The sequence below is a fragment of the Hyperolius riggenbachi genome, chromosome 3, assembly GCF_040937935.1.
Source record: "Hyperolius riggenbachi isolate aHypRig1 chromosome 3, aHypRig1.pri, whole genome shotgun sequence".
NCBI classification, from domain to species: domain Eukaryota; kingdom Metazoa; phylum Chordata; class Amphibia; order Anura; family Hyperoliidae; genus Hyperolius; species Hyperolius riggenbachi.
In genome coordinates this window covers 29854081-29993593 of record NC_090648.1, presented here as the reverse complement: position 1 = coordinate 29993593, position 139513 = coordinate 29854081, and the positions used below count along the sequence as shown (strand labels likewise).

Genomic DNA, 139513 nt, shown 5'->3' with positions numbered 1-139513 from the left:
CCGTTAATGGGCACCTTAGGGAGTCTTGTCCAAGGTCTCCTTACTGAATAGGTGCTGGCTTACTGAACAGGAAGAGCTAAGATTCAACATCAGATTTCCTGTATCAGAGGCAGAGCTCTTATCCTGGGTACGCACGTTACGATTTTCCGCTCGATTTTCCTACCCAATCGTTTTTTCCACTCGATTTTGCACTCGATTCTGTCCCCTTGTACACTGCGCCCTGAGGCTGGAGCCTCTCTCACCTCTGCCTCGGCCCTGCCCTGCAGTACACTATTCAGCCACAAAAGAGAGAGTCCCTGAGGGGCATGGTGATCGACCAGGTCCGGCCACCCAGGAGAGGAGGCAGCAGAGGTCCTCTCCTGCTCGAGAAAGAAGCTTTCTGGCTCTTCACCCTTAAAGGGAACCTAAACTGAGAAGGATGTGGATTTTTCCTTTTATAACAATACCAGTTGACTGACTCTCCTGCCGATCCTGTGTCTCTAATACTTTTAGCCACACCCCCTCAACAAGCATGCAGATCAGGTGCTCTGACTGGAGTCAGACTGGATTAGCTGCATGCTTTTTTCAGGTGTGTGATTCAGCCACTGCTGCAGTCAAAGAGATCAGCAGGACAGCCAGGCAACTGGTATTGTTTAAAAGGAAACATCCATATCCCTCTCAGTTAAGGTTCCCTTTAAAGTAAATCTTAAAGGATACCTTAGTGCAAAAAGAATTTAAAAAACGGGGAGAGCAGGCATGTGTAGTGGGCTCTCTTTATGCCCACCTCCCCCCCCTTTCTCCTCTGTCCCCCTTCGTTACTGCGTACTGATCCCCAAACTTACTTCCTGGTTGGGGTGGTTATTGCTGACTGCTCGGCCCGGGGCCGAGAGCAATCTGCACATGCGCAGTATGTCACAACTACGTAGTGCGCATGCGCAGAGCGCTTCAGGTTAGAGGAGTGCGTTGGATGAGGTGTTCGGTACGGGGCCAAGCATCCAGCATTGGAGGGGGGACACCGGAGGAATGGCGGAGTGCAGGATGATGGCGAGAAACGAGGAAGACTTTCAGGGGGCTGGAAGAAACCCCTGACAAGTAAATGGGCAATTCTTTTTTCAATGTAAAGTGTACCAGAGACGATAAGAGATAAAAATTTTATATATACCGGGGGCTTCCTCCAGCCCCCTTCGCACCGATCACTCCCACGCCGCCGTCCTCAATCTTCTAATGCACCGGTATCAGGTCCAGTAACTTCGGCCAGTCGCAGCCAGTCTGACGCAACAAAAGTGCGCCCTCTACGTATCTCTCCGGCAGCTGCTAGAGAGATACACACAGATACTTGAAAAAAAATGTCATATTTAAAATAAATTAAAACATACAAATAAGAGGTGTGTTTTTCCTAGAGTGATGAACTATAAAATACTTACAGTAGTTACAGGTATGTAGTAGAAATCTGGCGGGAACTGACAGGTTTTTGACTAGCCCATCTCTTCATGGGGATTCTCAGTATTTCATCTATATAAAGATGCAACCCCCCCCCCCCCCACACACACACACACGCACACACACACACATCAGTTGGACTGAGCAATTGTCATTCACTAAGTGCTTTTTGAAAATAAAATAAAAAAAAAAACAGAGAAATCCCCATGAGGCGATGGGGTAAGTCCAAAACCTGTCACATCTGTCAAATTTCCACTACCTACTGTAAGTAACAGCAACATAGGAGAAAAGTAATTTATAGCACATTCTACTCTGGGATAAATCTACTTTTTATTTATGTGTTTTCATGTTTTTGTACTTTTACAAATTTTCAAGATAGTGGTCCTTTAAAGTGCAGTAAGCCCTTTATGTTTTATAAATGTCTACGCTTCTGCAGTTTATTCTACTTTTTTTAAACTGATTTTTCACTGCTACAGCATCTCAGGCAAACATTGTGCTATATAATTTTGCCTCCTTAGTAATACTATATTGTTTTAAAAGACACTGCTGCAGTATGCATAGTATCCTCTGATCACCATAGTCAATATGTAACAACAATAATGCACACCTTGATGTTTTTTTTTTCACTGCGGCAGCATCGGGGGGGGGGGGGGGGGGGGGGCAATGTTGCGCTACAGACTTTGTGCCTACGAATGTGATAACTTAATCTATCGGAAAATGTGCTGCTGCAGGTTATTTTGTGCTCTTATATTCTCCTATTATGCAGTCTTGTCTCAATGAGCCATGCTACTGCACCCACCCTTTTTAGGAAGTATTTCAGTGTACCTTCTACCCCATACTAACGCCTGAGGCCTCGATTCACATTAGCGATTGCCAACGGAACCAGCGGTACGGGTCCGTCAGGGCCGGTTCAAGTAACAGTTGGGCCCTAGGGCAAAATTAGCCTGGGGGGCCCCCCAACAGACACCCCCCGACCAAAAAGCGTCATTAGAGGCCCTTTGTTGCAGCCAAACTTCCCTCCTGAGCCTCTGACCTGGCTGCTGACCCTCCCCCAATCACCTCCCAACTTAACAGACTCTGCAGAAGAAACCCTGGGGAGCAACAGTTAACATAGGGAGGGGCAACTTGGGGCCCCTACAGGCTCTGGGGCCTGGGGCAGTTGCCTATTTTTTTCTATGGTAGCTCCGGCCCTGGGGTCCGTGGTCCATTCCGCTGAGCGCAGACCATTTCACTCAACGGAACAAAAACGGAAGGTTTTGCAGCATATAGGAACCAATGAAAACTGACGTTTTACAACACACTGGCTGTAAAACGAACTGTTTTCACCGGATCCAGATGGGGCCGGATCCGTATGTCCGGTTCCGTAAAAAAATGCTAATGGGAACCGGGGCCTAACCTTCAACCCAACTAAGTTGGTGCCTAACCCCAACACCCCCAACTAAAGGTGGCCACTGATGATCCAATATTTTTTATCCAAATTTACCATATCTGTTTTATTTCATCATTGCAAAATTTGGGGAAATAAATGCGTAGGTTACAGCATTATTTTTTTTTTTTTTTTTAATTCTTTTGTTTCACTTGTTTTTATTGAAGTTTCTCAAATTTAACAATAACATGCATCCGAGTAACAGCATCAGGAGAATAACAGTGGTATAACAACTGGTAAAAACCATTCCTCATATCAATTTTGTTTATAAACATGTTTGTAGACATTTTAACACTCCGGGCGGATCGCTCAGAAACAGCCGTATCAGTCTGACGACAGAGCGTACACACGCCGGACTGTCGCTGGCACGCCCACCCAGCGGGAGGCAACGACGGACCCGTCGTAAGTCCGGCGTGTGTACGCTGCTTTAAAAACAACAGTATTCTATATGATTGCATAGGTTGCTTGTGTCTCGATGTTCCAATTAACATGGCCACTCTGGGCTTGGAATAAGAAGACAGAAGTGGGTCTTCCTTGTTGATGGACAATCATTGGTCAAAAGGGTAGAAAAAGGGGGGTGGGGGATGGAGAGAAGAAACTAGTTCAGCTTACGCAGTTTGTATTAATAGGAGTTATGGTAGGCTGTGTTTTTGTGATTTGTTTCAATATAGGAATATGTTTTCATCCAGGGATGGGATAAACGAGAAAAGTTTAAAATTAGTATGATCATATGGGGCTATGGAAGAGTCTAAGTGTGAGTGAGTAGCAGGTGGAGGGGGATAATGAGTAAGTGAATGTGCGGAGTTTAAGTGTCCGTGAAGTTTGCAAGCCACTCTTCAGATAGGTTGTATTCTTTAGTGCTGAGGAGTGACCTGCTTCTTGGTTACAGCATTTAATCACATGACCTGATCAGCATTTAATCACACCACTCTGATCACATGACCAGGTGTGGGGTCATGTGACAAGGGCTGTAGTCATAGAGATGCATGGAGTAAATCGTTGGAGCCTACAGAGGTGACTTGTCTATAATTCTTGGCTTGCACTACTCTGCACCTCAGGGGGCTTGCCGTGGGTTTCCATGATGCCCGCAGCTGACCCCAGTATCACCGCCGGCCACACACAAGGGGCCAGGGCGGGCTCTAGACTTTTTGCTGCCTGAGCATACTCGTGAGGATGCCTCCGCCCCCCGCCCATAGGTAGTATAATTTCTCCCAGGTAGCCTGGAGGGAGTAGCAGCCAGGATGGGGAGCAGCGGGCACAGCGGTGGGACCCCCCCCTCCCTCACCTGGGTCCCCCCGTCCTCTCTCCCCCTCCAGCTAATTGCGCAGCGGGTGGTCAGACAGTAGGCTGGAGAGCAATTACTCACTTCTTCCTTCCGCGTTCCAGCGCTGCGTACCATCGCTCGTCACTTCCTGCAATGTTGCTCATTGCAGGAAGTGACGAGAGGTGGTACACAAGCTGGAACGCTGAAGGAAGAAGTAAGTAATTGCTCCCCCGCCCGCTGTCTGACCACCTGCTGCGCAATTAGCTGGTGGGGGGAGAGAGGACGGGGGAGCCACAGGTGGGGGGGGGGGTCCGACCCCCCCCTCCCTTCCACTATGCCCACTGCTCCCCTTCCTGGCTGCTACCCCCTCCAGCTTGGCTCCCCCCCCCCATGGCCAGGCAAGCGCCACCCCCCTACCTTTGCCGCCTGAGGGACCTGCCTCACCCCGCCTAATAGGCAGCCCGGGGCTGACAAGGCCCCCCCCCCTCCCCCCCACCCCCGCAATGGGCCCCATAGCAGTGGCTATGACTGCTATGGTAATTAAGCCAGTGGCATATATTGGCATAGCTCCCAACTGTCCCTCTTTGGCGCGACGGATAGCGGCGGATCGGCGGGTAGCGGCGGCGATCGGAGGTTACACGCAGCTAGCAAAGTGCTAGCTGCGTGTAACAAAAAAAAAATTATGCAAATCGGCCCAGCGGGGCCTGAGCGGTGCCTCCCGGCGGCTGGGAGGTTAAAGACGAATTGTAGTGAAAATAACATAATGAATACAATTGCTTATTGTTTACAATATTCATTTATAGATTATTTAGTCAGTGTTTGCTCATTGTAAAATCTTTCCTCCTCCCGATTTACAATCTGAAATTAATCACTGGTGGTGACATCTTAAAGAGACTCTGTAACAAACTTTTCAGCCTTAGTTCTTCTATCCTATAAGTTCCTATGCCTGTTCTAATGTGCTCTGGCTTACTGCAGCCTTTCCTAGTTGCACAGTGGCTGTGTTATCTCTGTTATATGATCTAATCTGTTTCCTTCTGTCGGCACAGTCCATTCGGGCTAAAGCTGGAATGTGTGGAATGTGCAGGGCTGCTTGTGATTGGTAGAAGCTATACACACCCCCTCCAGGCCCCCTGCAGGCTCTGTATGACTCACACACTCTGCTTATGTGAGCCTATCAGAAGCTGGTTAGTTTGTTTGTAAACACTGCCTAAAACTGTTAATTACAAGCCAGGTTTGCAGCAGAGAGTGGCAGAAACAGCACAGAGGGGCCCAGGAGAACATAATGAATAGAATGGTATGCTTTTTGCTGTAAAAATGTTAGAGTACAGATTCTCTTTAAGTCCTGCCAGGTGATCTGTATGGAATGGTCAATACTGAGAGTTCTGTGCACAGAGGGAGATGCTGCTTGCTTGGCAGTTGGAAAAAGCCGCTATTTCCCACAATGCAACGAGGTTCACAGACAGCATACTGTCAGGGCCATGGTCATGACATCACACTGTGGGAGGGGTCTCACCACAATATCAGCCATACAGAGCCCCCTGATGATCTATTTGAGAAAAGGTAAAGAGTTCTCATGGGAAAGGAGATACTGTATCAGCTACTGATTGGGATGAAGTGCAATCCTTGGTTACAGTTCCTCTTTAAACACTGGCAGCGGATCAGCAAGAGGAGACACATTAGCCACACACGTGAAGGAAAACGCAGTTTTCATAGAAATAGCAATTTCTCGGCACTCTCTGCCATCCTGACATTGCGACACGCTGCGCTCTGATTGGCTCGCGCTTCCAGAGGGAAAAACACTCGCTGGTCTTTGTTGAAATCCCGTTTTATTGACATAAGCTGTAAAACGCGATCGTGTATAAATACAATATAGGCTTTATTCTCGGCCCTTGGCTGAAAAACCGGTTATTCGACCCGCGCGAGCGCTACCTGCTGTTACAATGACCCTTCTTTATACATCACTAACCAGAAGTATCTCTGCAGAGGTAGTCTGCGGAGCCATAAAGATTCATTGATCATTTCAACTGTGTCATTGTCACCCAACGCATCTCCGTGACTGCCAGAGGGACACTGTGGGATTTCTCCTGCCATTTCCGCTTTAGTGGCAATGCCCTGAGGGGTGAGGCGACAAAGAGTTCACTCGTAATTCACCCTCAGTGACCGCAAGCCGTGTCATTCCAGGTTACAAAGAGAGGCCAAAGCCTGGCCGGGGCCTAAACATGCCCTGCATAACTACCTTGTGCTGGGCTTTCCTGCAGAGATCTGTTTGCTGGGCACCCCCCCCCTTTCTGCGATTTAGGACCCCCTTTACTTCCTGTTTAGTTGGCAACCCCTGCTCTCAACTCCCCCCAGCACCTCCTGTCACTTGGGATGTCTGTTGAACAAATTTGCCAGATTTAAAGGGACACTATCGATTGACATGTTTTTTTCAATTAAGATATGAAATGTTTGGGAAGTGCTGCTAAGTGTTGGTGTGTACATCTGAATCCTTATCTCTCCGTTTACTATTATCTAATCCCTTTCACACTTTTCTGATGACAGTCTGCTGAAATTCTGATGGCAGAATCAGCCATGAGGGGAGGGGATTCCCTTCACAGTGCATCATTAACTCTATGGGCCTGATTCACAAAGCGGTGCTAACAGTTAGCACCCTGGTGAAAAGCCCTTTATCATGCCTAAACTCAGTTTAGGCATGATAAGTTTAGGTGTGATAAGTTTAGGTGTGATAAGTTTAGGCATGATAAGTTTAGGTGTGATAAGTTTAGGTGTGATAAGTTTAAGCGGCAACTGCGTTAGCACCGCAGTGCACAGCTGATCAAAAGTTTTATGCTAGCAAAGACTGGTGCACTTCGTATAAAGTTTAATGGCGCTGCTTTGCGTGCGGGACTTTGCAAGCGATCTAAACTTATCTAAACTTAGCATGCCTAAACTTATCACACCTAAACTTATCATGCCTAAACTTATCACACCTAAACTGGCTTTTCACCAGAGTGGTGCAATGGTTATCATGCCTAAAGTCTTTTAGGCGTGCTAACTGGGTTAGCACCGCTTTGTGAATCGAGCCCTATGGGCTCGATTTACAAAGCGGTGCTAACCCAGTTAGAGACTTTAGGCGTGATAACCATTGCACCACGCTGGTGAAAAGCCAGTTTAGGCATGATAAGTTTAGGCGTGATAAGTTTAGGCATGATAAGTTTAGGCATGCTAAATTTAGATAAGTTTAGATTGCGCGCAAAGTCCCGCACGCAAAGCAGCGCCATTAAACTCTATGCGAAGTGCACCAGACTTTGCTAGCGCAAAACTTTTGATCAGCTGTGCACTGCGGTGCTAACCCAGTTGGTGCTTAAACTTATCACGCCTAAACTTATCACACCTAAACTTATCATGCCTAAACTGAGTTTAGGCATGATAAAGGGCTTTTCACCAGCGTGCTAACTGTTAGCACCGCTTTGTGAATCAGGCCCAATGTATCTTATATATAACATAAACATCTGTAATTGTGTGTGTGAAATCTGATTTATGAACAAAAGCCTGTCAGGTAATCTGCTTCAATATTACACTGTTCTCAGCATGTCTGACTGCAGAGATTCTTACAGATTTATACCTCTGCAAATGAGACATTCCAAACGTAGCTAAGATCTACACACAATGAATTACAGCTTTTGCTGCTGATATTTAACATGAAAAGTAGGAAAATATTTACACAGCTACTTAGACATTATTTGTACATTGTCATTTTAGAACACATAGGGCTCGATTCACAAAGCGGTGCTAACAGTTAGCACCCTGGTGAAAAGCCCTTTATCACGCCTAAACTCAGTTTAGGCGTGATAAGTTTAGGGCCTCGATTCACAAAGCGGTGATAACCCAGTTATCACGCCTAAAAGACTTTAGGCGTGATGACCTTTTCACCACTGAGTTATCACCGATTTTTCCTGCTCTTCGCGCGAAGTTACCGCGCGTAAGCGCGTTCGCGCGTACGCGCGTGAGAGCGCGCGCAAAGTCCCATAGGGCTTAATGGGAGCTTCGCGCGAAGCGTCGGGTGTTGCGCGCGCACTTACGCGCGTACGCGCGAACGCGCGGCAACTTCGCGCGAGTTTCTTCTTATCATGCCTAAAGTGACTTTAGGCGTGATAAGGGCCTTTTCACCACTGTGCTAACACTTTGCACCGCTTGGTGAATCGAGCCCTAGGTGTGATAAGTTTAGGCATGATAAGTTTAGGTGTGATAAGTTTAGGCATGATAAGTTTAGGTGTGATAAGTTTAGGTGTGATAAGTTTAGGCATGATAAGTTTAGGTGTGATAAGTTTAGGCGTGATAAGTTTAAGCACCAACTGCGTTAGCACCGCAGTGCACAGCTGATCAAAGGTTTTGTGCTAGCAAAGTCTGGTGCACTTCGCATAGAGTTTAATGGTGCTGCTTTGTGTGCGGGACTTTGCACGCTATCTACACTTATCTAAACTTAGCATGCCTAAACTTATCACACCTAAACTTATCACGCCTAAACTGGCTTTTCACCAGCGTGATGCAATGGTTATCACGCCTAAAGTCTCTAACTGGGTTAGCACCGCTTTGTGAATCGAGCCCATAGTTTGAAGGAGATCCTTTAAAGGGAGTTCTACTCACCTGGGGCTTCTACCAGCCCCCTGCAGCTGTCCGGTGCCCTCGCAGTCTCGCTCGGATCCTCCTGTCCCTGCCGGCAGCTACTTCCGTTATCGGCGACAGACCAGACAGGCCTGGGAACGCGAGTGATTCTTCGTGTTCCTGGACGCAATAGCAGTATACAGGGGGCTATTGCTGCCAGGAACGCAAAGAATCACTCGCGTTCCCAGGCCTGTCACCGAAACCGGAAGTAGCTGCCGGCGGGGCCAGGAGGATCCGAGTGAGACTGCGTGGGTACGGGACAGCTGCAGGTGAGTAAAACTTTTTTTTTTTTTTTTGCCTTAAAGGATACCCGAAGTGACATGTGACATGATGAGATAGATATGTGTATGTACACTGCCTAGCACACAAATAACTATGCTGTGTTCCTTTTTTTCTTTCTCTGCCGGAAAGAGTTAAATATCAGGTATGTAAGTGGCTGACTCAGTCCTGACTCAGACAGGAAGTGACTACAGTGTGACCCTCACTGATAAGAAATTCCCCTTTTTACCTTTTTCTTGCTCTCAGAAGCCATTTTCTGCTAGGAAAGTGTTTTATAGTTGGAATTTCTTATCAGTGAGGGTCACACTGTAGTCACTTTCTGTCTGAGTCAGGACTGTCAGTCACTTACATACCTGATATTTAACTCTTTCAGGCAGAGAAAGAAAAAAACAAACACAGCATAGTTATCTGTGTGCTAGGCACTGTACATACACATGTCTATCTCATCATGTCACATGTCACTTCGGGTATCCTTTAAGGCAAAAAAAAAAAAAGAGTTTTACTCACCTGCAGCTGTCCCGTACCCACGCAGTCTCACCTCGGATCCTTGACTCACCTGGCTATTTCATTTGTTTATTGTGAGGCACTTAGCTACTTGATTATTTTATCAGTAGGCATGTGGCTACTTCATGAATTGTCTAGAGTCACGGGTTTAACTAAAGGGGAGCAGCGGCCCAGAGCTGTTTTGGACCCCAAACTACTACTTTACCCCCTGTAATACAGGGGACTATACTTCAGATCAGGTGTTTTTGTGGCTACACTTGTTATGGGTGTGAAGAAATTTCCCAAAACATTATTTCAGCAATATACTGAGCCAAAAACCACAGACAACTATAACACATGTACAGCAGAAAGAGCACCAAACACCGCTCACTCAGACTAGGACAGTGCTGGAACCAGGAAGGCCAAATCCAGAGATCAGTAGCAAAAAGAGAGGGTCCGCTCGTGTCCTTAAATGAATCCTTTATTGTAACATATCCAAGATCAACACCAAATCACGCATCAGCAGCTGACATGTTTCAGACCTACTGGTCCTTAATCATAGCTATGATTAAGGACCAGTAGGTCTGAAACATGTCAGCTGCTGATGCGTGATTTGGTATAACACATGTACACCAGAAAGGATGCTGGGGGAGGGGGGGGGGAGATTTACATTTTCAGTTTTTGTCATAGGCGCTATATTACACAGATACTCCCCTGGGCTGAAGAGTGGGTGAAAGCAAACCATTCAACCTCAAGTTGGTTTGTCATACAGCATTTGGGTCCATTTTAGGGAGGACGTGTCAAGTGCTCCCTATGGATTGTTTTTCTAGGTATAATGTTTACATCGATGAGACGGGATTAATTGAAGGAGGCAGATATCCTGCACGGTTTATTGAGGAAGCGCCAAAGCCCATTTTCTCCAGCTCTTCCCAGTCGTACCTCCGATCCACGCTATCAAATGCTTTAACAACGTCAAGCAAAAGTAGAGCTCTGTTTCCTGTATGATCCGGATTTAATTGGAGATTAAGAAAAAGTCTTCTAATGTTCAAAGCTGTAGATTTAGTCGGGTTAAATCCTGACTGATCAGGGTGGATAAGCCTGACCCAATCTTGTAGCCAGTGTCTTAGCCATTATCTTCATGTCAGATGTCAAGAGTAAAATTGGTCGGAAAGACTTAGGAAGTAGCGGTTCTATCCTGCTTTAAGAATAAGTACTATTGATGCTAAAAGTATAGAGGACTTGAAGTGTCCACTATTAAAAGCGATAATATACATCTCGGAAGATTAAGGGGGATTTATGGTTAGGAAAGAAAGCTATAGCTGATGATATTTCATCCAGTGAGATAGATGGGGGCGTCTAATAACTCTCTTTTGTCCTCAATCAATTGTGGTAGATTCACCTGAGATAGAAAGGAGGATAAATCTTGAGTAGAGTCTAGAGCAGTGGTTCCCAACCCTTTCCGGCCCGGGGAACACTTTCTGACCAAATTTTTCTCCGGGGAACGTCGCGCGCGGGGGGGGGGGGGGACGCCGGGTGTTTGCGCGACCTAGTGGACAGTGCCGTGCGCAGCAGGCTATGGGGGGGGGGGGGGGCTGGGGTGCGGCTGCATAGTTAGCATAGTTGCCCCAGTATAGGGAGTTTAGTTGCCCCAGTATAGGGAGTTTAGTTGCCTCAGTATAGCTAGTATAGTGCCCCAGTATAGCCAGTATAGTGCCCCAGTACAGCCAGAATAGTGCCCCAGTATAGCTAGTATAGTGCCCCAGTATAGCTAGTATAGTGCTCCAGTATAGCCAGTATAGTGCCCCAGTATAGCCAGTATAGTGCTCCAGTATAGCCAGTATAGTGCCCCAGTATAGCCAGAATAGTGCCCCAGTATAGCCAGAATAGTGCCCCAGTATAGCCAGAATAGTGCCCCAGTATAGCTAGTATAGTGCCCCAGTATAGCTAGTATAGTGCTCCAGTATAGCCAGTATAGTGCCCCAGTATAGCCAGTATAGTGCTCCAGTATAGCCAGTATAGTGCTCCAGTATAGCCAGAATAGTGCCCCAGTATAGCTAGTATAGTGCCCCAGTATAGCTAGTATAGTGCTCCAGTATAGCCAGTATAGTGCCCCAGTATAGCCAGTATAGTGCTCCAGTATAGTGCCCCAGTATAGCCAGAATAGTGCCCCAGTATAGTGCCCCAGGATAGCTAGTATAGTGCCCCAGTATAGCCAGAATAGTGCCCCAGTATAGCCAGTATAGTGCCCCAGGATAGTGCCCCAGTATAGCTAGAATAGTGCCCCAGTATAGCCAGTATAGTGCCCCAGTATAGCTAGTATAGTGCCCCAGTATAGCCAGTATAGTGCCCCAGGATAGCACCCCAGTATAGTGCCCCAGGATAGCTAGTATAGTGCCCCAGGATAGCTAGTGAAGTGCCCCAGGATAGCCAGTATAGTGCTCCGGTATAGCCAGTATGGGTAGGTGGTGCCCCCGCCGCTGTTATTACCTTAACAGCTGCCGCTCCTCCCCTCTCCGGCGCGTGTATTTATTCAAGCAGCGTATCTCCCGGCTGCTCTGTGTGATGCAGAAGGAAGTAGAGCAGCGGCTTCCTGTAACGGCGATATGTATCGCCGTTACTATGGTAACCGAGCCCTGCTTCCTGCGCATCACACACAGAGCAGCCGGGAGATACGCTGCTTGAATAAATACATGCGCTGGAGAGGGGAGAGCGGCCGCTGCTAAGGTAATAAAAGCGGCGGCCGCGGGGACGGGCGGGAGGGGGGAGGAAGAGGACAGTCCTGCATCCCGCGGACCACAGGTTGGGGATCCCCGCACGGCACACCAGGCAACATCCTGCGGCACACTAGTGTGCCGCGGAACAGCGGTTGGGAAACACTGGTCTAGAGGAACATACATTTTTATAAAATCTGGTCATTTCATCTAGAACACCCCATTGATCTGTAATAATCTCAGATCGCTTAAAGTGAACCCGAACCGAAGCTGGGGTGCAAAATGAGATACTTACCTAAAGAGAGGGAAGCTTCAAGATTCTATTGAGGCTTCTCTCGCTGGTCTGATGTCCCCCATCACTGAGCACGACCCCCCTGGAAGATTAGCATCAAAGCATTTCCGCTAATCATATCGGGGCCGTGCAGCTCCTCTTCTTGGATCCTTCCCTTTCTTCAGGTGAATATCTGATTTTGAGCCCAAGCTTTAGCTCGGGATTGATTTAACCCCATGTTTAAAGTGTCCCAGAGCTCTAGAAAATAAAAAGATTTATACATACCTGGGGCTTCCTCCAGCCCATACGCTCCGACCGCTCCCACGCCGCCGTCCTCAGTCTTCTGCATCGCCGGTACCGGGTCCCCGAACTTTTGTCAGTCAGCTCCAGTCTGGCATAAGAGAAGTGCATCCTCTACGTATGTCTCCAGCAGCTGCTGGAGAGATGCGCAAAGTGCGCACTTCTCCTGCGTAGACTGGAGCTGACTGACGGAAGTGCGATGGCGGCGTGGGAGCGATCGGAGCGTAAGGGCTGGAGGAAGCCCCAGGTATGTATAAATCTTTTTATTTTCTAGAGCTCTGAGTCCCTTTAGGAGTAAAGAGGACTTTTTCTACATAGTAAAATAGACACTCCCCTTAAATAAGAGGAATGAGGCTGGATTCACAGTGGTCCACTGCATAGCGGATGTGTTATAATGAATGTGAACTACAATGGAGACTGGCTATAGACTCTGATATAAAGCCTGCAGGTGAGTAAGGCCCGGTTCACATTAGCGTTTTTTTGCGGATCGGAACCGGAACGTATACTGTACAAATGGAACGGATGTGAATGGATCCAATGTTAACCTATGGAACCGTTCACATGCGTCTGTTGGTACCAGTGCTGGTCGTAATGGAAAAATCTACGCTTACGGATCATTACGCGTAATTTTACGGTATTACGCAATTACGGTTACGGCGTAGGAAATTATCTACGGTACATCACTGTAATTACGCGTAAACTTACGCAATTACGCGTAAGGATACCGTAATGAAGGCGCTTACTCTACAATGTTACGCGTAGTGCCGTAATACCCATTAATGCGTATTTTTTGCGGATGATATGTACGCAATAGCCGTCAATGTGACAGTTATTGCGTACATATCATTCGTATGCGTCAAAACGTACGCTTATACTGAAGGGCGGGAGAAGATACTATTGGTTGCTTAGGATGTTGACTGATTGGCTACTCTTAGAAAATGGGAGATTTTACGTTAGTAATTACGCGTAAAATTACGGGTAAGTGTTCGTAAAATTACGCATGCCTAGCAATTACGGTAGACAGTGTAATTACGATACCACTTACGGTCTTACGCGTAAATAATTACGCGTAAGACCGTAAGTTACGCGTAACGCTTACGCGTAAATTTACATTGAATTACGATGCGTAATTACGCTCATGCGTAATTTCGGCCCAGCACTGGTTGGTACGGATACGTTCTGTACGTCCCGATTCCCAGATGCAAACATTTCTGCAGGCCCTAATTTTCCAGACCGGAAACGGATACAGACAAAAATGCTGCAGCATTGGGGACAATGGAGAACGGAACGTTTCTTCACACTAGTGAAGAAACGAACCATTCCACGGGGAATGGGGGCATGTGCCGACGCGAACCTGAGCAACAGGAGGGTGCAGCAGCTGGGCGGGTGGGTGAGGGAGGGTTTATACATACCAAATCTTCAGTAGCAGCCGGCGGTAGAGGCTTCCGTCTTCTTCCGCGTCATGTGACTAGTCACATGACATGCTGTGTAGTCACAGCGGAAGAAGAGGAAGCCTCTACCGCCGGCTGCTACTGAAAATGAGGTATGTATTTGCTGAGTGAAAACGGATCCGATCAATCATTGATCAGATCCATTTTCACTATGTGAACGGGCCATGGACTGAGCCGGTGAAGCGGAGACCGGATACGCTCACCGAATCCTTTTCGCTCGAAACGCAGATGTAAACCGGGCCTTAGAATTATGGGATCAGTTAAAATGCAGTACTGTGAACAGCCCCATAGAGTTGTATGAGCAGTGAGGTGACATGCAGAATTAATCTGTAATGCAATTAAGCACTGTGAACAAGCTCTGAAAGGAGTGGCAAGTCGATTTCCTTTTTAATAATCCAGTTGTGGTAGATGGGAGGAGATGTAGGATGTTAGGAAGAAGCCCTAATATGGCCAGCCACTTATCTGCAGCAGCCAAACCGGAAACATTTCAGCTTACAACTTGTAGATTGCTCACTAGTCATATTACTAACAGCAAATAGTTACAGGATACCCGAGGTGACATGTGACATGGAGATAGACATGGGTATGTACAGTGCCTAGCACACAAATAACTAGGCGGTGTTCCTTTTTTTCTTTCTCTGCCTGAAAGAGTTAAATATCAGGTATGTAAGTGGCTGACTCAGTCCTGACTCAGACAGGAAGTGACTACAGTGTGAACCTCACTGATAAGAAATTCCAACTATAAAACATTTTCCTAGCAGAAATTAGCTTCTGAGAGCAGGAAAGAGCTAAAAAGGCCAATAGTTCATATATTTTAGCTCTGGCATACTTCAATGAATGTGTCATTGAGCAGAAACAATAAAACAGTTAACACTTAAAAAGTCGATTTAACTATAAAATAAAACAAAACAAAAATGCTGGTTGTATATAATATGCTGTAAATAATCTATTAGAGCAAAGAAGAAATGCAGGGTTTCATTCCGCTTTAAGTTCCATACTTGTCCACCCTTGGAGGGGTTCAGCCCCGCCTCTTTTTCCTACTACAGAGAGCAACAATTTTACCTGAGTGAGGACACATTTATGATCCCCAGCTGCCCTGACAGTGGTTACCTTGGAGGTAACTCATGCTTGTGAGTATATCTATAGATTGCTTTACACTGCCCTCTCCTCTGGGGCTCTCAGTTTCTCTCCTACTTTTGTTTTATCAGTTTCAGAGGTCAGTATCAGAGGCCATTGCCCTTGTATGACCCGATACTGTAGAATGCATGAACCTGAGGGTAGCATGCATAGGATCCCTGGTCCCCTGGACATGAGGCCATTGTATCAGTCAAGGTTTGCACCGAAAAAGGACACATCTATAGACGAGTGAAGAATGACTCAACAGATGCAGCCGCAAAAGTTGTAACGATGCATTCTGGTCAGAATTGCTTATGCCATGTGGCAGGAGAAGCAAGGTTCCCTCTTGACTGTGATTTCATGTGCTTTCCATTCTGATCTAAATACAACGCAGCCTCTCATGGTGACTGGAGAATATATTTTCTCCTTGAGCAGAGCTTTGCCGGATACAGCAAGGCATAGAGGAGTTTTAAAGAGGAACTGTAAGCAAGGATTGAACTTCATCCCAATCAGCAGCTGATACCCCCTTTCCCATGAGAAAGCTTTACCTTCTCTCAAGCGGATCATCAGGGGGCTCTGTATGGCTGATATTGTGGTGAAACCCCTCCCACAGTGTGATGTCAGGACCTAGGTACCTTGTTGCATTGTAGGAACTAACAGCTGTTTCCAATTGCCAAAAAAGCAGCAGCTCCACCCCTTTTTTTGAATTTGAACCCCAGTCACCCAATGGCCAACTGTAGCAGGTTTGAGGCCTCTGCTATTAACAGTGTAAGAAAGGCAAACATTTAAACATTCCCCTTTAAGATCATAAGTTAATTATGATTGGCTGCTATAGGCTACACCCACTTTCCTGAATATTAATTCCAATCACCCAGTGACCAAGTATGTGAAGTTTAAGAAACTCTGCAATTAACAGTCTAAGGCTCCCTGCACACTGCAAATCTGTTTTCCTATTCCGTTTCCGATTTTCAATTCTGATTTTCCCTGAATACATTCAACAGAAAAACGGATCAAAAACCGCAGCATGCAGTAAAGATTAAAAATCGGAATCAGAATCGCATGCAGTGTGCAGGGAGCCTAAAGGTGACCACACACACGATACCATAAAATGATCCGATTTTACGGCAATTCGATAAAAACGACTGAAAAATCTGATCGGATTTCCCGTTTTTATCGATCCGGAATGCCAGATATTTTTCTTCAATCTTTCTAAAGATTGTATGGTGTGTGTTAGATTGTCAATTTATTAATATACACACCCTAGCAATTTTGTCAGCGTTTCCAATCATTTTTATCATAACTGGGGACACAAGTGAACATAGTTGTGTGGTACATTGGTCATATTGTTGAAATGTTACAATCAGTCAGAAAAATTGATTGCAATTCTTAAATTGAACAGATATTTAAAAAATTGCATGGTGTGTGGCCACCTTTAGAATGGCTGCAGTTTACATTTTCCTTTTGAAAATTAATATCTGAAATGTAATTGCCTCTTTTATGCTCCGCTCACTTTCCCCAAATTTTTCACCTCGGTCACCAAGTGAGCAACTGTGCCAAGTTTGGGGACTTCGGCTTTATTGCTGTGAGAATGCCAGTTTTTTCCATTGACATGAATGGTGAAATCTGATTCGCTGTTTGTAGCTCCGCCCAGGTGTGCAGGGGGCTGCGAGACCCGCAGAACATATCATCCCAGGTAGTAGGGGATCTGTGTACCAAGTTTCGTTCAAATCAGTGATTTTCGAGTAATCGCGACACACACACACACTTGTGAGATGTAAAAGTTTGGGCAACCTTGTTAATCGTCAGGATTTTCCTGTATAAATTGTTGGTTGTTACAATAAAAAAAGTCAATTGAATATATCATATAGGAGACACACACAGTGATATTTGAGAAGTGAAATGACGTTTATTGGATTTACAGAAAGTGCGCAATAATTGTTTAAAATTAGGCAGGTGCATACATTTGGGCACTGTTGTCATTTTATTGATTCCAAAACCTTTAGAACTAATTATTGGAACTCAAATTGGCTTGGTAAACTCAGTGACCCCTGACCTACATACACAGGTGAATCCAATTATCAGAAAGAGTATTTAAGGGGGTCAATTGTAAGTTTCCCTCCTCTTTTAATTTTCAATGAAGAATAGCAACATGGGGGTCTCAAAACAACTCTCAAATGACCTGAAGACGATTGTTCAACATCATGGTTTAGAGGAAGGATACAGAAAGCTGTCTCAGAGATTTCAGCTGTCTGTTTCCACAGTTAGGAACATATTGAGGAAATGGAAGACCAGAGGCTCAGTTCAAGTTATGGCTCGAAGTGGCAGACCAAGAAAAATCTCAGCTATACAGAAGCGAAAAAATTGTGAGAACAGTCAACAGTCAACCCACAGACCAGCACCAAAGACTTACAACATCATCTTGCTGCAGATGGAGTCACTGTGCATCGTTCAACCATTCGGCACACTTTACACAAGGAGATGCTATATGTGAGAGTGATGCAGAGGAAGCCATTTATCCACCCTCAGCACAAACCGAGCCGCTTGAGTTATGCTAAAGCACATTTGGACAGGCCAGCTTCATTTTGGAATAAGGTGCTGTGGGCTGATGAAACTAAAATTGAGTTATTTTGGCATAACAAGGGGCATTATGCATGGAGGGAAAAAAACACAGCATTCCAAGAAAACACCTGCTACCTACAGTAAAATATGGTGGTGGTTCCATCATGCTGTGGGGCTGTGTGGCCAGTGCAGGGACTGAGAATCTTGTCAAGGTTGAGGGACGCATGGATTCCACTCAGTATCAGCAGATTATGGAGACCAATCTCCAGGAATCAGTGACAAAGCTGAAGCTGCGCCAGGGCTGGATCTACCAACAAGACAACAACCCTAAATTCTGCTCAAAATCCACTAAGACATTCATGCAGAGGAACACGTACAATGTTCTGGAATGGCCATCTCAGTCCCCAGACCGGAATATAAATGAAAATCTGTGGTGTGAGTTAAAGAGAGCCGTCCATGCTCGGAAGCCATCAAACCTGAATGAACTGGAGATGTTTTGTAAAGAGGAATGGTCCAAAATACCTTCAACCAGAATTCAGACTCTCATTGGAACCTACAGGAAGTGTTTAAGCTGTAATTTCTGCAAAAGGAAGATCCACTAAATATTGATTTTTGCTGTGCTCAAATTTATGCACCTGTCTAATTTTGTTTAAACAATTATTTCACACTTTCTGTAAATGCAATAAACTTCATTTCACTTCTCAAATATCACTGTGTGTGTCTCCTATATATTTGTCTGACATTTTTTATTGTAACAACCAACGATTTAAACAGGAAAATCATGACAATTAACACGGTTGCCAAAACTTTCGCATACCACTGTATGTAGATTGTCTAGTCAGCCTCTGTCTGATTTAAAATATAGTGTATGTGTAGAAGAGCTGGGAATGTGGACAGTGCTGACTTACTGCTTGACCTTGCTACGACCGTTTCACTTTCATGGGAAGTAAAGAGCAGAAATCAAAACTGTTTAATGTATAACACATGTGTTAATTATTACTTAGAAAGTCTAGACAGTAAAATTGAAACAAAAGTTTTTATCTTTTTTTCCAATACTAGATGATGGGCCGGTGTTGCCCGGATACGTATTTGGCTGGTGTTGGCTCTGCCCACTTTTTCTAACCCTAACACACAATTACTCAATGACCAAGTTTGTGAGCTTTGCAGTCTTTGGCATCAGTAATTTGCTTTGAAATGAAACAAATCTGATTGGCTGTGGCTCCACCCCATTTTCTGAATTTGAACCCCAGTCACCCAATGACCAACTGTACCAGGTTTGAGGCTCGTGCCATTAACAGTGCAAGAATGGCAGTAATTAAATATTCCCCTTAAATACAATAGGTAAATTTTGAATGGCTTTTGTAGGCTCCACTCACTTTTCTGATGTTGGCTCTGCCCACTTCTCCTAACCCTAACACACAATTTCTCAATGACCAAGTTTGAGAGCGTTGCGGCTTTGGCATCAATAATTTGCATTGAAATTAAACAAATCTGATTGGCCGTTTGTAGCTTCACCCCCTTTTTTTATGAATTTGAACCCCAGTCACCCAATGATCAACTGTACAGGTTTGAGGCTTGTGCCATTAACAGTGCAAGAATGGCAGCAATTAAATATTCCCTTTGAAAATCAATAGGTGAATTTTCATCGGCTTTTGTAGGCTCCACCCACTTTTATGAATATTATCCCTGTCACCCAGTAACCAACTGTGCAAAGTTTGAGAACCCTACCATTAACAGTGTAAGAATGGCTGCTGTTTACATTTTCCCAGTGAAATTTGTATTTGTCTCCACCCACTTTTTGGTTATGGGGATAAAAACTATCCTATATGTTATTCCAGGTAATGTACTATGTGTGCGCCAAATTTCATTCAAATCCGTTCAGCCATTGTTGTGTGATCGAGTCACAAACATCCAAACTTTCGCATTTATAATATTAGTAATAAGATTAAAATTATTCTTTCAATGGACAAAGCTCTTTCTCACATCCTTAACTACTTTAAGATCGCCTCAGGCCAATTGGCGTCAAGTCCTGGGGCTGCACTTTGCAGGAGATCGCGTGCAGGCTGCACGCACATCTCCTGCTCGGGGGGGGCGGAGCTCCGCCCCGCCTTCAGTCTCCGAGCGGCGATTGCTGTTCGGAAGACTGATAGATGGCGAAACCGCCATCTTTTCTGTTAGTATAGCGCTGCGATCAGCAGCAGCGCTGTACCGGGGACAGCCATGTGACATGTTCTCCTGGGGGACAAGAGAGCGATAGGCTCTCATAGGCTGAAGCCTATGACAGCCGATCGCCTGATTGGCCGGCTGGGGGAAGACAGGGTTTAAAAAAAATAAAATAAATAAATAGTGAAAAATATTTTAAAAAACCTAACATAAATAATGATTAAAAAACAAAAACAACTGGAGGGCGATCAGACCCCACCAACAGAGAGCTCTGTTGGTGGGGGGAAAAGGGGGGGGGGGATTACTCGTGTGCTGTGTTGTGCAGCCCTGCAGCTTGCCCTTAAAGCTGCAGTGGCCATTTTAGTAATAATTAGCCTGGTCTTTAGGGGGTTTACCACTGTGGTCATCAAGTGGTTAAAGAGGACATCCATCCAAAAATCCGTCAACGCTGCTGTAATGAAAAGTTATATTTACCTCTGGAGACTTGTCTCACAAAGTGGTCCTAAAGTCCCTGCATTACTCCATTTCCGCAGTTTGGCCCCGGCTCCCCTCTCTCTTCAGAGAAATAAAGCCCGGCAATTTACAGCAGTAACCCCATTTACTATGGACATGTACTGTACTATGTACGTGGACAGTACAATACACGTTATATAAGTAGAACAAGTATTTATATACTTTCATACGTGCGTTTCCCCCCCTTCCCGGGATAGTATGGCTGACCCTCCTGCTTTAACCACTTCACCACTGAGGGGTTTTACCCCTTGAGCACCAGAGCAATTTTCACCTTTCAGCGCTCCTTCCATTAATTAGTCTATAACTTTATCATTACTTATCGCAATGAAATGAACTATATCTTGTTTTTTTCGCCACCAATTAGGCTTTCTTTAGGTGGGACATTATGCCAAGAATTATTTTATTCTAAATGTGTTTTAATGGGAAAATAGGAAAAAATGTGGGAAAAAATTTATTATTTTTCAGTTTTAGGCCTTTAGTTTTTAAATAATGCATGCTACTGTAATTAAAACCCATGAAATGTATTTGCCCATTTGTCCCAGTTATAAAACCGTTTAAATTATGTCCCTATCACAATGTCTGGTGTCAATATTTTATTTGGAAATAAAGGTACATTTTTTTCAGTCCATCCCTAATTACAAGCCCATAGTTGATAAAGTAACAGTGTTATACCCTCTTGACATAAATATTTAAAAAGTTCAGTCCCCAAGGTAACTATTTATGTTTTTTTTTTTATTGTAATTTTTTTTTTTTTATTACAAAAAATAAATAAAAATAAATTGGGGAGTGTGGGCGGTAATGATTTAATTTGTAGTGTATAACTAATGTATTTGTATATGAAAAATGCTTTAGGGTGTAGTTTTACTATTTGGCCACAAGATGGCCACAGTAACTTTTTGTTTATGCGTCCTGCAAGCGTCCGGAAGGACACTTGCAGGAAGTGGTATGAGGCTGGGAAACTTTTTTTTTTTCACAATGATCGCGCTGCTTCTCGTAGAAGCAGCTGATCATTGCGGGGGCTTGGATCAACGGTTTTTCCCGCTCATTGATCTCCGGGCGAGCGGGCGGCGGCGTGCACGTGCAGACGAGCGAGCGGAAGCGCGGACAGCGGCGGGAGCGGCGTCAGGTGTGGATTTCTCCGTCCCTGGTGTTAACAGGGTGGAAAAAGGGACGGAGAAATCCGCAGCGCTGGGGGTAAAGTGGTTAACACAGCTAAGGCCTGGAACCCACTACAAAACGCTATCGTTAATCTCAATCGCTAGTGTTTTGTATGAGCGGTTTGCAAGCGATTTCATGAGCGTTGTCAGTAGCGATTTTAAAGTGTGTATTCAATTTACTAGCGGTTGTGTACCGATTAGCATTTTTAATTCTGATTGGTCCTTTCAATTAATTTTAATTTTGTTACAGTGTGCAGTAACTTCAAAACGCTAGCAAAATTGCTCTGTGTAGGATTTGATGAGCGATTATGCCAGCGTGCATATACTTTACATTGCAGAACCGCTAACGCTAAATGCGATAAATGCTGCATGTCCCGCGTTCTGCGATTTGGTAATCGCAATCGCTCCAGTGGAATTTAGCCCATTAACATCAGCTGAGCATTTAGGGAAATCGCTGGTGGTCTGAATCGCTCCCTAAACATTCAGAAAATTGCTCTAGTGGGTTTGAGCCCTCACTTAGGATATGATGGACGGCATTTGGCACTGGAAGAGTTTGCAGCCTTCAGCGACTTCTGTGTATGAACTCTGCAGCCAGCATGATCTCACTGAGCAAACAGAAAGTGACTGCCAACCTCCCTCATTGTCTTCTAACACAATGCCACCAACCCTTAACAACCACACAGACAACACATCTCCAAATATTTACCTTTGTCCTCTGCTCCTCCATCTCTGGTACGTGGCCGGCGTACCTATGAATCAGCCGCCGGGAGTTTTAGGCACAGGGTAAAACCGATAAATGGCCACCACAGATAATGGGGGAAAGACGTGATTCAGCTTCCAGCTATTGTTGGCGGACGAATTACAGTGGTTTCAAAGTAATTTGTGTTGAGCTCCGCTATAATCGGAATTCCTGTTACGGCCACTGGTGGCGCAGCTGCTCTCAAATCTCCTGCGCTGTTTTTACAGCGGTCGCATGGCCGAGGCAGTGAGCAGATGATGGCTTCGCTAAGTGCTATAAAGACAGCGTAGATTTGAGCGCAGCAGGCGCCACCATTGGCCATAATAGGAATTACAGGTATAGTGGTGCTCAGTGAGTAATATGGGCGCCATCAAGACGGAGCAAAAATTACTATAAAACTACCGTAATTCGCTCACCAGCAATTGCTGCAAGCCGAATTACATCTTTTCCCCACTATTCATGGCGGCCTGGAGGGGGAATAGTAATTATCGCCACTAGGACTTGTGCAGGAATAAGGTCAGAATCAGAATCATTTATTTTCGCCAGGCATAACTGGGTCATGCTTGGAATTGGGTTTGGCACAATACAAAGCTCGGAATCAGGGACGGATCTAGACCAAGCTGCCCCAAGTTGCGCCTGGGGCAAGGTCAGGTTTTGGCGCCTAAACTGCCATTCCCCATCCACATTTTGCCGCCTTTTTAAGAATTCAACTAACTGCGGCTGGGGCAAGAGACCCGCTTGCCCCCCCCCCTAGATCCGTCCCTGCTCGGAATAGGGAATACATAGACAGCAAGAGACATAGAGTGCAGTTAACCATAGGGGGCCACAGTGGCTTGTTCATTACGCGCAGAGCAATTGCAGAGACTATAATATGAAATTAAATTACGTTACTGGCGACTAGTGGTTCAGATTAGTTTGATTAGTCCAGAGTGATCCGTGCTTTCCAGGCCAGCTGACTGGCCGAGGCGTGGCCTTGGCTATTTGTGGGAGTTTTCTGATGGAAGTATATGGAGGGAGTTTAGGAGGCTGACCGCTGATGGTAAGAAAGAGTTGCGGTGTCTGGCAGTCCTGGTAGAGATGGTTCGAAGCCTGCGGGCTGAAGTAGCGGTAGCCTGGGTGGGAGGGATCATTGGCAATCCTCAACGCCCTAGAGCGCAGTCTTGTGTTATATAGGTGGTCAAGTGGGGGGAGGGAGCTCCCAATGATCCTCTCCGCTGACCTGATCACTCTCTGTAGTTTATGCCTGTTGGTGGCGGTGGAGCCGGCGTAGCAGACTAGAAGGGAGGAGCAGGGGATTAACTCAATGGTGGAGAAGTAGAAACTTTTCAGAATCTCTTGGGCCATGCCGAACTTCCTCAGTTGGCGGAGGAAGAAGAGTCTCTGCTGGGCTTTCCGCTGGATGGCAGTGATGTTGGGCTTCCTGCTGAGATCCCTGGAGATGGTTATGCCTAGGAGACGGGCGCAGGGTACCCTAGCCACCTCGGTACCATCAATGTAGATTGGAGGAGGGGGAGGAGCAGACTTCCTGAAGTCAATGATCAGCTCAACAGTTTTTGCAGTATTAAGCACCAGCATGTTCTCCTTACACCACTGGCAGATTCTCTCCACCTGCTGGCTGTACTCCTGTACATTGTCCTTAGTGATGAGGCCAACAATGGTGGGGTCGTCTGCGAACTTGATGACCTTGACAGAGTCGGCTGTGGATCTGCAGTTGTTCGCGTACAGAGAGAACAGCAGAGGGGACAAGATACAGCCTTGAGGTGCACCCGTATTGGTGGTCATTGTCCGAGAGTGGATGTGCCCTAGTTTGACGACTTGGGACCTGTTGGAAAGAAAGTCTGTGATTCAAAGACGTAGGGTGGGATGGACACCAAGTTCGGCTAGATCTTTCTGTAGAGTGCATGGGCAGATAGTATTGAAGGCTGAGCTGAAATCCAGAAGTAGAATTCTGGCATATGCATCTGGTCTATCAAGGTGGTCGTAGACAAGCTCCAGGCAGGTTATTCTCGTGTTGGGTTGGAGAGTTCTATAAGCTATCATGTCCGGAAGAGGCAAACAAGGCGGCAAGGCTCGTGCCAAGGCTCCCAGGCCGGGCTGCAGTTCCCAGTCGGCCATGTTCACCGTCTGCTGAGGAAGGGCAGCTATGCGGAGCGGGTGGGGGCCGGAGCCCCAGTCTATCTGGCCGCAGTGCTGGAGTATCTGACCGCTGAGATCTTGGAGCTGGCTGGCAACGCCGCTTGGGACAACAAGAAGACTCGCATCATCCCCCGCCACCTGCAGCTGGCCGTGCGCAACGACGAGGAGCTCAACAAGCTGCTGGGTGGCGTGACCATCGCCCAGGGGGGCGTCCTGCCCAACATCCAGGACGTGCTGCTGCCCAAGAAGACAGAGAGCCACAAGGCCGCCAAGTGCAAGTAATTCTCTGCAGCGAAAGTTATTCTACAGAACCCAGGTAAGCTGTATATCGGCTGTATCCTGTACCCAAATCTCTCAATAGGCCGATTCATATGTATGCCGCTTAGGGGGACCCTCGTCTCCATCATTGTCACCAGAACTCCTTCACCAAGTCCAGCTTCCATCTCTTCATCCATACTGGTTAGAGTTCCATACAAGTAATGTAAACCCTGCAGTGAAACATGGATAGGACTGCCATACTCACAGGCAGAAAGCATTGCTGATTCTACAGGTCCTGGTCTTCTACAACCAATGAGCGAGCTCCCACCATTCCACTGGCTTCCTGCTGAGGCTTCTGTTATAGGCTCTGTGATTGGTAGACTACTTGATCGGCAAGAGGCTGCAAAGACTAAATGCCATGGTGGAAGCAAGCCTAACAGCTGCTAAGGAACAAAAACTGCAGCATCCTAAAAGAATGGATCCACTGATGGAATTCTTCTCCAGGAGTTTGTCAATTGTACTTTTTTGTTTAAAGGACATCTGAAGTGAGAGCGATATGGAGGCTGCCATATTTATTTCCTTTTAAACAATACCAGTTGCCTGGCAGCCCTGCTGATCTTCTGCTTCTGTTTCGGATTGTTTGATCCTCATCAGTGCATGGCATGGATTAAGTTGGCTCTATGCCGTAGGGCTTGTAACACCGAGAGGTACAGACTAACCAGCAAGCTCATGGTGACCCAGAACTCATTGGAGTGTGTAAGTGGCTACAATGGTCCTAAAAGCCCCTAAAATGTCCTATAAAGAGACACTGAAGTGAAAAAAAAAAATATAATTTGTATGTGTAGTTCAGCTAAGAAATAAAGCATTAGGAACAGAGGCATAAGTCTAATGTTGTTTTCAGTGCAGGAAGAGATAAGAAACTCCAGTTAATTTATGCAAATTGCCATTGAGCTCCACCACTTTCAAAGTCGCAGAGAGCTCTGTGTTCTGAAGGCTGTTATCTTAACTGTATTGTTTTTTTCTTTTGCAGAGAACAGTTCAGGACAGGTCAAAAGTTTACTGCCTGTTCTGTAAAAAACATTCAGAATGATGAGTAGTGTGTAAACTGCAAATATTAGAGAATGATGCAATGTTATAAAAACACTATACAGTATAACTGAAAATAAAAATTGAGAAAGTTTTTTTTTTTTTGCTACTAATGTTCTAGTAATTATCACAACCAATTCATTATATCATTTTATTTTTTTGCTTCAGGTTAGGTTCACATTGGGACGTTACAGGCGAACGTTAGAGCAGCCTGTAACGCAGCCCACCGCACAGTAATGAAAAATCAATGGGCTGTTCACAGTGCCTACATTGCAACGCTGCACGCCAGGAGAAAGTACTGCATGCTGTGTGTTATAGGCGGCTAAGCCGCGTTAGACTGTTTGCACACGCTCAGTGATGTTGGGGAGGAGGGGAGAGCGGCCGGGCACATGGCTAATTAATATTCACTGCACGGTGTGACATGCAGTGTTTACTTCCTGGAGCGGCCGCTCTGTGCGGCGATTGGCCGGGCGGGACCACGCGATGCCGCATGCGTCCAAGAGTACGTATCACGGATGCCAGAGTGAGCTGCACAACGCGGCTCACTCTGACGTCCACATCAGAGAGCACCAGGCGTTGCGTTAGGGGCACGTTATGTGCCCTATAACGTCCCCTAAACGCAACGTCCCACTGTGAACCTAGCCTGAGTGTCTCATAGCCCTGGCTCTGGTTATGTCACCAAGGTATTTAACACTGTGTTTTCCACTCAAAGAGAACCTGCATAGAGAGGGATATGGAGGCCAATGCTAGGAATACACGGTTCGTTTCTGCCATGTGTTTTTGCTCTCGATCGTTTTTGCCGCTCGATTTCAGCTCTCGATTCAGCTCTCGACTTATCGTCATCTCGTTTTTCTTATCTTTTTCCATTCACTTCTATCAGAAATTGAGCGGCAAAACAATCGAAAGTGAGATCTATCGATCCATCTAATCAGCTACAAAACGAATCGTGTATTCTTCTCAGCATAACAGTTTAATTTATAACAATACCAGTTGCCGGATTGTCCTTGCTAAACCACTAATAAACATGACAGCTTTCCTTTAAAGAGCCTATTCAGTCTAAATAAAACTCTTTCTAAATGAAACTGCCATGCGCTGGAAGTCGGCTGATATTACTCTCTGGGAGGATTTTGGGAGGAACCGTCCAGGCAGGAGGTTATAACTTTGTATGACAAGACGATATAATAAAAGTTAATTTCACACTGAACGGGCTCTTTAAAGTGAATGTTTACCAAGTTAAAAATAAAAAAGAAGTCAGATACTCACCTAAGGAGAGGGAAGGCTCGGCCCTAATGAGCCTTCCCTCTCCTCTCCCGGTCCCGCGCAGGATCCCCCCGTAGCAGTATTCGACCAGTTCGGTCAAATACTGCCACTTCCGCATGCTAAAGGGAGCTTTCGGAAGCCTTCAGGAGCACTCAGGCTCCCGAAGACGGGCCGCTGCATACTACGCATGCGCGAGCGCCCTCTATGACGCTCTCACGCGTGCATAGTACGGAGCGGCCCATCTTCGGAAGCCCGAGTGCTCCCGAAGGCTTCCAAAGTCCCTGCGGCAGCGGACGCGTACGGGGGAGCCAGTGCAGCACCGAGGGCACCGGGAGAGGGAAGGTTTATTAGGACCGAGCCTTCCCTCTCCTTAGGTGAGTATCTGACTTTTTTATTTTTAACTTGGTAAACACTGGCTTTAAAGAATAACTGTAGTGAAAAGGTAATAAAATAGTTTTTTTTATTTATTTTTTAACAATGTTAATTTATATAATTTTTCTTTAGTCAGTATTTGCCCATCGTATAATCTTTCATCACCCCAATTTACATTCTGAAATTTATCACACGCCATGAAATCTATATACCTGTCAGATGATCTCTGTGGAATGTTCGTCTCTGAGGATTCTCAAGCCAGTGAAAAATAATGTCTTGTCTCCCAGAATGCTCTGGGTGGAGAATTCTGCAAAGGTAAACAGCCTAGGCTAAGCATCACTGGAAGGGCGGGGCTTTAGGCAAGCAAGGCAGAAACACGATCGGTTTTCAGAGAGATCTGCATGAGATAGGTATATGGTGATCAGTAATGGTAGCCATGCATCTAGTGATGATGGGGCAGATTCGACCAAGAGACAAATCTCTCTCATCGAATTTGATGAGAGATCTGTCAGCTGTCCATACACCACCGGCCGATTCCCGGTCAATTTCAGCATGAAATCTCTCGGGAATCGGCCACCTCGCCGCCGCTGTACCCCAAAGTCTATGTCCCCCCGTGCAAAGTGTTTACATTACCTCTCCACGGCCTCCATTGGCTTTCAGGATTCCATCTCTGCATGCACGTGTGCCACGAGGTTTCCTAGTAAGGGCGCGTGTGTGACGTCACATGCACGTCCTTACTAGGAAACCACACGGGGCACGCAAGTATGGAGAGGGGAATACGCCCGAAGGACAAGCACAGGCCGAGACCAGGTCATTTACACGGGGCGACATTGACATTGGGGGGAAAGCATTGGGGGTTTTATTGCGTTCGTTGGGAAATTCCACACCGATACTGACGCGCACCCCATCGAGCAACATTTAGCAGCATGCACGACTGAGAATGCGACCAAATTTCACCCCCAAATTGGTCGCATTGTCGGTCAGGCAGGCACTGGGCAGCACCAATTTTCATCTACATTAGATAATAATCGAATTGGATGGTCGATTGGCCACCAAGTCGCCTGATGTATGGCCACCTTAAATGGGCACTACAGCGAAAAACTGTAAAATGTAAAATATGTGCAAACATATACAAATAAGAAGTACATTTTTTTCCAGAGTAAAATGAGGCATAAATGACTTTTCTCCTATGTTGCTGTCACTACCAGTAGGTAGTAGAAATCTGACAGAAGTGACAGGTTTTGGACTAGTCCATCTCTTCATAGGGGATTCTCATCAAGGCTTTTATTCTTTATAAAGATATTCCCTAAAAAGGATTTAAACTATGATGCTGGCCAGCTTCCCTGCTTGTTACACAGTTTTTTGGCAGTTGGACAGAGCAACTGCCATTCACTAAGTGCTTTTGAAAATAAATATATCCCTGAGAATCCCCTATGAAGAGATGGACTAGTCCAAAACCTGTCACTTGTGTCAGATTTCTACTACCTACTGTAAGTGACAGCAACATAGGAGAAAAGTAATGTATGGCTCATTTTACTCTGGAAAAAAATGTACTTCTTATTTGTCTATGTTTGCACATATTTTAAATTTTACAGTTTTTCACTGTAGTGCCCCTTTAATTCTTGGCTGATTTTTGACAAGCGAGATTGCGCTAAAAGCATGAAAAGAATGGCAATCAGACTGAACTCTCCGGTAAGCATAATAATAATGCAAAGTATTTATTGAAAATTTGCTACAATTTCCCTTTCAGAGATACAATAAAACGCTATAAAAATTCCCAAGCCTTCTTGAAAGCGGAGAATTCGCTCACCGCAGATCTTGACATTGGCATAGCTCTCCCCTCCCCCCCAAATCAAAAAATAGTAGGCCCTCTGTATCGTCTCAGGTTCAAATCCCACAAGTGTTCAGCTAACCCCCTCCTTCATGCAGGCCAATCACAGCTGTCCGATGCGCTTTCACTATGTATGGTCACATGATCTGTGCAGCAGTACAGATCCGAACACATGCTTGGTTAAAGACTTCACACCAGGCCTGGATTTACATCACAGGAGCCTATAGGCACAGATGTCCTGGCACCCCAGACTCCGCCCTCCATGAGCCTACAAACCCCCACCAAGCTGCACCACAAGTGTGTTCTGGCTGGCTTAGCTGTCACTTCTCCCTTACATCCCCTGCCCATCATAGGTAGCTACTGGTGCCTCTTAATATTGATGGTAGGAAGTAGCTAGAGGCGCCCCTGACTGACATTCTTGACAAGTACATACATCAGCGTCATTTCTCAGAGAGGGGCGGGCCGCCTTTCCATCACCAGGCGCCTGTAGGCACGTGCCTACAGTGCCTTTTGGTAAATCCGGCCCTGCTTCACACACAAACAAGCAACATTGAACAAACGACATTTCTCAGGCAAAAAAAAAAGAACGTCATTTACGGTGCACACACAGTGATATTTCCTAACCATGATGTAGTTCAAATACTCTGTGCACAAGCAGAATCGACATTCCACACGACTTGCGCGCATGCTCTTGAACACTGCCATTTGAACTGCTCTGTATGCACCGGCAGACTGCACAATGCCTAACAGTCATCTGAGTTGGTCCGCCAGTTGGATCAGGCAGGATGCCAGATATTGGTCGCTCGTGGTTGACGGTTTTTACGTCGTTTGGCTAAATTATTTACGATAGTCGTTCTCTAGGACTATATCCGCCATTCTACTATCTGTCACCTAATAAATTGGGATGATCAATGAGGTGCAAATATTTCTTTATGCAGTTCATGCAGGATTAGGTACATTTTTTACACAAATATACGCAGCTGAAAATAAACCAATCAAATCCCACCCAGGTTTAAATTGATTGGTCCATTTGCAAGCTGCATATATTTGCATAAATATGTACATAAATCTGCTTCAACCTGGAAATATGGGGATAATTAGCGTATGGGGGGGGGGGGGGGGTGGAGAGACTCTATGACCACCTGACTTCCCGGGGAAAAAAAATTAAAAAATAAGGGAAAGGAGTAGTGCTTAGAAGGCATCTGTATACAGATCCATTATGTCAGGAAACCACTCCTGAACGCTGCAAGTCTTGGTTGGCGGACATCTTTTTGCTGCAATGCCAAATGAGGATTGCAAAATAACTTGTGCATTGAAGGCACCTTCCTTTATGGACTTAGGGGAAGGGGACGATCTATTACTAAAGAAAACTGCTAGGAAAAAGAGCATCTGACTGTCCACATCACTGCATGTTTCCTCAACAACTTTTGCTACGGAAAGCTCCACCCACTACTGAACACGCCCACTTAGACACAGACAGAACAAAGCAGGCGAGAGAGAAATTATTACTATTATTATTTCAAAAACTGCTGGGAATTTATAAAGCATGTATATTACAAAAACATTTTCAAACAGTGAAAACTTTCAACTAGGCAATAGAAAAGGCTGAGCGGGGTGTTCCCTCGAAGTGCTTAGTTCTTTAAAAAAAAACACACTTTAATTAAATGAAAACAAAAAAACCCCAAAAACATAAAAATCTATTGCAAGTTTAGCGGCAAAATATAAATACTGTATAATTACATAGTCTGAGGATCACAGTGATCGACAGGTTATTGGTGAAGTATTGAAAGGATAAAGATATGAGAGGGTTTGCGGCTTGGATAAGTATCTTTCGTGGCCACTATTTCTCTTCCTCAAGGGCTCACATTCCCGGGACTTCCGCCGGCCAATCCTGCGCCGTTACAAAGTTTGGTTACGCAAGTTAGCTGTGAAAAATATGGTCTTAGGTGGCAGCTGTTAATTATAATTTTATTTTGACTTAGAGATGGCCAGACCGATTAGGCCGGCGATGCCCGCTACACCAACTGCCAAACCGCCAACGATGGCCATGCCGACCAGTCCATCTGAAAGAAGAGGAAAGAAAGTCCAAAGTTATTTTTTTCCCACTTTTGCGCAAAATCAAAGAAACAGAATCTAAGTATCTATCTTCTTTAGATGGCCATACACTTATAAATTTCCAACCTATTTACCAAACCGATCCATTACTTTCAGAAAGGAATCTATTCAGAAGGAATCCATCCGTACCACACACAGCACATTGATTTTTTTATAGATTACAGCATTGAAAATCAATCGCACCGCATCGTAGCACTGTTCGATTCAATGCAACGTTATAACCTATGGATTGTTTGCAAACAACGTACCGTGTTTCCCCGAAAATAAGACACTGTCTTATATTAATTTCAGCCCCAAATAACATGCTAGGTCTTATTTCCGGGGAGGGCTTACTTTTTGTTCCGCAGTGGCAGCCCCCAGCACAGTAAAGCTCTTCCCTCCCTCTCTGATGTGCTGCCCTGGACCTGGTCCCCTCGGCTACAGAACGGCAGCCCCAGCCCAGTAAAGCCCTTCCCTCTGCAGAGTGGCGAAGTGAGCATTACAGCAGAGGATACTCACCGGCTTCCGACGTGGCAGTGATAACTTCTCTATTCAGCAGCGCCCGGTTCCTCTGTTTGACGATGGCGGCTCATGTCGTGTGACGCGGACGTGCGTGCGTCACATGACGAGAGCTGTCGTTGCCAGGGAGAGGAAGCTGGACGCTGCTGAGGAGAGACGTTAACGCTGGCATGTCGGAAGCCGGTGAGTTTCTTCTGCTGTAACGGTAATGCTCCGCTCATTTCTCTGCAGAGGGAGGGAGCAAAGCCCGGCCCAACTAGGCCTTAGGATGTCTTAGCTTGCTTGAAATATACTACGTCTTATTTTCGGGGGATGTTTTATTTTAGGGGAAAGGACATTCGGTGGACTTCCATGAGGTTGCCCACACAGGCTAGATTTTCATCATACGGGACGATCTTTTGTAAGGGAGTTCAGGTGACTCCAGATGTAATTTGCCTCCCTACAGCAACCACCAAGGTTACTCAATTCAATTTTTCTCCCAAGTTTTCTCCTAGGTCAGGGGTGTCCAAAATCTGGCCCACTGTCCACCTGCAGACCGCCAAGCCTTTTCTAGCGGGTCTGCCTGGCTTTTAATTGCATGTGACCCGCAGGGAGGCAGTTGCTGTGGCGCCGCAAGCATCAGTAGTTATAATGATGAGGCTGGTGAGCCGCATCACTTGGTGTCCAGGAAGCCGCCCCTCTCACACCCTTATTTGCCGATCAGTCTCTCTTCCCTGCGATCTCCTGTAGACCTACTATACAAACATATAAAAGTTAACTCCTAAGAGAAAATGCTGATGTGTACCACAGACTATTCCGAGTGTGGCACTGTCACTCTTGGCGAATACATCTGATTCTGAAAACTTAGGAGAAAAAGTGAACGGAATAAGGGGCCAAGTTGGATAATTCTTGGATGAACGGTATTGAGGTTCCCCACAGACATGCTGCCCCCCACCAACCCACATTAGCAGAGAGCCCTGCTGTTTCTGTACAACAAACATCTGTACGCGGTTACCTAAACCCATCATGAATGGTCCCGTTGGGTAACGGCAGTTTAGCATATCTATGGGGTTTTAGCATAATGGGCTGTTGGTTTATCGGACGCCCTTCTCACCTTTCTGCATCCTCTTCTCGATGACCTTCTCCAGGTCCTTGGCCTGTGTGTTGGTTGGCTCTTTGTGAAGAAGGGTCCGGATGTATTTGAGAGCTTTATCGTATTCCTGGGAAGATAAGGGGGAAGAGAGCATTACATGCAGCTTTTGTTTACACGATACGTGTTAAAGGAAATCTGTAATAAAATAACCCCCGAAAAACCTGCCCCTATGGGGATACGGACCTCAAGAGGGGGAAGCCTCAGGATCCTAATGAAGCTCCCTACATTTCCACCTTCCGGGATCCAGAACTGGCAGCCAGAGAACAACACGTGCAGCAATACTTATATTCTGCGCTCCTGTGTGGCCTCAGTGTCAGCTTTCCGATTGGCTCAGGCAGGAATAGTCTGATTGGGTCCGCTCTCTGCTATTTCTGCCTGAGCTGATCAGAAAGCTGATACTGCAGCTGCACAGGAACGCAGAATGTGAATATTGACGCGCATTACTGCACCTGCGCTCAGCTTGTCGGGGGAGCCTCGCAAGGATCCTGAGGCCTCTCCCTCCTGAGGAAACTACCCCCCCGGGGCACTTAGTTTTCTTGCAGATTCACTTTTAAGGAAATGAAGCAAATGGGATATGGAGGCTGCCATAGTTATTCCATTTTAAGCAATACCAGATGCCTGGCTATCCTGCTGATCCTCTGCCACTAATACTTTTAGCCATAGACCCTGAACAAGCATGCAGCAGATCAAGTGTTTCTAAAAAGATTAGCTGCATGCTTGTTTCTGGTGTGATTCAGAGACTACTGTAGCCAAATAGATCAGCAGGGCTGCCAGGCAACTTGTATTGTTTAAAAGAAAATAAATTTGACAGCCTCTATAATCTTCGCACTTCAGTTGTCCATTAAAGTGTAACTGTCGGGCATAAAATCAATTATTTTTATCTGGTAAACGAGTAATAAAGATGCTAATCGGGCAATCCAAAAGTTAAAACCACTATTACTTTTCTTGTTGATAAATGATCATTCCCCAGTTTACCTGACTTTTTTGGTACACACAAAATTTGGTCCGCAAAAAGGAAGTTGCAGGGCATGCTGGGTCCGTTTTTTGCTTCTCTACTTCCCCATCAGACATAACTAATGCAGCCCGATTGGCTGAAGCCTCTTTCCCCTCCCACACCTCTGTTCCTCTCTGATTGGCCAATATTTCTTATGCTGAGACAAGGCACTTTCTATAGTGGAGGGCGGGCAATGCATACACAATCAGGCAGAGGAGAGTAAGGGAGGAAATGACATAAGGATTGGCTTCAAAATAGCCACAACTAAAATGATGGGAAATGCTAAGAAGGATTTTCTCTTTTTTTTTTACGGTTTTTCTTTTTTGACACATGCTACATAAAAAGTAGTTGACTATGAACAATCCCAGAGAACTTCTGGAGGGTCCAGAGACTTGCCACGTCCTCCTCGACCTCCTTGCAGCGCTGCCCAAGAGTCCTCCTCTTTTTTGTGGTGGCGCTTCCCTCTGTGGATGAGCAGTTTTGTGCTACTGCGCAGTACGGCCAAACTTATACACAGAAGCGCAGCCAGGAGAACGTATCCAACAAGCTCTTGTCAAGCAGGACAGCATCTCACAAAAAGCCAGTTCATAATGTTGCCAATATTACATATTTTCATGGGACAACACTGAAGATGTGACGCTTTGATACAATGTAAAGCAATCAGCGCACAGCTTGTATAACAGTGTAAACATGCTGTCCCATCAAAGTAACAGCAGCCAGTCATTATCTCTTATAACAAAAGTGAGTACACCCCAAGTCAGGAATGTCAAAATTCTGTCCAGTTAGAAGTGAGAGGTATAGGACGGCTGACATTTTATTGTAAGCAATGCCAGTTACCTGGTTGTCCCGCTGATCCTCTGCCTCTAATACATTTAGCCATACACTCAGATGCATGCAGCAGATCAGGTGTTTCTGACTGATTAGATTAGCCAAATGCTTGTTTCAGGTGTGTGACTCCGGTACAACTAATGCAGGAAATGCCAGCAAGAGGCCAGGCAACTGGTGTTGTTTAAAAGGAAATAAATATGTCAGCCTCCATATACCCCTCACTTCAGGTTCCCTTTAAAGGACAACTGAAGTAAGAAGAATATGGAGGCTGCCATGTTTATTTCCCTTTAAACAATACCAGTTGCCTATTTGGCGGCGGTAATGTCTGAATCACACCGGAAACAAACATGCAGCTAATCTTGCCACATCTGGCAATAATGTCAGAAACACCTGATCTGCTGCATGCTTGTTCAGGGACTATGGCTCAAAGTATTAGAGGCAGAGGATCAACAGGATATCCAGGAATTTGGTATTGCTTAACCTTCTCTTTTCGGGACCGGCCGCCTACCCCCCCCCCCCCTTAAGGACCAGGCATTTTGCGCGGGAGGGGGTGCACACGTTTGGGGGGGGGGGGAGTCAGGCGGCCAGATCCCGTGTGCGGCTGGCTGGATTGGTGTCCCCCCATGGTGGCCTGTGCCCCCCCCCCCCTTCTGCCAGCAGCCTTCACTTACCTTCCAGGCTCCAGCGATGAGCCGCACAGGACCCTCTTCTCTTGCCGGCATCTCCGTTCTGTCTGACGATCAGTTCCGGGTCGCGGCTTGATGACGTCATCAAGCCGGGACCCGGCGCTGACATCAGACGGAGCAGAGATGCCGGCCAGAGCGGAGGGGGGTGCCGATCGTCACGGGAACGGCAGGGAGGTCAGTGGATCCTCTTCTTTACCCCCCTGCCGCCGCAGCTGTCAAACTGATCACTACGATCCGACCGTGATCATAGTGATCACGTGATCAGCAGCCATACGCGATGGCTGCTGATCACTCGGGGGAGATGTCGGCTGTCATATGACAGCTTAATCTCCCCCTCCGGGTGCGCACGATCGCGTCGGGAGCGGAAATTGCGGGCCGGCGTAGATTCTACGCCGCATCAGGCTAGAACAGCCACAAGTGCGGCGTAGAATCTAATGCACGCGGTCCCGAAAAGGTTAAAGAGAACCCGAGGTGGGTTTGAAAAATCCTATTAGGACACAGAGGCACGTTCCGTATACAGTGCCCAGCTTCTGTGTCCTTACAGTGTGTCCTCCCTGTCTCCCCCCTTGCTTTGCTGTCCCCATAATAAAAAATAAAAACCGCCAGGCTAGCGACACGCAGATTGTCGCTAGCTGGTTGGCTGAAGGCTGTCAGTAGGCCTGAAGAATTTTAGGAAACAATTGAATTGCACGATTTTTGTCAGAAATTGCAATTTCGATTTGATTCACCATTTTCTTTATGTCATGCAAGAGCCTGTGAAACCCATCCCGGCACTCTCTGCACCTTAGACCCTTTCTGCTGATCCTGTAACCACAACACACACTTTTTGCATCCCTGTATCCCACAGACCTTGGCTTCAATTCATCAAAGGCTGTTCGATAACAAAATCCCAGTCGTTAAAATACCGCATTCGGTATTTTACACTTGTGTGTGCCAATTCAACATTTTTACACATCTGGTAGATGTTCGGTAATTTACCGAACTACTATCAATTCATTAAAGGCTGTTGGATAACAGCAGAGCAGTGCAGAGCAGCTTGGGAGTGTCTCTGTGTTGCTACAAGCTGCCATGAGACAATTACAATAGAAGGCATCCCGACAATCCTTTAGATGTAAACATTTGTTATATTTACAGTTTGTTTTACTGCCTCTGCTGCTCTGAATCTGTCCATCAGTGTTTCTTAACATTGTATTTAGTTGCCACAACGTAGATGAACTTCCTGGAGACATTACAAATGGCATGCTTGGTGATTTCACCACCAGCATCTTTGCAGTTTCAAACAGGTACTCAAAGGGTTACACCACCGAAGGGAACCTGGGAAATATATTTTGTCCTGTTCTCTCTGCTCACTGCCTGGGGGGGTCTGGAAGCTTGTTCCACTGGAGAAGTCTGTGTGACCTATCAGCAACACTTGCAGGAGAACAGGGGCTGTTTCTATTGGCTGCCTGCTCCTGTCAATCATAAGGACATCCACAGGAAGGCATTGGAAGCTAGTTACTGACAGAGACAAAAGAAATACCGAGAGCCCAATATAGTGTAGTATGCAAAACAAGGGGTTGGAAATGAAAAGTATATAGTATATATACTCACAATCGTGGGTTACCTCCTAGGCAACCACTGTATAGGCAGGTGAGGAGATTAGACCTGTCCTCACTCAGGATTAAAAGTCGCTCTCTGTAGATAAGGAAATAAGGGGTAACATCCCTCCACCAGGGGTGGATATTAATAATGTAAGAGTGACCAGAGGCGCCAGCAAGATAAAAGGTTCTAAAAGGCTTAAAATCCCTCAGGAGGTGGTGGTGGACTCGCCTCCCCGAAGCAGACAAGATACCATCAGGTTTATGACAACAGGTTTATTAATATACTCCAAAACAAACAGTGCAACGCGTTTCACGGGTATGTTCCCGCTTCCTCAGGTAATAAACAGCTAGGAGTACACTGTATAGTCTCAAGGTCACGAATAGCGCCTTACTGACAGAGGAGAGCTGGAGATGATCACTGAATGTGTTAGCGAATGCTGTAACCTTGATGAATTGACATTTACTGACATGTGTTGAGCACAAGTCGGTAATTTATCTCACTGCTCCGTAATTTCAGCTTTTCATGCGGTAACAGCTTTGATGAATTAACATTTTCTTAAGTGCTCCGTAAAGTCAGCTGTTTTCAGCATCATCGAATGCGGTAATGCTTGAGGAATTGAAGCCATTCTCTTTGTTCCTGTGATACACTCTCTGCTCCCCCAGATCCACGTCATAACCCAAAGCAAAGATCCCCGATCACAACAGCGCAGCGGCACTAGGTGTCACCTGGAGAGGAAGCTGCTGACTATGGCCCTCTGAACTCCCGTCATGGTGCCACGGAACCTTCCGGTTGATCCAACAAACTTCCCGCGCTGCCATCCTGCTATGCCCTCTCCCAACGCGGAGGGTAAGAGAGCGTCTGCAAGAGCCTGTGGGCGGAGTCTGCCACCCGCCCAGCTAATGACGCGCTAGGCTGAGCGGGAGAGAAAAAGTCAGAGACTGCCTGCTGATGACGCAGGGGGAGGCGGCTAGGCGGAAGGAAGGACGTAATGAGCCGCTGCTCCTTTAAACGGGAGAGCGGGAGTGCTAGACAGTTAATCCTGCCCAGCAGGAGGGCGGTGAAAATATCGCCAAAAAACGTCACTTTGACGATCACGGAATCGCCATTCCCGCGATCGCGATTTTGATTTAAAATCAAATCGTTCAGGCCTAGCTGTCAGTCACTGCCGTTCTCCCGCCTCCTCTATAGCGCAGCTCCCCGCCTGTGTCCCTCCCGCGCTATAGAGGAAATGGGGGAGCGGCGGTGACAGAAAGCCTTCAGGTAAACAGCCAGCTAGTGACAATCTTCGTGTCGCTAGCCTGGCGGGTTTTTTTAATGGGGGACAGCAGAGCCCGGGGGAGCCTGGAGATAGTGTGTAAGGACACGGAGGATGCTCATTTGCAGTGTTCCCCAACCCTGTCCTCAAGGCCCACCAACAGTACATGTTTTGTGGAAATCCACAGAGGTAATTAATCAGCTCTGGTGAGACGCTAATTACCCCACCTGTGCATGTCTGTGGTTTCCTGCAAAACATGTACTGTCGGTGGGCCTTTAGGACAGGGTTGGAGAACTGTGGTATACAGCACTTGCCTCTGTGTCCTAATAGGATTTTTCAAACCCACCTCGGGTTCTCTTTTAAAGGAAAATATGGCAGCCTCCACATCCGCCCAAATCCCTCTCACTTTGTTTGTCCTTCAAACATTCCTGCTGTAGTGTCTGAATCACACCAGAAACAAGCATGCAGCTAATCCAGTCAGGTCTGACAATAATGTCATAGACATGTGATCTGCTGCATGCTTGTTCAGGGGCTATGGCTAAGAGTATTAGAGGCAGAGGATCAGCAGGACAGCCAGGCAACTGGTATGGTTAAAAAGAAAATAAATAGGGCAGCCTCCGTATCACTCTCAGAGTAATGCACTCTGTGTGTATTTAGAGAGTTTAGCCTGTCTAACTCCCCCTCATCTGTGACTAATCACCAGTGTAATTTGATCTCTCAGCTGTGTCAGCTCAGGAATCTTCTCTGCCATGGCTGAGCAGCTAATTTGTAAACACAGGATGATAATCTTATGTCTGCTTCCATGATAGCAGGAAGTAGACACACAGCAGATGTATTGCAATATTTGTATTAAAAAGGATATTATGCTGTTGCATATCTTTTCGAGCTGAGTTCAGGTCCGCTTTAAAGAGAATCTGTACTGTAAAATTCTTACACTAAAAAGCATACCATTCTATTCATGATGTTCTCCTGGGCCCCTCTGTGCTGTTTCTGCCACTCCCTGCTGCAATCCTGGCTTGTATTTGTCAGTTTTAGGCAGTGCTTACAAACAAAAGACATGGCTGCTAACCAGAGTGTGATAGGCTGAGAACAGCTTACTGTGTGACTCCTGCAGAGCTTGGAGAGGGTGTGTAAAGCGTCTGCCTATCACAAGCAGTGCTGCACATTCCACACATTCCAGCCTCAGCCCGACAGAGCCGACAGAGGAAAGAAGATTAGATTTATTACAGAGACAGTGCAACTAGGAAAGGCTGCAGTAAGCCAGAGCACATTAGAACAGGTATAGGAACTTATAGGATAGAAGAAATAAGGCTCAAAATTTTGTTACAGAGTCTCTTTAAGAAGGAAGAGATTTCCGATTGGCTTTGTGGAAGGGGAAAGGGTAGTTTGCCTGATGATGCCACCTCACAGCTTGTTTAGTGTGTGTGGGGAGGAGGGGTGATAAAGCCGTATCATTGGTCAGTATACTCCTGTGAATGTTCTCACCTTTAGTCTGCAATGAGCTACTGACAGGTAGAACAGGTAGTCCCGCTGCTCGTCTTTACATCCCTTTGGTAAAAGATCTGCAAAACCATAAAAAATATTCATTAGAGAATGACAACTAATAGGTGACACTGAAGATTAGTGGTGGGAAGAAGTGGAACATAAAATATCTGGAGAGCTGGGACATCACTCCTTTTATATAATATGTAGGTCACTCCTGTAAGCTATACCAGCAGAGTGGTGACATCACTCCTGTTAGGAGAGGGGGGACATCAGAGAAACTGAAAGCAGAAGTCCTCTATTATTGTCTCACACTGCCCCCTAGTGACAAGTGGCTATAAATGTACATTACAGCAGTACTAATTGGAAGCTAGGAAATCTAACAAAGAAATAAAAAATGTGGAAAAATAAAGTGGCCTGGAGCACTTGCTAGCCTCTAAATGAATTGGCTGCTAAAGGATTAATTGTGGCACCCCAAAGGGACCAATAGCGTCAGAGATTGTGGCACAGATATTGGTGGGGGTGTAATCGGTGCTAGTGTTAGCGGTAGGTGGAGGAAGGATGAGACTGAATAAACCGGAAGGAATTCTCATTACTGACCTTCCAGAATCACCACCCCTTTCTGGATGTCGTCGGAGTACTTGCTGCGGATCAGGCACCAGGCGTACTCGAACTGCGTACTCTTACTGAGCGACCCCGAGGACAGTTCTGCCAGATACTTCTTCTCAAATTTCTGCAGAACACAAACAGAACAGGTTAGACATAAAGCATCAGCGTGCAGTACAGTCACACAACTGCAAAAAGGAGTTCAAGTCATAGAGAACGAGATTTATCCTGCCACACTTCTGGTCTCACGTACCAATGTTTGTACGTCACTTCTGCAGCACGCATAAAACAAGTGACAGCGCTCCAGGCTGCAAACTGAAATGTAAGCCAAAAGGCATGCAGAGCCCCACAGGGGCAAAATACGTGCTTTGAATGCAAATCAGATGTAAATTATGTACTAATTCCTAATCTAGACATTTGAATGCAGGTTGAAGCACATAATTGCAGCTAGCCAAATAGTATACTTACATTAATTTTATACAGCAGGAGAGATTGGCAGCGCATTCAGAGGCTGTACCCAAATTAGCTATTTGCAAAGATGTGCAGAGCTCCACAATATGGACAAAATTACACAACATGCATTCAAAACAGGTACAGCAAAGGAGGGTGTTAATATGTGCACAAAATTATTCCCTACTAGACTTCCCCACGGCTTTGAGATATATATATTATTATTATTATTGATTTATAAAGCGCCAACATATTCCGTGGCACTGTACAAAGTAAGAAAAACATGGGGTACATAATAATACAGACAATGCTATACACCAAAATACAAGATACATAATTAGTGACAAAATACAAAGAATGATACAAAAGCAAATTATAGAATTGGTAATGACAGTGATAAAATTAACATGATGAATAAAATGTATGATGGTTACCAAGACACAAAAGGGGGAGAGAACCCTGCCCTTGCGGGCTTACAATCTAAAGGGAATGGGAGAAAACAAGAGGAGGGGTAGTATGCAGCAAATATATAGAGGCTGAGTGTTTTAGGACCTAGGTTCTCAACGTGTGGTACGCGTACCCCAGGGGGTACTTCTGATGGTTCCAGGGGGTACTCAGGCTTGATATTTCGTTTTAGAAAATGATAAATCTAATTTAAGTAACACCAAAATGAGTATTTTAGGTAATTAATAGCAATAGTAAATGCTTGGAAATGGTTTAGAACCAATTATCATATACTAGGATTAAATATGTATTTGTCAAGGGGTACGTGTGATAATGTTTACTATGCTAGGGGGTACTTGGCGAGTACAGGGTCTTAAAAGGGGTACATACCAATAAAATGTTGAGAAACACTGTTTTAGGACACCTATCTCTCTCTCTATATATCTATATACCGTATATCTATATCTATCTCTATCTATCTATATCTATATATATAATGCTAATCATAAATGGTATACACATTTCTTCAAACAGACATCAAACAAGTGACAGCGTTTCCAGGCTGCAAACCAAAATGTAAGCCAACAGAGGCATGCAGAGCCCCAGAGCCCATGTGCCTTTTTCAAATGCATGTTGTGTAATTTTGTCCATATTGTGGAGCTCTGCACATCTTCGCAAATAGCTAATTCGGGTACAGCCTCTGTCTGAAAGTGCTGCCAATCTCTCCTGCTGTACTTCTGCAGCACGCACAGGAAATTACCAATATTATCAGGCTCTTCCATAACACAGTCTTTAGCTTGTGCAAAGCCCCGTTCCTATTGAAAATTTGCTTGTAGATATTGCCTTATCGTCCATGAAGGTTCTTTCTCAACATTTTCCAACTGTTAGGTGTCTATGCATCTTAGGCTCGGTTCAAACCCCAATGTAAAACAGGCGCTTTGCAGCCAAATGCAAATAACAGAACTGGTCCTATTTATTAATAAGATCCGTCCTTACTTGTCTGTCTGGAACAGAACCAACCACAACACAAAAATCCGACCTACGCGATAATTCCGGACAGCGGATGCGCTTCCCACAGAAGCCTGTGGTGGAGACATATCTGCTCCGGACTCCAACCGGACACAAAACACCATTGTACTGTCTGCTCTGAACACGCCATTTGTGATATGGCCAAGGCTGTGGAGGCAAGTACCTGGAGTTGGAGTCGGTGGTTTCATAAACGGAGGAATTGGAGTCGGATTTTTGTACAACCTCCACAGCAGTGGCAAGCATTAGACTAAGGAGTCAGAGCAATTATGGGAACCTGAAGTTGGTCTTTTCATAAACTGAGAAGTCGGATGATTTTTATACCGACTCCACAGCCCTGGATCTGGCTCCATGTGAACCGAGGTGAACTCTACAAAAATGGCTTGGTTCTGCTGGGCATGCACAGACCTTACTCATACATGCCCAGTACAGATGCACTCGTTCACAGCCGGAAGAGCTGAATTGTTAAAGGACAACTGAAGTGAGAGGACTATGATGGCTGCCATGTTTCTTTCCTTTTAAACAATACCAGTTGCCTGGCAGCCCTGCTGGTCTGTTTGGCTGCAGAAGTGTCAGAATAACACCAGAAACAAAAATGCAGCTACACAGATTTGACAATCATTTCAGAAACCCCTGATCTGCATGCTTGTTCAGGGTCTATGGCTGAAAGTATTAGAGGCAGGGGGGCAGCAGGGACAGCCAGGCAACTAGGGCTGTGGAGTCGGAGTCGAAGCAATTTTGGGCACCCGGAGTCGGAGTCATGGTTTCATAAACTGAGGAGTCTGAGTCGGGAGTCGGAGTTGGGTGATTTTTGTACAAAATCCAGAGCCCTGTTAAATATTAGACTAAGGAGTCAGAATCGAGGAGTCAGAGCCATTTTGGTTACCCGGAGTCGGAGTTGTGGTTTCATAAACTGAGGAGTCGGAGTTGGAAGATTTTTGTACCGACTCCACAGCCTTGCAGGCAACTGGTATTTCTTAAAAGGAAATAAACATGACAGCCTCCATATGCCTCTCTCCTCAGTTGTTCTTTAACCACCCTGGCGTTCTATTAAGATCGCCAGGGCGGCTGCGGGAGGTTTTTTTTTTAAATAAAAAAAAAACTATTTCATGCAGCCAACTGAAAGTTGGCTGCATGAAAGCCCACTAGATGGCGCTCCGGAGGCGTTCTTCCGATCGCCTCCGGCAGCCAGAAGTAACACGGAAGGCCGCAATGAGCAGCCTTCCGTGTTTGGCTTCTCCTGTCGCCATGGCGACGAGCGGAGTGACGTCATGGACGTCAGCCGACGTCCTGACGTCAGCCGCCTCCGATCCAGCCCTTAGCGCTGGCCGGAACTATTTGTTCCGGCTGCGCAGGGCTCAGGCGGCTGGGGGGACCCTCTTTCGCCGCTAGAGCGGCGGCGATCGGGCAGCACACGCGGCTGGCAAAGTGCCGGCTGCGTGTGCTGCACTTTATTTGAGCAAAATCGGCCCAGCAGGGCCTGAGCGGCAGCCATCGGCGGTGATGGACGAGCTGAGCTCGTCCATACCGCTAAGATGGTTAAGAAGGTTTCTACGCTGGATCAGTGGGCTGCAGGATGGTTTAGGAAGCCTCTAGAACAATCCATAGGCTTAGCACTATTAAGTTATGTAACCTGTTGTTAAGACTTCATGTGTACTTAACCTCCCTGGCGGTTAATTTATTTTTCAAAATGGGCAAAAATCCTTTTTTTTTTTTAAATTTTTTTTTGTTTCATGTAAAGCTACCAGAGTGGTAGCTACATGAAACACCACTAGAGGGCGCATGTGGCCCTCTAGTGCGATCGTCGCCGGTATCAATAGCAAACAGGGGAGCGCGTATATAACGCGTTCCCCTGTTTGGCTTCTCCTGTCGCCATGGCGACGATCGGCATGACGTCATGGACGTCAGCCGACGTCCTGACGTCATGCGCACTCGATCCAGCCCATAGCGCTGCCTGGAACTCATTGGTCCGGGCAGCGCAGGGCTCTGGCGGGGAGGGCCCTCTTCCGCCGCTGCGTGCGGGCGATCGCCGCAGAGCGGCGGCGATCGAGCTGTGCGCGCGGCTAGCAAAGTGCTGGCTGCGCGCACAGCACTTTGAATGGGGCGAATCGCCCCAACAGACCCTGAGAAATCCTCCTGCGCGGCATAGCCCGATCTCAGCTCGGGCTTACCGCCAGGGAGGTTAAAGGACATCTGAGGTGAAAAACTAATAAAATATAATTGTATCTATCCTCCATTTCCTAAAAATGACTTTTAAAGATATTCCACAGTTTTATTTTTTATTTAAATCTACTTTTTAAGTGTTTACTGTTCTTGCTCAATGACACATTCATTGAAGTATGCCAGAGCTAAAATGTATGAACTATTGACAATTTTTCTCTCTTTCCTGCTCTCAGAAGCCATTTTCTGCAATGAAAATGTTGTATAGTTGTAATTTCTTATCAGTAAGGGTCACACCATAGTCTGACCCAGTCAGGAACTGCCACTTACATACCTGATGTTTAATTCTTTCCAGCAGAGAAAAAAAAAAAAAAAGGAACACACAGGCGCTGTACATACACACGTCTATCTCATGTCACATGTCACCTCGGGTATCCTTCAGACTAAGTCTAAAACAGCACAAAAATTGAGATACTCATCGATAGAGCGGGAAGACTCTGAATCCCATTGAGACTTCCTGGTCCTCTCTACTTACCCTTGTTCCACCGCTGGGCCCCGGTACAGTTTTTTTACCAGCTTATGGTACGTACACACTTGCGACTATGGTCATTTGAAACAGCAGCTTAACGATCGGTCTGCCGACAATCGGGTAAAGAACTTTACCAAACGATCATTAAGTACGACGACGAACAAACGATGTCGGCATGATGAGAAGATCCAACATGACGGATCGTACAGATCGACAATCGTTACAAAACTGTAGTGTGTACAGTTATCTGCCGAGAGCGATCGTTACAAGGGCCAATGCGCCTGCGTTGGATTGTGCCCAGCTTCTGTACTTCCTGTGTAGCACGGCCCGTAAAGAATGTTACATTATAAATTTCAAATAAACTTTGTTTTCAAAAGTTAACTATCATATATTTTTATCTATTGTAACTTCATTTTAGTGGTTTTTTTTTTAATTTCATACAAATATGTACGCAACATTTCCCTCTGATCGTTCTTTTCTGCGAGAACGATCATTAAAATGTGTATGATGATTGTTGCATCCCATCGTTGCATTCCAATCGTTCCAATATTGTTCGTCTGGTAACTATCGTTCCTTGCAAACGATTGTTATCGCAAGTGTGTAGGTACCATAAGTCAAATAAGTCTTCAGCCTTTAGAAGCATTTGTGTTCCCCAGTACTTCTGAAGATGAGTGGGTCCGCCTTAGATGCGAGTACTTCTGAAGAGTCCTGGAGACACAGAACTTCAAGAAGGGACAATGGGGAAATGGAGAGCGGACTGGAAAGGCTTTATGGGATCCAGAGTCCTCCCTCTCCATAGATAACTTTTTTGTGCTGCTTTAGTCTCCCTTCATGCATAAATGTTTAAGTGAAGAAAGTGACACTGAGGTCCTACATGGAGCAGTCATCACGGGAGGACAACCTGGATGAGGCCTTCACATGTTTGCTTTTCTTCCCAGGACTTGGCCACAAGCTCACCTCATACACTCCTGCCTGGAGCGTGTCATGTGAGCTGCATGACATCACCCCGGTGGCAGGTTTACTCTACGGTCACGGCGGTGTCTGGCTGCGGTTAGGGTAAGTCTCGGAGCTGACAGTGAGTCCACATAAGAGTGTTTACACAACACGGTGACAAGTGTCTGAACATCCTGGATTGGCAGAGGGACACCGCAGTGTCTACATAAGTCAACAGCACTTAGCAACCATATATAAGCAGTGTGCAGGAAGCTACGGATACACCGACTGGTAACAAGGAAAACACCGGCCAAGAAGGACATCAACAGCATGGAGGGGAAAATCCCATCTTACATCAGGAGGCCTTATAGGGAGCCAGTCACAACTTCCTGTGTCAGCACTGGACAGATAGGGGAACCATTATAACTTACAGCACTTTGTTATTGTTTTTATACAGAATAGTCAGCCAGCTCAGGCTAATCCAGAACCACTAGGAAAGTATAACGGGCTAAAAGACTGAAAAGGACATCAACTAAAAAGCAATACTGAGCGTAATTTATAGAAAAATATTGCAAAGGGAGCCCTGGATTAACAATATGTAGTAGTTTATAATCCTACAGAAGTATCAAAAACACCATCACAGACAATTAAAACCATTTAAAGAAAACCTGTAACTAAAAAAAGTTCCCCTGGAAAGTACTCACATCAGCGGGGAAGCCTCCGGATCCTATTGAGGCTTCCCCCGTCCTCCTCGGTCCTACGGCGGCGGAGATAAAGCTCCCTGAACAGAGGGGATGTAAAGGTTTACTTTTCCGACTCCAGCACAGGCGCAGTATCAGCTCTCCACTCAGAGATAGGCAGAAAAAGGCGATCACTGTTGGCGCGCTCTACTGCGCAGGCGCAAGTCTCCTTCGCCTGCGTATTAGAGCGGCCCAGATGGAGATTGGATATTTCCACCTATCTCCATGTTGAGAGCCGCGACAGCGCCTCCGCTGGAGCCAGGGAAGGTAAATAAATGTAGCTAGTCCAGCCAGGATTGCTGGAGGATTCGGCGGAGCCAGCGCTGATTTGCCTGCAGCTACAGGGGCGGGTGAAACCTCATTGGGACCCTGAGGCTTTCCCCTCCCAAGGTGAGTACCCCCAGGGGACATTTTTTTGTTACAGAGTCTCTTTAAAAATTGCTTATGGCCAGGCTGAACTGGGATTCCCAACTTACCATTCTAAAAGTGCACCTATATTACTAGATGCTCAAACTCGACGCCTTCTTAGGCTAATATTCAATTATTTAGATACCCATTGCTTTTAAAAGGGAGTCTGAAGCAAGAATGAAAATAAAAAGCAGATACTCACCTAAGGAGAGGGAAGGCTCTGGGTGCTGTTCTGGCTCCCGTTAGCATTCTCCAACCAATAGATCGGAGAATGCTCACTACCACTGCAGGAGCCCAAGTGCTCACGAAAGAAAGGCCGCTCCGTACTGCACCTACCGAGCATGCTCTCTAGCGCACTCACGTATCCCGTCTTCTGAAGCCTCCCGTGGTGGGAGATTTGAACAGGGGAGCCAGAGCTGGAACAAGGGGACCACAGGAGGAGCGGGAAGGCTCAATAGGACCCAGAGACTTCCCTCTCCTTAGGTAAGTATCTGTTTTTTTATTATCGCTTCAGATTCTCTTTAAACACCTAGGATCAAAATTGTGAACTTTTTCCGCATCGCAGTTGTGCCATTCTGCCTCGAGACACGGAATTACCAGTTTCGCCAGAGTACCTGGTTGTCTGCAGTGGTAGACGGGTTGTGCACATCCACGGCACGTAATGAGTGTGTTTATATTAAAGGAGTCATAGTATAGCACACTGCGAGGATGAAGATAGCGTGAGGTGGCTAAATGTGCCCATGCGGTAGGATTCCTCAAAGGGCCCTGAAGAAATTACTGGCAACAGTACAAATAATATAGGTGCACCTTCAGCATGGTTAATTTGGGAATCCCAGTTCAGCATGGCCAAAAGCGATTCTTAAATGGTTTTGGATCGAGGATGCGTGTCGCCAGGGCCGAAAGTGGGGCGCTGCAGCGGACTGGAGGAACGCTCAGTCATGGAGCAGGCACAGGGCGGCTGCAGGGGACTGGAGGAACGCTCAGTCGTGGAACGGGCACAGGGCAGCTGCATAAGAACTGGAGGAACGCTCAGTCATGGAGCGGGCACAGGGTAGCTGCAGAGGACTGGAGGAACGCTCAGTCATGGCGCGGGCACAGGCCAGCTGCAGAGGACTGGAGGAATGCTCAGTAGTGGAGCGGGCACAGGGCAGCTGCAGGGGACTGGAGGAACGCTCAGTCACGGCGCGGGCACAGGGTAGCTGCAGAGGACTGGAGGAACACTCAGTCATGGAGCGGGCACAGGGCAGCTGCAGGGGACTGGAGGAACGCTCAGTCGTGGAGCGGGAACAGGGCAGCTGTATAAGAACTGGAGGAACGCTCAGTCATGGAGCGGGCACAGGGCAGCTGCAGGGGACTGGAGGAACGCTCAGTCACGGGACGGACACAGGGTAGCTGCAGAGGACTGGAGGAACGCTCAGTCACGGCGCGGGCACAGGGCAGCTGCAGAGGACTGGAGGAATGCTCAGTAGTGAAGCGGGCACAGGGCAGCTGCAGGGGACTGGAGGAACGCTCAGTCACGGCGCGGGCACAGGGCGGCTGCAGAGGACTGGAGGAACGCTCAGTCACGGGACGGGCACATGGTAGCTGCAGAGGACTGGAGGAATGCTCAGTCACGGCGCGGGCACAGGGCAGCTGCAGAGGACTGGAGGAATGATCAGTAGTGGAGCGGGCACAGGGCGGCTGCAGGGGACTGGAGGAACGCTCAGTCGTGGAGCGGGCACAGGGCAGCTGCAGGGGACTGGAGGAACGCTCAGTCATGGAGCGGGCACAGGGCAGCTGCAAGGGACTGGAGGAACGCTCAGTCATGGAGCGGGCACAGGGCAGCTGCAGGGGACTGGAGGAACGCTCAGTCATGGAGCGGGCACAGGGCAGCTGCAGGGGACTGGAGGAACGCTCAGTCATGGAGCGGGATCAGGGCAGCTGCAGGGGACTGGAGGAAAGCTCAGTCAAGGCGCGGGCACAGAGCAGCTGCAGGGGACTGGAGGAACGCTCAGTCATGGAGCGGGCACAGGGCAGCTGCAGAGGACTGGAGAAACGCTCAGTAGTGGAGCGGGCACAGGGCGGCTGCAGGGGACTGGAGGAAAGCTCAGTCATGGAGCGGGCACAGGGCAGATGCAGAGGACTGGAGGAACGCTCAGTAGTGGAGCGGGCACAGGGCAGCAGCAGAGGACTGGAGGAATGCTAAGTCACGGCACTGGCAGAGAGCAGCTGCAGGGGACTGGAGGAACGCTCAGTCATGGAGCGGGCACAGGGCAGCTGCAGGAGACTGGAGGAACGCTCAGTCAAGGCGCGGGCACAGGGCGGCTGCAGGGGACTGGAGGAACGCTCAGTCATGGAGCGGGCACAGGGCAGCTGCAGGGGACTGGAGGAACGCTCAGTCATGGAGCAGGCACAGGGCGGCTGCAGGGGACTGGAGGAACGCTCAGTCATGGAGCGGGCACAGGGCGGCTGCAGGGGACTGGAGGAGCACTCAGTCATGGCGCAGGCACAGGGCGGCTGCAGGAGACTGGAGGAACGCTCAGTCAAGGAGCGGGCACAGGACGGCTGCAGGGGACTGGAGGAACGCTCAGTCATGGAGCGGGCACAGGGCAGCTGCAGGGGACTGGAGGAACGCTCAGTCATGGAGCGGGCACAGAGCAGCTGCAGGGGACTGGAGGAATGCTCAGTCATGGAGCGGGCACAGGGCGGCTGCAGGGGACTGGAGGAACGCTCAGTCATGGAGCGGGCACAGGGCGGCTGCAGGGGACTGGAGAACCGCTCAGTCATGGAGCGGGCACAGGACGGCTGCAGGGGACTGGAGGAACGCTCAGTCATGGTGCAGGCACAGGGCAGCTGCAGGGGACTGGAGGAACGCTCAGTCATGGAGCGGGCACAGGGCGGCTGCAGGGGACTGGAGGAACGCTCAGTCATGGAGCGGGCACAGGGCGGCTGCAGGGGACTGGAGGAACGCTCAGTCATGGCGCAGGCACAGGGTGGCTGCAGGGGACTGGAGGAACGCTCAGTCATGGAGCGGGCACAGGGCGGCTGCAGGGGACTAGAGGAACGCTCAGTCATGGAGCGGGCACAGGGCGGCTGCAAGGGACTAAAAGAACGCTCAGTCATGGAGCAGGCGCAGGGCAGCTGCAGAGGACTGGAGGAACGCTCAGTCATGGAGCGGGCACAGGGCGGCTGCAGGGGACTGGAGGAATGCTCAGTCATGGCACAGGGCAGCTGCAGGGGACTGGAGGAATGCTCAGTCATGGCGCAGGCACAGGGCAGCTGCAGGGGACTGGAGGAACGCTCAGTCATGGAGCGGGCACAGGGCAGCTGCAGGGGACTGGAGGAACGCTCAGTCATGGAGCGGGCACAGGGCAGCTGCATGGGACTGGAGGAACGCTCAGTCGTGGAGCGGGCACAGGGCAGCTGCAGGGGACTGGAGGAACGCTCAGTCATGGAGCGGGCACAGGGCAGCTGCAGGGGACTGGAGGAATGCTCAGTCATGGAGCGGGCACAGGGCAGCTGCAGGGGACTGGAGGAACGCTCAGTCATGGAGCGGGCACAGGGCGGCTGCAGGGGACTGGAGGAACGCTCAGTCATGGGGAGGGCACAGGGCGGCTGCAGGGGACTGGAGAAACGCTCAGTCATGGAGCGGGCACAGGGCGGCTGCAGGGGACTGGAGGAACGCTCAGTCATGGAGCGGGCACAGGGCAGCTGCATGGGACTGGAGGAACGCTCAGTCATGGAGCGGGCACAGGGCAGCTGCATGGGACTGGAGGAACGCTCAGTCATGGAGCGGGCACAGGGCGGCTACAGGGGACTGGAGGAACGCTCAGTCATGGAGCGGGCACAGGGCGGCTGCAGGGGACTGGAGAAACGCTCAGTCATGGAGCGGGCACAGGGCAGCTGCATGGGACTGGAGGAACGCTCAGTCATGGAGCGGGCACAGGGCAGCTGCATGGGACTGGAGGAACGCTCAGTCATGGAGCTGGCACAGGGCGGCTGCATGGGACTGGAGGAACGCTCAGTCATGGAGCGGGCACAGGGCGGCTGCAGGGGACTGGAGGAACGTTCAGTCATGGAGCGGGCACAGGGCGGCTGCAGGGGACTGGAGGCACGCTCAGTCATGGAGCGGGAACAGGGCAGCTGCAGAGGACTGGAGGAACGCTTAGTCATGGAGCGGGCACAGGGCAGCTGCAGGGGACTGGAGGAACGCTCAGTCACGGCGCGGGCACAGGGCGGCTGCAGGGGACTGGAGGAACGCTCAGTCATGGAGCGGGCACAGGGCGGCTGCAGGGGACTGGAGGAATGCTCAGTCATGGCACGGGCACAGGGCAGCTGCAGGGGACTGGAGGAATGCTCAGTCATGGCGCAGGCACAGGGCGGCTGCAGGGGACTGGAGGAACGCTCAGTCGTGGAGCGGGCACAGGGCAGCTGCAGGGGACTGGAGGAAAGCTCAGTCATGGAGCGGGCACAGGGCAGCTGCAGGGGACTGGAGGAACGCTCAGTCATGGAGCGGGCACAGGGCAGCTGCAGGGGACTGGAGGAACGATCAGTCATGGAGCGGGCACAGGGCAGCTGCAGGGGACTGGAGGCACGCTCAGTCATGGAGCGGGCACAGGGCAGCTGCAGAGGACTGGAGGAATGCTTAGTCATGGAGCGGGCACAGGGCAGCTGCAGGGGACTGGAGGAACGCTCAGTCACGGCGCGGGCACAGGGCGGCTGCAGGGGACTGGAGGAACGCTCAGTCATGGAGCGGGCACAGGGCGGCTGCAGGGGACTGGAGGAATGCCCAGTCATGGCACGGGCACAGGGCAGCTGCAGGGGACTGGAGGAATGCTCAGTCATGGCGCAGGCACAGGGCAGCTGCATAGGACTGGAGGAACGCTCAGTCGTGGAGCGGGCACAGGGCAGCTGCAGGGGACTGGAGGAAAGCTCAGTCATGGAGCGGGCACAGGGCAGCTGCAGAGGACTGGAGGAACGCTCAGTCATGGAGCGGGCACAGGGCAGCTGCAAGGGACTGGAGGAACGCTCAGTCATGGAGCGGGCACAGGGCAGCTGCAGGGGACTGGAGGAACGATCAGTCATGGAGCGGGCACAGGGCAGCTGCAGGGGACTGGAGGAACGCTCAGTCATGGAGCGGGCACAGGGCAGCTGCAGGGGACTGGAGGAACACTCAGTCATGGAGCGGGCACAGGGCAGTTGCAGGGGACTGGAGGAACGCTCAGTCAAGGCGCGGGCACAGGGCAGCTGCAGGGGACTGGAGGAACGCTCAGTCATGGAGCGGGCACAGGGCAGCTGCAGGGGACTGGAGGAAAGCTCAGTCGTGGAGCGGGCACAGGGCAGCTGCATAGGACTGGAGGAACGCTCAGTCGTGGAGCGGGCACAGGGCAGCTGCAGGGGACTGGAGGAAAGCTCAGTCATGGAGCGGGCACAGGGCAGCTGCAGAGGACTGGAGGAACGCTCAGTCATGGAGCGGGCACAGGGCAGCTGCAGGGGACTGGAGGAACGCTCAGTCATGGAGCGGGCACAGGGCAGCTGCAGGGGACTGGAGGAACGATCAGTCATGGAGCGGGCACAGGGCAGCTGCAGGGGACTGGAGGAACGCTCAGTCATGGAGCGGGCACAGGGCAGCTGCAGGGGACTGGAGGAACGCTAAGTCGTGGAGCGGGCACAGGGCAGCTGCAGGGGACTGGAGGAACACTCAGTCATGGAGCGGGCACAGGGCGGCTGCAGGGGACTAGAGGAACGCTCAGTCATGGAGCGGGCACAGGGCAGCTGCAGGGGACTGGAGAAACGCTCAGTCATGGAGCGGGCACAGGGCGGCTGCAGGGGACTGGAGGAACGCTCAGTCATGGAGCGGGCACAGGGCAGCTGCATGGGACTGGAGGAACGCTCAGTCATGGAGCGGGCACAGGGCAGCTGCATGGGACTGGAGGAACGCTCAGTCATGGAGCGGGCACAGGGCGGCTGCAGGGGACTGGAGGAACGCTCAGTCATGGAGCGGGCACAGGGCGGCTGCAGGGGACTGGAGAAACGCTCAGTCATGGAGCGGGCACAGGGCAGCTGCATGGGACTGGAGGAACGCTCAGTCATGGAGCGGGCACAGGGCAGCTGCATGGGACTGGAGGAACGCTCAGTCATGGAGCGGGCACAGGGCGGCTGCAGGGGACTGGAGGAACGCTCAGTCATGGAGCAGGCACAGGGCGGCTGCAGGGGACTGGAGAAACGCTCAGTCATGGCGCGGGCACAGGGCGACTGCAGGGGGCGGTAGAGGCCCCAGGTAAGTTAAACTGGCTTTTCTTTAAATTACTTTAGGTTCCCTTTAAAACTAATTGGCCCAAGGCCTTGTAAGGTTTTTTGCCCCTGGATCAACTGGGTTATGTGCTGGTTCCAGATGGTATTTTTTTTCTTTCTAGTTAAACTTTATGTAAAGCCTGTAAAATAGAAACAGAAGCAAGGATTTGGCGACACCTGCTGGACATTTCCTAGAATGCACTGTCAGGACAATGCACTAAGCACTGTACAGTAGGTCTGCTTACTAACATAAGAACCTGTATTCCTGACCTGAAACGTCTCGCTAGGTGATGAGAGATCACAGTGACGGTTGCAGAAACGTTACAGTGATGGCGATTAGACTCTCAAGAACATACGTATAGTGACTTATTTTTAATGCACATTTGACACTGTCCTTAGTATACATTTATATTTCTATATAGGATTCAGCAGGAGAGGCGTGAGAGGCTTGTTGGATCACCAGTGTACCCCCTGTCATAAATAGTCAGGGAGGTCCTGCCCTTCCCCCCGTGTAGGCAGCCAGGGAGGTGTGTCCCCGCCCCTCTGAGTAGGTAGCCAGGATGCCCCACCCCCCAGGGTAGGAGATTTTTATAATTTGCAATGGCAGAGTTTGCCCTGGCCTTACCGTTAACGAGTCTCTCCAATTTAAGGTTGTGCCCGCCCCCGAGAGGGCGTGTTTATGCTTACGGCATGCATGCCGAAACGTTGTGCATTTGTGGCTATGATACTATGAATAAACTGAGCTATAATGGCTAAATTCAGCTGGAGTTCTGTTCTGCTCCCCTGTGGCCGCACAGTGATGTCACAGGATGCGCCCCGGCATGCAAGCCGATTGGAGACTCGGGGGAGCGAGCGTCCTGTAACATCACTCGGCCCATATACAGAGGAGCAGATCGGACATACACATGTGCGGCCCAGTATGTCCAGGTTTGGAGTCGCCCAAGTCACCGAGAATGGGAATGAGTGGAGAGGAACGGCAAGTGAAGGAGGGGAACAGGCAAGTATTTGATTATGCCCCCCCCCCCACGGCACTTTCACTTTTTACCAGAGCCTATTTGACTCAGGTATACTTTAAAGGACAACTGAAATGAGAAGTATATGGAGGCAGCCATATTTATTTCCTTTTAGAACATACCAGTTGCCTGACAGCCCTGCGGATCTATTTGGGACCTGCTGATCTATTTGGCTGCAGTAGTGTCTGCCTATTAACTTCAAACTCAGTTAGGGCCTATATTAGTAGACCTTAAAAGGTCAGCAAGACCTTTTGGTCAGCAGGGCATAATCTTAAAGGGCATATATTTAAGGGTGTATAATGCTGGGGATACACGGTACGTTTCTGTACCGTGTATCGACCAGCTGATAATATTCAGCTGGCCCGATCATGCCGCACTACCCCGCCCGCTCAATCCCCGCGGAGATCGATCCGCGGCGGGAGTCGATCCGGCGGCTAATCGGCCGCCGGATCGACTTGTGTATGCCAGGCATAAGACACCAAGAATTAGCCCAGAATTATTTAATATATACTGCACTTGAAGATCTATTTATCCACCTGTACTGACATCGCGATCTTCTCTTGCAGGTATGCATTTGGCTGTATGCAATATTTTCTGACTGATTGATCTGCGCTCTGAATCCTGCATTGCTCAATTCATTTTTCTCAAATGGCCATCCATCTGCCATCTGCGCTAAATGATGTGAACAAGGCCTCAGTGAGGCCATTTCCTGCTACTTCTTACCAGTTTAATACAACCTTTGCATATGTTTGACTAGCCCTGCCCCTGTGAGACAAATTGGCCAGCCAATTCTCACCTGATATCAGTCTGCCTATTAAAGTGGACCCAAATTAAAAATACAAGATTTCAGAAATAAAATCTATTTTGTAAATTATAATAATAAATAGCAGCTTTTTCCGGTTGCATGATGACAAATATAAAATATTTTAAATTTATTGTAGGAACCCCTCCCCTCCTTTCAAATTGCTGGACAAAATCCGGCAAACTGGTGGAGTAGATGGTGTCCAGCAATCTAGGAATTGCTAATGGCTGCCCCCAGTATAACCCTAGCTATTAAAAGAGAAGGGTGAAAAGCATGCACTGAAATGCTCATAGGCTTGAAGGCGTGTTTATTTATCTTTGTATGTGTTAGAGTGGTGCAACTAAATATTTTTAATTAAAAAAAGTGTTTGGTTTGGGTCCACTTTAACTTCCAACTCAGTAAGGGCCTATATTAATAGACCTGAAAAGGTCAGCAAGACCTTTTGGTCAGCAGGGCATAATCTTAAAGGCCATATCTTAAAGGGTGTATAAGACACCCAGAATTATTTAATATATACTGCACTTGAAGATCTATTTATCCACCTGTAATGACATCGCGATATTCTTCTCTTGCAAGTATGCATTTAACTGTATGCAATATTTTCTGACTGATTGATCTGCGCTCTGAATCCGGCATTGCTTAATTCTTTCTTTTCAAATGGTATGTTTAGTCTAGTTTTTTTTACAGTGTTTAATTTGTACCATGTATTCCCCCCTCATAAAAGCTTTAAAGGTGTCCCAGACCACTGATTGATCTGCTGAATCTTTATTATTTGTCCAGAACTGGGTTATATTTGGGGGAATTTTCCCCCTACTATTTGGTCATGGATCCAGTAACCAGACAGTCTCCACGGGTTACGCGAAGAGCATTGCCTAAAGGGGCCCATACACTCAGCCGATTTTCTGGCTGACCGATCGATCGCAAATCGGTTGGCCAATCGACCGATCGATGGCCGATTTCAATGGATTTCCATCGAACTGGCAGGGTGGAAATTTTAGGTCGATCTGATGAGATTGCTTATCAGTTTGCATTGGCCTTAATGGAAATCTGATGGCAAAAAAATGCCATCAGATCGAATTTCAATAGATTTCAAACTGAAATCTATTGGAATTCTATCCTGGTAAAAAATGTTCTAAAAACGCATCAGATAGATCATCAGATGCATTTCTTATCTATCTGCTGCTAATCTGACGAGTGTATGGGCACCTTTAGGGTTAAAGTAGTTAGAAGAGGTGCGTGATCAGAGAATGCCCATGGTAGCCGTTGAATAGATTGAATGCGTTGGGAGAGCAGTGTTAGAAGCAAGGTTCAAATCTATTATTGACAAAGTTTTAGGAGATGTCGAATGGCACGTGTATCCAGGAAGATCTGAAGGTTTCCATCTCCATACGTCAGTGAAGCCCATACTCTCTACCCACGTTTGAAATTCTCTAGGTTCTTTAGGATTAGGTTTTTGTCTATCTTGTGGTTTTAGCACCATATTGAAGTCCCCCACTATGATAATTTTTGCAGGAGCCCATTCGGCTATAATAGGGGCTAGATTATCCAATATGGTTGTTGTTGCAGGTGGTAAATAAAACGCCCACAATTAAAATATCCTGCCTATAAATTACTGCATGCATGGCAACGTATCTTCCGTGTGAGTCAAGCTTTAAAGAGACTCTGTAACAACAAAAACCTCCCCTGGGGGGTACTCACCTCGGGTGGGGGAAGCCTCCGGATCCTAATGAGGCTTCCCACGCCGTCCTCTGTCCCACGGGGGTCTCGCTGCAGCCCTCCGAACAGCCGGCGACTGTGCCGACTGTCAGTTCAATATTTACCTTTGCTGGCTCCAGCGGGGGCGCTGTGGCGACTTTCGGCACGGAAATAGACGGAAATACCCGATCTCCGTCGGGACCGCTCTACTGCGCAGGCGCCGGAAACTTGCGCCTGCGCAGTAGAGCAGACCCGACGGCGATCGGGTATTTCCGCCTACTTTGGCGCCGACAGCCATCAGAGCGCCTGCGCAGGAGCCAGGCAGGTAAATATTGCGTCACGGCTGTACGGAGGTCTACAGCGAGACCCCCGAGGGACGCAGGACGGCGTGGGAAGCCTCATTAGGATCCTGAGGCTTCCCCCACCCGAGGTGAGTACCCCCCAGGGGCCGTTTTGTCGTTACAGTTCCTCTTTAAATGTAGTAACTGACATGGGAGCGTTCTGCGTATCAGGATACGGACTCCTCTTGAGTAGGAGGAATAAGTGGCGTGATAGCAGCTTCCTATCCAGGGTTTTTTCATAGCAAGAACTCGACTACCAGTGAGATGTGTCTCCTGCAGCACACAGACATCAGGTTGGTATTGTTTGAGATAGTTGAAAACCAGGGATTGTTTAGGCTGCTTTCTCGCCAAGACGCTGCGTTTAGGGGACATTATAGGGCACATAACATGCCCCTAATGCAACGCCTGGTGGTGTTGGAGCAGGATGCTACCAAGAGCCGCGTTACAAGCAGCTCTTGGTGCGCCTGCTCTGTCGGAGGCACTGCGGAGACCACGTGAGCGGAGCTCTCCGCATCACGTGGTCCCGCCAGCCAATCAGCGGCCGATCCAAGAAGTAAACACTGCAAGTGCAGTGAATGTCAAGTAGCCACGTGCCTGGCTACGTAGCGGCCTCTCCCCGCCTCCCCTGAAATAAAAAAAAAAAAAAAAACATACTGAGCATGTGCAAACAGTCTAACAAGGCTTAAGCCGTTAGAACGCACAGTATGCTGCACTTCAAACGAACGTGCAGCGTTACTGTGTAACGCAATGTGGGCACTGTGAACAGCCCATTGATTTTCCATTGCTGTGCGGTGGGGTGCGTTACAGGCTGCACTAACGTGCGCCTGTAACGTCTTACTGTGAAAGCAGCCTTACATTTGTCATTTAGCCCTCGCACATTCCAGGAAAGAACTTTACAGTCACCTTTCACTGTCATTTCTGTTATAAATATAAGACATCACGTAGCCAGAACAGCAGCTGCTACAGACCGTGTAGAGCAAGACCGCGAGGAATTCCCACACCCTAAAATACAGTACAGAAAAACATATCCCCCCCCTCCCTATATCCCAACAAGGGATATTTATTCCCAAAACACCCAACTTACAACCAACTTATCAACTTCTTTCAACTTCTTGGTTTATTCTGTGTCCGGGGTAGCTCTCATTCCATGTGAGCTCTACTGCCCACACACTCCCAATATAATTGGGGTCATAGCTTGTGTGTTACTATTAACACTAAGCATATAATCAAACACAACCTAACGGTACATTTCAAACCATAAAGGAAGCACATAAGACACCTGATGATCCCATTCAGTTTTAACCGTTATATGATTACTACAGTTGTTACCTGCACATGAATTTTAACTAGCAATGCCCTTCCCCTAGAAGACCCCCGAGGTGAGAACAATTACCTACTTGAGCGGTTAAATGCCTCTTTCTTTTCCAAATGTTATCCTATTGGACAGTGGATACATTTATTTTGGTAGGCTTAGTCAAGAAACAATTTGGAGTTTGGAAGGAACTATGGTGACCTACTTCACAGCTTATTCAACCAGAATCTCACTATCATGATCTGATAGTCAGTGTTTATTTATCATCCTGTATTCTGTCATGGTTCATATAGTATGAGATCAATGCAGGTTAACCACTTAACGACCGCCTAACGCCGATAGGCGTCAGCAGGTCGTTAGTGGTATAGCATGGAAACGGCCGCATGCCAGTTCACGGCCATATGATAAGCTGAAGCCTGTTCGTTCCGGCGCAGGACGGACATCCGTCCTGCGCCGCCCAGGTAAAGGAGGGGAGGGAGGGAAAGCCAGGGAGGGTGGAAAATGCTGCGGAGGGGTGCTTTGAGGAGCCCCGCCCCCCGCAACACAAATATAGCCGGCGGCGATGAGACCCCCCCCCCCAGCAGGACATCCCCCTAGTGGGGAAAAAAAAAGGGGGGGGGGGGAAGTCTGGTCGTCCTGGCTGCCTGCTGATCTGTGCTGTGGGCTGGAGAGCCCACGCAGCACAGATCAGACAGAATTCGGCTGGTCCTTAAGTGGTTAATTAACTACCCCCATCGGCTCTAAGATTACAGAATAGGGAGAAGAAGTATATTGTTTATTCTTTATAAAGGAGGCAATGTTCTATTTAGTCGTATCCATATGTTCTTAATCACCTCGGTCTTCTCTAGATCCATACCACAGCGTCATTCTCATTATCTATTTCCCCCTTTCCAAAAAATGGGTAACATATCATGTCTGCCATGTGTATTCTGTGCCCTACCTGTGCATCCTTTCAATCATATAGTTAATATATTAGTTAGATTAAGTAAGGCAGAGACGATAAAACAAAAAAGAGTAAAAGCAACAGGAGGAAGCTTTTCATTTCTAGAGTTATATCTCCCTCTAGTGGCCATTGGTATATGCAGCAAAATTAGCGGATCTACCGTAAATAACACAAGTGTAGAAGTTAGTATATTCTATTCTAAAGGCAGGTCAATATTAAGAGGGTAAGTATTAGAGATTAATAGTATTAATTAGGCTCAAGGGGGGGTAAGTGAATGCGGACAAACTGTCTCTTAAACTATATCCTAGGCAGTATTGCTAACTAGTTAAAGCGGATCCGAGATGAAAAACTAACTATAACAAGTAACTTGTCTATATATCTTATCTAAAGTTTAGCTAGTTTACACAGCATATCTAGCTGCAAAACTTTAAAAAGTGTACGATTGTTTATTCCTGTGATACAATGAGGGCAGCCATGTTCTTTTTGTCATATTGTCACAGGCTAAGGGCTGGAGATGCTATCAGCTTTCTTCAGTCCCCTCTGCCTTTGAAATCTCTGGCTAGTAACACCTCCCCCTCCTCCTGCCCAGACTGAGCTCCGGTAAGCCCTTGCTATTGTCTGAAAATGCCTTGGCACTCTGAAAAAACTGTGGGCGAGGCGTGTTTAGTTTATAGTGAAATAAAATATTAAAACAAAAACAAAAAAAGTATTTGGCTCGAGGAATGCCCTAGAAACTATTGGAAAGGGACACAATTATGCAATGAGTAAAAGTTTATCTCAGATCCACTTTAAGCCCGTATAAGACAGCCTCACATACATTTCAATGTGTGTAAGAACTACCCAGTAATGTGGCATGGTGTTATCACAGAGCAGTCTCCGAGTAATCATAACATTATGCAGGGACATTATACATTTACTACATTAGTAATTAAACTAGTTAAAGTTAGTCCGCTTGTCTGCATCAGCATATTATTTGCTACCACTTTAGTCACTTTAAAGAGAACCCGAGGTGGGTTTGAAGAATATTATCTGCATACAGAGGCTGGATCTGCCTATACAGCCCAGCCTCTGTTGCTATCCCAAATCCCCCTAAGGTCCCCCTGCACTCTGCAATCCCTCATAAATCACAGTCGTGCTGCTGACAAACAGCTTGTCAGAGCTGGCTGTGTTTATCTCTATAGTGTCAGTCTGCTGCTCTCCCCGCCTCCTGCAGAACTCCAGTCCCCGCCTGCATCCCTTCCCTCCCTGCGGATTGGAGGGAAGGGACGGGGCAGGGACCGGAGCTATGCAGGAGGCGGGGGAGCAGCTGAGGCTGACACTACAGATGTAAACACAGCCTCACAGCATGGCTGTGATTTATGAGGGATTGCAGAGTGCAGGGGGACCTTAGGGGGGTTTGGGATAGCAACAGAGGCTGAGCTGTATAGGCAGATCCAGCCTCTGTATGCAGATAACATTCTTTAAACACACCTCGGGTTCTCTTTAACACAGAGTCTTACAGTAAAGGCCCATACACACGTCGGATTTTTCCGAACGACTGGTCGTTTGAGCGTCCCGTCGTTCAGTCGTCCGCACGCCAAATCAGGCGTGTGTACAGACTGTCGTTCGGGTGATAAGACTGATTTTGAGCGATCCGCCCGGCGGATCGCTCAAGACCAGTCTTATCACCCGAACGACAGTCTGTACACACGCCCGATTTGTATCTGTACACACGCCTGATTTGGCGTGCGGACGACTGAACGACGGGACGTTCAAACGACCAGTCGTTCGGAAAAATCCGACATGTGTATGGGCCTTTAGCCTCAGTGAGACTGGTGTTAATCAGACTCTTCTATCCCCGCACCCACAAGCTCCACAACCCCGTCCCTTCATCAGTTATGCAACTCCATTGTCTCAGAACAGTTATCTCAGAACATTTCATAACACAGTAGGGCAATTAGTTTTGTGCAGAATAAACATAAAAAGGATTGTGCTGGCCACTAAACCGCTATTCTTGTTGGGAGTAATATGAATATGACTTTATAGAGTGTCCAGGAATCACTGCAGTTGCGATGTCCTAAGAAGTTTTCTTTGCGTTCTGATGCCATTTTAATACGGTTCGCGCTCATTTGTAGAATTTGAATCCTCCATAGGAGGGAATACATTCAGTAAAATATAAATGTCTTGCGAAGCAGAGTATAAGTCCAGGCAGGCATATAAACACAAAGTTATTATTCCATCTGAGCATCAATAGAGGGGCGTCATAAAACTTGTCTGTGCCGTTTTGGGAGAGCAGCTTTACAGCGATCTAGACGGTTACAGCTCCCTTACATAAACTTTTAAGAGTACAGAGCATTTGCACCGCTGCAACGTTCCATTCAAGCAATATGGTCGTTCAAAGCCAAGCAAGGGGAAAAATTGAGGTGGAAAGGCATAATGGCAGTCCTATTCGGGCAGATATCATGTCACAGGAATGCTGCACAGTAGGTAGTACTTACAGGTTAGAAGAATCATCAGGCACATTAGAAAACAAAGAGATCCTCACTGTTCAGGGTTTTCCTCCAACCATGTGATCACCTCTCCAGGTTTTAAAAAAAAAAAAAAAAAAAAAAGAACTTGGGTCGCCATGCTGCACTCATAGCTTTGCGGGAAACCCCATAGAATATTCAATATTCCTCTCCCTCAGCTTGGCCTTAGCATGGATGAAGGTTTTCCTCAGCTTCTGAGTAGCCGTTGTGTAGTCGGGAAACAACATTAGCCTGGAATTCTCCAGAGTTAAGTCTCCTGCATTTCGAGCCGCCATAAGGATCGCATCTCTGTCTTTGTAATTCGGCACTTTAAAAATGAGCACACAAGCCGGCGCCCCAGGAGGGCCTTGCTTGCTAGGCATTCTATGCGCTCTTTCCACCACGAAGAACGGTGAAAAGGTTTCAGGAGGTAGTAGCTGCCGGAGGAGCGATTCTACAAATGCTGGAATGTCTTTGCCTTCTTTGCCCTCTGGGAGCCCTAGAAGACGGAGATTATTCCTCCGGTTCCTATTTTCAGCGTCTTCTGCTCTGTCCTCTAGAGTTTTTATGCGCTTTTGCATGTCTGGGATGGCCTGATGATGTTCTTCCACTCGGTCGTCAGTAGCGGAGGTTCGCCGTTCTACCTCAGTAAGCCGACCTCTTATCTTGGACATGTCTTGTCTGATGAGACCCATGCCTGCTTCCAGATCCTCTATTTTCTTGGTCAGTGTCGTCTGGCATGTCTTAATAGTATCCATGATGTCGTCTACAAAGGGTGGAGGTCTGTCCATTTCTTCCCCTTCTTCCTCCATTATCACTTCTTTATCTTGCTTCTGTTTGGCTTTGCTGGTGTTTGGAGTGCTTGGTGGCTGCTCAGGTGATTTGTTTTTGTCAACCTTCTCTCTATTATTCTTGGCGTGCTGAGCCATGGGACAACCATGGTGAAGAGCGCGGTGATGAAGAATCACTCCTGATCGGGCCAGGCACTGGGTCCGAGGCAGATCCGGGCAGGACTGTATCATCCAAGTCCTTCACCGGAGGATCACACCAGTCAGAGTCTCCACAGTAGCAGGTAGAAGCTTTAGGAATAGTTTAAGCTGTGTTTCAGTCGTTTTCTGTCCAGTAACAACAGATACATTTAGTTAAAGGGAAGGTTCAGGGACTAGCTAAAAAAAATAAAAATCCATTTCCACTTACCTGGGGCTTCCTCCAGCCCGTGGCAGGCAGGAGGTGCCCTCGGGCTGGAGGTTCTGAGCCTGCGCAGTACAACCCGGAGGACGTCCGATGACGTCAGCGCGCCGGCGTGGAACGCACCATGGAGCGCAGAAGAGGCCCGACCTGGCCGCCGGCCTGGCCAGGTCGGGTCGGCCACCGGAGACCAGCGGAGCGGCGCCGAGGGCACCTCCTGCCTGCCACGGGCTGGAGGAAGCCCCAGGTAAGTGGAAATGGATTTTTATTTTTTTTTAGCTAGTCCCTGAACCTTCCCTTTAAGGGCAGTGGAACTCAGTGCCATGTGTCTTCTTACTCTGCCATGCAGGCCACAAAAAAAAAAAAAAAAACAAAAAAAAAAAAAAAAAAAAACCCTCCTTAGACCTTACCGTCCTTTCTAATTACCGCCCAGCCTCTCTCCTTCCCTTTGCCTCCAAACTGCTGGAACGCCACATTTACTAAGTTATCTAACTTTCTCTCTGCTAATTCCCTGTTGGACCCCTCCTAGTCTGGCTTCCGCCCTCAACACTCTACGGAAACCGTTCTCACTAAGGTTGCCAATGACCTAGTTGCTAAAGCCAAAAGCAGATTCTCGGTACTAATACTCCTAGATCTGTCCTCCGCCTTTGACACGGTTGATCATACCCTGCTTCTCCAGACCCTCTCAACACTGTGCATCAATGGCCTAGCACACTCCTGGATCAACTCTTACCTGTCTGGACGTTCCTTCATGGTCTCCTATGCCAATACCAACTCCTCTCCGCGCTCTATCTGTGGGAGTACCATAAGAGTCCGTCCTTGGACTTCTCCTCTTTTCCATTTACACCCATGGCCTGGGACAAATAATAAGCTCTTTTGGGTTTCAATATCACCTCTATGCTGACACCCAAATTTATTGTTCTGCCCCAGACCTCTCTACACTTCTATCAAAAGTCCCAGAATGTCTATCCGTTGTATCTACATTTATGTCATCCCGCTTCCTCAAACTCAATATGAGCAAAACTGAGATTGTGATATTTCCACCTTCGCTCTCTGTTCCACCTCCCATTGTCACAATCAATGTAGATAACACCCCAATAGCATCAACCCCCAAAGCTCGTTGCCTAGGGGTAACTCTGGACTCTGAGCTCTCCTTTAAACCACATATTAAACACTTTAACTACCTCCTGCTACTTCCATCTCAAAAACATTTCCAGAATCCGTCCCCTCCTTTCACAAGAAGCAACTAAAATGCTTGTGCATGCCCTAATCATCTCCCATCTTGACTACTGTAAAACCCTACTCTGTGGTCTACCAAAAAGCAGACTGGCACCTCTCCAATCCCTACTAAACTTTGCTGCCCGTCTCATCCACCTCTCTTCTAGATCCTCTGAGGCAGCCCCTCTCTGCCAATCCCTCCATTGGTTACCAGTTGCCCAAAGGATCCAGTTTAAACTTCTCACGCTTGCATACAAAGCTCTACACAAGCTATCGCCTCTATACATTTCCTCTTTAATCTCCAGATACCTCTCCGCACGGACCCTCCGTTCCTCACAGGAGACCCTTTTGTCCTACAGCCTAGTCACCTCCTCTCACATCCAAGACTTCTCACGGGCTATCCCTTTCCTTTGGAACTCTCTCCCTCAGCCCGTTTGTCATGCCACGAGTCTGGAAACCTTTAAACGTACTCTGAAAACACACCTGTTCAGACAAGCCTATCATTTTCTATAGGCACAACTGAAGGCACACTGGCTCACCCACTAACCCGTGTCTCCTTCCCTGTTTCCTCCCCACTACCCTCTAGATTGTAAGCTCACAAGGGCAGGGTTTCTCATAGAGTTTCTCATAACGCTGTAATTTTAACATATGCACATGTACCAACTACACATCAACTATGTATGTATCTGTATTTGTTCTATTCAATGTCATGACTGTACAGTGTCTTGTATTTCTTATGTATATTTGTTTGTATTATGTACAGCGCTACGAAAGATGTTGGCGCTATATAAATAAGGGTCTGTGACAAAGTATTAGAGGCAGAGCATTAGCAGGACAGCCAGATAACTGGTATTGCGAAAAAGGGAATAAATATGGCAGTCTCCATATCCCTGTTGCTTCAGTTGTCCTTTAAAAAAATCCACCATCATTCCAATCCCCTGAAAGCCAGGTCTAAATAACTACAAGCCTGTTGCTTTAACACCAGCCATCTTGAAGACCTTCAAAAGACTGGTTCTCATCCAGCTGAAGAGTCACACCTCTACCTTCTGTACCCTATCCAATTTGCTTGCAAGCCGAACAGGTCCATAGAAGACGCCATTAATCTCAGTCTGGCACACAACACAGTACATCCCGACCTATGCCAGGATCATCTACCTGGACTTTAGTTCGCTTTCAACACTATTTGGCCGAGCATCCTGCAACTCAGTGTAGACCTTGCCCTATGCTCTTGGATTAAGGACTTCCTTACCAACAGGACACAGCTATTTAGACTTTGCAGCTGCTCCTCCTCCAGTATAATAACCACCAACACAGGTGTCCCACAAGGGTGTTTACTGTCCCTGATCCTATTCTCCCTATACACAAACAGCTGTACCACATCTGCCGACTGTCAAGGTCATCAAGTTTGCAGATGATACCACCATTCTTGGCCTCATCGGCGAAAACGAGGAGCTTGCACACCGCAGCAAGATTGAGCCGATCTGCAGATGATGCAAGAACAAAATTATCCTAAATGCAGCAAAAACTGGTGAATTGACCATGCACTTAAAGGACAACTGTAGGGAGAGGTATAAGGAGGCTGCCATATTTATTCCTCCTTAATACCAGTTTCCTGGCAGCCCTGCTAATGTCTTTGGCTGCAGTAGTGACTGAACAACGCCAGAAACAAGCATGTAGCTAGTCTTGTCAGTTCCGACATTAATGTCGGAAACACCTGATTTGCTGCATGCTTGTTCAGGGTCTATGGCTAAAAGTATTAGAGACAGAGGATCAGCATGACAGCCAGGCAACTGGTAATGCACAAAAGGAAAAAAAACATGGCCGCCTCCCTACAGTTGTCCTTTAAGAAAGGATTTGTCCACACTCAACCCAGTCCCCATCAATGGCATTGAGGTCTTCGGGGTACACAGCGTTCGGTTCCTAGGCACTACCAACACCAATGACTTGAAGTGGGACATGAGCACCACCATAATCCCAAAGAAGGCTCAGCAGAGGCTGTTCTTTCTGAGGCAACTGAGAGGCTGGACCTCCTTCACACATCCAGAATTAGGTCCAGGGCTAACAGGATAACACATGACCCCTCCCACCCCAGCAGCCGTTTCTTCAATCTCCTCCGCTCAGTCCACCACCACAAGACCATCCCCACCAAACCCTCCAAGCACAGAAAAATCTTCTTTCCCCAAGTACTCCTCCTCCTGAACTCTAGCCCTCTCCCCAGTGCAACCTCACAGACTCCCCCCTCCAGCATCTCTGGAGGCCTAGAGTACTGTGGAGTCAGAGCAATTTTGGGTACCTGGAGTCGTGGTTTCATAAAATGAGGTGTCAAAGTCGGATGATTTTTGCACCGACTCCACAGCCCTGGTCTAAATGCCCGTACCCAGCTTGCAACTTTTCAGCCGTGTCTTTGAGCAACGAGTAGTAGTTTTTCCACGATCTTGCGACATGGGTACATGTGCACGATCATGCAAACACCATTAAGCATCGTGCAGTGATAACAATCGTCATCAGATCTTTAAGATCCCTGACGCCCCCCCACAAAGTACCGTGATCGCTTGAAGTTGTGTGTCGCGCACACCCGCCGGCTGAAGACGGATCGGGGAAGCGCTTGTCGTCAGGGAGACATCACTGGCTCCATCTTCCTTCTATCACGAGGTGAGTATTCAGCGTTACTCTGTATGCTTGTCCTAGGCTTGCTTTTAGCTTTTGCACTATATCATTTGCAAACTTGATGGAATAGATTGTTATGTTGTTGTTTTTGCACTATGCTAGCTGCCATGTGTAGCACAAATAATTCTGGGTGTGGCATCTGTTCCACTTGGCGAATAAAGTGGATTCTGATTCACTGCCGAGCCTCTATATCCCTCTCCCTTCAGGTGTCTGTTAATGTTGGCTCTGGGGCTCATATCATTGTTGTGTGTGGATGACAAATCCCTGTTTATGTAGGATATCTCGTGAGTGAGCCGGGGATATCTTATATTTGTGTTAGACTAAGTTTCCACTGTAGCGTTACATTTTCGCCTGCAAAAAATCGTATAAGATTTTTCTGATTGGTTAAAAATTTGCATGTAAATTTGTACGCGTTTTTATGCAAATGTTCGTATGAGAAGATTTGCATCAATTAAATATGCATAATCTGCCTAGTAACAGCTTAGTCATGATTTCTGACAACTTCCTGTAACCATGGATCTAATGCGAATTTTCGGGCAAGTATTTCACGCGTACGAAAATTCGCATAGGGTGGAAACGGCTGCATTGACTAACATTAGTTTTAAAATCTATGCGAATTTTCTGAGCAGAAAAACTGACACAAAACGCACAAATGAAAACCTTACTATTGATCTGTACCTCTCTGACTGGCTGGTCCCCATCTGCCTGCCTAGGAAGGTTTGTGACACCATCACATGACTGCGACCAGCCAGGGGAATCACAGGAATGGATTACACACTGCTCAATTATAAGTTCTCCATGTTGTAGGAGAGATTGTGTCACGTGATCTGATACCATTGCATCTATTCACAGTACTGACAGAAGAACATACAACTTCAGGCTTAAAGGGGCACTATGGCGAAAATTCTAAAATTTAAAATATGTGCAAATATATACAAATAAGAAATACTGTATATACTCGTGTATAAGCCTAATTTTTCAGCACAAAAAAAACGTGCGGAAAAGTTACCCCCTCGGCTTATATGCGAGTCAGTGGAGCAGAACGATGGAGGAGCAGGTTTTGTTACTGGCCGAGGAGCGTAAGGATCTTGCACTAGTGATCCTGCTCTTGCCAGCTGACTCCCTGTAGTGTCCGTGCCGCATCCCCTGCAACATGGTGTGCAAAGTGCGCTGCTCAAGACTACCTGTGTCCCCTGGCTTGTGAATCGGAGCGTGCAAGCAAAGTGTCAGCAGTGCAATGATCGGGGAGTCTTCCTGTGTGGCAATCTGTCCCTCATATCTATGATGCCATCTAGTGGCATCTTGAGACACAGCTGTATGACCCTGGGGCAGATCTGGCTATGGGGAGGGGGGTTGACTTGCACTGGGGGCACATCAGGCTACTGTGGAGGGGGCTACATTGGGAAGGGGGCTTATACATGAGTCAATCACTTTTTCCTGGTTTCTGTGGGAAAAGTGGGTACCTCGGCTTATAAGCGGGTCGGCTTATATGCGAGTATATACCGTATGTTTTTTCCAGAGTAAAATGAGCCAAAAATTAATTTTCTCCTATGTTGCTGTCTTTTACAGTAGGTAGTTGAAATCTGACAGAAGCGACAGGTTTTGGACTAGTCCATCTCTTCATGGGAGATTCTCAGGGATTTATTTATTTTTAAAAGCACTAAGTGAATGGCAGTTGCTCTGTCCAACTGCCAAAAAACTGTGTAGCGAGCAGGGAGGCTGGCCAGCATCATTGTTTAAATACTTTTTAAGGAATATCTTTATAAAGAATAAAAGCCTTGCTGAGAATCCCCTATGAAGAGATGGATTAGTCCAAAACCTGTCGCTTCTGTGAGATTTCTACTACCTACTGTAAGTGAAAGCGACATGGGAGAAAAGTAATTTATGGCTCATTTTACTCTGGAAAAAACACACTTCTTATATGTCTATGTTTGCGCATATTTTAAATTTTACAATTTTTTCGCCATAGTGCCCCTTTAAAGTGTACCTGAGATGGGATCATAAAATATACATTCCTGGGGCTTCCTCCAGCCCCCTTCGGCCTGATCGCTTCCACAGCGTCCTCTTCTCCCTCTCCATTTGCCCACAACTGGACCAGTAAAATCCGCCAGTTGGCACAGGAGCAGTCTGGCCAGGTGTGATTCTCTGTCTCGCTTGAGTTGCCAGGAACGTTCTGCGCCTGCACAGTAGCACTGTACAGGCAAAGAATGATCCAGGCGATGTGAACGCAGCGGGAGCGCGCACCTGACCTGGCCGCGCAATCGCAGTTAGCCCCGGACGAAGAAGACGTCAGACAGGTAAGGTTGACCCCCCTGCCCAGGTTTACTGGGAGATATCCAGATAGCAACTATCCGGGTATCTCCTGGATCCGGATTTGAGCAGCCCTACTAATAACCCGCTTCTGAATTCACCTGAACAATATTGCAAAGAATGAAGCACCTCATTCCTTCGGAGGATCTTCCCACCCTAGTTCACGCCTTCATCACATTTGGACTACTGCAATGCCCTCCATGCAGGCCTTCCAAGTAAAGACCTACACCGCCTGTAGCTAGTACAGCATGATCCACCACGACTTAACAAGCCAATCCTGCCATTGCCACATAACACCAAACTTTTCCTCACTGCACTGGCTACCCATAAAATGGAGACTCCTTTTCAAAATTGGCATACTAACATTCAAATCCCTACATGACCTAGGCCCTGGATCCCTTAGGATTTGCTGCAGCTGTGTCACACCCCCCACAACCTCAGATCAAAAGGATCCAATAACTTGACCACCCCCTGAGTTCAACTAAAAACCTTTGGAAACAGAGCTTTCTGTCATGCTGCCCCTACCCCACGGAATGCCTTGACACACCCAATCAAGACAGCTTCAACCCCCGGTCATGTTTAAAGGAATCATAGAGCATTTTATCCTACCCCCTGAACTATTTACCTGGGGCTTCCTCCAGCCCCTTGCGGCTGATATGTCCCACGCCGCAGCTCCAACCTCAGCCACCAGCCCGGGGTCCCCGCCGATGCAGAAGCCGACCTCGTCCTCTACTGCGCTTGCACAAGCGCCACTGTCAATCAAGTCCACGTTGTCCGGACTGTACTGTGCAGGTGCAGAACTACTGCGCCAGTGCAGTACAGTCCAGTCCAAACATGGACTTGATTGACATTGGCGCTCGTGCAGGCGCAGTAGAGGACGGCCTGGCGAGACACTGTGCGGGGCCCACGGGCTGGCAGCTGAGAGCAGAGCTGCGGCATGGGACATATCAGCTGCAAGGGGTTGGAGGAAGCCCCAGATAAGTAGATCAGGGGGTAGGATAAAATGCTTGATGAATCCTTTAACCACTTGATGACCGCAGTGTTAAACCCCCCTAAAGACCAGGCACGTTGGGCTGGGCAGGCTTTTCAGCCTCCTGCACAGCCCAGCTAAGGAATATGGCGATCGGACTCACCTCCTATTTTTGTCCCTAAGGGGAAATGCTGCCGGAGGGGTCCGATCGCCGCTGTCACTGTTTTTTTTTGTCTTCAGCCTCATGGAGGCTATCATGGCCGCTGTCCTCCTCCCTCTCCTTCCCTCCTCCCCTCTTCCTGTACAATTGAGCAGGACGGCGATCCGTCCTGCTCTCCGCCTCTCATAGGCATCAGCCTATGAGAGGACGGCGATCCCCGGCCAATCAGAGGCCGGAGATCGCCGATCTCATACAGCGCTGTGGCCCCCGGCAGTGCTATACGCATGTAAACAAAGGGGATTTCTTTCAACTTACGTTTACAAGCAGCCTGCTAGCCGCGATCGGCGTTCCGTGAAGTGGGAGGGAACAATTGCGCATGTGATCCTGGGGCTGCCGCCGCGGTCACGCCCGTTGGCGTGAGGCGGTCTTAAAGTAGTTAAAGAGAACCCGAGGTGGCATATAGTAATTTTAATAGGACCCAGAGGCATGCCGTGCGCACAATGATATGCCTCTGTCATTGCATCACCGCTGCCAGACCCTCCTGCGCCACGCTGCACACCTTAAAAGATCGCCAGATTGTTGCTAGCCTGCTTTATTTATGTGAGGCTGTCAACCAGCCTCCTCCTCACCACCGCCGCCTCCATGACATCCCCCCCCCCCCACCGTTAGCCTCTTCCAACAGGAAGCCAAGCTGCGACCAGTACTGCGGCTTGGCTTCCTATTGGAATAAGCTAAACGAGGTGGAGAGGGGTGGGGGGAGCTCGTTATCAAAGGGGCGATGCTGCATTGACAGCCTCACATAAAGTAGGCTAGCAATAAGCAGATTGTCGCTAACCTGGCGATCTTTTAAGGGGGTGCAGCGCGGCACCGGGGGGGGGGGGGGGCTGGGCTGGCAGCATCAATACAGTGACCCAGAGGCATGTCATTGTGCACACGTCATGCCTCTGGGTCCTATTAGGATTACTATATACCACCTCTGGTTCTCTTTAAATCAAAACTGCAAAAGCCACCTGTTTAACCTGGCATTTATGGTCCCATAACTCTCCCCCTGTGCATATCACTGGCCTCAATTCACTAAGGTTATCTCCTGTCTTTAGTAACGTTTCTAGAGTTATCACCATGGTGATGAGGCATGTACTATTCAGGAAACATTTTACCTCAGGTAAAACTAAGGTTAACTCTTCTGTCTTTAAGTTAACTCTTCAATCCTTAAAATAACTCCAGAATTAGAGACAGGCTGTTAATTAACTGCGTGTGAAAATAACTACAGAGGAGGCAACGTCACTACAGAGGAGGCAACGTCACTACAGAGGAGGCAACGTCACTACAGAGGAGGCAACGTCACTACAGAGGAGGCAACGTCACTACAGAGGAGGCAACGTCACTACAGAGGAGGCAACGTCACTACAGAGGAGGCAACGTCACTACAGAGGAGGCAACGTCACTACAGAGGAGGCAACGTCACTACAGAGGAGGTAACTAAACAAAAAAAGCATCCATGGTTTATAAACCAAATGACCACAACTGTATATAGCCAAAATATAAATTTAAGGACGTGTCCCAGATAAAAACAAACAAATCACCAGCGTTACTGGAGGGGGGAATATCAAATATAATGTCAATGAATAAATAACTCTTCATACAGTGCCAATGAGGGTGAATATAAATATCAGAACAAGTCATGTGCAGATGAAATGAAGCTAACCACGGACAGCAAATAAAACCCTCACCGTTCCAAAGCACTGAAATCTCCGAAGAAGCACCGTAGAAGTTGCAATACATGTGAGGTCTAATGCGCCGGCGGATGCTGAGAGGGGAAGTGCTTTGGAACGGTGAGGGTTTTATTTCATTCTACTTCTGACAACTGTATTATTTATTTGTAATATGATAGTTATTTAGGAGTTTATGCTGTCGGTGGTTAGCTTCATTTCATCTGCACATGACTTGTTCTGATATTTATATTCACCCTCATTGGCACTGTATGAAGAGTTATTAATTCATTGACATTATATTTGATATTCCCCCCTCCAGTAACGCTGTTGATTTGTTTTGTGTTTGTTTTTATCTGGGACACGTCCTTAAATAAATGTATATTTTGGCTATATACAGTTGTGGTCATTTTGGTTTATAAACCATGGATGCTTTTTTTGTTTAGTTGTGTCATTTATTGTCCATGGATATGGATATGTTTGGATTGCTCTGTTTTTTGATGCTATGGTACAGAGGAGGTAACGTCACTACAGAGGAGGTAGCTTAACTACAGGGGAGGCAATACAGAGGAGGCAACTTAGCTACAGAGGAGGCAACTTAGCTACAGAGGAGGCAACTTAGCTACAGAGGAGGCAACTTAGCTACAGAGGAGGCAACTTAGCTACAGAGGAGGCAACTTAGCTACAGAGGAGGCAACTTAGCTACAGAGGAGGCAACTTAAAGGGGCACTACAGCAAAAAACTGTAAAATTTAAAATATGTGCAAACATATACAAATAAGAAGTACATTTTTTCCAGAGTAAAATGAGCCATAAATCACTTTTCTCCTATAATGCTATCACTTACAGTAGGTAGTAGAAATCTGCCAGAAGTGACAGGTTTAGGACCAGCCCATCTCTTCATAGGAAGTTCTCAGCAAGGCTTGTATTCTTTATAAAGATATTCCCGAGAAAGGATTTAAACAATGATGCTGGCCGGCTTCCCTGCTCACTACACAGTTTTTTGGCAGTTGGACAGAGCAACTGCCATTCACTAAGTGCTTTTGAAAATATATATATATCCTGGAGAATCCCCTATAAAGAGATGGACTAGTCCAAAACCTGTCACTTCTATCAGATTTCTACTACCTACTGTAAGTGACAGCAACATAAGAGAAAAGTAATTTATGGCTCATTTTACTCTGGAAAAAATGTACTTCTTATTTGGATATGTTTGCACATATTTAAAATTTTACAGTTTTTCGCTGTAGTGCCCCTTTAACTACAGAGGAGGCAACTTAAAGGGAACCTTAACTGGCGAGGAAAAATAAATTCACTTACCTGGGGGCTTTCCCAAGCCTCCTGCAGCCGTCCGGTGCCCGCGCCGGTGCTTCGGTGCCCTCCGGTCTCCCTCCGCCGCTAAGTTTCGTTTTCGGATGACTGCCAGTCGTCCTCGGGCCTCTTCCGCATTCCTCGTCGTAAACAGCCGTAAAGCGCGCCGCATGACGCATTTGGCGTCATGCACATGACGCGTTTGGCGTCATGCGGACGCGCTTTACGGCTGTTTACGACGAGGAATGCGGAAGTGGCCCGAGGACGACTGGCAGTCGTCTGAAAACGAAACTTAGCGGCGGAGGGAGACCGGAGGGCACCGAAGCACCGGCGCGGGCACCGGACGGCTGCAGGAGGCTTGGGAAAGCCCCCAGGTAAGTGAATTTATTTTTCCTCGCCAGTTAAGGTTCCCTTTAACTACAGAGGAGGCAACTTAACTACAGAGGAGGCAACTTATCTACAGAGGAGGCAACTTATCTACAGACTACAGAGGAGGCAACTTATCTACAGGAGGAGGCAACTTATCTACAGAAGAGGTAACTTCAGGAATGGAGAGATAAGATAACTCTCTCACTGTGTGGTGGCAAGTTTTCTCTTGCCTTATTATCTCTAGCTTGATGTTAGTGAATTGAGGCCATTATGTACTGATCTGAGACAGGATTATGTGCTTTGGGTCCTCAAGGAGAAAAGCACTTTACAAATGTTGTGTTGTTGTTGTTGATCAGCTCCATGTAAAGGTCTGCTTCAGCTTCTGTAATTCCAGCTTCCATAAATCAGGGTAGGGGACAAGCTATAGTTTAGTAATATTATCATATACATATGTGAAGCAGATCTACATTATATAAAACCAGCCAGTGATACTCCCTCCTACTGTCTCCAGCAGAGACTCAACAGAAATGACGTCACCACACACATGAGCCTGCCTGGTGACGTCACGTTCCTCACCATGAGGTCCTCCACGGCGACCGTTTCGCTGAGCACGGCCTCCATCCCGACAGCGAGCGGAGAAGCAGTCACACCCTCCGGGCCTGATCACCTGCCGTCCTGCCGCCTGCGTGACGTCACCGCCTCCCTGCCCCGGCCGCGGCCATTTTAGGTGAGGGCATGACCGCAGAGCCGAGAGCGGGCGGCGCCATCATTACTGCGGGCACGCGGGTTGCCGCAGCGTCACGCGCCGCCATGTTGCTTGCTGGAGGCGCCTGTGCGCCGTGACGTCACCCGCTGCGGTCACGTGACGCTGGTCATACTGTCAGCAGCTCAGCATCAGGGGCGGGATGGAAGTTTTCCCAGCTAGATGAGGAGTGGCTGAGCGGAGAGCTGAGCTGCGGCTCCAGCAATGAGCGGGAACGCGGGTACTGTTGGTGGGTATTATAGGGTCATACCCTGAGTGCTTTACTAATGTTATTGTATTACTATTATTAACTTCATAAGAAAGAGGGACACTTAAGCCACGCCCATGTACACACCCTAAGCCACGCCCCTGTACACACCCTGATCACACAGACCATAGAAAAACAAAAGTTTATAGAAAAACAAAAGTTTGCAAACTTAGCATCTTAGTAAGGGGGCTTTTAGGACCATTGTAGCCCCTCACACACTCCAATAAGTTCTGGGTCACCATGAGCTTGCTGGTTAGTCTGTACCACACAGACCATAAAGATTTCAAAAGAAAAATATTGTTTTGTAATTCAAGCGACACTGGTCCTTTCTATCCTGGTGTGTCTTTCTTCATATTCACATTTGAAAATACATGTATGGAAATAATTGTACATGGACAAATGACTAAGAAGGCTGGACAGAGCAACTGTGTTCCCAAAGAGGGACAGTTGGGAGCTATGTAGGGTGAAAGGTGCACTATGGCGAAAAATTGTAAAATGTGCGCAAACGTAGACAAATAAGAAGTACATTTTTCCCAGAGTAAAATGAGCCATAAATTACTTTTCTCCTATGTTGCTGTCACTTACAGTAGGTAGTAGAAATCTGACAGAAGCGACAGGTTTTGGACTAGTCCATCTCTTCATAGGGGGATTCTCAGGGATATATTTATTTCCAAAAGCACTTAATGAATGGCAGTTGCTCTGTTCAACTACCAAAAAACTGTGTAGTGAGCAGGGAAGCTGGCCAGCATCATTGTTTAAATCCTTTTTAGTGAATATCTATATAGAGAATAAAAGCCTTGCTGAGAATCCCCTATGAAAAGATGGACTAGTCCAAAACCTCGCTTCTGTCAGATTTCTATTACCTACTGTAAGTGACAGCAACATAGGAGAAAAGTAATTTACGCCTCCTTTTACTCTGGAAAAAACATACTTCTTATTTGTCTGTTTGCATATATTTTACATTTTTTCGCCATAGTGCCCCTTTAATTTATGGACCGCATGAGTTTGCACATGCTCAGTAGAAATGGTATGCTATTTTGATTGTTATGCAGAATTGTTGGAGCACCGGTGGAAGCCTCCTTTATGTCCACCATCTGCACGTTACTATGGAAACGCTGCCACAACACACATAGTGAGTTTGTATCTGTAGTGGGGTTCCAGGCCTTACCCTGATAATCACAGTGCCAAGTAAGCAGTATCTCCCTCTATGCATAGAACTCTCAGTAACAAACATTCTGTACAGATCACCTGACAGATCTAAACCATCAGTGAAAAATATCAGAATGTAAATCAGGAAGAGGAAAGATTTTACAATGGGAAAATCCTGACTAAATCAATATTGTAAAAAATAAGCAATTTTACTCGTTATTTTCACTACAGTTCCCCTTTAAGGTGGACCAACTTGTTATTAGAGGGTGTCTCTAGTTTTTGGCCACTTGGTGTGTACATGGTCTCTATTAGCCTTATAGCTGTCGGGGAAACAGGTGTGTCTGTTTGAGTCATACTTCCTCTAATTGAGGTTTTCCCAGAATTGTGCTCACTGGCCACGCCTGTCATTTTGTTCTGGATTGTCACCCATACCTGATGCTGGCATCATACAGGTCCTCTTGTCAAGATGACGTCAAATCTAGCTGCAGAGGAGGGGAGGAGATGAAAGGGTTACTGATAGGGGGAGTGGTCAGAGGAGAAGAGAGAAGACACAGAGGAGAGGAGATCTCAGTCATTCCATCTCTCCTCCTGAGTGTGTGTGGAGACTGACAGCTGAGACCCAAGAGCTGACACTCTACTTGTTGCCACGTCATACAGGTATGTAGCTCCAGCTCTCGTTGCCTACAGTGGTCTCTTACCCTGTACTGTAACATACTTAAAGGACTTACGAGGCCAAATGCGTTAAATAAGTGAAGTACCTGCAAGATGTCTAAATGCACGGAGGACGCCGTCCGCGCCCTCCGTGCACTTCTGCCGGGTCCCCCTCCTGAAAGCGCCCCCCGTGCCGCTGGCGACCCCACGGGCCGGGTCGGAATCTCCTGCCGCTCCCAAGATGGCCGCCGGAGCTGGCCGCGGCTGCGCAGTCCGCATTGCCGCGAGTGCGGCTGCGCAGCTCTAGGGCCAACCCCTCCGATCCACGCTACAGTGCGTGGTACGGAGGGGTTGGCCCTAGAGCTGCGCGGCCGCACTCGCGGCAATGCGGACTGCGCAGCCGCGGCCAGCTCCGGCGGCCATCTTGGGAGCGGCAGGAGAGCCCGACCCGGCCCGTGGGGTCGCCAGCGGCACGGGGGGCGCTTTCAGGAGGGGGACCCGGCGGAAGTGCACGGAGGGCGCGGACGGCGTCCTCCGTGCATTTAGACATCTTGCAGGTACTTCACTTATTTAACGCATTTGGCCTCGTAAGTCCTTTAAAGAGACTCTGAAGCGAGTTAACTCGCTTTTTAGCTTATAATCAACATGGGCATGTTTGCCCCTGCTAAAACGCCGCTATCCCGCGGCTGAACGAGGGGTCTTTACCCCCCAAATCCCCCCCTGCAAAATCCATGACCAACTTGATCGTAGATTTTGCTGCTGCTGGAGGCAGGGCTAATGGCCGCAGCCCTGCCTCTCAGCGCATCTATCAGCGGCGCATCGCCGCCTCTCCCCCGCCCCTCTCAGCGAAGGAAGACAGAGGGGCGGGGAGAGGCGGAGATACGCGCTGATAGACGCGCTGAGAGGCAGAGCTGCGGCCATTAGCCCTGCCTCAACAGGAAGCTCTGCCTGGGAACAACAGAGGGGATTTGGGGGGTTCAGCCGCGGGATAGCGGAGTTTTAGCAGGGGCAAACATGCCAATGTTGATTTTACGCTAAAAAGCGAGTTAACTCGCTTCAGAGTCTCTTTAAAGTAGAACTCCGAGTAAAGTTTATTTATATATTTTTTTTCTTTTTAACCACTTGCCGACCGCCCCCAGCCGATGGGCTGCGGCAAAGACTGGGCCTAAACGACCGCAATACGCCCATCGGCGGAGGCGGCGGCAGGCATGGTTATGCGACGATCGCGTCATTCGTGACGCAATCAGCCGCCGGCGACTGGCTCCGCCCCCCTCGCGTTGTAACCCGCCGGCCGTTCGGAAGCGCCGGCGGGTTACTAGCACCCGGATCGCCGCACGTACAGTGTATAATACACTTTGTAATGTATACAAAGCCTATTATACTGGCTGCCTCCTGCCCTGGTGGTCCCAGTGTCCGAGGGACCACCAGGGCAGGCTGCAGCCACCCTAGTCTGCACCCAAGCACACTGATTCCCCCCCGCCCCCTGATCGCCCACAGCACCCCTCAGACCCCCCAGACCGCTGTTAGCACCCAATCACCCCCCTAATCACCCATCAATCACTCCCTGTCACTATCTGTCAACACTATTTTTTTTAACCCTAAACTGCCCCCTGCTCCCTCCTGATTACCCCCCCACCCATCAGATTCTCCCCAGACCCCCCCCCCCCCCCTGTGTACTGTATGCATCTATCCCCCCTGATCACCTGCAAAACACCTGTCAATCACCCCCTGTCACTGCCACCGATCAATCAGCCCCTAACCTGCCCCTTGCGGGCAATCTGATCACCCACCTACACCAATAGATCGCCCGCAGATCCGACATCAGATCGCCTCCCAAGTGCAGTGTTTACATCTGTTCTCTACCCTAAACACCCACTAATTACCCATCAATCACCCCCTATCCCCACCTTTTACTGTTACCCATCAGATCAGACCCTAATCTGCCCCTTGCGGTCACCCAATCACCCACCCACACGCTCAGATTGCCCTTAGACCCCCCCCCTTATCAATTCGCCAGTGCAATATTTACATCTGTTCTTCCCTGTAATAACCCACTGATCACCTGTCAATCACCCATCAATCACCCCCTGTCACTGCCACCCATCAATCACCCCCTGTCACTGCCACCCATCAATCAGCCCCTAAACTGCCCCTTGCGGGCAATCTGATCACCCACCCACACCAATAGATCGCCCGCAGATCCAACATCAGATCACCCCCAAGTGCAGTGTTTACATCTGTTCTCTCCTCTAAACACCCACCAATTACCCATCAATCACCCCCTATCACCACCTGTCACTGTTACCCAACAGAATAGACCCTAATCTGCCCCTTGCGGGCACCCAATCACCCGCCCCACGAGCTCAGATTGCCCTCAGACCCCCCCTTATCAATTCGCCAGTGCAATATTTACATCTGTTCTTCCCTGTAATAACCAACTGATCACCTGTCAATCACCCGTCAATCACCCATCAATCACCTCCTGTCACTGCCACCCATCAATCACCCCCTGTCACTGCCACCCATCAATCAGCCCCTAACCTGCCCCTTGCGGGCAATCTGATCACCCACCCACACCATCAGATTGCCCCAGACCTACCCTCAGATCACCTCCAAAGTGCATTGTTTACATCTGTTCTGCCATCTAATCACCCACTGATCACCCATCAATCAGCCCCTGTCACTGCTTCCTATTAGATCCCTATCTGCCCCTAGGGCACCCAATCACCCACCCACACTCTCAGAACGCCCTCAGACCCCAGCCCTGATCACCTCGCCAGTGCATTGCTTGCATCTATTTCCCCCCCCTCTAATCACACCTTGAGACACCCATCAATCACCTCCTGCCACCACCTGTCACCCCCTAGCACACCTACCCATCAGATCAGGCCCTAATTTGCCCCGTGTGGGCTCCTTATCACTCGGCCAAACCCTCAGACCCCCTTCCGATCACCTCCCCAGTGCATTGATTGCATCTATTTTCCCCTCTAACCACCCCCTGAGACACCCATCAATCACCTCCTGTCACCCCCCCCTAGCACTCCTATCCATCAGATCAGGCCCAATACAACCTGTCATCTAAGAGGCCACCCTGCTTATGACCGGTTCCACAAAATTTGCCCCCTCATAGACCACCTCAAATGCCAGGGCAGTATAGGAACCCCACAAGTGACCCCATTTTAGAAAAAAGACACCCCAAGGTATTCTGTTAGGTGTATGACGAGTTCATAGAAAATTTTATTTTTTGTCAACAGTTAGCGGAAATTGATTTTTATTGTTTTTTCTCACAAAGTGTCATTTTTCACTAACTTGTGACAAAAAATAAAATCTTCTATGAACTCACCATACACCTAACAGAATACCTTGGGGTGTCTTCTGGTGTCACTTGAGGGGTTCCTATACTGCCCTGGCATTTTAGGGGCCCTAAACCGTGAGGAGTAGTCTAGAAAACAAATGCCTCAAAATGACCTGTGAATAGGACGTTGGACCCCTTAGCGCACCTAGGCTGCAAAAAAGTGTCACACATGTGGTATCGCCGTACTCAGGAGAAGTAGTATAATGTGTTTTGGGGTGTATTTTTATACATACCTATGCTGGGTGGGAGAAATCTCTCTGTAAATGGACAATTGTGTGTAAAAAAAAAAAATCAAACAATTGTCATTTACAGAGATATTTCTCCCACCCAGCATCTGTATGTGTAAAAATACACCACAAAACACATTATACTACTTCTCCTGAGTACGGCGGTACCACATGTGTGGCACTTTTTTGCACCCTAAGTGCGCTAAGGGGCCCAAAGTCCAATGAGTACCTTTAGGATTTCACAGGTCATTTTGCGACATTTGGTTTCAAGACTACTCCTCACGGTTTAGGGCCCCTAAAATGCCAGGGCAGTATAGGAACCCCACAAGTGACCCCATTTTAGAAAGAAGACACCCAAAGGTATTCCGTTAGGAGTATGGTGAGTTCATAGAAGATTTTATTTTTTGTCACAAGTTAGCGGAAAATGACACTTTGTGAAAAAACACAATTAAAATCAATTTCCGCTAACTTGTGACAAAAAAAAAAAAAAATCTTCTATGAACTCACCATACTCCTAACGGAATACCTTGGGGTGTGGGGTTCCTATACTGCCCTGGCATTTTAGGGGCCCTAAACCGTGAGGAGTAGTCTTGAAACCAAATGTCTCAAAATGACCTGTGAAATCCTAAAGGTACTCATTGGACTTTGGGCCCCTTAGCCCAGTTAGGGTGCAAAAAAGTGCCACACATCATGGTATCGCCGTACTCGGGAGAAGTAGTAAAATGTGTTTTGGGGTGTATTTTTACACGTACCCATGCTGAGTGGGAGAAATATCTCTGTAAATGGACAATTGTGTGTAAAAAAATAAAATAAAAAAAAAATAAAAAAATTGTCATTTACGGGGATATTTCTCCCACCCAGCATGGGTATGTGTAAAAATACACCCCAAAACACATTATACTACTTCTCCTGAGTACGGCAATACCACATGTGTGGCACTTTTTTGCAGCCTAACTGCGCTAAGGGGCCCAAAGTCCAATGACCATCTTTAGGCTTTACAGGGGTGCTTACAATTAGGCACCCCCCAAAATGCCAGGACAGTAAACACACCCCACAAAGGACCCCATTTTGGAAAGTAGACACTTCAAGTTATTCAGAGAGGAGCATAGTGAGTCCGTGGTAGATTTCATTTTTTTTGGTCGCAAAGTGTCATTTTCCGCTAACTTGTGACAAAAAATAAAATCTTCTATGAACTCACTATGCTTCTCAGTGAATACTTTGGGACGTCTTCTTTCCAAAACGGGGTCATTTGGGGGGTATTTATACTATCCTGGGATTTTAGCACCTCATGAAACATGACAGGTAGTTAGAAAAGGCAAAGATGCTTCAAAATGGGAAAATTCACTTTTGGCACCATAGTTTGTAAACGCTAGGAAATTTTACTTTATTTGAAAAATGTCAGCACAGAAAGTTAAAAAAGTAATTTTTTTGACAAAATTCATGTCTTTTTTGATGAATATAATAAAAAGTAAAACTCGCAGCAGCAATCAAATAGCACCAAAAGAAAGCTGTATTAGTGACAAGAAAAGGAGGCAAAATTAATTTAGGTGGTAGGTTGTATGACCGAGCAATAAACCGTGAAAGCTGCAGTGGTCTGAATGGAAAAAAACGTGCCTGTACCTTTAAAGAGACACTGAAGCGAAAAAAAATATATGATATAGTGAATTGGTTGTGTACTATGAATAATTACTAGAAGATTAGCAGCAAAGAAAATATTCTCCTATTTTTATTTTCAGGTATATAGTGTTTTTTCTAACACTGCATCATTCTCTAATATGTGCAGATTACACAACACTCAGCATTCAAAATGATTCTTTCAGAGCAGTCTGTGAACTAATGACCTCTCCTCTGGCAGAGGAAAAGTAAATAGTTAAGGAACAGTTGAGATAATAAAAGTCAGAAAACAGCCCTCTCCACTTTAAAAGTCGTAGAGATTAATGGAGTTTCTTAACTCTTCTTGTACTGGAAACAATTAGACTCATGTCTCTGCTCCTAATGTTTTTTTTCTTAGCTGTACTACACATACAAATCATAATAGCATCATTTTTTTTTCGCTTCAGTGTCTCTTTAAAGAGAGTCTGAAGCGAGAATAAATCTCGCTTCAGACCTCATATATAGCAGGGGCATGTGTGCCCCTGCTAAACCGCCGCTATCCCGCGGCTTAACGGGGGTCCCTGATCCCCCAAATCCCCCTCCGTACAGCCGGGGAGCGCTTCCGCATTGGGGCAGGGCTAACCGCCGCAGCCCTGCCCCACGCGTGTCTGTCAGCGCGTATCTCTGCCTCTCCCCCGCCCCTCTCAGTCTTCCTTCACTGAGATGGGCGGGGGAGAGGCGGCGATGCGCGTCTGATAGACGCGACTGGAGGCAGGGCTGCAGCTGTTAGCCCTGCCTCCAGGAGCGACCAACTCTACGTCATGCGGGCGGGGGGGGATTTGGGGGTGAAGGGACCCCTGTTTAGAGGCACGATAGCGGCGGTTTAGCAGGGACACACGTGCCCCTGCTAACTATGAGCTCTGAAGCGAGATTTATTCTCGCTTCAGAGTCTCTTTAAGGGGCGAAAAGACTGTGGTCCTCAAGTGGTTAAAGTGGACCTGAACTCTGGTACAGGACAGAACGAAAACAAAGAAAAATGCACCCTTTATGTATTTAGAGAATTTAGCCTGTCTAATTCCCCTCATCTGTGACTAAACATACGTGTAATTTGATCCCTCAGCTGCATCAGCTGGCTGCCTTAGCAGAAAAAAAAAAAAAAAAAAAACAATTAACCCTTCGCACACTCGCATGCAAATGTTCAAACAAATGCATTCACACATTCACTCATCCAGGCACCATTGTTATCCCTACAGCTAAGGTAAAAGCCGGGGTCTTAAGGTGCACACATCAGACCATAGTCTTTGGAAAATGAAAGATCACAGACCAATCTTACCACCCTTCATGTAGTATGAGAGCCATACCTACACAGTCTATTCTATGGAGCTGAACTCCCCATCAGACAGAAATCTTTGCAAGATGCTGCACACACAGATGCTGTACACATGCAAAAGATCAGATCATCTGCAAAAGATCTCTTCCTGCAAAAGAAACGTTCCTGCAAAATGCATTCATAGTCTATGAGATCTGCAGATCTCATACACACCTTGTGTATAACAAAGCGGTCTGTTGGTGGGCTCTGATCCCTTCTGACATGTTTGTTTGTTTATTTATTTTTTTATTAAATTTCACTTTTTTTTCCCCAGACTCCCTCCCTCTGCCTGCCTATGATAGCTGATCGCTCTTGTGCCTCCCCAGGGAACAGCTGAGTGGCACGGCTGTCCCTAGTACAATGCTGCCGTAGATCGCAGCGCTGTACAATGTAAATAGATGGTGGTTTCACTGTCTAAAAGCCCATACACATGTCGTATTTTTGTGAACGACGGGTCGTTTGAACGTCCCGTCGTCCGCACGCCAAATCGGGCGTGTGTACAGACTGTCGTTCGGGTGATAAGACTGGTCTTGAGCGATCCGCCGGTCACTCAAGAACTGTCTTATCACCCGAACGACAGTCTGTACACACGCCCGATTTAGCAAGCGGACAGCTGAACGACGGGACGTTCAAACGACCCGTCGTTCGCAAAAATCCGACGTGTGTATGGGCCTTAAAGAGAGTCTGAAGCGAGAATAGATCTCGCTTCAGACCTCATATATAGCAGGGGCACGTGTGCCCCTGCTAAAACGCCGCTATCCCGCGGCTTAACGGGGGTCCCTGTCCCCCCAAATCCCCTCCGTAATGCGGGGGAGCGCTTCCGCATTGGGGCAGGGCTAACCGCCGCAGCCCTGCCCCACGCGCGTCTGTCAGACGCGTACCTCCGCCTCTCCCACGCCCCTCTCAGTCTTCCTTCACTGAGAGGGGCGGGGGAGAGGCGGCGATGCGCGTCTGATAGACGCGCTGGGAGGCAGGGCTGCAGCTGTTAGCCCTGCCTCCAGGAAGAGAATATTCTACGACCAACTTGCGACCAAGGTTTGCGGGGGGTGGGTTGGGGGATCAGGGACCCTCGCTCAGCCGCGGGATAGTGGCGTTTTAGCAGGGGCACACATGCCCCTGCTATATATGAGAGCTGAAGCGAGATTTAGTCTCGCTTCAGTGTCTCTTTAACAGTCTCCTATCGGCGATCGCCTCTGGGAGATTGATGACAGTGCGCAGCTCTGTCATTGAAGCAGGGATGCGCACGCATTGCTGCGCGATCACCTGCAATCTCTGCCCCCAGGACTTGGGGCCCTTTTCCACTAGCGGCGATTGCGATGCTTAATCGCAAAAAATCAAACCGCTAGTGATTTTAAAATCGCTACAGTTTGCTTTTTAACATAGGAATCGCGGTAGGTAATTTCCACTACCGTGATTCGTTTTTTACTAAATCGCGATCGCGCCGCTGAATTATTTTTGCCGCGATTTGGCTATGCAGTGCATAGCCTAGCAAAATCGGGATCGCAAACGTCGGGAAATTGCTGGGAAATTTGGACTTTTGCTGAATCGCAATCGCTAGTGTTTAGTGCGATTGCTAGTGGAAAAGGGCCCTTACACGGTCCTGGGAAAGCCGCTGCGTTCACGCCAATTGACGTAGTCGTAAAGGCTTTGTAAGGGCTCTTTCACACCAGAGCTTGCGTTGGAGAACGCTCAAAGCATACGTTTTGCTGTATGCGTTTTAATGCGTTTTGATATGCGTTGCACTGCAGTGAGTGTGCGTTTTAATCCGTTTTCAATGCGTTACAGCACATAGGAAAACGCAGGTAATTTTTTTTTCTTTTAGTTCTCAACTTTCTACATTGTTCCTCTGTTGCATTCTGGGACTGATTGCCTGCGTTAACGGATTAAAAACGCGCATAGTGTGCGTTTTACATTGACTAACATTGTAACGCATCAGCGTTCTCCCCAGAATTTTTTTCCAGCCGGGTGGCATGAAATAGTAACCGGGTGGCATGAAAAAATAGCCGGGTGGGGCGAGTTGAGAGCATGCAGGCCGGTGCTTCTGTGTTCAACTCTGCTTACAGAATGGGAGGTGAGCCGATGACAGCCGGGTGCTCATCAAAACTAGCCGGGTGGAGCACCCGGCTAAAAGACCCTGGGGAGAACACTGCGCATAAAGCTAGCGTCGGCTGAAAAACTGCGCCTGGGTGCAGTGTAATGCAACGCACAAAAAGGCTGCGTTATATGTGAAAGCTAAAATGAAAGTCTATGGACTTTCATTTCACCTTGGGTAACGCAAACTTTACCCGTTGCGTTGAAACGCAGAAAATCTGCCCTAATGTGAAAGAGCCCTAAAGGACTGTTGTAAAGGATTTTAACAGGTCTGCTTCCATGAAAGCAGGAAGTATACACACTGCAGATATATTGCAGGATTTGTACCAGCTGTAACAAAGAAATGTTTTTCTATAAAGGTTATTATGCTGAGAGGCAGTTCTGAGTTCAGGTCCGCTTTAAGGGACACTGAATTGAGGAAAATCAGGTTAGATTAGATACAGTAGACTCTCATTACAGTAAACCTCTGGCTATAGTAAGCTCCGTCCCCTGGTCTCTATCATGTGCCTGTATGACTATACAATGTATGACAAATTCTAAACATCTGCTATAGTAAAGTACTCGGCCAGGTCCTTTGACGTTACTATAAAGGGGTTTTGCTATACTCACCTAAGAGGAAAGCTTAGTGCATCACAACTGCACATGCGCTTTAGCAATGTATTATTATTATTATTTAGTATTACTATAGCGCTGACATCTTCCGCAGAACTTTATAGAGTATATATTTTTATAACTGTCCCTGAGAGGGGCTCACAATCTAATCTATACAATAGTCATATGTCTATATCGTGTAGTGTATGTATCATAGTCTAGAGACAATTTAGGGGGAAGCCTATTAACTTAAGTGTATGTTTGCGAGATGTGGGAGGAAACCATAGTGCTCGGAGGAAACCCACACAGACACAGGTAGAACATACAAACTCAATGCAGAAAGACATTCAAACCCAGTTCTGCAAGGCGAGAGTGCCACCGTGCTGCCCAATGCAACGGTCCAGAGAGGTGTTCGGGCAAACAGCCTTATCAGCTGATAGCGGAGGATCTGTGGGCCGCATGGAGGAAGTGGAAGACCCTATACTGTCCAGAGCCTTCCCTCTCCCTAGGTAAGTATAAAATCTAAAGTGAATTTATTTCTTCCGGTTCTGACCAAAGGTGGCCACACATCATTAATTAATTTATTTATTTTTTTCAATTTCTTTTCATTTTTTTTCAGATTGTAACATATGAACAATCTAACCAATGACACACACACACACACACGTACACACACGTACACACACGTACACACACGTACACACACGTACACACACGTACACACACACACACACACACACACACACGTACACACACACACACACACACACACACGTACACACACACACACGTACACACACACACGTACGTACACACGTACACGTACACACACACACACGTACACACACACGTACACACACACACACGTACACACACACGTACACACACACACACACACACACGTACACACACGTACACACACACACACACACGTACACACACACGTACACACACACGTACACACACACGTACACACACACGTACACGTACACACACACGTACACGTACACACACACACGTACACACACACGTACACACACACGTACACACACACGTACACACACACACGTACCACACACACACACACGTACCACACACACACACACGTACCACACACACACACGTACACACACACACACACACGTACACACACACGTACACACACGTACACACACACACACACGTACACACACACACTCGTACACACACACACACGTACACACACACGCGTACACACACACACACGCGTACACACACACGTACACACGTACACACACACACACACGTACACACGTACACACACACACACTCGTACACACACACACACGTACACACACGTACACACACACACGTACACACACACACTCGTACACACACACACACACACACACGTACACACACACACACACACACACACGTACACACACACGTACACACACACACGTACACACACGTACACACACACACACGTACACACACACACACACACACACGTACCACACACACACACGTACACACACACACACACTCGTACACACACACACACACTCGTACACACACACGTACACACACACACACACACACACACACACACACACACACACACACGTACACACACGTACACGTACACACACACACACGTACACACACACGTACACACACCACACACACACACGTACACACACGTACACACACACACACGTACACACACGTACACACACCCGTACCACACACACACACACTGTACACACACTGTACACACACACACACTGTGCTATCTATACTGGGGAGGAGGCTGCCCAATACTGGGGGCACATCTGGTTATCTATACTGGGGAGGGGGCTGCCTAATACTGTGGGTACATCTGGCTATCTATACTGGGTAGGGGCTACCTATACTGGGGGCACATCTGCTACCTATACTGGGTAGGGGCTACCTATACTGGGGGGTTACCTAATACTGGGGGCACATCTGCTACCTATACTGGGGGTTACCTAATACTGGGGGCACATCTGCTACCTATATTAGGGGGTTACCTAATACTGGGGGCACATCTGCTACCTATACTGGGGGGGTACCTTATACTGGGGGCACATCTGCTACCTGCGACCATTATAAGTCAGGTCTTGCTTGGTTATGAGGAGATACCCTATTTCTCTCCTTGCAATAGTAAGATACAAACATAGGTAGGCAGTAATGGTAAGTATGTAAATGTGACAATGACTGATTCATACGTATCAAGCCAAAAATAAGAATAATTGAGATAATCCAGCCCTTGTGAGGAACTTGTCTTCATAACCTGAGGAGACAGCAGCAGACAATAGAACCTGTTGTGCAACTCATGTAATTCACCACTACAGCCTCTATCTTGTCAGAGTCACAGTTCCTGCATCACCTCAGGGCTTATAGATGACAAGGGGCGGTCACTGACATGCAAATCATTCCAAGGTGATTATGCAAATACTGCATGCAATTTTAATCTGCTTGAAAATGAACCAATCAAAAACCTCCTTGGTGGGAATTGATTGGTCCACTTTCAAGCTGCATATATTTGCATAATCCTATCCTAACACCTATTTGCATATTATTGACATCCTTGTAAATGATATAAGCAGCTTACCACAAATCCAAGTGGGGTTTATTAAAGAGGAACTGTAGTGACATATTGTAGAATGTATTAAATCATCCAGGATGCTGACTTTTAAAGTGGATCCGAGATAAACTTTTACTCATTGCATAATTGTGTTCCTTTCATATAGTTTATAGGGCATTCCTCAAGCCAAATATTTGTTTTGTTTTGTTTTAATACTCTAATTCCCTATAAACTAAACAAGCCTCGCCCACAGCTTCTTTTGTGCCTTGGCACTGTAGCAAGGGCTTATGGGAGCTCAGTCTGGGCAGGAGGAGGAGGTTACTAGCCATTGATTTCAGAGGCAGAGGGGAGGCGGAGAGGGGACTGCATTTACACACAGGCAAGCTGATAGCATCTCCAGCCCTCAGCCTGTGACAATGTAAGAAACAGAACATGGCTGCCCTCGTATCACAGGAAGAAATAATCATAAACTTTTGAAGTTGTTTGCAGCTAGATTTGCTGTGTAAACTATCTAAACTTTAGTTACTTGTTATAGTTAGTTTTTCATCTCTGATCCGCTTTAATGGTCATTTTCCTGGTTTTGGCATCAGAAATGCCTCCTGTATATAGGATGTAGCCCGGCTCTCCCAGTGATGTTTAGCCTAGGCTGATTAGCTATGCTGAATTCTCCAAACAGCTGTAACTTCCAACAATGCAGCAAGGTTGACAGGCAGGAAATTGTCAGGGCCATGGTTCTGACATCACACTGTGGGAGGGGTTTCCCCACACTGTCAGCCACACAGACCTCCCTGATGATCTATTTGAGAAAAGGCAAAGATTTGTCGAGGGGAAAAGGGGCATCAGCTACTGATTGGGTTGAAGCTCGATCCTTGCTTACCAGGTGGCCATTTGGGCCCAAAAACTTGGTGTGTGTACTGGTGTCTCCTGAGGTTGCTTAAAAACCTAAAACATTTGTATTTCTAACACATACATGTAAATATCTTTATCAATTTCTTGCTATTATCTTTACCTATTTCCATTACAGATGTAGTCTGACGCCTGCCTGCAGATCAGCATGTCTTCAGGTAAGAACTGGGTCATTGAGCAATCTATCACAGTGAGTAAATGTTTACACCCTAGTTCGTCCCTCTCCCTTCCCTGTTCTTATTGTTAGTAAAGCTGGAGAGTGGACTTTATAAGACGCTGCTGTAGCTGTAGCTGCAGTGCTGACCACAAAGCAATGATCTATTAGCGGTAGATAGAGGTTGTGGAAGGAGCTAGGGGATCTTTGCTTAAAGAGACTGCAACAAAATTTTTAGTCTTATTTCTTCTATGCTATATGTTCCTATACCTGTTCTAATGTGGTCTGAATTACTGCAGCCTTTTCTAGTTGCACTGTCTCTGTAATATATCGAGTCTTCTTTTCTTTGTCAAGCTTTGTCGACCCAGAGAGGAATGCGCTGCCTCTGCTGTGATAGGGAGAAGTTATGAGCGCCCCCTCCTCACACCCTTCAGGCTTTGTGTGTGTGTGCTTTGTTTATCCCTCACAGACACGGAGCAGTGCTTTTCAGCGCAGGAAGATTTGGGCACAGTTGGCGTCACCATAGACTGTAATAGGAATTACATCTATAGCGGTTCTCAGTGAGTAACGTCGGCGCTGTCAGAAGACGGAGCTGAATTTGCTTTTAAAGAAAACATGAACTGAAAATTAAGTCAAAATAAACATACACAAGTCATACTTACCTCCCTGTAGTCTACTCCTCAATCTCTTTCTCCTCTCCCACATCCTGGTTGTTCACTGTGATCACTAGAATTCTCCGTCCTCCATTTTGAAAATGGCTATTACCCCATAACAGCTTCCTGGTCAGCACACTGTTAAACTGTAACATCGCCCACTTGAGCCATAGGGAAACATGGACACATCCGTTGTCCTCTCAGCTATAACTGACAGCAACTGATATTTTACTGACAGCACCTGATACATTTCAGTTCTGACAAAATGTCAGAACTGTAAGGGATCATTGTCAGAACAAAAATGGTGCGCTTCTGAGAGGAACTGATGGAAAGGTAATGTTCATTTGAAGTTACCTCATGTATTTATTTTAAATATTTTTACTCAGTTCAGGTTCCCTTTAAAACACAATAATTCGGCCTCCAGCAATTATATGATTCCCCACCATCCATGGCGGCCTGGAGGGGGAATAGTAATTAACACGGCCGGGACTATATACCGGCTGTATCCTGCGCCCAAGTCTTCCTGCGCCGATTTCACATGTATGTTCACAGACACGTCTCTGCTCTCAGTTTCAGCTTGTCTGAGGGGGGAGGGAGCTGCCAATGCTGAGAAACTGAGAATCCCTGACTGGAGTGCAGATAATTCACAATGTAATAAAAACTTATAGTATACCGTAACATAATATATACTGTAATAGTAATAATAGCAGTATTTGTATAGCGCCTTTCTCCTGTCGGACTCAAAGCGCTTGCGAGGTAGCCACTAGAGCGCACTCAGTAGGCAGTAGCAGTGTTAAGGAGACTTGCCCAAGAAACTCCTTACTGTATATACACACAAACATCACTTCCTGGTTGGCGGCCATGTTTTTTGTTTGTACACACTGCCTAAAACTGGAGATTAAAAGCCAGGATCGCTGCAGGGAGCGGCGGAAACGGCAAAGAGGGATCCAGGAGATCACAGTGACTTGATTGGTATGTTTTTTTTTTTTTTTTTTATTGTACAAACCAGACAGTACAGATTCTCTTTAAAGGGAGGGATTAGCTGCTGTCTCCTCCCAATTCCTCTCTGACTACTTCAAACATGGGTGAAGATGGAATAGAGGAGGGGTCTGGACTGCTTTCTGTCTAGTAAAATTGAAGTGATGTTTGAACAGGAGGGGAAGTTACAGGATGCAGCCAGCATGGTGTACTGATTATATTCATTGCAGAAAGAGCAGGCAGGCAATACACATGGCATTGTGGACTACCAACTAACGGACTGGCACCACTTCAATCTGTACTGAACTCGGCTGCTCATCTCATCCATCTTTCTTCTCCCTCTTTCTCGGCTGCTCCTCTCTATCAAGCTCTTTACTGGCTGCCAATTAGCGAAAGGATTAATTTTAACCTGTTCAGGACCACAGGCTTTATTTCCCCTAGTGACCAGGCTATTTTTTACAAATTAGGGCTCTGCAGCTTTAAGTGCTCGCTGCAGAGCCATACAAGTCAGCACGCAAGTGATCCCCTCCCCTATAGAGCTTTCTGTTGGTGGGCTCTGATCCTTGCCAGCATGTTGGTTTGTTTGTTTATTTGGGTTGTTTTTATTAACCACTTCACCACTGAGGGGTTTTACCCCCCTGAGCACCAGAGCAATTTTCACCTTTCAGCGCTCCTTCCATTCATTCGTTTATAACTTTATCATTACTTATAGCAATGAAATGAACTATATCTTGTTTTTTTCGCCACCAATTAGGCTTTCTTTAGGTGGGACATTATGCCAAGAATTATTTTATTCTAAATGTGTTTTAGTGGGAAAATAGGAAAAATGTGGGAAAAAAATAATTATTTTTCAGTTTTCGGCCATTATAGATTTTAAATAATGCATGCTACTGTAATTAAAACCCATGAAATGTATTTGCTCATTTGTCCCAGTTATAAAATCGTTCAAATTATGTCCCTATCACAATGTTTGGCGCCAATATTTTATTTGGAAATAAAGGTGCATGTTTTTCAGTTTTGCGTCCATCCCTAATTACAAGCCCATAGTTTATAAAGTAACAGTGTTATACCCTCTTGACATAAATATTTTAAAAGTTCAGTCTCTAAGGTAACTATTTATGTATTTTTTTTTTATTGTAATTTTTTTTTTTTTAATTACAAGGTAATGAGTTAATTTTTACTGTAAAACTAATGTATTTGTATATGAAAAATGCTTTAGGGTGTAGGTTTACTATTTGGCCACAAGATGGCCACAGTAACTTTTTGTTTATGCGACCTGCAAGCATAGGAAGTACGCTTGCAGGAAGTCCTATGAGGCCGGGAAACTTTTTTTTTTTTTCACAATGATCGCGCTGCTTCCCAAAGAAGCAGCTGATCATTGCTGGGGGGCAGAGATCAACGAATGGGAACAGTTTTTGATCGCTCTTGTGCCTCCCCAGGGGACAGCCGATCGCAGCGCATTACATTAACAGTCTCCTAGCATTGTTCACCACTGGGAGACTGATGATGCAAGCGGAGATGCGCGCGCATGGGCACGCAATCTTCTGCAAAACACGCCCCCAGGACTGCACGCCAATTGACGTGGAGCGGTCAGCAAGAGGTTAAATTCTTATCCCTAACCTATAAAGCTCTCCATAATCTCTCCTGTGTACATCTCCTCACTAGTTTCCACATAACAACCCAACCGCAATCTCAGATCTGCACATCAGCTTGTGCTATCCTGCTTTAGAATTACCTCCTTGCATTCACGTGCACAAGATTTCTCTCACGGCTCACCCCTCCTCTGGAATCCCATGCCACAACACGTCCGTTACTCTCCAACCTTTAAAATCTTTAATCAAAAACTATACTTCCAGGTACATCACTTCCATATTGGCCAGAGCGGACTCATTCGCGACCATTGGTCAGATGATGTTACTCTAGCAACCCAAGTCTTTAGCCGTTCTTAGGTCATGGGGTAGTTGGAGGACACGCCTCTCTCCGCCCACAAACCAATGGAAGTGATGACTAAACAGATTATTGATAGCCATCACCTGCTGGGCAACACTACAACGGGGGAAAGGAATACTATATCACTGGATCTGCAGCCATCACCTGCTGGGCAACACTTTGCAAGGGGACAGGAATGGCATGTCACCTCATCTGCAATAAATCAAAGTCCGAGACAAAATACTAACTACTAAATTAATAATTCATAAACTGTATTGCACAATACACAGGATTCTGGCCAGAATAACTTGCCTCTTCCTGCATCCTCTACAGATTGGCTGTGTAAGTGTCCACAAGGAGCCTGCCCTGGACTAAGTTGGCCCAATATATTATTCTGAAGGTGGCCACTAACGATACAATTTGCTGAATGATCATTTACAAATGATTGAATGATAGAAAATAAACATCTGTGACCACTAATAGAAAAAAAATCTAACCAATCCGATTAATGATATCGGATGTGATTATTTAAGAGATTTTTGTCCATTTGTGGTCCCAAACGATAATTTCGGATCGCTCATACGAAGAGTCATTCGTAAACTATCATTCGGAACTTGTACCGTTAGTGGCCACCTTGACACATACTATGGACGATGCTAAGCGGCCATAGGAGGATTGTTAAGGTGGCAGCCAATGGTACAATTTGCCAAATAATCGTTTACGATTGAGTATTTGGTTGAGCACATCGTCGTGGGGAAATCTACTAGGGAATAATTTGTGCACATATTATTTATACTGAAGCTAACGCCCTCCTTTGCTGTACCTGTTTTAAATGCATGTTGTGTAATTTTGTCCATATTGTGGACCTCTGCACAACTTTGCAAATAGCTAATTCGGTTACAGCCTCTGTCTGAAAGCCCTGCCAGTTCCTCCTACCTCACAAAATCAGAAATGGTCGTTTGGGACCACTAATAGACAAACATCTCCTAACCAATACAATCAGATTGACAGGGGCATCTGATCAGATTGGTAAGGAGATTTGTTTGTCCATTAGTGTTCCCAAACAATCATTTCCGGTCGTTCATACAAAGAATAATTTGTAATTAATTGTTCGGCCAATAACTTTATCACTATTTGTCACAACAAAACCATCTACAGTATACCTTGTTTTTCTCGCCACCAATTAGGCTTTTTTTGGGTGGTACATTATGCTAAATATGCATTTTAACAGAAATAATAAGGGAAAAAAATCATCATTTCTCAGTTTTCGGTCATTACTGTTTTTAAAGAGAGTCTGAAGCGAGAATAGATCTCGCTTCAGACCTCATATATAGCAGGGGCACGTGTGCGCCTGCTAAAACGCCGCTATCCCGCGGCTTAACGGGGGTCCCTGTCCCCCCAAATCCCCTCCGTAATGCGGGGGAGCGCTTCCGCACTGGGGCAGAGCTAACCGCCGCAGCCCTGCCCCACGCGCGTCTGTCAGCGCGTATCTCCGCCTCTCCCCCGCCTCTCTGTCTTCCTTCACTGAGAGGGGCGGGGGAGAGGCGGCGATGCGCGGCTGATAGACGCGAATGGAGGCAGGGCTGCAGCCGTTAGCCCTGCCTCCAGGAGCGACCAAGCCTGCGACCAAGTGTCGCAGTGGGGGGTTTGGGGGTGAAGGGACCCCCGGTAAGCCGCGGGATAGCCGCGGGATCTATATATGAGAGCTGAAGCGAGATTTAGTCTCGCTTCAGTGTCTCTTTAACCTCCTTAGCGGTAACCCCGTGCTGGACACGGTGTAAGCCACCGCGGAGGATTCCTTATTTCAAACACGCAGCTAGCACTTTGCTAGCTGTGTGTTTGGTCTGATCGCCGATGGCGCCGCTACCCGCCGCGATATAGCCCCCCCGCATACCCCTTGCACAGCCTGGCCAATCGCTGGCAGGCTGCGCTATAGGGTGGATCGGGACTCCCTGTGACGTTGATGACGTCACTCCGTTCGTCACCATGGCGACGGGGGAAGCCCTCAAGGAGATCCCGTTCAGAACGGGATTTCCTTATGGGCGAGCGGCGAGCGGAAGCTACAGGGGGACGCCGCAGGGAGGGGGGAAGCATGTAGCTAGCGCTAGGCTAGCTACATGCTAAAAAAAGGTGAAATAAACCCTCCTGCGGCCGCGCAGCGGCGGGAATTATACCGCCAAGGAGGTTAAATAAAACATGCTACTGTGAATAAAACCCACTTATAATATTTTCCCATTTGTCCCGGTTTTTACAATCTTTAAAATATGTCCCTAGTACAATGTATAGCGACAATATTTTATTTGGAAATAAAGGTGCATTTTTTTTCAATTTTGCTTCCCATATATGCAAATATAACAGTAATATACCCTCTTGCCATACATAGTAGTAAAGCAAAGTCACGAACGTAACTATTTTATGTATTTTTTTTTTTTTAAATGTTGCTGTTGCTGCTGTTTTTTTTTTTGTTTTTTTTACAAGTTTTATTTTGGTAACTATAGGAGGGGGGGGGGGGGGGGGGGGTTCAGTGAGGGGGAAAGTGTAAAAAGTAGTGTGAAATGCATTTTTTTTTTCATCTCTAGATGTCCTCACACTCTGTCTCTGTGAGACAGAGGGAGGATGTTGTAAGAGCAAAGCTCATTGGCTTCTCGTTGAAGCCATGATCTTTGCTTCTGGGCACTTTGATTGGTTCAGGGAAGACTTCTTCCCTTTTCCCAATCGAAGGCTGTGCGGGTTCCGACGGCGCGATCACAAAAGGTAACAGCAGCGAGGGGCGACGTTTTAAAACGTCCTGTAGTCTGTTAACAGGGACCAACAAGGACGTTTTACAGGTAGTGGTTAGTGGTAATTCCTCCTTGGCAGAATTCCTGACACATGAAGGAGCTGTGTGTGTGATTTTAGAGCTAATAGACACATGTATCCCTATTGCTGCTCAGATTTCTTTCGCCATTGGTGTGAAGCAGATTTTTGGTTAAGTTGCCCAACAACAACCTAGTGGTATTTTTTGGTAACTGTAATGACTTTTGTAGCCAGATCAGGCAAGATGGCTGACCTCTGCTAATACAGAAAGGAGGACATGAATGATGGAATGGAAAACCTGAACTCCTAAGATTTTTGAAGAGGGCCAAAGCTCAATACTTTGAAATAATGTGTGTTTTCAGAAGGTGAAATAGTACTTGGCGTGGTTATTCAAAAGTGGAGCTATTGGCTTATTTTTCATCAGTTTTCCTATTTGTTTAACATTTTTTATTTATATTTTTCGTCTTTTTGCAGGATATCCCGCCCCCGTCCAGACACAGCCACAGTGGGGGAATGGCAGCACATTATATCTTAGCCAGTTCTCCAAACCCACCCCGGTGGTGCCTCCAGGTCTGGAGTATCTTGTAGAGGTGAGTATGATTGATTACGGAGGATAAAAAATTATATTCCCGGTGAACTCGTTTTAAAAGGGTGGCACAAACTCCGTAAGGAGGAGAACTTTGAATAATGAATTACTACTCATCAGTAGTAATTCATTATTCAATGATTACGGAGGATACCACCTGGAGTGAAGTGGTGGAAGAGGGAGAAATGGGCCCACGCAGAGCGGCGAGCAGAGGAGTGAAGTGACTCGCCTTTCCAGGATTAAGTGGTGGGATGCCTACTATCCATCTTACTCCTAGTGGTGCCTGGTCTGCAAGTCTGCTGCGGCATCATCACATGACCCGCCAGTAACAGCAGGTCTCCAGGAGGAAGATGCGTAGCTGCAGTGCTCGTTTAGCCGGGTACTCCACCCGGCTATTTTTGGTTAGCACCCAGCTGTCATCGGCTCACCTCCTCCTCTGCTGAAAGCAGTTGCACAAAGAAGCACCTTCCCTGCATTCTCTCATCTCGCCCCACCCGGCTACCTTTTCATGCCACCCGGATACTATTTCATGCCATCCGGCTGGAAAAATGTCCAAGGAGAACACTGAGCTGGATCCTCTGCTCACCACTCTGCATGGATGAGGGGTGGTTCTGGCTACATATACTGAGGGGCACCTCTGACTACAGCATTGCCACGCTGTCACTGTGTCTGCAGGGGATTTTTGGATGTACTTCTAGGTGTTTGCCGGTCACCCTGTCGGCTCCTCCTCCGGATTATAATGAAGAAGGGTGAAGGCGCCCAAAAATAAATATCTCTGAGTATACGTTATAAAGGCATAAATATATACATGAGATATCTTACCTCTCCAGATGAACCAACCTATGAAAAACAAGGGTTTAGATCAGGTATGGTTTATTTAAAGAGAAACTCCGACCAAGACTTTAACTCCCAATCAGTAGCTGATACCCCCTTTTACATGAGAAATGTATTCATTTTCACAAACAGACCATCAGGGGGCGCTGTATGACTGATATTGTGGTGAAACCCCTCCCACAAGAAAAGTATGTACTCTTGGCAGTTTCCTGTCTGTGAACCTTGTTGCATTGTGGGAAATAGCTGTTTACAGCTGTTTCCAACTGCCAAACAGCAAGCAGCAGCTACATCACCTGCCAACAGTAAAAATGTCACCATGTGATGTCAGAATATAAACCAGGGATTTAAAAAATGTTACAATGGGCAAACACTGACTAAATCATTTATACATAATTAATTATTGTAAAAATGAAGCACTTTTTTATTACATTTTTTTCACTGGAGTACCTCTTTAAGCACAGTTAAAAATACAATGCGTTTCTCGGGTCTTTGTCCACTTCCTCAGGTCAGCAAACTGTGTTAGAGAATTCAGTTTGCACCGTGGGCCCCAACAAAATACAAAAGTCTGAGAGAGCTTTATTTTTGGGTGCCTCTCTGCTTCTTTATTGCCCACTACATCTCCAACAGGTGTGGTGGCATCCACAGCTAGTAAGGACCCCAGGAGAGTGGCCGCCTGGTTCTGGAAGGACCTGGAGTACCGAGCTAGGAAGGTGAGTTCCTTGTAAGCCAGTGATCTGCAAACTTGGCTCTCCAGCTGTTAAAGGGGAACTGAAGAGAGAGGTATATGGAGGCTGCCATGTTTATTTCCTTTTAAGCAATACCAGTTGCCTGGCATCCCTGCTGGTCTATTTCCCTGCAGTAGTACCTGAATAACACCAGAAACAAGCATACAGCTAGTCTTGTCAGATCTGACTTTAAAGTCTGAAACACCTGATCTGCTGCATGCTTGTTCAGGGGCTAGGGCTAATAGTATTAGAGGCAGAGGATCAGCAGGACAGCCAGGCAACTGATATTGCTTAAAAGGAAATAAACATGGCAGCCTCCATATACCTCTCTGTTCAGTTCCCCTTTAAGGAACTACAAGTCCCACAATGCCTTGCGGGAGTCTGACAGCCACAGTCATGATTCATAAAGGCAAATGCTTTATGGGACTTGTAGTTCCTTAACAGCTGAAGAGCCAAGTTTGCAGATCTCTGCCGTAGGCGATATACTGTGGTTGCAGGTTCTGCAACCCTCCTTTGTAGTATAACTACTCTTGTAACACTGAGCTAATTTTATCCTCCGATACTGCACCATTTGGCTCCTGGTCTCATCTTTGTCGCACAGGCTACTGTGGTTCCCCTACAGTGACCGTCCCTACTTCCTGGATTATAAATGTTGCCCTTAAGCAGGGGTAGGGAACCTTGGCTCTCCAGCTGTTAAGGAACTACAAGTCCCACAATGCATTGTAGGAGTTTGACAGCCATGGTTAATAAAGGCCAAATGCATGCTGGGATTTGTAGTTTTATCACAGCTGGAGAGCCAAGGTTCCCTACCGCTGCCCTAAAGGATGCACCAGGGAGGATTCCACCCCCCCCCCCCCCCCTGCTGTGGTTTTGCCAGCGGCAGTGAAACCAAATGTGACGGCGGCCGATAAATAAAATTAGCAAAACGTACACGGCAACCGGCCTGTTGAGAATGGCCACTGTCCGTTCTCATCTCATAGGCCTCAATTTATTCCGCTGGCATTTGCTTTTGCAGTAGCGCGATTTCACACCTGTTAGGAATTTGTGGGTGTGGCTTAAATACCTAAACCTTTAACGTGGACCTGAACTGTTGATCAGGTCAGAAGGAAAACAGAGAGAAATGCAGCCTGTATGTATTCAGAGAGGTTAGCCTGTCTAGTTCCCCCTCATCTGTGACTAATCACAAGCTGTAATTTGAGCTCTCAGCTGTGTAAACTGGCTGCCATGGCTATTGGTAAACACAGGATGCTAACCCTATGTCTCCTTCAATGGAAGCAGGAAGCAGACACACTGCAGATTGATTGCAGGATTTGTATTAGCTGTAACAAAAAAAAAGTTTTTCTTTAAAGAGGATCTGTAACCTCAAAAAATCCCCGGGGGGGTACTCGCCTCGGGTGGGGGAAGCCTCCGGATCCTAATGAGGCTTCCCACGCCGTCCTCCGTCCCTCGGGGGTCTCGCTGCAGCCCTCCGTGCAGCGGTGACGTAATATTTACCTTCCCGACTCCTGCGCAGGCGCTCTGACGGCTGTCGGCTCCGAAGTAGGCGGAAATACCCGATCGCCGTCGGGTCTGCTCTACTGCGCAGGTGCAAGTTTCCTGCGCCTGCGCAGTAGAGCGGACCCGACTGAGATCGGGTATTTCCGTGTAGTTCGGAGAGGAAAGCCGCCACAGCGCCCCCCGCTGGAGCCAGCAAAGGTAAATATTGAAGCTACAGTCGGGCCTGTCGCCGGCTGTTCGGAGGGCTGCAGCGAGACCACCGTGGGACAGAGGACGGCGTGGGAAGCCTCATTAGGATCCGGAGGCTTCCCCCACCCGAGGTGAGTACCCCCCAGGGGATCTTTTTCATGTTACAGAGTCTCTTTAAAGGTTATGATGCTGTTGCTGGTCTTTTAGAGCAGAGGGGAAGATCTGAGTAATGTCAATTTTAAAGATAAAATGTGTGTGTGTGTGTGTGTGTGTATATATATATATATATATATATTTCTCCTCACGGATGTACACGTCAATACAAAACATGCTGTGAACAGTATTGACGTGCATACACTTCTGCACTGTATACTAGACCCTTGCTTGACACATTTTGGCAAGTTGCAGGAAAAAAAGGTTATGGAAATAAATGAAATCACTTTTTGCACAGAAATCCTGGGGGAATTGAACACCAGGGAACCAGGGAGGTAAAAAAAAAATGTCAGAAAAAAGGCAAGCATGGTGGAGGGATATGTAAATGGAAAGATGATGCAAAATCATGAACTACCGTATATCCTCGAATATGTCAACCTCATGTGTATGTCGACTCCAATATTTGACCCTCTTCAGCTGGATTTTTTTTATTGACTCAAGTATAAGAGTCTACCCAGCAAAGTTATTGGCTGCACTTGGGGCTCAGGAAGAATTAACAGCTGCATTTGGGGACAAGGAGGGGTTAATGACTGCACTGCATACAATATTGCAGCTATTAACCCCTCCTGTCCCTTTAGGTGCAGCAAATACCTCCTTTAGGCCCCCAAGTGCAGCCATTACTCACTTCCCTTCCTGCAGCCCAGTATTTCCCCCCCACTGCCCTTTTCCTTGTTCAGTGTTGTGGCCAGGACTTTCAGACCTGTTTTTTTCTTGACATTTCCTTTATCAAGAAAGTATCACCACTGGGTAAATTGCTGCAAATGGGAATGTCACTAATAGTAGACACATTACTCCGTGTGCTCAGAGTTGCATGTGACTCGTGTATAAGTCGACCCCTATACTTATTTAGAGAGTCAGACCTAAATATCTAGACTTATAGTCGAGTATATACGGTATGTTTAAAGTAAATGTAAAGCGCTTAATAAAAAAAAAAAGTCAGATATTTGCTTATGGACAGCGAAGGCTCTGAATCCTATAGTGCCTTCCTGTCTTTTCATGTTCCCCTTGTTCCAGCACTGTCTCCCCCATTTAAATTTGCCACTTTGGGAGGCTTCGTAAACAGTCATGTACCCGAGTGCTGCCAACGACGGGTGGCTCAGTACTGCTTATGCGTCGGCGCTCGTGCACTAGCACATGTACAGTACGGAGCTGCCCGTGCTTCTGAAGCATTTCCAGGGCTCACGTACGTGCATTCCAATGTAGTAAAATGTGGGGGGTGCATGCGTCATATGTCAGAGGGTGGAGCATGCGTCATATATCAGTGGGCGGTGCATGAGTCAAATGTCAGTGGGCGGTGCCTGCATCATATGTCAGTGTGACCCATGGTCAGCTGCCCTCTTCAGGCTGGTGCTGCAAGTCCCGCCCGCTGAAGTATCGGAGCCACTCAGAGGAAGCGAGTGGCTTTCTCTATCATGTGACGGCTGCAATTTGTAGGGTGCCCTGGATACTGTACCAGCAATATGTCCAATCTGGCTATGCAGCGCCAAAGTATACTTAACCTTGTAGTCCACCAAATGTGCAAGTTCTTGTACTGTCCCTCCAATAAGAGGACAGAATTGGTCCTTTGCAGCAGAGAATGTACCAGGGCATGCTGAGCTATTTCTAGGACAAGTGCTTGTACTGTACCTCCAATGGGAGGACAGAGCTGCTCCTGTGCAGCAGAGAATGTACCAGGGCATGCTGGGCCATTTCTAGGACAAGTGCTTTGCACTGTACCTCCAATGGGAGGACAGAGCTGGTCCTGTGCAGCAGAGAATGTACCAGGGCATGCTGAGCTATTTCTAGGACAAGTGCTTGTACTGTCCCTCCAATAAGAGGACAGACTTGGTCCTTTGCAGCAGAGAATGTACCAGGGCATGCTGAGCTATTTTTAGCACAATTTCTGGTATTGTAATCTTCTGATATAGTAAACCACTTTTCCCGATCCGTTGGAGTTTACTATAATGAGATCATGATCGCTTGCTCTATGAATTTGCATTGAGCACACTTTGTATTCCACTATGACTAAGGTACATGTTTCCTCCGATACGCGTGAGCTGTTGTTTGTTGTATTGCTGATTGTTAATTGTCCCAGCTCTACAATAAAGATTGGACATTTATGGTGATCGGTGAGCAGGCAACTGGTATTGTTTAAAGCGGTATCGTCACCATAAAAATCAAATTTCAACAGCAACTGGTCTGAGTGTATTAAGTGATAAAGATGCTAATCCTGCATTCAAAACTTTCAAAACTTTTTCTGCTGTTATGATTTGGAGTTATCACATACTTAAGAAGCACTGGCCCTTTAGTAGTCGTGCCAAAGAATTGCATGCTGGGGGTTCTTTTTATCTATAATCTATTCCTCCTCTTCCCTTTATTTCCCTGCAAGCTTCTTATCTGAAACCTAATCCCCTATTCACTTGTGTTTACAAGCAAGGCTGAGGTGACTCAGCGATTGGAGGAGACAAGAAAAAAAGTAAAGGGCAGAAATGACATCACAAGTTAGCCTTAACTGTGGGCAAAAGACATGGCCCCCACCACTAACAGAATTCTCGTCATTTACTATATGACATTCACTGAAATCAAAACGTGGACAGTATAATACATGTGTTATGTAAGTAGATCAAGTATTTATCTACTTATATATGTGTTTTTTTTTCCGGGCATAATATGGCTGATCCTACTGCTTTAAAGGGAAATAAATATGGCAGCCTCCATATCCCTCTCAGGTCAGTTGTCCTTTAATCAGAAGCACTATCCGCATACTTGCTTTGCCTCTAATCGCTCTTCTACAATATCTGTACAGTTAGAGATTTACACCATAAAAAAAAAAAAAAATGAATCATAAAGTAAATTGTCCTTTGACCTATTTCTGTTTATTTCAGGAGGAAGAAGTTATATTGAAGGATACAGGTGAGTGCATCCTCTGTGTTATCAGCCAATAAACCTGATAAGCTGGTGAAGTTTAGCCACTTTACCCCCGGCGGTACGAATTTCTCCGTCCCTTTTTCCATCCTTTCACCCCCAGGGACGGAGAAATCCATACCTTCCGCGCTACCGCCGCTGTCCGCGCTCCCGCCGCTCATGCGCGCGCACCCGCCGCTCGTGCGCGCCGCCGCCCGCTCACCCGGAGATCAATGAACGGGAAAATCCATTCCCGTTCGTTGATCTAAGCCCCCGCAATGATCCGCTGCTTCTATTAGAAACAGCGCAATCATTGTGATTCTCCCAGCCTCCTACTGCTTCCTGTAAGCGTCCTTCCGGACGCTTACAGGTCGCATGTAAACAGACTCACTGTGGCCATCTTTTGGCCAAATAGTAAACTACACCGTAAAGCATTTTACACATACAAATGCATTGGATTACACAATAAATTAACTCATTACCTCCCACACTCCCCAATTTGATTTTTTTTGTAATTTAAAAAAACAAAAATACAATAAAAAAAAACATAAATAGTTACCTTAGGGACTGAACTTTTTAAATATTTATGTCAAGAGGGTGTAACACTGTTACTTTATAAACTATGGGCTTGTAATTAGGGATGGACGCAAAACTGAAAAAAATGCACCTTTATTTCCAAATAAAATATTGGCGCCAAACATTGTGATAGGGACATAATTTAAACGGTTTTATAACTGGGACAAATGGGCAAATACATTTCATGGGGTTTAATTACAGTAGCATGCATTATGTAAAAACTATAATGGCCGAAACTTGAAAAATATTTTTTTCCCACATTTTTTCCTATTTTCCCATTAAAACACGTTTAGAATAAAATAATTCTTGGCATAATGTCCCACCTAAAGAAAGCCTAATTGGTGGCGAAAAAAACAAGATATAGTTCATTTCATTGCGATAAGTAATAATAAAGTTATAGACGAATGAATGGATGGAGCGCTGAAAGGTGAAAATTGCTCTGGTGTTCAAGGGGTAAAACCCCTCAGTGGTGAAGTGGTTAGACACAGTTTTTTTACTGGCAACCTGACAATTACTATTTAGTAAGATAGACTTGTGAAGCTCTTCTGCAGTCTTTGTTTTGGCCAGCAGAGGGAGCTGTGTGATTCTCACCGATTCCATCTGTTGTTCAGTTTTTCAGACCAAGGATGGGCGCGCCCTCTTCTCTGTAGATCGGGAGCCAGCGTGCTGTACACCATTACTCAACCTGCGTCTCCGAGACCCTCACAGGAGGGATATGGTCTACCTATGCCTGGACACCAGTACTACCTGCTGTGGAGGGGAGTCCATCGTAAGTCTATTCTTGCTGTACAGCTGTCTACTACCATACACATGGCCGGATTTCAGTCAAGGCAACAAAGGCCATAGCCTAGGGCACCAGGAAAGCAAGGGGCAGAATGTGGGCAGCAGAGTGGCAGTAGCAGTTAGCCTGCTGAACATTTGTTCTGGTACACAGAGTTTGCACATAGCGGTGGGCGGCTACCAACAGCTGGATCTGGCACTCAGGAGATGAAGGGACAGCGAACGGGCACTTACAGTGATTTCTGAGCTGCCTGTCACTCACCGAATGTGCCGCTCGTCAAGGAGCTTACAATCTAATCCCTGCCATCATGTCACTAACTGTCCTCAGAGGAGGTTACAATCTAATCCCTGCCATTACTTCACTAACTGTCCTCAGAGGATCTTATAATGTAATCCCTGCCATCACTTCACTAACTGTCCTCAGAGAAGTTTATAATGTAATCCCTGCCATCATGTCACTAACTGTCCTCAGAAAAGCCTACAGTCTAACCCCTGCTGTGTCAGGGAAGGGGGGGGGGGGGGGGGGGTTAGGGTTATGATGGGGTTAGGATGCTGTCGGTCTGGGGGCAGCTGGTGATAGTGGGCCTTGGGTGGTAAAAAGTACAAATCTAGCCCTGACCATACTGTGACCAGACATCCCAGTTTACCTGTTATAGATCCCAAGATGAGGGGCCTCTGTCCTAGGCACGAATATGTCCCAGGTGAGCCGCCATATGTCCCATGCCACTGGACTCCAGATTACTATTAAAAGGAAATAAATATGGCAGTCTCCACTTACTGTACCTCTCAGGTCAGTTGTCCTTCTTTTTAAAGGACAACCGAGGTGACATGATGAGATAGACGTGTATGTACAGTGCCAAGCACACAATTAACTAGGCTTTGTTCCTTTTTTTTCTTTCTCTGCATGAAAGAGTTAAACTTCAGGTATGCGAGTGACAGTTTCTGTCCGGGTCGGGACTGGGTCATACTATAGCATAACCCTCAGTGATTATTAACTACAGCCATAAAACACTTTTCTGTCAGTAAATTGCTTCTGAGAGCAGAAAAGCGATAAAAAAGGCCAATAATTCATAGATTTGAGCTCTGGCATACTTCAATGAAGGTGTAATTGAGCAGATATAATGAAACAGTAAAAACATAAAAATGAACCTACCCCTGAGGGGCATACATTAACCAGGGCCGGTTCTAGACAGGCACATGTGAAGGGGGCATCATGTGTACACATCATCGTGTGCACAGCATTGCTCTGTACCGCTGAGTGTGTAGGACACAGAATGGCTGTCTGTTGCCCCACGGCCAATCTCCATTCTCTGATAGGGGCAAGATGTAATATAGTCGACAGAGAAGGTGCAGCAGTATAGCGACAGATTGTCACCTGTTTCAGACCGGCTTCCCGCTACGATGTCTGCCTTCATCCTCCGCCACATGGATCTATGACTACACTTCAGTCCTCTTCAAGTCGCATATAATCACACAATGTGGAGTGACCAGGAAGCTGAGAGCCCTGCAGCTGCATGTAGGCAGACATCGTAGCAGGAAGCCTGGCTGGAACAGGTGACAATCTGTCACTATACTGCTTCTCTGTACCGCAAATAGCCAAATTAGGAGGGGGGTCCCTCCCTTCCCACTAATCATGGACTCCCCACGGCTGCAGCCCTTACCTCACCCGTCCGCCCAGATGAGTCTGCCTAGTAGTCTTCCGGGAGCAATTGACCAATTAGGTGGGGGGGCCGCAGGCCACCAATCACAGCTGTTCCCAGCTTTTAATAGGACCCGTTGGTTTAATAGGACCCGTTGGTCTTGAGGGTGGGGCCATGGCTCTCTCATTGGGGCCAATCACTGCAAGCCATGGTCCTGCCCTCAAGACCAGCGGGTCCTGTTGAATAACAGTAGGACGCAGCTGTGATTGGTGGTCTAGGGCAGCGGCCCCTGCCTGATTGGTCGTTTGCTCCTCGAAGCCTGGCATGTCTCCTATGTAAAGGACAAGGGAGACACTGGACACATAGGGACGGAAGGACGGAGGACACAGGTCTGGGGGACATTGATTTGAGGGGGCAAGACATTCATTGAAGGGGAGCTGCCCCCTCTTGCCCCTGTCTAGAGCCAGCCTCGACACCAACTAAGGGCACGAGGCTGGCTCTACACCAACTAACTTTCTTCTTCTTTATCTGACATAATAATAAACATTAAAGTAACGGTAAAAAAAATTGCAAAATATCGTCTATAACATTGAAAATGAAAATATAGTTAGTCATAATATGCATAGAAAAACATTCATAAATATCACCAAAATTTTACCACAACTACACCTAACCCTACTCTCACACAAAACCCTCCCTCTACCAATGCCTAACCCTAAGATCTCCCTGGTGGTGCTTACCCCTAAGACCCCCCCTGGTGGTGCCTAACCCTAATCAGAATCAGAATCAGAATCAGAGTTTATTATCGCCAAGTACAACCGGTGGGTTGTACCCGGAATTGGTTTTGGCACATACAGGGTCGTTGGTGAAGAGACAAGAAATAGCATACAGTTAAGCATGGCACATACATAGACGTGAGACAAGCATACTTAGGACAACATTACAGCTTGTGCGTACAATTAAGCAGAGTGCAGCGTCACATGCAGTCAAGCATGGGTCATACGTATAAAATATAAAAGCAAAAATAAAAAGCAAAAACAGAGCGTTACAGCATACACGTACATTTAACGTAAATACAAAAAAAAAAAAAAAAAAAAAAAAACATAGCAAAGCATACATTGATAGTAGGAACAGAAAAGAGTGGGACTGGAGGAGCAGCCTGAGAGCTGATCTGAGCGCTGCCATTTTCGGCACTGGACGCTACACAGCGACACGCTCCCAACAAGACAGGTGCACCGATTGTCCACGAAAGTAGAGAGAAGGAAACTGGGAAAGCAACTGAGAGAGAGAGAATGGATAGCTAAAGAGGAGAGAGACAGAGACAGAGAGAGAGAGTCCCCTTTAGGACTGCAGATGTGTACAGTCCGATGAACAGTGCTCCTAGCCGAACTGAGGGGATCACCAAGAGGGGTCACGCTTAGCAAAGTTCTGACTTGGTGCCCGGTCTGGGCGGGTCAGGTCCTGCAAAGTTCTGGCTTGGTGCCCGGTCTGGGCTGGTCAGGTCCAGAGTCCCCATTTATGATGGTTGCAGGCAGAGGGGAACTGGTGGAGTGTAGATGTGGCCGCAATTTGAGGGCTGGATGTGGGGGTGACGATCTCATTGGTAGTGGCCCCATCAAGGGAGGTCCTCCCAATGTGGCTGCAGCTTGGACGGGGGGAGAGGTGGCCTGCGTGTGCTCAGGTGGAGTCCCCCTTACCCGGCAGCAGTGGCAACGAAGCTCCGATGCGGAGATCCGGGCACGTGGGCAGCCAGACTGAGGCAGCGAGGCTCCTGGGCCACCACGTGGGCGGCGGCTGCTCAGCTGGTCCAGCGATCCTCCCGAGCGAGTCTCCGACATCCCCAGCCCGCGTCCTGGCAGGCATGTGGTGCGACCGCATGGCTGCACCGAGCGGCGTCTCGTGCTTGCGCTGGGTGCACTCCCCGATGCTGGAGCCGAGGAGGTGCCGCTGGGAGCTCTTCGCTGGTCCCTCTGCGTGTCCCTCCGCGTCGATCCCGCTCAGCTGATCCGGCTCTGCAGCTGACCACAGACCACGTGGGCGGCCATCCCGTAGCCAGCTCCTGCAGCGCTGACTCACAGTGCGCCCTGGATGTCCAGGAAGCCCAGCACTGCATCCCGGGATCCCCAGAGGCAGGGGGGATCCATCCAGCGAAAATGAGATGGCTCTGTTGGGGGGAAAGGGGACAGAAGAGTAGAAAGGCCGGAGCCCTGTGTGCCAGGCAACCCTCTTACGGCGCCATCTTGATCATCAACCCCCCTGGTGGTGCTTACCCCTAAGACCCCCCCTGGTGGTGCCTAACCCTAATACCCCCCTGGTGGTGCCTAACCCTAAGACCCCCCCTGGTGGTGCCTAACCCTAAGAGCCCCCCTGGTGATGCCTAAACCTAAGACTCCCCTGGTGGTGACCCCCCCTGGTGGTGCTTATCCCTAAGACCCCACCTGGTGGTGCCTAACCCGAAGATCCCGCTGGTGGTGCCTATCCCTAAAACCCCCGTTACTGACATCTAACCCTAAAACCCTTTCTCTCCACTGCAAACATTAATACAAAAAGCAATACATTTCTAAGATAATTAAGTTCAAACTATAATTTGCAATATTATAATTCTCAAAGCGAATTGGAAAATAATATTTATTGACAGATATTCCACCAAGACACTGCGCTCACAGCTTCAATGTGTCCTTACTCCACAGTAGTAACTCAGAGAGAGGGGAGACATAAAGAACATAGCATAATACTGTTTACACGTATTATTCCTTCCCCAACACCCAGTGCTGCAAGCAATACTCTCGTGTGTATCCACTGGCACTCAAGGTCTTACAGGTCCTCACCATTCAACATGGCTGCCAAATCACAGACAGCTCTATAAGCCTTATGGCATCACCAGATAAAAAGTGCTCCTTCTAATGCCAGGTGTCCCAACACCACTATAGATAGACTCTCACCTTCTTAAATTGTCATCCAAATTATAAGACAGCACATGCGCTTAAATACGTCTCATAGCATCAACCGCTTCAAACAGTGTTCCTCCTCAACCCAGGTATCCCAACACCAATGCACATGGATTCTCACCTTTTCAAATTGCTATCCACATTATAAGACAGCACATGCGCTTATTTAGTCACATCAATCCCGTTTTTCCAGCTGATAGATCCTCATCAAGGCCAAAGCATCATGTCTCCTAACAAACTTGGCTATTTAGCTATATGGAATGTTCCTCCCATTGCATTCTGGAGCCCCTCTGTGTAGCTTCCCAGTTGGTTTGATCTCCTCGGTGCACAGATTCACTGTAGAAGAGGTGGCAACATCTTTCAGACAGGGGCAGCTCTGTGGAATCTTTGTTTCTGTGAATTCCTAAGCCAATGAAAATAACACCCACTCTCCCAGAATGCAATGGGAGGAACATTCCATATAGCTAAATAGCCAAGTTTGTTAGGAGACATGATGCTTTGGCCTTGATGAGGATCTATCAGCTGGAAAAACGGGATTGATGTGACTAAATAAGCGCATGTGCTGTCTTATAATGTGGATAGCAATTTGAAAAGGTGAAAATCCATGTGCATTGGTGTTGGGATACCTGGGTTGAGGAGGAACACTGTTTGAAGCGGTTGATGCTATGAGACGTATTTAAGCGCATGTGCTGTCTTATAATTTGGATGGCAATTTAAGAAGGTGAGAGTCTATCTATAGTGGTGTTGGGACACCTGGCATTAGAAGGAGCACTTTTTATCTGGTGATGCCATAAGGCTTATAGAGCTGTCTGTGATTTGGCAGCCATGTTGAAAGGTGAGGACCTGTAAGACCTTGAGTGCAAGTGGATACACACGAGAGTATTGCTTGCAGCACTGGGTGTTGGGGAAGGAATAATACGTGTAAACAGTATTATGCTATGTTCTTTATGTCTCCCTTCTCTCTGAGTTACTACTGTGGAGTAAGGACACATTGAAGCTGTGAGCGCAGTGTCTTGGTGGAATATCTGGACTACATCTTATGCTTGGTGATTGATGCTGCGATCCAGGAAACTTTTTGGTTAAGTAAAAGGGACCAGAATACTGGGACATTGTTGTTGTGAGCGCACGGACACATTGTTTTTGAGATTAATATTTATTGACACACTATTTCTAAAAATGTAAAACATTTTGGATGGACAGGCCCGGCGCCCACTATTTATCGGGTGCCCAAATGTCTTCTTTGGGCATCCAATAGCTGATATTTTGCAATCGTGCCTATGGGCCGCCCAAATAGTCCATTAGCCCCAGGCGCCCAAATCTCCTGATTCCCTGAGGGCGTTTTGTAAATACTTGTCACCCCCGCCAATGGCCCACATTATTTACCAACCTTCCTTAGGGGAAGTTTGCTTTATATATTTTATTAATAGCAGTAGAGTGTTGTACCGTGTTAGCCATAAATAAAAGCAAGACGTCTTGAATCAGGATGATAGCCTTCATCGGCTAACTAAAAAGAATAAGAGTAAGCTTTTGGCCAGGGCCGGTAGTAGACTTTTTGCTGCCTGAGGCAAACGTGTGAGGATGCTCCCCCCCCCCCCCCCCCCCCAAATTGGAATGCTCACACAGCACCAGATAATTTGCACCGCACGTTATAGCTGCGGTGAGCCCCCCAAAAACACCTTCAGTATAGGTAGGTAGCCAGTTATAGGTGCCCCCAGTATTGGTAGGCAGGTACGGTTACCCCCGGTATAGGTTACTCAGGTACGGTTACCCCCGGTATAGGTTACTCAGGTGCAGTTTCCCTCCAGTATAGGTTACTCAGGTGCAGTTGCCCCCAGTATAGGTTACTCAGGTGCAGTTGCCCCCAGTATAGGTTACTCAGGTGCAGTTGCCCCCAGTATAGGTTATTCAGGTGCAGTTGCCCCCAGTATAGGTTAGCCAGGTACAGTTGCCCCCAGTATAGGTTAGTCCGCCTTGAGTGAGGGAAGGGGCATGGCCACACCTCCTTTCCACATAGCATGGGATAAAGTCTGTTCTTCCTTATCCGCCTTGGCTTAGGGAAAGGGCGTGGCCACACCTCCTTTCCACATAGCATGGGATAAAGTCAATTATCGGAGTTGACTTCTACATGAGGTCGACTTGTGTTTAAATAGTATATTTGGTAGTTACCTTAGGGACTTAACTTTTTTAATATGTATGTCACAATGGTATATTACTGTTATTTTTTAAATTATGGGCTTGTTAGTAGGTAGAAAAAAACAGTCTTGTAAAAGTAATACCTTTTAATGGCTTACTGATAAAGTTAAATTATGCAAGTTTTCTGGAATCTAGTACCCTTCTTCAGGCATATTTCCAGATGTAAGCTGAAGTAAAACATTGATGTAGGTAAATAGTAAACACACGAAGATGGCAGTTGTGCTGGTTACTGTTTAGCAGTTAGATGTCAGGTGATCAGTAGGCTGGAGCCAGTGAGCTCATGCAAGCAAACATGAAACATGTTAGTACTGATGCATGCAAAACTGAAAAAAAATGCACCTTTTATTTCCAAATAAAATATTGGCGCCATACTAGGGAAATATTTTATAGTTGCAGTAACTGTGACAAATAGGCAAATAAAACGTGTGGATTTTATTCACAGTAGAGCATTTTATTTTAAAACTATAATGGCCGAAATCTGAGAAATAATGAATTTTTTTCCATTTTGTCTTAGTATTCCCATTAAAATGCAGATATAATAAAATAATTCTTAGCAAAAATTACCACCCAAAGAAAGCCTAATTGGTGGCGAAAAAAAGACAAGCTATAGATCATTTCAGTTTGATAAATACTGATAAAGTTATTGGCAGATGAATGGACGCAGCACTGAAATGTGAAAATTTTTCTGGTTTTTAAGGGGAAAAACCCTTGGAGGTGAAGTTAATCTTTACATTCCTAACACTATGAACCTTTTACTATTCTTAGTAATCAATAAATAATATTATAGCAGCAATATTTGTATATTTGTAATACTGATACACAGCAGGTCATTTGTATGGTAACGATGTGTCTATGCCCCCCACAGCTGGCGGTCCAATCTCCGTCCGTTAGCAACATTGGGTTCGTTATAATCGCCTGCCCTTCCACCTACCTAAGCGTCACCATCCAGAATGGGGACAGGAAGCCGGTGTTTTGTGCCACAGTGCCTGTGAACATGGACTCCTGCAGCAGCACCATTCCGGTGAGTCACTCCTATGTACGATGAGAAGAAAGAACGTGCACCACCAGGTCCAATTGCTTGTAATGAGCTGTTTATTCATGCAGGGAATGCAATATAAATCCAGTCGAACCACACAGCTGTCCAATGTAGCGCTTAGGATAAGGTAATTACATCCACATCAGCATCATGGTGAGGGTGGTGGGTGGAGGGGACTGGTGGCTGGCCACAACGGCTGTTGGTCATGCTTGGTCACATAGAGGCCAGGCACAGGAAGAGGGCAGGAGCTTTTTGAGCTGTCCACATCCCGTTCCACCTCCGAGACCATAATCAAACCAAGGCTCATGTGCACGCCTTCAACCTCTGTATCTCGCTGCTCTAAGAGGCGGAGAAAGTAATCTCCGCCCTCTGCTGTGATGGTAACCCTGACAACTGCAGACATAAGGAAGCCTACGCTGCCGCAATCTGAGACCTCTAAGTGTCAACAAAGGGGGGCCGCAAAGTAGGAGCCAATGAAGGAGGCTAAAGCAGAATTTATCTGCCAACATTATATAATATATATATATACAGTCAGAAGAGATCAAAGCATACTATTACCAGCTGACGTGCTGGGCCTATGCCCTCAACAATGTTTAAGTCACGCACAATCCCTGATCTGCACATATTACCTGGGTCAATGCTTTAGAAGACTTTGAGGCCCCTTCTACACTATTGTGTTGCCGTAAAGTTGCATCAAGCCATTGTACCGCAACAGATAAATGAGTCTATGTAGACTTTCATACTTAAAGGGGAACTGAAGTGAGAGGAATATTGGAAAAAAAAATATAAACAAAAAGGGAACATTTATTTAAAAAATAAGCATGTAAATATTTATTAAAAGATAATTAAACTTTGGGGGAGCAATCAGACCCTACCAACAGAAAGCTCTGTTGGTGTGATGACACGTAAGGCACTGCTGCGAGGCCTTAAAGGGAATGTCCAAGCAAAATAAAAAATGAGTTTCACTTACCTGGGGCTTCTACCAGCCCCATGCAGCCATCCTGTGCCCTCGTAGGCACTCACTGCTGCTCCAGTCCCCCGCTGGCAGCTTGCCGACCTCAGAGGTCCGCGGGACGCATTGCGTACATTTTTACGCATTCCCGCTAGTGCAGGAACATTAACACATACATTTTTACGCATTACTGGTTCAATGCGTAAAAATGTACGCATTGAACCAGTAACGCGTAAAAATGCATGTGTTAATGTTCCTGGACTAGCGGGAATGCATAAAAATGTACGCAATGCGAAGCTGCCAGCGGGGGACTGGAGCAGTAGTGAGTGACTACGAGGGCACAGGATGGCTGCATGGGGCTGCTAGAAGCCCCAGGTAAGTGAAACTCATTTTTTTATTTTGCTTGAACCTTCCCTTTAAAGCTGCAGTGGCCTATTAAGTGAAAAATGGCCTGGTCTTTAGGGGGGTTTAACACTGCGGTCCTCAAGTGGTTAAAAGGAAATAGACATGGCAGCCTCCATATCCCTCTCACTTCAGTTGTCCTTTATTGCGACTGAAGTGGCTGGATAGTGTACTGTGACATGGGAGACCAGGGTTCTGTTCCTGGCTAGGGTCAGTACCTATTTAGTAAGGAGTTCAAGGTAAGACTCCCAAACACTGCAGGGTGGCCCCTTGCGCTACACAAATGTTTGGATTATTATTATAATCGCTGCAATCCCGACGCGGTCTACAGTGAGTTACCGCATGATTCTACTGCAATGCAATTCTATGGCGACTCAGTAAGTGTAAACAAAGGAGTGTTTACACGCATACAGGGTCCGACAGAAATCCCTGCGACATTCTTCCTGTCCAGCAGGGAGTACGTCACTGAGCGGGGGGGCGGGCCTATGCATATTACCCTGCTGGCGCAATTCTCCTGTGGCGGCCTCTCCCGGTTCGGGAGAATCGCAACGTACAACTGAAACCGGCCTAAAGCGTACCTGAAGCTGGGCAAAAACCAAAAGATAGATACTTGCCTCTCTAGAGGCTTCCTCAACCATCCCGTGGCCCACCATTCCAGCACAGGGTCCTCACAGGGCTTGTCGAATGTGCTTTCATGGCCATGCACCGTTCTTGTATGAGCGTCACTGTAGTGCACATGCACGAGGTTGGTGCATGCCTGCCCAGTAGCATGAAGCCCATCATGTGCAGCTTTTTCCTCCATGCACAGGCAGCCTTGTGCTACTGTGCATGCTATACTCCTATATGGACAAGAACGGGACCATGAAGAACAAAAGGGTCCCGGTGGGGTTGAGGACGGTCTGGGAAGCATCTGGAGCATCCAGAGACGGTTCCCACTACTTGGGTAAATATTTACTGGATTTTTCGAACTGTAAGATGTACTTTTTCTCCCCCAAAATAGGGGAAGAAAGTCAGTGAATCTTATAGTGTGAATGTACGGTAGCAGTCTTCCCCCGGCTTGCCTCTCTCTTCTCCCCCGGGACGTGTCATCTGTCAGCTTGGTCTGAGATCCGTAATGCCAACGTTCCGTGACCTGCAGCACGCTCTCCAAGCTGCGGACTTTTGTGCATGGCCAGGCGTTCATTCAGCTGCAAACAAACCGAAGTCTGTGGACAGATAAATGCAATGCAACACTGGCCTCAATTCACTAAGCAGTTTACACTAGTCTACAGATGGTTTTTAGTCTACTGATGGTTTGTAATGTTTTAGACATGTTTTTAGACCTGGTCTATGTAATAAATCTTTGTTGGTTGCTATGGGCAACAACACTACACCATAGTTCGGCACCATATCACAGAAAGTGTGATAACTCGACTCTCATCACAGCAACAGCATAGGAGATAGAACTTCTTAGACGTTGTCAAAGTTTCAGGAGTTTATTCAGTAAACAGATCTACAGATGCTTATCTCTACATCTCATTCCCCAGCCATACCTTATGCTGCTGTCCAAAGGTTTGGGCTTTTGTCCCACACATAATGCAGATATCTTTGAGACTGTCGTGGACTTGCACCTATTTGGGCGTAAGATCTTACTGAAATCTCTGTATGACAATTCTCGAAAGCAAAAATCAATTAACCCTTCGCACACTCACATGCAAATGTTCAAACAAATGCATTCACAGATTTACTCATCCAGGCACAACTGTTATCCCTACTGCTAAATTAAAATTTAGCAGTTTTGCTGTTTCTAGCCACACCCCCTTCAGCACCTCCCTTTCCCTAAAAATTTATTTAATGTCCTAACTAGAGGCGATGTGCCTGGATATTTGTATGTTTATTCTTATCATTGACCCCTGTGGCTAGGGTCTAATTCGGTGCACTCCCCCCTTCCCCTGTATGTTTGTCAGCATGCAGACAGCTTATGCTGGTGTATGCGCATAGTGCACATGGACACATAAAATTAGCTCCCTTGTGCGATTGGTAAGATGCACTGTCTTTCCCAGGAGAGGAAGTTAGGATGTGTGCTCCTAATCCATTGATAGGTTTGATGCAATGAATGTGTTTGCATGTCTGCACTATGCATGTTACAGGGCCAGAGTTAGGACACCTATGTTTACCTGGGTACTTCTGCGCAGTATAGGTGACTAAGCATAAGAATGCATTCTTCTGTGAACTAAAACCCTGGCTTTTAATTTAGCAGTAGGGATAACAGTTGTGCCTGGATGAGTAAATCTGTGAATGCATTTGTTTGAACATTTGCATGTGAGTGTGCGAAGGGTTAATTGATTTTTGCTGTTTCTAGCCACACCCCCTTCAGCACCTCCCTTTCCCTAAAAATTTATTTAATGTCCTAACTAGAGGCGATGTGCCTGGATATTTGTATGTTTATTCTTATCATTGACCCCTGTGGCTAGGGTCTAATTCGGTGCACTCCCCCCTTCCCCTGTATGTTTGTCAGCATGCAGACAGCTTATGCTGGTGTATGCGCATAGTGCACATGGACACATAAAATTAGCTCCCTTGTGCGATTGGTAAGATGCACTGTCTTTCCCAGGAGAGGAAGTTAGGATGTGTGCTCCTAATCCATTGATAGGTTTGATGCAATGAATGTGTTTGCATGTCTGCACTATGCATGTTACAGGGCCAGAGTTAGGACACCTATGTTTACCTGGGTACTTCTGCGCAGTATAGGTGACTAAGCATAAGAATGCATTCTTCTGTGAACTAAAACCCTGGCTTTTAATTTAGCAGTAGGGATAACAGTTGTGCCTGGATGAGTAAATCTGTGAATGCATTTGTTTGAACATTTGCATGTGAGTGTGCGAAGGGTTAATTGATTTTTGCTGTTTCTAGCCACACCCCCTTCAGCACCTCCCTTTCCCTAAAAATTTATTTAATGTCCTAACTAGAGGCGATGTGCCTGGATATTTGTATGTTTATTCTTATCATTGACCCCTGTGGCTAGGGTCTAATTCGGTGCACTCCCCCCTTCCCCTGTATGTTTGTCAGCATGCAGACAGCTTATGCTGGTGTATGCGCATAGTGCACATGGACACATAAAATTAGCTCCCTTGTGCGATTGGTAAGATGCACTGTCTTTCCCAGGAGAGGAAGTTAGGATGTGTGCTCCTAATCCATTGATAGGTTTGATGCAATGAATGTGTTTGCATGTCTGCACTATGCATGTTACAGGGCCAGAGTTAGGACACCTATGTTTACCTGGGTACTTCTGCGCAGTATAGGTGACTAAGCATAAGAATGCATTCTTCTGTGAACTAAAACCCTGGCTTTTAATTTAGCAGTAGGGATAACAGTTGTGCCTGGATGAGTAAATCTGTGAATGCATTTGTTTGAACATTTGCATGTGAGTGTGCGAAGGGTTAATTGATTTTTGCTGTTTCTAGCCACACCCCCTTCAGCACCTCCCTTTCCCTAAAAATTTATTTAATGTCCTAACTAGAGGCGATGTGCCTGGATATTTGTATGTTTATTCTTATCATTGACCCCTGTGGCTAGGGTCTAATTCGGTGCACTCCCCCCTTCCCCTGTATGTTTGTCAGCATGCAGACAGCTTATGCTGGTGTATGCGCATAGTGCACATGGACACATAAAATTAGCTCCCTTGTGCGATTGGTAAGATGCACTGTCTTTCCCAGGAGAGGAAGTTAGGATGTGTGCTCCTAATCCATTGATAGGTTTGATGCAATGAATGTGTTTGCATGTCTGCACTATGCATGTTACAGGGCCAGAGTTAGGACACCTATGTTTACCTGGGTACTTCTGCGCAGTATAGGTGACTAAGCATAAGAATGCATTCTTCTGTGAACTAAAACCCTGGCTTTTAATTTAGCAGTAGGGATAACAGTTGTGCCTGGATGAGTAAATCTGTGAATGCATTTGTTTGAACATTTGCATGTGAGTGTGCGAAGGGTTAATTGATTTTTGCTGTTTCTAGCCACACCCCCTTCAGCACCTCCCTTTCCCTAAAAATTTATTTAATGTCCTAACTAGAGGCGATGTGCCTGGATATTTGTATGTTTATTCTTATCATTGACCCCTGTGGCTAGGGTCTAATTCGGTGCACTCCCCCCTTCCCCTGTATGTTTGTCAGCATGCAGACAGCTTATGCTGGTGTATGCGCATAGTGCACATGGACACATAAAATTAGCTCCCTTGTGCGATTGGTAAGATGCACTGTCTTTCCCAGGAGAGGAAGTTAGGATGTGTGCTCCTAATCCATTGATAGGTTTGATGCAATGAATGTGTTTGCATGTCTGCACTATGCATGTTACAGGGCCAGAGTTAGGACACCTATGTTTACCTGGGTACTTCTGCGCAGTATAGGTGACTAAGCATAAGAATGCATTCTTCTGTGAACTAAAACCCTGGCTTTTAATTTAGCAGTAGGGATAACAGTTGTGCCTGGATGAGTAAATCTGTGAATGCATTTGTTTGAACATTTGCATGTGAGTGTGCGAAGGGTTAATTGATTTTTGCTGTTTCTAGCCACACCCCCTTCAGCACCTCCCTTTCCCTAAAAATTTATTTAATGTCCTAACTAGAGGCGATGTGCCTGGATATTTGTATGTTTATTCTTATCATTGACCCCTGTGGCTAGGGTCTAATTCGGTGCACTCCCCCCTTCCCCTGTATGTTTGTCAGCATGCAGACAGCTTATGCTGGTGTATGCGCATAGTGCACATGGACACATAAAATTAGCTCCCTTGTGCGATTGGTAAGATGCACTGTCTTTCCCAGGAGAGGAAGTTAGGATGTGTGCTCCTAATCCATTGATAGGTTTGATGCAATGAATGTGTTTGCATGTCTGCACTATGCATGTTACAGGGCCAGAGTTAGGACACCTATGTTTACCTGGGTACTTCTGCGCAGTATAGGTGACTAAGCATAAGAATGCATTCTTCTGTGAACTAAAACCCTGGCTTTTAATTTAGCAGTAGGGATAACAGTTGTGCCTGGATGAGTAAATCTGTGAATGCATTTGTTTGAACATTTGCATGTGAGTGTGCGAAGGGTTAATTGATTTTTGCTGTTTCTAGCCACACCCCCTTCAGCACCTCCCTTTCCCTAAAAATTTATTTAATGTCCTAACTAGAGGCGATGTGCCTGGATATTTGTATGTTTATTCTTATCATTGACCCCTGTGGCTAGGGTCTAATTCGGTGCACTCCCCCCTTCCCCTGTATGTTTGTCAGCATGCAGACAGCTTATGCTGGTGTATGCGCATAGTGCACATGGACACATAAAATTAGCTCCCTTGTGCGATTGGTAAGATGCACTGTCTTTCCCAGGAGAGGAAGTTAGGATGTGTGCTCCTAATCCATTGATAGGTTTGATGCAATGAATGTGTTTGCATGTCTGCACTATGCATGTTACAGGGCCAGAGTTAGGACACCTATGTTTACCTGGGTACTTCTGCGCAGTATAGGTGACTAAGCATAAGAATGCATTCTTCTGTGAACTAAAACCCTGGCTTTTAATTTAGCAGTAGGGATAACAGTTGTGCCTGGATGAGTAAATCTGTGAATGCATTTGTTTGAACATTTGCATGTGAGTGTGCGAAGGGTTAATTGATTTTTGCTGTTTCTAGCCACACCCCCTTCAGCACCTCCCTTTCCCTAAAAATTTATTTAATGTCCTAACTAGAGGCGATGTGCCTGGATATTTGTATGTTAATTCTCGAAAGCAGTCAATGCTAACCCGGGACGACAGACCTTGGTCGGATGAGGATATGATAGCTCTACAATCATTACAGGAGTTAGCTTTGGAGAATTCTGCTTCAACAGAGGACACAGATGTGGCTCCTTTCGGGCCGGGCCCCCGTTTCTTTCTTCCTCGACTGGATGATGTCGGATTGAGAAACAGGTCACACAAATTTCCTCCTTTTAATTTAAGTCCCAACTTGAAAACCTTTATAAATGTGGTGGAAAGGGATTTGTCTAAGCTAAGGGGCAATAAGTTGTCAGTGGACAATCTCAAACCAGAGGAGCGTGAGACATTGGATGAATTAATTAAAAATAAAAATTGGATTGTGAAACCATCTGATAAGGGCGGCAACGTGGTTATCATGTCGGTGGATATGTACAGAGGCATGTGCCTTGATATTCTTAAAAAACGGGAGTGCTATGAGAGGGTCCCCGCATCCAGGGTCATTCGATGTCAGCAGGAGCTTTTTTTAATTATAGACAACGCAGTCATGAGGAATGTGATTGATGATAATACAGCGCAATTTTTAACAGTCGGTAATCCAATCTGTCCGACTTTCTATGCCTTACCTAAGGTGCATAAGAGACTGGACAGACCACCGGGTCGTTCGATAGTCTCCGGATGTGGCTCTTTAACCTCCCTGGCGTTCTATTAAAATCGCCAGGGAGGCTGCGGGAGGGTTTCTTTTTAATTAAAAAAAACCTATTTCATGCAGCCAACTGAAAGTTGGCTGCATGAAAGCCCACTAGAGGGCGCTCCCGATCCGCACTTTCGATCGCCTCCGGCGATCAAAAGTAACAAGGAAGGCCGCAATGAGCGGCCTTCCTTGTTTCGCTTTCCTCGTCGCCATGGCGACGAGCGGAGTGACGTCATGGACGTCAGCCGACGTCCTGACGTCTGCCGCCTCCGATCCAGCCCTTAGCGCTGGCCGGAACTGTTTGTTCCGGCTGCGCTGGGCTCGGGCGGCTGGGGAGACCCTCTTTCGCCGCTGCACGCGGCGGATCGCCGCGCTGCGGCGGCGATCAGGTAGCACACGCGGCTGGCAAAGTGCCGGCTGCGTGTGCTCCTTTTTATTTGAAACAAATCGGCCCAGCGGGGCCTGAGAAATCCTCCTGCGCAGGTTACCCCGAGCTGAGCTCGGGATAACCGGCAAGGGGGTTAACGGAGAAGATCAGTATATACGTGGACCGCTTTTTGCAGCCGCACGTACAGGCTCTACCGTCGTACATCCGTGACACATCACATCTATTGCGCGTATTGGACGGAGTACAGCTTCCTGCGGGGGCGTTGCTGGTGACCCTGGATGTGGAGGCCCTATATTCAAGCATTCCACATGTACTTGGAATGCGGGCCGTTGGGACCTTTTTAAGCGAGCTGGGGATACAGTGTGCCGCGCACAGTGAGTTTGTTGACTTTACTTGAGTTTCTGTTAACGAACAACATTTTCATGTTTGAGGGGTCCCACTACCTCCAGGTGCAGGGGGCGGCGATGGGGATCACTTGTGCCCCGTCCTATGCTAACCTGTACCTGGGGGAGTGGGAACGCAATTTATTTGCAAGTGATTGTCTCTCGGTGTACCTGTGCCATATTTTGGCATGGCACAGGTACATCGATGACATCATAATGTTTTGGACAGGAGGCCAGGCCCTCCTGGGCCAATTTGTGGAAGCAATAAACATGAACTGTGTTAATCTCAAATTTACTATGCAATGTAGTCCCTCCGTGGTCCCCTTCCTTGATATCTCTATTCTCATTGATAAGTGTGGCCAATTGTCTACTTGTTTATATAGAAAGGACACTGCCACCAATTCTCTTTTGAGGGCGGATAGCTTTCACCCCACACACACTGTATGTGGGATTCCCATTGGTCAATATTTATGCGTAAGGCGCAATTGTTCTGAAGATGCATCTTTTAAGGAAGAAGCAGATAACTTGAGGAGGAGGTTCAGGGAGAGGGGATACCCGGAATTCACATTGAGGAAGGCTTTTAGGAGGGCGGATGCCAGCGTGAGAGCATCTTTGCTCTCGACTGGCCCTCGACCTGTACGTGAGACGGAATCTGCGGTGCGCTTCTGCACTAGATATTCAGCCCAACGTTCCAAAATTGTAAATATCATTGAGAAACATTGGCATATCCTAGCCAACGACCCTAAATTGAACAGATTGATTCCCACCAGACCTTTATTCTCCTTTAGACGAGCACCCTCCTTGAGAGATAGGGTAGTGAGCAGCCATTTTGTAGATCCTACTATCAATGGCAAACATTGTAAAGTAACAGGCACGTATACATGTGGTGGCTGCACCATGTGCAGGTACATACAGGTGGGTAAATCTATCAGACTGCCGGATGGTAGAGACTGGGAGTTGGCTCACTATGTTAATTGCAATACGATTTTAGTCGTTTACCTTCTTTTGTGCCCTTGTGGTGCATTTTATATAGGCAAAACGAAACGGGAGCTACGCTCACGTATTTCTGATCATGTCACTAACATTAGGAGCAAAAGTCTCTCCAGTCTGACTCCTGTAGCTAGACATTTCAAAACAGTACATGCTGGCAGTCCCACCAAAATGCGGTTCGTTGGCCTGGATCGGATCCATGCCTCCGCCCGGGGTGGGGACATGGACCGGTTGTTGTTACAGAAAGAGTCGCGATGGATCTTTGAAATGGCGGCCACTAAGCCCCCCGGCCTGAACGAGCATATAAGTTATGCTTTGTTCTTGCCGGTATGAGGGCATGTTGGTGCCCGGGGCCCCCTTTTTGACTGCGGGATACCTGGGTCGATCGTGTTGGAGGTTAGGGTTTTCTTACTGCACATTGCCAAACACAAATTTTATGTGTTCTATATTATGTGTTATTTTGAGGATCATTGATCCCTTGTCCTGGGGGGATTGAACGATATACTCACTAACGTGGGTTGGGTTCATTAGGAAACCCCTGGGTATGCATGTTATAATTATACTGTATACTGTTTCTGCCACCTATATAGTTCTACGGATTAGGATGGGTTTGCAAGTTTAAGGTTTTTGATATAGTATACATTTATGGATAATGGGATTTTTTTACCAATGGCTGTCTCCGATGTTTCTGTCTCCCTGGGCGGGTCTGGAGGCTGTGGTGTCTGGTCTCGCCTGCCCCCTCCGGCGGCGGTCCGGGCGGGGGGGCGGGGCTTGGTGGACGCACCGGGACAGTTGCTTTTGCGCTTTCTTGCTGTGTCTGCCCGCTCCGCCCCGCTGCTCGGCGCATGTTCGGGCGGGTGGGCGTGGCTATGTTGACGCGTCGGGTGTGTTGCGGATTACGCCGCCCCGCTGTGTCTGCTGGCCTCGCTCTCCCGCCCGTCATTGGCCGCGGGTGGGGGCGGGCGTGGCTTGCGCCTTACTCTCCGCCCGCTGGGGGGAATAAATTGGAGGCAACACGGGGAAATGACGTGTCTCCAGAGGAAGCCGGAAGCCCGGCGAAACCGGTCGAGGGTACGCATGTGCTGCGTCCCGACCTGGATACTCCTTTACCGTGGACCTGCCTGGCCATAGGCCTCCATCAAGGCACCCTGTCCTCCCAGCAGACCCACAGCGCTGCTAGCCCTACCAGTCCTTCCCGGATACCAGCGCTTTCCAGAGATGGACTCTAGCGCTCGGAGACGTAAGCAGCCCCATGGGCATTAATTGTGGGAGATTCTCTATGCCACATACACAGGAAAACTTGTTCATGTGATAAACTGTAATGCTGGCTGTATGGATGTCGATGCTACAATGAGCCATTGAGGTTATTATCATCCACTTTTGAACTATGCTTGAGCTATATGCTTTTACAACACTGTGTGTGCTTTATTGCATGGCTTACTACATTACAAGGCTGCCTGGAGAGGTGCTCTCTGCTATTATACCAATTGCCAACTAACTGCTGAGCTTCTCTGGCTTGCTACAACTGCTGGACTATATCCATTTCTCCTGAATTGCATGGACCCGCTTAATGTTTGGAATCGATGCTTATTAAGACCTTATGTGTTCCTTATATGTTCCTTATAAGTGTTCCTTATGGATCATACTGCCTGTTGACGAACTGCATATAGCTTGCTGATCCATCCTATATATTTTTTTCATCCTGAGCTAAGGTGGACGATCAATATTTGCCTTTATCAGCAGAGAGGCATATGCATATGCCTCACGATTTGTTTTGGTGATCCTTTGGGGAGTGGTGGGCTGGCAGGGGGTGGATGTGGGGGTGGAGAGGGAGGCAGGCGGGACGGGGGCACATTTTTAATGTGAATTTTATTGGATAATATTGATTAATAAAGATTTTGTATAGATTTGTTCTGAATAAGTTTGTTGGTGTTTCAGTGTTCTCCCCAGGCTCTTTTAGCCGGGTGCTACACCCGGCTAGATTTGGTGACCACCCGACTGTCATCGGCTCACCTCCTCACCTCCTCCTATGCTGTAAGCAGAGTTGCCCTACATTTTCATCTCGTCCCACCCGGCTGCTTTTTCATGCCACCCGGCTACTATTTCATGCCACCCGGCTACTATTTCATGCCACCCGGCTGGAAAAAAATTCTGGGGAGAACACTGTGTTTGTTCATTCGGATCATACCCACTTAAGTATATCTTGCAATGTTTGGTGCTTATCTCTACATGTTCGTTACACCTCAGCGAAGCAATTGGTCTGTAGTAAGTCCTCTTTGCCTTACCGGCTCTTGGTCCATTCCTTTTGAATGGCGACCAGGCTTTCTCTTATGTTACATCTATACTACGTTGCACTTAGGCCTATATACAGCATACAGTTAGATAAGATGACAAAACATTGCTAAAAGAGTAGAAAGTGGACGTCCTCAGCCAGAAGTCAGAAGCAGAAGTAGCTTCACCCATCCTGGGTCCCTCTTTTATATGAACATCGCAGAGTTAAATTCTGACATCACCCGAGCCATACCCCCAAGCCTACAATTGGCAGGCATGGGACCCACATCATCATCTAATAGACCAGTGCTTTATAACCTAGCTGCGAAGAATGCAATGTTTTCCAAATATTGGCTTTGTTTACCGTTTCGTCGTCTGTCGGTACAGTGAGACCTGATAACCCATTATGTGGCCATCTAGAGGAACATGTTCCTTGTAAATGACTACATCATTTATCTCTGAGAAACTCTGCTTAAAGAGACCCTGCATCTCAAGTCTTTACTAGACTTTAGTATCTGAGGCCTAGAATTCAAGTATACTTACATTCTAACAGTCCAACATTCAGTAATTACACAATTCACAAAGGCAAAAAAGGAGTAACTACATCCTCTTTTTCTGACAGAGATTAGACCAGCTGATTTCTGTCTGTAAAGTAATTATGTGAGGTATTTTAGATGTGAGGATGGAACCTTTAGAATGAATTATGCAGGAGTTTAATTGTATGCAGAGGAGAGCTCATCAGTGGAGAAGGATGTCACTCATAGCAACTCATTTGTGAATTGCATCTTTTGATCATTTCCCCTGCTTTACCGACCTAATTACCAAATGGTTTAGGGTGCATACACAAATCAGACCATAGTCTTTGGAAAATGAAAGATCAGACCAATTTTACCCCCTTCCATGTAGTATGAGAGCCGCACCTACACAGTCTATTCTATTGAGCTGAACGCCCCATCAGACAGAAATCTTTGCAAGATGCTGCACACAAAGATGCTGCACACATGCAAAAGATCAGTATCTGCAAAAGATACGTTCCTGCAAAATGCATTCATAGTCTATGATATCTGCAGATCCTCATACACACCTTGTTTAACAGACATTCCTCTGCAGATATGGCTCCCATACTACATGGAAGGGGGTAAAATTGGTCTGTGATCTTTCATTTTCCAAAGACTATGGTCTGATGTGTGTATGCACCCTTAGACCAGGTCTGAAAACAGGTCTAAAACATTTGGTAATAGTGAATTCCCCTTTGATGCAACTGACCGGACCATCAGTAGACTAAAAACCATCAGTAGACTAGTCTAAACTGCTTAGTGAATTGAGGCCACAGTCTCCACAAGAACCTTAACATACACTAAAGTAACAAATCTAAGTCACTCGTATAACATAGACTATCAGTATTTGGCTATTTTGCGGAAAAATGAGGGTACACTGACACATCACATAAGTATGTATAAAGGATCTGGGTGGATAGTTCTCTCTGTCTCTCTCTCTGTCTCTCACATGTTGGGCCGGAGCTATTCATCTGGACAACCCTTCACAAGTGTTTTGTCCTTTTAAAGTGAACCAGAGACGAAGCACCCTCATGTATTTCACCATATATATCAGTGAGAACATTAGAGAAAACGCCTACCCTGCTCTCTGTTTCATTCTTCACTGCTCAGCCTGCTTGTTATCAGCCCTGATAAAATCCCCGACTGAGCATTCAGTTTGGCTTTGCTCAGGAATCATTATAGCTGAGTCATTATAGCAGAGCCAGAAGGGGGCAGGCTCAGGCTTGAAAAGACATCAGAGAAGACAGATTCGGCTATAATAAAGGCAGACTGAATGCTCAGTCGGGGATTTTATCAGGGCTACTAACAAGCAGGCTGAACAGTGAAAGATGAAACAGAAAGCAGGGTAGGTGTTTTCTCTAATGTCCCCACTGATATATATGGTGAAATACATGAGTGCTTCGTCTCTGGTTCACTTTAAAGTGACACTGAAACAAAAAAACGTATGATATAATGAATTGTATGCGTAGTATTGATAATTACAGTATAATATCACTATAGTAAATGCCAAGGGACCAGGAAAAGTGGTTTATTATGTAAGATGTTTACTACTGTATTTTTTGGACTATAAGGCTTACTTTTACTCAACCAAACATGGGGAAAAAAATCACTGAATCTTATAGTCCAAATGCAGGGAGTTCCTGGCTGGTGAACGCCTGCCAATACAAACCTCCAACCTGCCGCAATATCGGGGACTCCCAGTACTGTGCCCATGCAGAGGAGGACACAGGGGAGCATAGAGAGGGACGGAGGCAGACACATGGAGGACACAGGGACACAGGAAGACGCAAGAAGTACAAGGGGGCATGAGATACAAAAGGGGCATAAGATTGGGGCAAGATGCCCCTTCACAATGGATGCACCAGGTTTAGTATATCTTCCCCCCCCCCCCCCTGGTTTTTGTCCTCTAAACTTCGGTGCGTCTCATGCTCAAGAGCATCTTATAGTCCGAAAGATACGCTATATCAGAAATTGTCCTACAAATGGCCCAGCATGCCCAGCATTCTCTGCTGCAAAGGAGCAACTCTATTCTCCCATTGGCGGTACAGGACAAACACTTGCACATTTAGTGGACTACAAGGTTAAGTATACCTTAGGTTTGCATAGCCAATCTGGACAAATTGCTGGTACAGTACAGCAGTCACTGATTAGAGGCATATTGCAAAAAGGGTGTGTGCATCAAACACCAAGTGAACCCTTATATACCTGGCTTTGCAGATAAGGCCTAATTAGCTTATTCATGAGACACTGCTCAAGCAAATTTGCATTTGCTTTCGCATGCCAGGATATGCAGGTTTTGCCAACTAACTCACCGCAAAATTTTTGACCTGCGGGGGATTAGTTCGCGCAGCATTTAGCATTTATCCAGGATCGCCACGTGGAGCCCCCCCCCCCCCCCCCAGGATCCCAGGAAAAGGGGGGCCAACAGGGCACTCCAAGCACTCTCACTGCTCAGAGACTCTGTAGCCGCCCCCCTGGGGGGGAGGTTAAGAAGTGAGGGGTGGCCCCCTCCCCCCCCCCCCCCCCCAAGCGCTACCACCGCCAGGGAGGGCCGCCCGCACCCACCTCCCAAAGGATAGGACCTACCTTATTTCGTATTGCGTCCAAGTACATTATTATGCCAGGCCAAATGTGCGCGACTTGGGAGCACTACGACGGGGTGAGTGAAGCATAGGTCACCCTAAGCCCAGTAAAGCTCAAGGGTGACTCTACAGCTCCACACCCCAATGGGGAAACAGGCTGCAGACAGCCCATGTAAACATGGTCATCCACCACCTGCTTCCAGAAGAAAGAAACTGAAAACGTATTGCAAAAAGGGTGTGTGCATCAAACACCAAGTGAACCCTTATATACCTGGCTTTGCAGATAAGGCCTAATTAGCTTATTCATGAGACATTGCTCAAGCAAATCTGCATTCACTTTTGCATGCCAGGATATGCAGGGTTTTGCCAAATAACTCACCGCAAAATTCCTGGGGGGGGCCTCCACGTGGCGATCTTGGATAAGTGCTAAATGCTGCGCGAACTAATCCTCCGCAGGGAAGACATTTTGCGGTGAGTTAGTTGGCAAAACCCTGCATATCCTGGCATGCGAAAGCGAATGCAGATTTGCTTGAGCAGTGTCTCATGAATAAGCTAATTAGGCCTTATCTGCAAAGCCAGGTATATAAGGGTTCACTTGGTGTTTGATGCACACACCCTTTTTGCAATACTGATTAGAGGCAGCCACTCGCTTCCTGTTAATGGCTCAAGTGTGAAAAGAAAGTTTTGCAGGACATATGCTGCAAGTCCCGCCCATGGAGGTATCCATGGGCGGGACTTGCAGCATGTGTCCTGCAAAACTTTCTTTTCACACTTGAGCCAATCATGAAGCTTCTCTTCAAAATGCAGCCAGTCATGCATGTGTAATACGAATGGCTCCAATACCTCCGTGGGTGGGACTTAGCACTCTCCTCTCCACTCTCCTTAGTTGTGACAGGATTTGGCCAGCTCTGATCTGTGACAACAAGGGGGAATCTGCTTCGGTGCATGATCTCAGAGGTAAATATTGCCGATTGCTGCAGGTGCTATTGCGCCTGCACGCATTCGCCACCGAGCTTGTTCGTGGCTTTTCGGGGATGCCAGCGCTGGATCTTGACTATGCTGGAGGATGGGGAAACCTCAGTAGGATCCAGAGGCTTCCTCCTCCCGAGGTAAGTACCCCATAGGGGCACCTTTTTCCCTTACAGGTTCTCTTTTAAATGGCGTTTTCTACAGGACAATAGCAACCTTCAAATTTCTCTTGATCAGGTGTCATTTATTTATGCAACAGCTGACTGTATTTTGAGATCCCCTGTTTTGATTTAATGGAATGTTCTGTCACCCCTCTCAGATCCTCAGCATAGACGGGTCCCACCCTGTGGCTTCCATCACTAAGGAGAAGGAAGGAGACTCTTCCCAAGTCATCTTCCGCTTCCCGATGGACATGGCGGCCACTCTGAAAGCTGTGATCCTGGCTGCCTTCCTCTATATGGTGAGTGGGGAGTAACCGAGGTTATAGGTCTCCTGGCTGCCTTCCTCTATATGGTGAGTGGGGAGTAACCGAGGTTATAGGTCTCCTGGCTGCCTTCCTCTATATGGTGAGTGGGGAGTAACCGAGGTTATAGGTCTCCTGGCTGCCTTCCTCTATATGGTGAGTGGGAGTAACCGAGGTTATAGGTCTCCTGGCTGCCTTCCTCTATATGGTGAGTGGGGAGTAACGGAGGCTATAGGTCTCCTGGCTGCCTTCCTCTATATGGTGAGTGGGGAGTAACCGAGGTTATAGGTCTCCTGGCTGCCTTCCTCCTATATGGTGAGTGAGGGAGGCTATAGGTCTCCTGGCTGCCTTCCTCTATATGGTGAGTGGGAATAACGGAGGTTATAGGTCTCCTGGCTGCCTTCCTCTATGTGGGGAGTAACAGAGGTTGTAGGTCACCAGCCTTTTAGGACTCACAGGGAGACCAGAAACCCAATCTGGTGTAACATCGTTAGATCACCATATGATGGGTGTTGACAATAGTAAATTATACTCACAAGGCTAGGTAAGCAACCACTCCTACTGCCTTTAGGGAAGTACCATCCCCTCTTGGCCTTCTTCCTTGAAGGGTGTTGGTCGCAGCTTCAAGAAAGTTTCTCTGGGAGGTCTTCCCAGGGCATGACCCCTAAGTAGGGGCAACTGAAAGAACTGGTGGCACCCGTAAAAATAAGAATTGAGTATGTATGCAGGATTTCGATATGCCAAGGTAGATTGAGATTAAAAATCTCCTACCTTGATGACGTAATGATCAGAGAGTCGGAATTCAAATAAAAAACGTCTAAAACTTTTGTGCATATTCGACTTGTTTTAGGGCTAGAGCCCAGGACTAACTGTACCTCCGTATAAGGCACAGCTATTGACCCGAGGAAGTGTCTCTAGCCGTGAAACGCGTTGTCAAATGTGCACAATGAAAGTTTGTGAAGTTTTTTTTTTTAATCCAACCCTCTGATCATTACCTCATCAAGGTAGGAGATTTTTTAACCTCAGTCTACGGGCGCCTCCAGTTTTCTCCAATTCTTTTAGGATACCTGAAGGTTGGTTCATGCAAGATCCACTGTGGCATTCCCCAAATTTGAGGGCCAGCAGTCATGCTCAACGCATCAAGTGTTTTGCTATGGGCATGTTTACACGAGTATGTATTGTAGTGGGCGCCGTGGTGTGCTGCTAGTTAAAGGACAACTGAAGTGAGAGGTATATGGAGGCTGCCATATTTATTTCCTTAACCTTTTCGGGACCATGTGAATGAGATCCTACGCCGCACTTGTGGCTGTTCTAGCCTGATGCGGCGTAGGATCTACGCCGGCCCGCAATTTCCGCTCCCGACGCGATCGTGCGCACCCGGAGGGGGAGATTAAGCTGTCATATGACAGCCGACATCTCCCCCGAGTGATCAGCAGCCATCGCGTATGGCTGCTGATCACACGATCACTACGATCGCCGTCGGATCGTAGTGATCTGTTTGACAGCTGCGGCGGCAGGGGGGGAAAGAAGAGGATCCACTCACCTCCCTGCCGTTACAGCGACGATCGGCGCCCCCCTCCGCTCTGGCCGGCATCTCCGCTTCATCTGACGTCAGCGCCGGGTCCCGGCTTGATGACGTCATCAAGCCGCGACCCGGAACTGCTCGTCAGACAGAACGGAGATGCCGGCCGGAGAAGAGGGTCCCGTGCGGCTCATCGCTGGAGCCTGGAAGGTAAGTGAAGGCTGCTGGCAGAAGGGGGGGCCCAGGCCACCAAGGGGGGACACAATGCCAGGCAGCCACACACGGGATCCGGCCGCCTGACCCCCCCCAAACGCGCGCACCCCCTTCCCGCGCAAAATGCCTGGTCTTTAAGGGGGGGTAGGTGGCCGGTCCCGAAAAGGTTAAGCAATGCCAGTTGCCTGGCTAGCCTGCTGATCCTCTGCCTCTAATACTTTTAGCCACAGACCCTGAACAAGCATGCAGCAGATCAGGTGTTTCTGACATTATTCAACACACACAAGCAATAAAACACAGCAGTACATGCATCCAGCTACATTTAAGTGGTCAGCAGGTGCTCGTCAGCCAATCAGGATGCACTGTCATACACCCTTTACCTGCCATACCACATCTAGCAGCCATTAGCATTCAGGTAGGAGGCTTCAGTTGGACGCCATCGCAAGATTGCGTCGCTAGCAGGACCGCCCCGTGCAGGCATCCCTCCCTAACCGCTCACCTGTCCGCCATGTCCTAGAGCTGAAAGAAAACGTTTAAAAACACACGATTGGTTCGCACGATGGCCAGGGGCCCCGGACCTCTCTCACTGGCCGGGGCCCCAAGGCCAGCATGCGATAACTGGAGGGGAGTGCAGGTGGGCCTGGACCTCTCACACCCAGGCTCTGGACCTCTCACATCCAAAAAACCCACCAACACTGCCTCCATACTGAATGCTAAATTCAACACACACAAGCAATAAGACACAGCAGTACATGCATCCAGCTACATTTAAGTGGTCAGCAGGTGCTCGTCAGCCAATCAGGATGCACTGTCATACACCCTTTACCTGCCATACCACATCTAGCAGCCTTTAGCATTCAGGTAGGAGGCTTCAGTTGGACGCCATCGCAAGATTGCGTCGCTAGCAGGACCGCCCCGTGCAGGCATCCCTCCCACAGGGGTCCCTCCCTAACCGCTCACCTGTCCGCCATGTCCTAGAGCTGAAAGAAAACGGGGCGGTCCTGCTAGCGACGCAATCTTGCGATGGCGTCCAACTGTAGCCTCCCACCTGAATACTAATGGCTGCTAGATGTGGTATGGCAGGTAAAAGGTGTATGACAGTGCATCCTGATTGGCTGACGAGCACCTGCTGACCACTTAAATGTAGCTGGATGCATGTACTGCTGTTTTATTGCTTGTGTGTGTTTCTGACATTATTATCAGATCTGACTGGATTAGCTGCATGCTTGTTTCTGCTGTTATTCAGGCACTACTGCAGCCAAATAGACCAGCTGGACTGCAAGGAAACTGGTGTTGTTTAAATGGAAATAAATATAACAGCCTCCATATTCTTATTAATTCAGTTGCCCTTTAAATTTAGTTTACCAATATTTTAGTATTCACTACCTGCCACCCATTTTCACTTAAAGGGAACCAGAGACGCCGGAATCGTAAAAAGAAAAAAAGATTTTATACATACCTGGGGCTTCTTCCAGCCACATAAGCCTGCATCGCTCCCACGCCGCCATCCTCCGCTTCCTGAATCCGCCGGTACCGGGTCCCGTCACTTCCGGCGGATGCGGCCAAATGTCCGCACGAGCAGGGGCTCCCTCCATACCCTTACGCGTGCGGCTGCGCAGTATGCAGCTGCACATGTAAGTGTATGCCGGGAGCCCCTGTGATGTGGACAATTGGCCGCGTGCTGCCGCTGACTGGCCGAAACTAAGGGACCCGGTACAGCCGGATACAGGAAGCGGAGGACGGCGGCGTGGGAGCGATCCGTGCGTATGGGGCTGGAGGAAGCCCCAGGTATGTATAAAATCTTTCTGGGGCCTCTGGTTCCCTTTAAAGGAATACTATCGATACCCAAGTGTTCTAAAATGACAGTGTGCAAATAATGTCTAAGTAGCTGTGTAAACATTTTCCTACTTTTCATGTTAAATATCAGAGGCAAAAGCTGTAATTTATTGAGGGTAAAATTTAGCTATATTGGGACAAATCAATTACAGAAGGGGTGTCTGCTTCAATGCACAGCCAGAGTTGCATATCAGACTACAGAAACCAAATATCAAACATATCAAACTCTGAAAGCAAAAACAGTATGAAAAGCTGTGACAATTAGTTACATTTCCTCTGCTCTCTTCTGACACTTCAGTCAGAAACACAGGACACAGGAGCTGCAGCTGTTGGGAGCTCTCTTCTCTGTCACACACAGAGCTACACATAGAGTTAACTGATCAAGTGTGAGGGGAATTTCCCCTCTCCTCATGGCTCAGTCAGCCCTCAGTTTTGGCGTCGGTAAACTTTGAATGTATGTTGATAACAGTAAACAAAGAAGTTGCTACTAAAATGTATACACCAGTACTTAGCAGCACTTCCCAAACAATTCCTGTGTCAATTGAAAAAAATATGTGAATCGATAGTATTCCTTTAAACATTTTCTTTTAAGTGCCTTAGCCAAACCCCCTCCCCACCTAATACCTGATCCTAAGGGCCCATTCTCACTTTGGCATATAGCGGGCGTCTACCGCTAATTGCTGGCGATCGCTAGCACTTTTTAAAGCAATAGTGCAATGTTAAGTATATGGCTGAGATCTTACTGTCACGATCGCCAGCGATTCGCGATTAGAGCGAAATGCAAATGTGCTACTTGAAGCTTTTTTTTTTTTGCATTTTTTGAGTGATCGCAATGGCTATGTATTTCAATCGTGAATCGTGATTGCTCAAAAAATGTCCAGTTAAAAATATGTGTAAAATTGCCGGCGCAAAACTACCGCTTATCGCTAGCATTTTGCAATCTCAAGTGTGAAACCCCCCTGTAAAGAGCCAAAACTGAACCCCCCCCCCCCCCACCTAATGTCTAACACTAACTCCCCTGTAAGAGCCTAAACCGCCCCCCCCACACACACACCTAATGCGTAACCTTCCTTCCCGTAACAGCCTAAACTGAAGCCCCCCCACCTAATGTCTAACACTAACCCACCTGTAAGAGCCAAAACTAACCTTCCCCCTACCTAATGCCTAACCCTAACTCCCCTATAAGTGCCTAAACCGAACCCCCCACACACACACACCTAATGCCAAACCCCCCACCTAATGTCTAACCCCCCTGTAACAGCCTAAACTGAACCCCCATCTAATGCCGAAACCCCGCCCTTTTGTAAGTGCCTTAACTGAACCCCTCCCTCCCCGCATCTGATGCCTGACCCTAACCCCCATATAGGAGACTAAACTGAACCCTCCGCCTAATGCCTAACCCTAACCCCCCTGTAAGAAATCCAATTTACAGCTTTAGTCCTGCATCCATTATTTTTCAGTGGCCAGAGAAATATAGTGTTTACAGATCCAATACGAGGAAGATAAACAAACTGTGAAACTTTCGAGCAACCAGCTGGTAAGCTGGAAAAATAACATGCCAGCACAGTTGTCTTCAAAGAATGATTTTATTACACTAAATAATCAATGTTGGGTCAAAGTGACGCTAAAGCGGAACTGTAGAAACGTTTTAAAGACACTGTTTCACTTACCTGGGGCTTCTGCAAGCCCCCAGCAGCTGTGTCCTCCACGAGTCTCCGTTTTGCCGCTCCGTTCCGTACCTCGACTTGTAAGTCGAGGCCAGCGCAGCCCTGCCAAGCGTATCCTTTCTTCGCGTTCCCCTCTGCTCTGCAATAGCGGGGAAAGCGAAGAAAGTATACGCGTGGCCAGAGCCGCGCAGGCGCAGTGGCCTGGCGGCGAAACCGAAAGTAGCTGGCGACGGGAGAATGGAGGCTCGGGCAGGACCAGTGCGGGACAGGGTGGCTGCTGGAGGCTTGCAGAAGCCCCAGGTAAGTGAAACAATGTCTTTAAAACATGTCTACAGTTCCGCTTTATTATAATAATAATAATAATAATAATAATAATACAAACATTTGTATAGCGCTTTTCTCCTGTTGGACTCAAAGCGCTCAAGAGCTGCAGCCACTGGGACGCGCTCAAGAGGCCACCCTGCAGTGTTAGGGAGTTTTGCCTTGAACTTCTTACTGAATAGGTACTGACCCTAGCCAGGATTCAAACCCTGGTCTCCCATGTCAAAGGCAGTGCCTTTAACCAGTACACTATCCAGCCACATCTTTAAAGGCCCGTACTCACGGGCTGCAGAAGTTGCCTGTCGCCAGCACACGTGAGCGTGTGGGCGACAGGCCGGCGACAGCTTCTCGCCAGGTCCCTCCGCGTACACACGCGGAAGAGGGACCAGCGGCGAGGCGGAAGCTGTCGCCGACGTTCCTCCTCCCCCCGCCGGAAGCTCCATATGATACAATGGAGGTTGCTGTCGCTAGTCCGCGTACTCACGCGGACTAGCGACAGTTGCGGGGGAGGTGCGGCGGCGACTGTCGCCATGCGATTGAAAGTTTGAATCGCATGGCGACATGAGCGGCGGGCGACAGTTCGGGGTGCGCGCGCGTGCGGCGGCCCATACTCACGGGCGACCTGTCGCCGCAACACGCGCGCGCCGTGTGTTGAGGCGACAAAAGTCCCTCGTGAGTATGGGCCATAAGACAAGCAGTCTGCGGGACTGCCAGGCAACTGGTATTGTTTAAAATTAAATCAAAATGTCAGCCTCCATATCTCTCTCACTTCAGATTCTACTGAAAAAGAAACGAAGTGACACTGAACTGAGACGTGGTTTGAAAAGGGGGAAAAGCCCAAAACAGTGTAGCAGACTGTAGCTGCCAGACAGCAATTTTATGCTTATATGTTTTACTTTTAAGCTTTGCACGATGTGATTTTATCCTCAATAATAAAACCTAACTGTCCCTCTGTCATCATCTTTCCCTGTCTGTCTGTCCATGGCTTTTTTGTACTGCGCATGTGCGCAGTACAGACAGCCGTTGGGACAGGAGGACGGGCAAGGGAGCCGGGCGAATGAGTGTGCGGCGGACGGGTGTGCGCATGCGCACTAACATGCAGCGGCGATGCGGCGGCATCACTACCTAGAGCCCGTTTTTAAACTGGCTTAGGTAGACTAGTTCATCAATAAAACGTGATTTTATGGATCAATAAAACCATTGTGATTTCATGGAGGTGATGCGGATTTCAAAATCATTGCACTGTGATCCTGTGGCGTCTGGGAGGGGATCTCTGCACACCCCGCCCAATTAAGGGTTTAGCCAAAGCGTGTGGCTCCACAATCTACTATATTGTTTGAAAACAAAGAATAGGTAAGTCAACATTCAGCTGACCCTAGTTGTGTGTTTCTCTACTTTATAGACTTACCGCATGCAGCAAGTATCGACCAGCAATAGTTACAGCGATGATGGCTGGGCCTTCGCAGGAGTATACTGGGGTGGAGAAGATTTTGGTGGAGGAGGTGGAGATATTGGTGGAGGTGGAGATAGTGGTTGTGGAGATGGTGGTTGGGGTGGAGGAGATGGTGGTTGTGGAGGAGGAGATGGTGGTTGTGGAGGAGGAGATGGTGGTTGTGGAGGAGGAGATGGTGGTTGTGGAGGAGACTAATTGTGTATTTTGTATATTGTGTATTCCATTATCTGTACTATTATTATGCACCCTATGTTTCTTACTTTGTACAGTGCCCTCCCCCTCTCTGCTTCCTCCTCTCCTCCCTCTTCCTCTTTGCTTCCTACTCTCCTCCCTCTCTGCTTCCTACCTCCTAATCCCCCCCCACTTTGTCTCTTCAACCATTTTTTTACCATTTAACAGCATTTAGATGAAAGATGTTTCTACATGTATGTATACATACATATATATGTGTGTGTATACATACAGTGGTGTGAAAAACTATTTGCCCCCTTCCTGATTTCTTATTCTTTTGCATGTTTGTCACACTTAAATGTTTCTGCTCATCAAAAACCATTAGCTATTAGTCAAAGATAACATAACTGAACACAAAATGCAGTTTTAAATGATGGTTTTTATTATTTAGTGAGAAAAAAAACTCCAAATCTACATGGCCCTGTGTGAAAAAGTGATTGCCCCCCTGGTTAAAAAAATAACTTTACTGTGGTTTATCACACCTGAGTTCAATTTCTGTAGTCACCCCCAGGCCTGATTACTGCCACACCTGTTTCAATCAAGAAATCACTTAAATAGGAGCTATCTGACACAGAAGTAGACCAAAAGCACCTCAAAAGCTAGACATCATGCCAAGATCCAAAGAAATTCAGGAACAAATGAGAACAAAAGTACTGTAATTGAGATCTATCAGTCTGGTAAGGGTTATAAAGCCATTTCTAAAGCTTTGGGACTCCAGCGAACCACAGTGAGAGCCATTATCCACAAATGGCAAAAACATGGAACAGTGATGAACCTTCCCAGGAGTGCCCGGCCGACCAATATTACCCCAAGAGCGCAGAGAAAACTCCTCCGAGAGGCCACAAAAGACCCCAGGACAACATCTAAAGAACTGCAGGCCTCACTTGCCTCAATTAAGGTCAGTGTTCACGACTCCACCATAAGAAAGAGACTGGGCAAAAACGGCCTGCATGGCAGATATCCAAGGCGCAAACCACTTTTAAGCAAAAAGAACATTAAGGCTCGTCTCAATTTTGCTAAAAAACATCTCAATGATTGCCAAGACTTTTGGGAAAATACCTTTATGGACCGACGAGACATAAGTTGAACTTTTTGGAAGGTGTGTGTCCCGTTACATCTGGCGTAGAAGTAACACAGCATTTCAGCAAAAGAACATCATACCAACAGTAAAATATGGTGGTGGTAGTGTGATGGTCTGGGGTTGTTTTGCTGCTTCAGGACCTGGAAGGCTTGCTGTGATAGATGGAACCATGAATTCTACTGTCTACCAAAAAATCCTGAAGGAGAATGTCCGGCCATCTGTTCGTCAACTCAAGCTGAAGCGATCTTGGGTGCTGCAGCAGGACAATGACCCAAAACACACCAGCAAATCCACCTCTGAATGGCTGAAGAAAAACAAAATGAAGACTTTGGAGTGGCCTAGTCAAAGTCCTGACCTGAATCCTATTGAGATGTTGTGGCATGACCTTAAAAAGGCGGTTCATGCTAGAAAACCCTCAGATAAAGCTGAATTACAACAATTCTGCAAAGATGAGTGGGCCAAAATTCCTCCAGAGTGCTGTAAAAGACTCGTTGCAAGTTATCGCAAACACTTGATTGCAGTTATTGCTGCTAAGGGTGGCCCAACCAGTTATTAGGTTCAGGGGGCAATTTCTTTTTCACACAGCTCCATGTAGGTTTTGAGTTTTTTTTCTCACTAAATAATAAAAACCATCATTCAAAACTGCATTTTGTGTTCAATTATGTTATCTTTGACTAATAGTTAACGTTTTTTTGATGAGCAGAAACATTTAAGTGTGACAAACATGCAAAAGAATAAGAAATCAGGGAGGGGGCAAATAGTTTTTCACACCACTGTATATGTGTATATATATATATATATATATATATATATATATATATATATATATATGTGTATATGTGTGTATATATATATATATATATATATATGTATATATATATATATATATATATATATATATATATATATATATATATATATATATATATATATATATATATATATATATACATATACATATATATATATATATATATATATATATATATATATATATATATATATATATATATATATATATATATATATATATATATATACATATATACACTCTGTATGTAAAAAGTCACGGCTGTGGAGTCAGTCGTAGCAATTTTTGGGGAGTCTGAGTCGGGGAAAAATGAACAGACTCCGACTCCAAATTAAAATAGAAAATATGATAAAATGTTCTATTTCTCAGATAATAGTCATCATAAATAACGTATATCTACAGTACAATAATAGCTCTGCTTTGTCCACAAAAATGAAATAAACCAATCAAAAAATAGTTACTTGTGCTGCTTCAATAAAGCATTCTCCGTATTTTTAAAGTCAGATATACATATCTGATTGTGACTGTACAGTATATATACAAAATAACTTCTATGCTGTAAGAATAAAGATGTGTAGCTGAGTCACTAATAGAGATGGTCAACGAGATGGAAATAATTCTGCATTGATTCTGATTTATGAAAATGTATGCACTCTCTTTGCTCATGAAATCAAATAATTTGATATGTTGTTAAAATTTGGTTTGGTGACTATGAATTAAATGGTACCTGAGAAGGATGAAAAGTAAAGTGTTATACATACCTGGGGCTTCTTCCAGCCCCCTTCAAGCTAATCAGTCCCTCGCTGTTGTCCTCCACCACCTGGATCTTCTGCTATGAGTTCTGGTAATTCAGCCAGTCAGCGCAGTCCGGCCGTGTGCCACTCCTACAGCCAAGAGCAATCTGCACCTGCGCAATAGTGCTGCGCAGGTGTAGTACGCTCCCGGCGGCGGAGTGTGTGCATGCAAACTAAGCAAGACTGGCTGAAGTACCTGAACTCATAGCAGAAGATCCAGGTGGTGGAGGCGGACAGTGAGGGACTGATTAGCCTGAAGGTGGCTGTAGGAAGCCCCAGGTATGTATAAAACTTTAATTTCATCTGTCTCAGGTTTACTTTGTTACACAGTAGTACTATACTCTACACATGCACTCTCCACAGAGCTGCAGGGAATCCACTGAGAATTTTGTGCACATTGAACACAGAGGTGTTGTCTGTCACCCATAAACCTTGTTCAGATTGTGCATGAAGAATGTGTAATAGAGGAAAAATCTCCTCATTCCCCTGCAGAGTACCTGCACATCACTCTTACATGTACCCACAGTCACATTGCCTAGGGCCTGATCCATGTTCAGATGTGTAATAGAAGAAGAATCGCCTCATTCCCCTGCAGAGTACCTGCACATCACTCTTACATGTACCCACAGTCACATTGCCTAGGGCCTGATCCATGTTCAGATGTGTAATAGAGGAAGAATCGCCTCATTCCCCTGCAGAGTACCTGCACATCACTCTTATGCTGGGAATACACGGCTCGATTCTGAGCTATTTAGATTATCGATAGATAATTTCCAACATGTCCGATCTCCCGCCCGATCGTTTCCGCGCTCGATTCATCATGGAAGACAATAGGAAAACATAAGAAAAATGAGCGGAAGATAAGAGAATCGCCTGCAGAATCGAGCGCGGAAAACAATTGGGCGCGGAATAGAGCGGCAAAATCGAGCCGTGTATGCCCAGCATAACAGGTACCACAGTTACATTGTCTGGGGCCTGATAGATGTTCTTTTCTCCTGTCTGTACCTTCTA

At 47.1% G+C, this 139513-nt stretch overlaps 2 protein-coding genes and 1 pseudogene across 3 annotated transcripts; 2 read left to right on the top strand and 1 right to left on the bottom strand.

Moving 5' to 3' along the window:
- The first annotated feature begins 24533 nt into the window (after positions 1-24533).
- Positions 24534-24913, top strand: LOC137560897 (histone H2A type 2-B-like; annotated as a pseudogene).
- Positions 24914-29295: 4382 nt separating this feature from the next.
- Positions 29296-74849, bottom strand: FIS1 (fission, mitochondrial 1). Its single transcript, XM_068273914.1, has 5 exons — positions 74648-74849; positions 40610-40742; positions 40013-40089; positions 33145-33250; positions 29296-31501 (listed from the first exon to the last, which is right to left on the bottom strand). The coding sequence occupies exons 1-5, from the start codon at positions 74690-74692 to the stop codon at positions 31407-31409; spliced, it is 456 nt and encodes a 151-aa protein (XP_068130015.1). The 5' UTR covers positions 74693-74849; the 3' UTR covers positions 29296-31406.
- Positions 74850-74917: 68 nt separating this feature from the next.
- LOC137562510 (phospholipid scramblase 3-like) lies at positions 74918-136129 on the top strand. 2 transcript variants are annotated; one of them, XM_068273912.1, is made up of 8 exons: positions 74918-75063; positions 89725-89764; positions 96591-96706; positions 103025-103052; positions 104231-104388; positions 112046-112201; positions 128430-128570; positions 135535-136129. In XM_068273912.1, the coding sequence occupies exons 2-8, from the start codon at positions 89755-89757 to the stop codon at positions 135778-135780; spliced, it is 855 nt and encodes a 284-aa protein (XP_068130013.1). In that variant the 5' UTR covers positions 74918-75063; positions 89725-89754; the 3' UTR covers positions 135781-136129. The 2 variants fall into 2 exon arrangements, with proteins under 2 accessions (XP_068130013.1, XP_068130014.1); XM_068273913.1 differs by lacking the exon at positions 74918-75063 and adding an exon at positions 76764-76887.
- Positions 136130-139513: the final 3384 nt, after the last annotated feature.

What these genes read in the sequence shown, in the direction of transcription:
- FIS1 (XM_068273914.1), bottom strand. Translation starts at nt 74,692, where the DNA reads ATGGAGGCCGTGCTCAGCGAAACGGTCGCCGTGGAGGACCTCATG. An exon ending in TCGCCGTGGAGGACCTCATG is followed by an intron (nt 40,743 to 74,647) that starts GTGAGGAACGTG and finishes TGTGTTCTGCAG; the next exon opens with AAATTTGAGAAGAAGTATCT. An exon ending in TAGCTCATTGCAGACTAAAG is followed by an intron (nt 33,251 to 40,012) that starts GTGAGAACATTC and finishes TTATCTTCCCAG; the next exon opens with GAATACGATAAAGCTCTCAA.
- LOC137562510 (XM_068273912.1), top strand. An exon ending in AGTTATATTGAAGGATACAG is followed by an intron (nt 103,053 to 104,230) that starts GTGAGTGCATCC and finishes TCTGTTGTTCAG; the next exon opens with TTTTTCAGACCAAGGATGGG. An exon ending in GCTGTGGAGGGGAGTCCATC is followed by an intron (nt 104,389 to 112,045) that starts GTAAGTCTATTC and finishes TGCCCCCCACAG; the next exon opens with CTGGCGGTCCAATCTCCGTC.